Here is a 144179-nt window from a genome sequence, read left to right on the forward strand (position 1 = left end):
CTTACTGAGAATGTTCTGTTTGACATGGGTCTTATCTAGAAGCTTCAAAAGTTGACATGCAAATTTTCACCCGAACTGAAAGTAGAGTGATATTTTGAACTGACCGAGAAAGACCAAGAGGAATGTTTTTTCTAGTTAACAAGGACTTAATTTTCGCTGGCGCCTACAAAGCAGCATCTAAATGCAAAAAAAAAGGACATTATTGTCTTTTTACATTATTGAATTAACAGTAAAATCCCGCTTTTGTTTCGGGAAACTCGAATAACAGGTGCATTGATGGGATGGTGTCTGGGTGAAACCCGAAACCTGTTGCCTCAATTGTGAGCAATGCGAGATGGCTATCTAAACAAAAACTAGTGCGATCTGGTGAAAGTACCCGCCCACCTGAAGTTTCAGTCAGGCAGGTTTTCAAAGCTCGGGCAGGAAGCGCTGCGCAGATAATTAACACAGCAGCCAGGTGTAACATCGAGACCGTCATCACACACTGCAAAGTGTTTGGCGCACATCCAGAGCAAGATGCGTACTCCAGCTTTAATGATCATCGGAATCGTTTTCGCTCCCTGTGGATGGATATTTGACCTAACTTCCACCGTGGCCCCAGACTGGAGGGAAATCAGAAGTATTCCAGGTCAGTCGTCGGATACGTTTCTCCAGCAAGGCATTTGGGATATCTGTAAGGGATCCGACTCCTCCCGGACCATCCAGTGCAATCAGCCCGATACCGCATACTTCCAAACCCAAATAGTCAATATAGCCAAAGGCATGATGATCGCCTCCTTGCTGGTAACAATTTTGGGGATAGCAGTGACTGCAGGCGGGATCAGGTGCTGGACTGACAACTACAGCTGGAAAATTGCTGGACTGGGAGGCATTTTGATCTTGATTTCTGGAGTCCTGTGTCTCATTCCAATCGCCTGGTACACCTACCTCCTGAATTCCATCACCGCATCAGGAACTGATATCCGTGTGGGTTACTGCATTGTACTGGGCTACATTGGATCAATTATGGAGATTCTGGGAGGTGGAGCGTTAATTATCGGGATGTATAATTTGTGTTGCGGAAAGAAGAGAGAAGAGGAGAAGCAGTATCCTGTTAGAACATTTCGGAATACGCTCACACCCAGGCCAGCAATCAGACCCTTCGACGTGATAAGTCGAGCTTCGGATGTCAGCAGCGTCCCATACGCCAGGGAATCGATGGACGAGGGTGATTTTACCAGACCACCTAAAACGCAAAGTTATAAACCAAACAAAATGAACAATATATCTTGTGACTCCGATTTATAAGAAGAAGACGTAGAATGTTATTTAAAAAAAACACCTGTAAAGTTCTACTCTTCATGAACTCAAACAGTAACGTTTCTATTGTGCATGACACAGTAGAACAACTATAAGGCTTTCTAGATATAATAATGGGATATTAAATGCCCTTTCATAAGTATAAAAAGATTGAGTGCTTTGATTGATTAAAGTGCCATTTTAATGAGGAAGAAAGTGTTATTTTATGTTTGTCTTCTGTGCCTTTGTGTCTATGGGGGACAGGATAAGTCTTTAAGGGTCTGGAGCTCCAGTTGGCTGGGTGCTCCTGTCCATGTAGAGTTTGCATGATCTGCCTGTGTTTGTGTCGGTGTTAGCACGTGCTCCAGTTTTTTCTCAGTAATGTGTTGATCAGGTTGATGATGGAAGTCGCTGGGTATCCCAGCTCACTGATCCAACCTGTCAAAAATAACAGCCTTTTTTTTTCTTTCCGTTTGGTTAACTGTGTGGATCTATATGCTATTTTGTCTGTATTTTATATTATTTCTTATGGCGTGCAATGGAAAAAAAAGTATGTTTAAACATGGTTTTACAATGATGTGCTTTAAGTGTGTACTGGTTACTACATCTGTATGAATAATAGGTACAATGAGAACAATGTTAATACATTAACAACTTTTCTAGCTTTAAAATTGGAATGTTTATTAATACTCAGTGTGCTCCAATGTATTGAGAAAATATTACCACCTAAAGCATGAAAACATTTTTTACAAAAATGTATTTTAATGTATTGTTAAAAATAAAGAGAATCAAAGGCAATTGCTTTACTCACTAGTTTTATGTATTTATGCAAACATTGTTTGTCAGTGTTTAAAAAATACTCCTGCCATTCTTGTAAGCTAAAAAGAATGGAAAACAATTTAACAGTTAAATACAATTCGCATGTGAGAAATAAGATCAAGTGTAAATCTATAAATTAATCTAGTCAAACAAACAGTCTCAAATATGGATTTTAATTGTGATGTTTTTTATTCATGTTCCAAATAATATAAATATGCCTATTTACTTTTGTCTCTCAATTTTAAAGATCTCAACATCAGAGAAATTGAGAAAGGATGCAATTAGAGATTGATAATATACAGAAATGGCAGAAAAAATGAATATGGATGACATTAGGTGGATAGCCAAGTGTGAGTTAAACAAACATCCCCAACTAACATATAGCTCCATTTTCGACTGGAATTGGCAACTGTTCAGAAAGATCTTATTTTACTTTGCGGTAAATGTTGTCTAATTATTGCAAGGCGTGTCAATCAGAACACTAGAAATGATCTTATTCCAACTTATCAAATGTACGAAATGTTGAAACAATTGCAAAAAAAGTTCTTCTGTGATAAAATACTACACACTGTATTATTACTAACCTATTGCTTTTGTATATGACAACAGTTATTTGTAATAAACTAATATTTTGTCTTAAATGTATTGTATGTTTATCTGTAATACAGAAATGGATATTTTATGTTTAACATTCTGGTCTTAACTGGAAAGCTTTAAATCATGGATATCTTATATATAAACAAGGTATGTTTAACGAATACCTTGAGACATTATGTACATAATAAAGCATATTAATTTGTTTTTCTTCCCTGCTGTGTAATAACTCAGTAACCACCACCTTTTCATCATTGTAAATGAGATACATTTATAGGTGCACTGCAAGGATTTCCCTGTTCCAAAATTAAATGACCTGGACTAGAACATTACCTTTTGGCCCAAGATATACTGACTTATGTATACCTAATAGGTCAAGTTAAGACTGTGGCAAGAAACCCCTGTGTTGGGGAACTACAATGCTGTAGGTATCAAGTTCTTTTAATTTACAGCCTGTGTAAGTCCCAGGTACAACGTTTGGTACCTTTGGCATAATTTCATAATTCAACCAACAGAGACCTTAAGTGAAAAAAAAAAACAACAGCAGCTCTGCATTTTTTGGACTGAGGAATTGTCCAGTAGCTCCCAGAACTGAAGTCAGCTTCAGCGTTAGGCTGCGTAGATTATTCCATACTCCGAAAGTATAATTAACAATAAATTGATGGTCCAATTAATTTTAAACCTCCAAGGGAAGCAGGGGTTTGTGTTGATTGATTTAATCTTTTCGGGTTTTTTTCTATTTTTAAAATAAACTTGGAAAGGAATTACTTTTCTCCAGAACTATGGAAAACAGTGTAAGGATTACTTCGTTAAAATAAACTATTAGTAGTTTTAATTGTTTTAATCACAGAAAAATCGATAAAGTACTTAAGTACTTTAAAGATTTAAGATCTACAAACAATACTATACAAGGTTTAAGAAAACTGTTTTCTAAACACGGACTTCCTAACCAAACTGATATAACAGTACTAATTTTCAATCAAAAGCGCGTTACGGAATTTTTTTTTCTAAAACGTTATAATACATAGTCTCAAAATGCACTACAATAGCTACAGGAACAAAGGGAGGAATTCAACACCAGATACCCGTCTACAGCGAATAATGTATCCTAAACCGTGCCTGCTAGGTTCCCTCCCTTTTCAATCGTGCTAGGTTCTGCACAAAGTCCTTCGCATAGAACTGAAAGCCATCGGGTTCGCGCGTCAATGAGGACTCCTTGCGTTATGATATTCGGACTTATTTTAGCCCTCGTTGGTTGGCTCTTCAATCTGATAGCCACGGGTGCCCCGGCATGGCGAGAGGTGAGGTCAATTGTGGGCGGCGAACTCGGAGAAGTTATTCACCAGGGCATCTGGGATATCTGCAAAGAGCGCTTACCGAAAGAGTTCACTTGTTTGCGACAAGATGATGCCTACTTCAAAGAAGAGATAGTTAAAGCTGCAAAGGGTTTTATGATAGCCTCAGTTATTGTAACAGCCCTGGGAATACTGCTGTCAGTTCTTGGGGTCCGATGCTGGCGAAGATCTCCGAACTGGCTTCTCGCAGGTTTGGGAGGCATTGTGGTATCTGCTTCGAGCTTATTCGCCATCATCCCGATTGCTTGGTACACCAATCAGGTGGACAAAATAAAAGCACCAGGTACTGATATTCGGGTGGGCTACTGCATTGTGCTGGGTTTTATCGGGTGCTGTTTTGAATTTATCGGTGGTGGATCTTTGATGATATGCCTGTCCCAGTTATGCGGTGGTGCAACACAACTGCCACACAATAACGGAGTCCCGAGGTCAACTATTAGAACTGTCGATGTACCAGATTTAAATGAGCGACCTCATCAACCAACGCTGCCAAGACCACTTTTTCAGAAGGACCAAAGTACTTCACCGCCTGTCCTCTCATCTCTGCGCAAAAGAACTGATAGTGACACCTTAAGCAACGACCAATCGTTATACACAGAACTTTGATAATGCATAGTGAATGTATGTGCATATCAGTACATAGATTGTGTTTTACGATAGGCTAATAATGAAAACTCAAAATGGAGAAAAAACTTTTCATTTCTTTTCAATTTATAAATCTCTTTCTTTATACATATAAGCAGAAACCTTCTTTATAAGATTATTTTATACAGGCTTGCATTGTTATGAAGCCCAGATGGTATAATTTTAAAATCAATTTTCATTGTATTATTTTGTGATTAAATAAAATTGTCTCTGCATGCTGTTATTCAGTATATTCTATGTTGTATGGTGGTTTTAAGTTTGAGAAAATTTATTGAGAAAACAAACAGGGCTTTCAATATAATGTTTTCTATTTATATCCTATTCATGTCATTTTCTTCTCTGAATATACATCTTGAAAATCTCACTTTTTACTTTGGAAAATGAAAAGCACGTGTTTGTAAATGGCTTTTCTGCACATTTCTGCATAAGATTTTTTTTGTTCTCCAAGGTGGTCAGACCTAGGAATGAAACCCCCACCGCTGTTTTAAAGTTAATCAAACATCACTGGCTAAGCTTTAGAAATTAAATACCTGTGCTTGGTGAACACTTCATTTAAGACAAACTGCAGTATATACAAAGTGTTATATTGACTGTAAGTACAATGGAAATAACAGATACAGTAACACACAAGTACCAAAAAATAAATTGATGAAATCTCAGTAATGCAGGCCAGCTAACATTAAAATGCACAGATGTAAAGAATTAAATGTTATGCAATTAACCTCTACTTGTTCTTTTCCAATGATGCAGATACAGAGCAATAATGTAGAAACCCTGCTGTGTTCAGCATCTATAGTGAGTAAGTGCAAAGAGCAAATTACATTAGTAGAACAATCATTAAAAATATTGGTGCACTGCAGTGTAAGAGCCACTAAAGGTTGTAATTGAGAGATGCAGTGTACACAGATGTCTTGAAATTACCACTCATTTGGCTGGTGTTTTTATCCAAAGCAACTTATATATGTACAGTACCCATCAATACACTTGGGCATTTGAGTAAAGAAGCCTGAGTGAAGTTCCTTTATTGTGGGCACAACAGTGCACTACCAGGCCTTCCAGTCACAGGTCCAGAATCATAACAACTCCCTCACATTGCTGCCTGTGTTTGGAACCTGTAGCCAAAGAAGCCAAGATACTGAGGTACTATGCAGAACAAAAACCAGAACACCACTCAGTGAAAATGTTTAACAACCACAGCCCAGTTTTGCCTGGATTGGAGCTCACCTGTGTAGTTTCAACCAGCTACTTCAGTCATACCTGTAAGTCATTACAGAGGACAATGATACCCAGATGATTTTTAACCAGACATCAGATAAGATTATAGTGGCTGTGCTCAACATTAACAGCACCTTTAACTTGTCTTGTGGAGATATTTATATATTTAGCTAAAAATCCCCATTAGGTTATAATTGCTGAAGTACCATTTTAGTGACAGGAGTTGATAATTTTAATAAACAACAGCACATCTAGAGCTCAGTCAAAAATAGATATTCTAAACTGATGATATGCAATCAGGGCAAAACCCAATCTTTGCCTGAGGAATGTTTTGTCTGCTTGTTTTGTTTTCTGAGGTCACTGGACAGGATTAAAAGGAAAACCACCTTGTGTTTAATATCAAATTCCTGATATATTTACAGTCAATAGGATGTTTGTTCTTTATCTGTGACAGGCACGGTGTACAGGCAATAATCATGACTCTTCTGCATCAGACTCTTGAAAAGATAAATTAAAACTGTAAATGAAAACATAGACCTCATGCTGGACTTGACCAGAGAACACGAGTGAAATGCAGTTTATGTGATTGCACGGTACGCAACAATTCTCTCACATCAGATCTGAAATAATTTCCCTTGGCATCATCCGGAATTCATACAGAAACTGGAGTAGGGCTGTCTATAATTTTGCAAGTTTCACTTCAGTTATTTATAGACATTTTTTTAAGCTCCAGGTCTCAGAGGTTAAAGGTTCATCCCACTAAAGAAGATAAGGATGAAATGCTTGACATGTTTGAAGTATCACTAGGTTGAGTGGCCATACCTGAAAATCTGCATTACATTAACACATTGTTAACTCTTTGTTCTCCCTGATGCAGGTTGAAATGTGTAGATTGGCAGATTCCCCTTATATAAAACAAAAGAACTGTTTAATACAGCAATTAAATTGACTATTTATTGTTTTTGCACTAAGAACAAAAATGTTCTATATGAAACAAACTTGAAAAGCTCCCCAATAGACTATTTTGTTTAAATATCCCCAAATAAAGAATCTATTATGTGAAAACTGTTTTTGTTTCACATTTGTAGGAAAAATATGCACATTTCTAATCAAACTACAAGGTTTGTCACAAACATTTGTGTGCAATAGTATGTACATGGTTCCTTAGAAGCTTACTGTTTCTGTACAATAAAAGTTTGCAAATGGTTCACATTTGCCCAATTATTGAGAGGCAAAAAATCACCCAACCACATGACAACAGCCTTGTCCTGAGAATTATGAAAACAAGGCAAGGATCAAAACAGATTTACATTCAAAGGTAACAATTACTACTAATTAAAGACAGGAGTCCAAATGCACTTCTTGGAGGCCCTATTGTTTGTTATAACCTATGAAGTCACTTAAACAGTTATCATAATTAGATTCGGTTGGCTTATACAGGATATTAAAGGTCTTACAGTTGATTGCATAAAATATTGTTTTAACTTATAACTACATAAAACCCCAGAGCCTAGCAAAGAGTATTAGCATATATACTGTACAGTATACACCTATATGTAGATTGAAAAATGTTATTCAGTATAAAGTTTTTATCCACATTTTTAATTACACAGGAACTGAGTGTTGCAGGAGATTTTGAAAAGTAGGTCTTTCTTTGAGGTTAGACATTTAATGTAAGGCTTCCTGCAGTGCTACTTAGCAAAATAATGTAACTGTAATTTAATACTTGTACTTAGTCCTTCATAGACAAGTACAGGAACAATGCAAGTTGAACTGTAGCTGATTAAATACCAGATGACAAGTGACAAAAAACTGCAAAAGTCCTATGTGCAGAAATCACAGAAAAACCTGAGAAAATTTGATATTTTTTAGAAAACTGTTTACTTTAAAAATATGCAGGCAGTTCTAAAATGCCTGAAAAAGGAAAAGTTATTTGCCTTAAAAATGGATAGGGGGGAAAAAATGTTTCCATGGATTTTGTTTTTTTTTTAGTGTATTTAGTGTTCATGTACCTGCATTTGAAGTTTAAGTGCTTGAAGTTGTTATATTCCCATAGTTTATATGGGAATTAAATCAAAATGAATAATTGATTTTATCATTTGCTAAAACTTTTTCAAAGTTTTAAAAGGTTTTTTTTCTATATACACAGGCTTCTTTTGGTACAATGCAAATCAGTTACTGTAGATCTAAGATCTCCGTGAACAGCAGAGATGCATCTGCACAATCCTACATGAAACTAAATATGAAGGTCTGATCTAGAAACAAATGTTTACTGCACTACAAATGGTTAGTGTTATTTAAAGAAGCGATCGTAATCAGATGGAACAGATAAAAGCAATTACAATGTAGGAAAAATATTTACATCTTTATACTCCCTGTATTGGTTACAATAAGCATGTAGAAACATTGAAGTAACACCAGCGCCATACATTGAGCATACTCTAAGGTCACTTTTTCAAAAAGTACAATACTTTGGAAGTTCAGAGCGAGTCCTGTATTCCAGACACCACCAGTACTGGCTCAGCTTGCATCAGGACACTTGCTAGGTGCCTTTGAGCCTTCAAAGTTCTAAGAAAGACCCACATCTCTGCTCTAATGTATGTTAATGGTGCTTGTCGGTGAGAAAATAGAGGCTCTGACAGGGTGCACTAAAGGAAGGCATCATCTTTCCAGTCCTGTCATGATTGGTAATTTCAAAGTCCTAAATACAGTATTTTCCTTGGATGAATATTGGAAAGAAAGAGGAAAATGTTTGATGCAATTCATACTTTATTTTTGAAGAACAGTTTACACTCCTGCTGGTAGAGTCTTGTCTACTTTTCCCGGGGACCAACCAATTCCTGTTGGATAAGAAAAGACTTTTAATATCTTGTACTACATATAGTATTATAAATAATTTAAAAAGCTAAGGGATTTATTTCCATCAAATTTAATAGCTAAATTTGTGTATCAAAGCTGAAAATGAAGATGCTATGGAAGTGCTACTGTACCTCCTCTGGATCATAAGATTCATTGGTAAAGGTATGCACAGAAGTTGTGTCTGCAATGTTCTCAAGATTTGTCAGAGCTGTTTCCGTTGCAGAGGCCTGTGGTCTCCTGTGGAAAGAAGTAATAGATCAATGTTAGAGAATTAATAACTAAAGATAACTAAACATCAGGAAAAACATGGAAAGCTAGAATTTAAGAGAGCAAATATTTACTTGCACTAAGAAAACTGTATACATGACCATCTCTTAGAATTTCAGCTTTGTTTCTGCTTATGTTTTTCCATTCTGAAGTGAGTTTAAGATGGGCACTGACCATCACTGCAAGTACTACAGGACATAGGGGATTAAGTGCTAGAATTTAGACTCCTGTTTTCTGTGGAACCAATGTCATTTTAAAAACTGGTTATGGGGAAATTGTAATTTTACATCTTTCCAACAGTGTAACACATCATAACTGAATATAAAATAAACCAATGTCTACAATGGTCAATACCGATTTCTACATTTGTGGACCAGCAAATGTAGTTTGAGTTAAAACTGACCTATTTGCTTGTCTCCTCTTCCTCAACAGAACAAATATCACGGCGATTAAGACCATTCCAATCAGAAAACCTATCATGCCCAAAGTCAGCGGGACTCGGATGGACTTGATCACTTTATCCTGGCAGAACTGTCCTGTGTATCCCAGCAGGCACTCGCAGGTGGGTTGGTCATTGACCACCACGCACTTCCCCTGGTTGTGACACAGCTCATCCCTGCAAGTCTGCACGTCTAGTTTCCGGACCAGGATTTTGTTGTTGACGGACTGTGTGGTGGAAGGTGGCATCCCTGATGCTCCAGAGGAGGGTGGTAGAGGGGGCTTCTTAATCACTTTGGCACCTGAATTAGAATTTTTTGAAGAACTTTCAGGAGTCTTTTGACCAGGGATCACTTTCGTATAAACACCTGTTAGATAAAAAGATACACACCTTTTAGGAAAAAAATGTAGATTTTATAATTCCTAATTAGAGAAATTGATATAGGTATATAGAGCAGTATAGAGTATATAGGCTGATTTGCATGAATTAGAGCTACTCATTATACTGCACTCAAGAGTAGTCAGACCTGGCTTTATTATACAGTGGGAAAAGGGAAAAGTCATCATTTGACTGTTCAATCATGTTGGCAAAAGTGGCCAAATGTAAAAGTAATGCTAGCTATAGTCTTTCTGACACAGCCTATGGGGTTTTGAATAGTCATCAATTTTATCAATTTCCCTACAGGATCAATAAAGTCTTATCTATCTATATCTATAGTCATAAGTACCGTCTTCCAACTGAATTTCATTTGTCTGGACAAGTTTGCTACCTTTTCAGGGTGATCTTTATGTTCCTGGGTGACACAAATGAACAGGAGTTTTTTTTTAATGTACAAGAAACTATAGTTCAGTTTAAGAAAAGAAATGCATACAACATTTTGAAAAATATTCAATGTTGATCCTGAATTCAGAATGGTCCGCAACAAATTCTGCATATAATTCTGTCTATGCAGATAGCTTTTCTGATTTACAAAAAAACATTTGTGCAGATTACAGAAAGTGATTTCAGGTCTCTTTACCAAAACTAAAATTCATTAGTTTATGATTTTTAGAAACTGATTCTTAGAACATTCAGCCGTTAACTTGTTTTACTTTGTTCCTTTACCATTTTATCTTTGCTTTACTGAGAATTAATATGCTGAGAGGCTTAGTATCCAATGCCCATTCAGAACCCTACACTGCATGGTTCCCACCTCCTTGATAATCTAGTTAATCTGGTTTCTCCTGAAAACCTTTCACACTTTTACATGTAACACAAAAACAGCCCCAAGCTATCACAAAGCAAATATTTTGAACTTGTTTGCTTATTATTTTTGACATCATTTTCCACATAAAAGGGACCATCAGATCTGGATTTTCAAAAAAAATTAAACATCCTGTTTATTTTTTGTAATAAAACCAAGGATTTAAAAAGGGATTAATAGGGGCACACCCAGATAGCTCACGTCATCAGGAAAAGGCAAAAACCTCTCCCTATCTGACACGTTAATGTAATAGACTGAATATGGAGCATTAGTACACTGCTCGTTTATCTTGAATTAGAGCTTCACACTTACGGAAGTGTATTTCACAAAAACCAGGTAGACAGAAAGGACATGCTTTATCCTGTTAAAACCTGAGCACTCTTAGTACACCTGATCCAGGCAACCCTGGTCTTATATCCGTAACCAGTAAACTAAACCTCTGTTCATATCCTCAGAAACACTGAAAATCAAATTCAAGACCCTAGGGTGCTAAAGGTCTCACAGCAATGACGTTAGCCCAGATCTACAGACATGATCCAAGATGAGCAAACTTACAGCTCTCCTCATCTGAATTATCTAGGCAGTCCATCCACCTGTCACAGAATTTGGAACTGTGGAGACATTTCCGCCCGTCACGGCAGGCCTTGGTGTGGGGCGGGCACTCGAGGTCTTTGACGCAGCCGGTGGAGTTAATGGAATGGTAGCCCTGAGCACACTTGCAGGTTCGCCCTTGTGGAAACGGCAGGCAGATGTGACTGCATCCACCATTCTGGTCCGCACACAGATTAGATCCTGGGACAGGAACAGGCAATATTGTGGACACGGCAGGACACATACCAGAACTGTGGCCTGTGTGAGGAAAACTGGCAAAAAGGTAAAAAATGAAGCCCAAGAGCTCAGACTATTAGAGAAATGAAAAAGTGCGGAGACAAAGTGTTTGCTAAGGGTACTGAATAAAAGCAAACATCACCCCACCACACACCTCAAGGGGAAAAGAGTCTTATTTTCTGAAGATTTTAAAACTCTCAAACCCCACTCTCAAGACAGTATACACCGTCACTTTTTTACCTTCCAACCTAAAGTTATTTAAACCCTTAAGTCAGTAATCTTGGAAAAACTAGTAAGATGATTTACATTTTAATTGTATACCAAGTGAAGGGAAAACCAAAATACAGGACTCTTCAGTTACAATTCCTGAAAGGTTGGAATTGGATAAGCCTGATTTGGCCTATAAGTAGTTACAAAGGCTCGTCTTTCCTCAAACCATTAGTGCCCAACAATAGTCTTGTATAGCTTTCTTACATGTACAGGACTAAAGAATAAAATGTTCTGTCATGAAAAGGGCTTCAAATTGCTAACTCAATATTGAAGTAAAAAATTGAAGTTTCCAGCACTTTACAGATTTGTTTCTGGTGTCTGTGACCTATCAAATGCCACTGAGTAAAAATTTAAATTACACTTTGGACTTCTATTTTGTGGGAAATTGTGTTCAACAAGCTTCAGACTCTGTAACCTCCACAAAAAAGTAAAGCGAATACATTACTTCTCAGGTCAGGAGGGTAATTTTTATTGATTTATTTAATTTGCTGTCATTCAGAAGTAAACTGGTCTCAGTTTCAGAAGACAGAAAATACTGTAGCAAGGACTCAATATACATTTATAAGGTTAATAATACTGAAACAAAGTGCATTTTATTGGGAGAAAAATGTATTGGATTAATTTTAAAAGTTTCACTGATTACTTATTTCTAATGTGGGATTTACTTGGAAGCATTACAAGGAAATTACAATAAGACTGAGGAGAGCAACCTTCGGTTTTGCTTTCATGTTTGTTGGTATTACACTCATCATATACTGTACGTTGAGGGAAAACATATCCTAAAGGTTAACTACAAATAAAGGGGATATCCAGTTTTCTGACTGAAACTGCTTTTGAATGGTATAGCATATTTAAACCTTAAATCTCCCTCCTTAGGAAAAGTTGAGTATGCAGACTACCTTTCTGGCTGAACTTGCTGTAAACTTTCAGGCTAACCACCTTTGTCTTCACGTCAAACCAGAGCTGTCTGGGATGCAGGCCATCACTGTACCAAAGCTTTGCTGTATCTGGGAGGATAAGAAAGAATTCAATCAACACTTCACATTCACAATGTAAAAGATCTTAACATGCCAACCATTTCACTCTTTTCTTTTGCTCAGTGCCAAGCCAGACTGATCAGGGGAGGGAAACCGCAGTTTCAGTTGGCACAATGTCTTCTGATCTTAATTTGGATTTACCTCTGATCTTAATTTGGATAAAAAGTCCATTTTGGCACTAAACTTGAAAAACTAAGTCAAATCACCAGTGAAACCTTGGTGGACTTATGTTCTACCATCTTGGTACATGTCCAAATTTAGATTGTCACCTACAGTAAGTATTAGCTTATGCTATAAGATGTTGGCATGCCAACTTTACAAGATCCGTACAGGTTACTTATATCCTATAGAACAATTCAGTTCAGAAAACATTTAAACTGAAGAATGGCTAAGCTCCCCATCCTGTCAGTGAGGCAATGACTGTATACTTTCCCACTCAGCCATTACCTACTGCCATATGCCCAAGACTGCATGCTCAAGATCTATGAATATTCCATATATCAGTCTGCATCAATGTTCTATTTGTCACTGTAAATTGGTTACCCAAGGAGCATTTTTTGCACATATTGATGTGGAATGTTACAGTAGGTGCCTTTCCTTGAAACTCTTCAAACCCTGTTTTAAAATAGCAGCCATATCAACCTGCAACTCACAACTGGCAACCCACTGAAGCTAAGCAGGTGTAAGCCTAGTCAGTACCTGGATGGGAGACCTCCTGGGAAAAATATCAAAATAAATGGAATTGAAAAAACTAAGGTTGCTACTGCAAGAGGTATTATTGGGGGCAATAGGGGGTGCTCACCGTGCGGTCTGTGTGGGCCCTAATGCCCCATTATAGTCACGGGGACACTACTTTAAAAAGGTGCCGTCCTTCGGAAAACCTCGTAAAACTGAGGTCCTGACTGATTAAAAATCCCAGGGCATTTCTTGAAAAGAGAAGGGGTGTAACCCCAGTGTCCTGGCCAAATTTCCCATTGGCCCTTACCAATCATGGCCCCCTAATTGGCTTCATTACTCTGCTCTCCTCCCCACTAATAGCTGATGTGGGGAGAGTTCTGGTGCACTATGGCCGGCATCATATCACCAGGTGGATGCTGCACATTGGTGGTGGTGGAGGGGAGTCCCCATTACCTGTAAAGTGCTTTGAGTGGAGTGTCCCAAAAAGCATTTTATAAGTGTAAGCAATTATTAAAAATAGTGAAAAAAAAATGAAGGATTAATAGGTTTATAATGATTTAATGCTGCCATCTGCTGGCTGATTAGAAATAGCAAAAAGTAAAGAGCTGCAGTTTATAAATGTGGAAACAGTGGAATAGGAAAACTGTCACCTTTGCCTGCCAAAGCATATGTTTATACAAAAACAGGACCAACCATTCAAACTGCAAATGTTTCATAATAGTGTATTATAAAAGCCCAATCCAGAATTAAATTACATCGAACTTAATTTTCCATTGATGTGTATGACTTCTACAATTAGTATTACAAAAAGGTATTTCTTATAAATATTTATGCTTAACTGTGCTGACTTTATCCTTTAATCTTCCTCTTTAGATCTAGCAAGTTTAGAAGTTTTTCAAATATAAATCTTCTTTGAAAGAAACTCCTTTCCAACAAAAATGTTTTTTGACTTAAATGATAATCTTTTAAGAGTTTTGTTAAAGAAAATTTTGCCTTAATTTACCATATTTGAGCATTCGACTAATACTTTTTGTGTGAAAATAAGTTCATTCTTATTATACAGTGAGATTTTGTAAGAGGAGCACCTGAAAAAAAAACTGCCTTACCATTGACTGTTGTCCATAAGAAAATGTTGTCAGTTTGTGCAAAAGAGGTTAGGATGCCACCTCCTGTTTTGTAGGCTTTGTATTTCAATCCATCAATGCCAATGGAGCCAATAATTCCAGCACCTGCAAAACAAATTTTACAATTCATATGAACTTCAGAGACTGATGGAAAACTTGGGTCTATGTTTGAAGTTTATGATGGATGATTCAAATTTGTGCTGGTGAGCACCACCCAGATCACCCTTATCCTAAGAAGCTGACAGATTGCAGCACAACAGAACCAATTCAAAAGCCCTGGCAACAAGTCAGCATAAACAGTGATAATTGTGTAAACTTTCCATCTTTGACAGCAGCTTGCATTGATGCTCTTGATATCACTGGTGAACCTACTGTATATTTCATCACCAGTAAACAGACAAGAGTGACACTGATGAGCTTCCACAATTCTTCAGATACCTCTGGTATTCCAGGTAGAAAAGGATTCAGGGCACATATTTGGCACAAACCTTTGCCATGCTAAAAATGTTTATGGAGAAGGGTTCCATTGTTACCTTTTAAAATCATAATTTTGCAAGCCCTGCCACCTGGTTTCAGCACACAGGTATCAAGTGTTCCTTAAGATGTTTTGAACTTCTCATGTCCAGATACATGATCATTTTAAAATTGATGGGCAACTTTCCCAAATACAACAACCATGAATTATGGATTTATTCTGCAGTATACTGCATTCATTGCACAATTCCCTGACTGTACTTTTCTTAGCCTTTGAAAAACCCAAATTCAATTTATGTTTAGAACAATTAGTGATCCACGGAAGGGAATACAAAATGAAGGGTATTCACGCTTGCATTCACTAGTTCAGTTTCAACATGCATGTTGCTCCTCATAACACTGAGGCTATTAAGATGACAGCCTCAAAATACAGTGATCAAGCAGTCAAAATATTAAAAATAACAATTGTATTTCTGGAGAGGGGGGCACCATGAGTTACCAAATTAACACGCCAACACCTGCAATGTCTTTTGACAATCTTGCCCTCTATAACAAAACTGTAGAATGATATACATTACTTTGCCAACTAGAGAAACCCTTACATTAGAGCAGAGATGGCCATTTAGTAATAGATGGCTTACCAGGATCTGCCCAGAAGAGCTCCGTGCCAGAGGTGCTGAAAGTCAGACAAGTGGGCATCATTGTTTCTTGCCACAGAACCCTCCTGTTCTGCCCATTCATGTAGGCACATTCTATCTTGGGCTGGCTCTTCCTGCCTTCCTTCCCCACGTCTGCAAAACATATGGCTCCAGAGGGGGGGTATAATGCAATGGAGCCAATTCCTTCCACGCCATCTTCAAAAATAATAGCAGTGTAGTTGTTGCTAGATGAGGTGACACAAAGGAGGGCACGCTGGCTGCTACTCCAGTAAAGGTTGTGCGAGAGCCAGTCAACTGCTAGAGCCACTACCGTCTCTCCCTCCAGCACCTTCCTACGGAACACCAGCTCAGAGTCCTTTAGCTTAAACCGGCCCACAGAGCCAGCCTCACCGTCAGCCAGATACACAGTCTGGTCTTTCAGCACATAGTCCATGGCTGTCGCCTCATTGACACCAGCTATGGGAAGAGCTTTGTGCTCTGGCCATGTATTAAGGTCCATTAAAGTGTGCATATTCTTCAAGTAGACCTAAAAAGTTTTAAAAAAAATGAAATGCTTCTTCAAATGAAAATCTTTGAGTCTTCAATTGTGCTCACATTTACCTCTTATACACCCTGTCATGTGATGTAGCATTGTAATGACAATATTGGATTCATGTGGACAGCTAGACCACTAGAGGGATTCAGGGGAATAAATGTTATCAAGAACATTCGTCTGCTGAAATTAGGATGTTTCTTACAGTATGGCTATTATACAGTTTTTCCCCCACTGCTGCTGGATCAGCCTGAAGTAAGAGAACAAAGTAGGAAAAAGTACACAAACTGATGAATGCTGGCAGTGGCAGAGCCAATAACAAATCTATTCATGTGGGAAACACATTTCTTGATAAATTACTCTTTCAAATTCTTGGCAAAGTTTAAAACAAATGATCTTAAATATTCAGAAGGAGTGTGTGGAGTGTGTTGCACCTTAAGTACTTACCTGTGAGAGTGTAAAAGCTGAAAGCAGGAAAAGGAAGGTGGTGTCTCCTGGAATATCACAGGTGACTCCATCCTCAGCCAGCAAATACCCAACAGGACACCTACACACTGCTCGCTGCCTTGGACCCAGCAGACAAATATGGGAACAATCCAGACTTTTACAGGGGTTGGCAGACATTACCTGAAGAGATTCATGTATAATCTGGATAGACAACATTAGTAGAATAGAATTAATCAGCAGTCTGATTAGTAAAAGCAGATTAGACCCAGATAAGCCATAGCTCTTAATTAGAATCAGCCTAACAATTTCAGGTTAATCTTGTATAGGGTAGACGAACTCTCACTAGGTACTGAACTTGTTTCATGACACTGGTGTCAAATCTGAAACTTTCCCAGAACAATTGAAGGACAGAATTGTGAATGAACTGGTTCCATGAATTGAATTATTTAATGTCTCTCTGCTTTTAATGTAGCTACATTGAGAGGTGCAACTGTCTCCAGTGGGATTCAGATACCTCTGGCTTCAGAACATTGCTTCTCCCTAGTATATTCACACAGAGCCCCACTCAACTAGTTTGTAACAAGTTTAGGTGCTAATGATCCCCGTTACACTACCACTGTAGGCTTAAGTAAAACTTTAAAGGACACCTGTTTCTAATGTGTTGAGAAGCCAAACTATTTAAAAGCAAAGAAAATGCTTGTCAAAATTACCACAAGGCAAATAAAATGCTCACCTTTAATCCAAAAGGTTGACCAAGCCGCTTCAGAAAAACACTCCTGTTCTTGCCTGTGATTTTGTTGGCTTTTTGAATTGTCCTCCTTTTAGTGTCTGACCAGTAAATCATGTTGTTAAAGACCACTACAGAGAATGGGTTTGGTGATTCAGTCAACTGAAGTATCTGCATGGAAAAAAAACAGTGCTATACCCGACTTCTATATATTGCATGTTTCTTGGATTAAAACTAATATACAGTATACCGAGATGCTTTAAAATGCATGAATAACAAAAAGCAAGTGTTAATTAAATTGTCATTGAGAAAATCAAAGGAATTAACACCTGACTTTTATCAAATCTATAGCTGCAATCCAGTAATGTTTAATTGAAAAGAAATGATCAATAGTTTTCTAGTTTTAAACTTGCTGTGGACAAAGGCTTTCAGCATCTCTACCGCCTTTTGATAAAATACACTACTGCCCCTCTCCTTCCCCCAAAAAAGCTTCTCTTAAAAAAAGCTTCATCAATAGTACCTTAATATCTGTTCCATCCATATTAGCAGAGCCAATGCATTTCAGCTTCTCATCGGTCCAGAAAATTCTTAAATCCAGCAGGTCAAGGGTCAGGCTGATGGGCCAGCTGAGTCCCTTAGTGATAATGACCTTCCTGTCAGAGCCATCCATTCCTGCCTTCTCTATCTGTGGCTCACCAATCTCAGTCCAGTACATCATCCTGCAAGTGTAAAGCATAAGAACCACCTTAGGGGCAAAAAATAGCATTTCTTAGGCATTTCCAAACTTATGCAATTTTACTTAATAGAATGGTTTTCACTGAACCAACAGGTGCTTTCACAATTCAAAAATAATCCTTAAAAACTTCTAAAAAATGAAGACTTCCATATTAAAGAATAAACATTCCAATAGTGACTGGGCCATTCCCAGGGAGGTCTTTAAGTCTCCACAGGAATGGACCACAGCATAAATATGGGATTAGAAATACAGAGTGAACGACAAAAAGAGAACCAACTATCAAAAAATTGCTGTGGGAGGTTTTTTTTCCAACCAGACCAGGAAAAAGATAGTCTAGGCAAACTAAATGCTAAAAAAGTACCAGACTCAAATTATAAGAGAACTTCATCTTATTTTAGGGAATTCTGCTTTCTTGTATTTTGGAACCCACAGGCTAAAAATACCTTTCCTATGTTAGTACAGGGAAATTATGTCTCATTTACTTGTGAGCAGCCATGTTTTAGAGAGGGATGTTCTGTTTTTGGTAGGATCTTTTTTCTTAGTACAGACTATTTACACTGACAGTGTAAAATTTATGGCATTCAGTTTATAATGTTAGAATACTGGGATTACCTAAATTTGGGCTTGATTACTTAATCTTCACATCTGCACCACAGAATAAAAGGACATCTTACAAACACTCAGTGTTCACTGACATTAAGGGGTGAAATTGATGTTCACTTGCACAGCAAGCAGGTGTTAATCATGATTGTCACTGCCTCTTTTATAACCGTATGCAACATGTTAGGCAGCATGTCCTCTGATTGGTATTTCTATTAGCAACTAGAACAATGATTCTTACCTTTCCTGCGGATGTAGTACAAGAGAGTGCGGCTGTTCTAAATCCTCATTCAACACGACAGTGTGGTTTCGGATGTTAGTTGAAGTGGTGTTCAGACTGATAGCTAGGATCTGTCCAGCTACACCATCTGTCCAGTACAGATTTCTACCCACCCAGTCAACTGCAATACAGTCTGACTTTATACCTGCAGGGGAAAACGGAGAGTATGTTTCTACAACAATCACCCAATAAATTTGACAGTTCAATATAGCTCTCATGCTTAAGTACAGCGCATTCAAAATTCATTTCAGGTTGTTCTTAATGTTCCAGGTTCTCTGAACTACCTCAGATTTGTTTGATATGAACTGTAGTTAACTTTGACTCAAGCGCATCTTTTAAATCAGCACAAAGACAACTGAAGAAATGTGACATTTTAAAATAAATAGCATATCACTTGCTGTAGAGTTGCAAGGTATTCAGACACTAAAAGGAAAAGGCATTCCATTATGACAACTTACCCTTCACTATAGTTCCCTTGTCTTTCTGGTCCATGGATATCCATTTTATACTCTCCGCATCAAGGCTGACCCAAAACACCAACTGTTCCTGATAGTCATAGTCCACAGAAAATACTAGCCTTTTACCAGTAGAAAACAAGATTTCCATGCTGGAACCATGTAAGCTATAGATAAGGAGTTCATACTGAACAGATGCCAACAAAAACGGCTCTCCTGCAGAAGGAAAACGCTTTAATTATATGATAAATCAGACACCGTTAGATTAAAATTTCTTCATTATTCATATCTTTAACCCTGCCAATCCTGATCCAGGAACAAAAAAATTCTAGATCAATGTTTGTGGTTACCTATGGCTGCTTTGTCTTCTCTGAATCTAATTCTATGATGATATGATCAAAACCTTCTTGATAGATTAATAATTCTATTATTGTTCTTGTGTTATATAATTGATTTCTACTTTAAATGGCTATTGGAGGAAAAAGGTGCAATCTGGATGTAAAATCTAATTGTACAAAATGTACATTTTCTTTAACCTCAGAAGTGTACTTTGGACATCACGGAAAAGGGACACCCATTTATTATCAGAAAGAGGTTTACATCTGGCAACCCATAGCCTATCCCCAGAAGCACAGGACACAACAGGGTGGGGCTGCACTCTGAACAAATCAAACATTTAGGCTCTACACAGATGGATTCTCAAGCCAGAACTGAACCCCACATCCAAGCATGGAAGCTGAAGTGCACACTGTCTCATCACTACACTACCTATAATTTACTAAATCCAAGACCTCAGATGTATAATTTTGCTTAATTTTCTCAAACAGATTAAGATTTTCTAGTTTGTGAATTGTTGCTTTAGTAATTAGCAAGTACAGTACCAGTGATTTTGCAACTATGTCCATCACGTTCCAGCAAGTATCCTGAGTGACACTGACAGCTGTATGACCCTCTCGTGTTAATACACTTGTGGTCACAAACACTGGGACTCTCCATGCATTCATTTAGATCTTCACAGGAAACGCCATCTGCTGCAAGTTTAAAGCCCACTTCACAGGAACATTTCTGGATAATTGCAAAAAATGGGTCTAATTAATACATAGGTGAGGATGATTTAGTACAGAAGTAAACATTCAAAACTATTAAATTTGTGTTTTACTTATTATAATAGATTTAGAAAATGTTGTCAAATGATGAATATTAAAATGCATCAATAAAATTTACTTTAAATTACTATAAATGGTGACATTTTAGTCTTTAATTATGAATAAATTGCAGAACAAAGCAATGAGGAATAATGTGAGCTGGGAGTTCACATTAATATACAAAGAGCACTGTGACCAAGACAGTACCATAGGAGTGTCAATAATATCCAGGAGGCCACAACTTGTTGCCTCCTTGTTTGCAATCAGCACATCAAATACAGAGTCAATAATCACTATTCCGCTTTCCATAAACAACTGTAAAATCTCAATTATAAATGACTTTAAATGTGGGGACACAGCATGCTTATCAATCCCATTCAAAAATTCTTAATTGTTTAGAGCAATCCTAACAGCATGGCTATACCTATTTCAATTTGCTTAAATAGTGTTGTCCAACTTAAAATTAACAAACATTTCTAAGGAAAGTCAGTTAAGATGTGGTTGTACCATACTAAGAAAACAGGATGGAGCAACAATCCTTCCTGAGAGCAGGATTAGAATTTGAGCTCACATTGAGCACTGATCTACTAGAGCAATTGGACTTACTGTAAGATCTGAGCAAGACTAAATCCCATTAGAAACATTTGGGCCCATTGTTTCCAAGATTATATCTTCCTACTGTTGTCCTTAGGTTCAATTATATAAATTGTTTTCTAAGAGTGGCTTTATCCAAAAACATTGTAAATGCCTGCAACAATGAAAGAAAACCACTGGCGCTCTACATCAAAACAACCCTCAAATGTACAAATAAAATAGAAAAGGCACATTTCTACACGTGCTTTATAGCAATTTATTGGACTTACTGGGCCTGTGGGTGCCACATAGCAGGCATGGGAGCATTTGTGAGAACTGGAGCAGGGATGGGTGTTGCAGTCCCCACCTTCATCAGACCCATCTGGACAGTTAGATATCCCATTGCACACGAGGCTGGTGTTCAAGCACTCCAGATTGCTGCACTGAAACTGGTAGTCCGGACACTTCACCAAGCCACCTGCCAAGAAGAGAGACAACAGTGCTTCACGTCCCAATCCAGCTTTTTGCCTCAAACTTAAATTTGTATTCAACAAGACGGACAAAAAATTCAACAGTGAATTGGACTATATAAAATGGAACAAGACAGTATTTTCAGTTGCATCACATTTTCAGTGCGAAAATAAAGCAGAACCAAACCTTTTCCAACAAGTTTTCATTCTGTGCCATTGTCAGTATGTTCTTTGTAGTTAATACAGCCATCCTGTTTTCAGCACTTTGTAAGTTCAATGACTGATCTCATTCAAGTCACTAATGTCTTTTTGTATGAAAAATGTCTTCAATGTAGGAAAACCTAGAAGTAGCTGGCCATAAGCACATTTTACTATGAGCAAAAATGTTACTTTTATACGTTTAATTTATTTGGTCATTCTTATCAGTTTGCACAATAGATAAAAGTAAAAATAACAGCTGAAATAGTTCCAGTAAGATTCCCATGGTCAGTGTTTCCATGTGTTAAAAGAGTAAAGGAGAGCAAACTCACATCCAGCCTCATCGCTGTCGTCATAACAGTCCCTCTCTCCATCACACCTCCAGAAATTGGGGATACATTGAGTTTTAGATGCACATGACCACTGGAACTCACTGCATTTTACTTCTGAAGGCCTGCAGTCCTATAACAGGAGAATAAACTCGGACTTTCAGTTGATTGTTTACCAAAGCCTTATCCATTTCCATCTTTATCTACTTGTTATAATCCGATTGTTTTGTTTCAGCAGTGTCCTGCTGTAGGTACGCTACCAGCAGATTTTTTTTTTTAATCTTTACATCTGTCCAATAAGCATGCAAAAGCTTAAGCTAATCATTTAACAAAATTAATGGTCTTTTAATGGTCATTACAACATTAGACACTCCAAGTCACTGGCCTTGTTAGTTCTTCCAGTACACAAATGTCTAAAATGTGAACATGTGGTTAGTGGGAACATATCTGAATACCCTTATCTAAAACCCTGTAGTTTGGACGAGGTCAATACTTTATTTCTAAACTTTTTAAAAAGTTTAGACAGGTTAGGCTTTTAAATTAAGCAAATACTTCCATTCAGGACACACTCTAAATTCAATATGCTTGATAAGACTCAAAATACCAATCAAAAACAAGTTCAAGCTCTTCACAAACCAGCTGCTTGTGATAAGTAATAAGCCTATTAGATGTTAATGACTTACTTAATTTGGGATAAAATTAGTATTAGTCAGCTGTGCATTTCAGGAATCAGATTAATACTTTGAGAGTTTTTGGCAGTGGAGAATTAACTGGCTTCAGGTCAGATTTGCAATTGTGGAGATTTGGTAGCAATACTAAATCCACCTCGGCAAAAAACAAATAAGCAGAAGGTTCATCACGGAAAGATTAATGGCAATTTTGTTCATAGAATTAAAGAGGACCAGTACCATCAGTATGTTTTGTTTTGTTTGTTTTTTTACTCGCACCTTCTCATCTGTGCCATCCTTACAGTCTTTATCCCCATCGCAGATCCACTCTTCCAGCAGGCACTCATGGCTTTCTGGACACCTCTTCTTGGTGGGGCAGTGGGGGGGCTTGGAGCAGTCTTCCTCATCAGAGTGGTCCCTGCAGTCCGCATCACCATCACAGCGCAGGCTAAGAGAGAGACACTGCCCGCTGCCACATCGGAACTCCGAGCTGCTGCACTCCTGCTCAGCTAAGACACAGGGAAGATTAAATTTGCTACAGACATTCACAGATTGAAAACCACTGTAGGTTTTATTAAACCAAGAATGCTGCAAGCCATTTTAACTTTTATACTGCTCATCTCATTAAAATGTGCATCTTGGAGGGCATTTTTAAACAAAATCCAAATGCTGTAATTTAAGGTCTGTGCTGACGTGCCCATCTCCATAACTCACCTGTATTTGGAGCATGGCTCTAAACAATTTGAGCCTCGTTTGTTCTCTGGCCTGTTTTATCAATTTTTAGGAGACCCTACATGGAAAAGACATGATTCTTGTTCTAAATATCACAGCAGTAATGCCATGCCTGGAATAGTACTGTATGTGATCAGCACCTTTGCAAATGAATAACAAATTATATGCACTTATTTTAAAAATGTGACATAGTATATTAATAAAAACAAAGAAAGATTAAAATTGTTAGTTCACTGAAAGATCTACTTCAGCACATTTTAAATAGTTACATGCCCTACTCCATAAACATAAGCCAGCAGCCATATCACTCTGCAACTCACAACTGGCAACCCACTGAAGCTAAGCAGGTGTGAGCCTGGTCAGTACCTGGATGGGAGACCTCCTGGGAAACACTAAGGTTGCTGCTGGAAGAGGTGTTAGTGGGGCCAGCAGGGGGCGCTCACCCTGCGGTCCATGTGGGCCCTAATGCCCCAGTATAGTGATGGGGATGCTCTACTGTAAACAGGTGCCGTCCTTCGGATGAGACGTAAAACCGAGGTCCTGACTCTCTGTAGTCATTAAAAATCCCAGGGCATTTCTCAAAAAGAGTAGGGATGTAACCCCGGTGTTTTTCCCATTGGCCCTTACCAATAATGGCCTCCTAATAATCCCCCTCTATTGGCTTCATTACTCTCCTCTCCTCCCCACTGATAGCTGAGGTGTGGCGAGCGTTCTGGTGCACTATGGCTGCCATCGCATCATCCAGGTGGATGCTGCACATTGGTGGTGGAGGGGAGTCCCCATTACCTGTAAAGCACTTTGAGTGGAGTGTCCAGAAAAGCACTATATAAGTGTAATTATTATTATTATTATAAGAGCTTCAATATATTAGTCAGTCCATGCCTGAGCCACATCCTAAAGCTGTCAGCTGTAGAGAAAGTAAGAAGGTATTCTGGGTCATCTTTAAGTGCTTAAGGAGCTGGGAAATCACCTGTGATCCTGAGCATTTCAACTTACCACAGTTGGCCTCATCCATCTTGTCCACACAATCATATTCGCCATCACAGCGGAAGCTCTCAGGGAAACACCGGGAGTTGTTGTCACAGCGGAAGGCACAGCTTTCCGTGGGTTTCCAGCAGTTTCTTTCATCTGAGCCATCCTGGCACTCTGAGGTGCCATCGCACACCAGTTTCTCTTCAATGCATTTCCTCCCATGGGCACACTGAAAGAAACCTGAAGCAACACAGTTACAAGAATCAGTCCTAGCCAAGCTTGTGAAGCATGAGAATGCCAAAATTGTTTCATGTAGCATGGCATTGGAGTTTACAGTGATTGCTTTTCCAAAATGTCTTGAGTGACATTTTAGCCATAAAGGGAACAGTTATTTTATTAAATTACAAAATCCTTTGTTATCTAAATATGTACTGATTTTACATTCTTAATGAGAAATAACATGTTTCCTTTGAATGGCTGCTTCCATTTTTATAAGATAATCAAAGCTAGGTATCCTTAGAAAGTTGTAACAAGTTTAAACCAAACTGTTTTTGAGTAAAAATTCAATGTATCCTATGAAACGTATATTAGATTCAGACAGATTCAAATCCAAATTCATCCAATAAGTATGATAACTGAGGTAACACAAGCTGGAACAAGCTAAAGATAGGCCAACATTCTAGAATGTCCCATATGCATTTTACGACAAGCTTTCAGTGCTTCAGTGCTTTCAAATGGTTTAATTGACACAGTTCTCTACTTGGTCCTACTATGAGAATCTACAACATTGTTGAATCTACATAAGAGGGATTACTGAACACCCAAGTATATAACTCACTATGTGTTGCAAAAGAACCAAAGAAACTGTTTTAAATCTGAAATCCTTATTTAGACTAAAATCCACTATACCTGTCGGGCATTTATCTGCACAGCTGTCTTCATCAGAGCTATCCTTGCAGTCTGCCTCCCCATCACACCAGTGGCTATAGAGAATGCACTCCTTCCCATCTCTGCACAGCTTAAATCCCAGGTGGCACACAAGGGGGGCCGTTGTCTCTGCCACGGGCCCGTTGGCATCCTGGAAACCTAGAAAGAAGGCCCTGACCTTCAGACATGTATTGTCTGTGTGAGGATTTACAAAAGCTGACCGTTTCAAATCCAGAATCAAACAATTCTCTCAAGCTGGAAAATTTTGGAAAGCTGTATGCGTTTAAAAACGTAGATGTCATTACTTTTCAATACTAAATAATTGATGTGGTGTTTTAGAGTTCACCAGGCTTAGAAAAGGCACTACACGGTTAGATAATAAAAGGAACAGGGTTCCTCCTGACTTTCCAGGTTCTGCATAGCCTTCAGACATCACACCAATAATGTCTAAGAACAGATTGATACAGGTCCAGAAACATTACTTTTAAATATGATGGAGATCAAGTGGCAAACCCAGAGTGCTCAAATGGCATCATTCTGCTGCCACTTATCATAAAAGTACATTTTATCAGACTGATAGGTCAGTCCGATCACTTTCTCCCCCCCCCCCCCCATGTGTGGATAAAAGTATGAAGTCCTGAAAAGCAGCAGAGCAAACCACTTCAAAAACCTGCATTGTGCTATAAAAGTCAGCAAGAATTTCTTTTACAGTCGTTATTAAAGAAAACTTCATACCATTGGAAAGGATTCCTTTCTAAAAGCTATCCTCCAGAACATCTACATGAAAAATAGTAATTGAAGGGAACTAAAAAATGCTAAAAAGGTCTAATTAAAAGATAGTATAAAGATATCTACTACAAACCGTGACAATGTGGAGAACAGATTGTCATACTTGAGGGATATTGCTGGTGAAAGCTATTATATGGCACGTAACAATTTTAAATCATTAACATCTTCAAAATATTTTGTTCCATTTCAGTAAACGGAAGGGTTCTAAGAAATATACTAAGTACATACACAAAAAAAGGCTGTGAATGTAGTATTACAATCTTATTTTACAGGTTTCAGCACTCACCAGCCAAACACACTAAAGGTCTTGCACAATGTTTTGCGAATGGGTAAGGCACAATCATGATAAACAGTTTAAGGTTATATTGGATCCATTAAACTCTTGAGAACCTGACCAAATGTCTGATTGTCCAATTAGACTATTTGAAAGACTCACGGCAGTCTTCATCTGCTCCATCGATGCAGTCTGCGTTGCCATCACAGTACTGTTTATCAGACACGCACTTTGTGCCACCGTCACAACGCAGTTTGCAGTTGGGTGTCGTAACAGGACAGCCAGACTCATCAGAACTGTCCAAGCAGTGAGGTTCTCCATCACAAACCAATGCCTTTTCAATGCACTTTTGGCCATCTTTACACTGGTAATATCCTGAAAAAAACATCTGATGCAACATACTCTTTTCTAAAACCACAAACTCTAAGTGCCTCAGTATTTAAGACAAGGTTAAACAAAAGGTCTGTAAACGGCTGCAGAAAAGCTGGAACTACAAATGTCAAGGAAGTTTTAAATGTAGTAATAACTGTTGTGAGAGCTTTAATACTTGTTTTTATTTTAACAGTAACTTATCATATATTAAAGTAGGACCACAAATATTCACATGCTTTAAAATGAAAAATTAAATACTTCTAATCTCCATTAAAGTGTTCATTTCAGATAATACAGTATTACATATTTTATATTGAAGACTTACTATACACAGAAAAGCTGTACCACTTTAAGGTATGGTGCTTGCAAACTACCGTAACAGCTATCCCTATTTCAAGACAACAGCTGAGTACAAAAAATTAATTTGCACATCACCTGATCTTATTCATTCTAATTGAAGTGTGGCTTGGATGGCTTTAGAAAGAATATGAAATTAAATGCAAAAAAGAAGCAACACCCATAAGGTGAAAACCTCAAGCAAGCCACTCAAATGAGCAGTATTCCACTACTTGTGAATAATTTACACAGTGCCCCATAACCTCATGCATAGCTTCTAAATAGGGACAACTACTTGGAAATACCTGGTTCTTTACACTTCGTGTCACAGGATTCTTCATCAGAACCATCTGGGCAGTCCTTATTCCCATTGCACAACTGTTCTATGGGAATGCAGTTCACACCCTTTCGGCATGCTACAAACGCACTAGGGCAGGACACAGATGGAGCAATTGCAGCTTCTGTAGCAGTAGTAATAGTAAACGTAGTTGTAGTAGTAGTAGTCTCGTCTGCAGACGGTGAAACCACTGGTATAGTAGTTGCAGCAGCAGTAGATGTTTTAGTCATGTCTGTCCAAGAGAAAAAGATGCTTAAGGTAACAGGTCATTTAGTTAACTGTAGGGGTTTCCAACCATGATCTTTATTTCTCCTGAGTTCTCTACTTAATCTGATCCTTAACTGAACTCATAAGAGCTGCCTGAGTGAAAGTTTAGGAATACCACCCCCCCCAGAGTTAAAAGTTGAACAACATAACTCACTGAAAACAAAAGTGTCAGTTAAGGTTTGATTATGTCTGTGAAATAAATCAGCTTGTGTGGGGGATCCCAAGACCAGGATTGGGATCCCCCGACTTAAAAAACATGGTTAATTCTGTTGTTGGTTAGTTTTTCCATAGCACCGTTTTATCTAGAACAGGGGTGTTCAATCCTGTTCCTGGAGAGACAGTATTGAATGGTTTAATTCCAGCTAAGGTCTTCATAACCTGTACTAGCTCATTTGCTTAACTGGACCAGTTTCACAACTTCGTGTTCTGGCATTTTAAAAGCCAGAAAACCTGCAGAGACGCCAGCCCCCCAGGTCAAGGTCTTTGGGAAATTTAGAAGTCCTGGAGAGTCATTAGGCACTTTTCAGTAGCACTGTGAGACATTGTGAACAGTGTGGGGGCAACTGGTGACTCATTAATAGGATGAAATGACAAGGATATTAACAAGAACATTTGGGCAGTATGTGATGAGAACTATGCATAATTTTAGTAGTGAACAATTAATCAGATGAAGTTCATTGAAACAAGGAATGTCCTTTAGCACCAGTGACTTACGGCAGTCTTTTTCATCTGTTCCATCTCTACAGTCTTTCTTTCCATCACAGCGAGAGCTGGGCGAGAAGCATGAGGACCCACTGTCACATGGGTTGGTGCACTCTGTCACTAGTTCTTGGCATCGGTCTTCATCTGAGCCGTCTGTGCAATCCAACATTCCATTGCATATCACAATCCTTTCGATGCACATGCCATTATTACACTGAAAGTTATCTGCCAGGAAACAAGAATCATTTTCAAACCCAGGCTCATCTACCTCACAGCTATGCTTCTCTTTAAGGTTCTGATGTACAGCTGCTCTTTCCTTTTTGGGTATTTTGTAGTCAATACAGATGCAATAGAAAAGCACAACTCATTGTCTACTCTAATTTCACACAAAACAGGGTGAAAAGTGTGAAGAGAGGCTTGGTTTAATCAGCCCTCATTTTGCAAAATAGATTAACTCAATCTTACTTCCATCCCAGCTCTGATATTTTAAAGCAGAAGCTGTATGAAAAGAGCAGTGCAACTGCAGGCTGACTCACTACATGAATTTCAACCTGTTGAACAATCCATAATTCTAACCTCAAAACTTAGTAGTCTTTCCTGTGCCTCTGCAATGTCATGTAGTTTGTAATTAGTAACTGGCAAATAGATGTGTTTTGATAAAAAATAAAAAAAATATTTAAAGAATATTAAAAACACAAATATTAAAAAAAATCATAAAATGATTTAAAAATTGATAGTTATTGAATATTTCTTTCCAAAAACATACAGTAGTTGGAGATGTCTCACAATTTCACTACTAATAGAATTATCAGCAAATATTAAATTTAAAGTTGTGGAATGCATTTTGCAGAACAGAACACTTAAAGTGTCTTAGAACAGTGCAGTGAACTTACTAGAAATTCAGCATTTTCCTATTTAAGAGCAAAGGAAATAACCCAGTCATTAAATTAGATACTTTTCTCTTTGGAACTTACTGAACAAAAGATTAATAACCAAGTACCTGGCTCAATACAATTTCGTGGACAGTCCTCTTCATCTGACCCATCAGCACAATCTTTCTCCTTGTCACACAGATGGTCATAGCGGACACAGTCACTCTGATCCCAGCATGCCACTGTCATCCTGGGACACATGCGGACAGGGGTTCCAGTAGGTCGTCTTAGAAGAGGATTCACAACTGAAGGAGATCAAGTATTGAATCCAGAAGTATTACTCCTTGGTGACATTTCTGTATGAGCTAACTTAATGTTGTCAAAGCTTAAAGGTTGAGATTAAATAACCCTCTCAAATGTTGAATATCTAGTTCATGGCCTCTTGTTGATCTATATGGTCAGCCCTGTTGAGTGTAGATTTGATCTATTCAGGCTAAAGTTTCTATCCATCTTTAAATGAACACATTCAAAAATCATTTTTAAGACAACAGGATAATGGCAAAGGCACAAAGATCATTCATTAGTTTATCTTGTCAAATTAACCTCATTAGTACTTTATGCTGTGTACAGTAGTAGTGAAGTATGATTGAAAAGTAATGCATCAAAAATGTATTGTATTGGGAAAAAAAATCGAAATGTTTGAAAAATATCAGCAGATTACTATGGCGTTACATAAAACGCTACTTTTTTCCCTCATCCTGTAACGCAAATTCAGAAAACCTAATCCCGTTATTTTATCACCCCTGCCCCCAATTTGGAATTGCCTGCTGTGACCATTGCACCCAGAGAATGAGTAAGTGCAGACAAGCTACTGTCAGCATGGACCCACCAAACTGTTCACTTAACACCTTGCATATTCTCCAAGAGTCATCGTCAACTAAGGCCAAGGAATCCCCCCTCCCCAACCACTGAAATCACATGGCTCTGAAACAGCTCTGACTAATATCAGCACTGACCCTCAAACATTCAGCTAGTGATGTGACCATCACTTTGAACTTGTGACGTCTGTATCATGTATAAACCTACACTCACAGTAGCTTTGTTGGAAAAGAAGCCATGCAGCAGTTTGTCTGTTAGTAATGATCATTTTGTGACAAAGATACCCTGTGACAAAGGCGTGCAAACTCCCTATATGCATATAAAATTAACTCACGACACCGTTCTTCATCTGATCCATCATCACAGTCCTTTTTGCCATCACACTGAACTTTACGGACAAAGCATTTGGCATCTCCATCACAGCGGAAGGCACAATCGTTACTTTTTGGTGGGCAGTTTTTCTCATCTGAGCCATCTTCACACTGATTCATGCCATCACAAACCAACTTCTTCTCAATACATGTACTATTGGGGCAACGAAAATGATCTAAAAAAAAAATCCCCCATTATGCCTTTAAGTGTGCAGAACAGAGAAAGCTGCTGTCAATAGTTGCTGACAGGAGAATATACTGTAGGAGACAATAGGAGAAGCTGTGAGGGAATATATCAGTTTAAAAACTACAAACTGAAACTAAAAACCTTCAACAAATCCTGACAAGATTCAGTTTGAAAATCAGAAGCCTTTAACTTACATCATATATTCTAATGGAACTATTTTGTGAAAACAATCTTAACCAAATATTGTGGCAATTGTAAAAAATTGTTAAACAATATCTTTACGACTAAATACATTTAGGAAAACTATTATACCCACAGAAGATTTAGCTCTTAATGGAAACACCCAAGGGTGACAGATTGAGGAATGCAAGTCTGGAAAGGGAATGCTTAACAGGACCATTTTTTTCTGCTATATAACTAGAATAACTAAAGGTTAACAAATTTAAAAGGGAACCATTACAATTATAGAATTATCACTTGTGTCGGTTTCTAATTTTCACCTATGAAACTGATGCAGTTTAAATATACCGTAGTGGACAACCTTTACAAAGAATTTGCAATAAACTGATACCTGGATCAGCACATCTTGGACAATTGTTTTCATCAGAGCCATCAGCACAGTCTTTCTCTCCATCACAGAGGTGGTCGTAGTGGACACAGTCGCTTCCATCACTGCAGGGAACAAATGTCCTGGGACAGACACGAGCTGGTGCGCTGGCTGGCTCCTTTTGGTTACTTTTAAAAACTAGACATAAAACACATATATTCTAAAATGTACTGTAGGGTGCCAGCACATCAAGGAAGTTTACTTTTATGAAATTCCACAATAAATACTTGGAACACTCAATTCCTGCCCTAACAAATTAAATCTAAAAGGAAAATACAGTATGCATGACCCATGACTACACCAACCTGAAGCCTAACTCTGCTAGCTGCATTGACTGGAGGGCAGAATTAATCAAGCCCCTGAGAGGATGAAAAACATCTGCTAGCACAGACTTTGCTGACCTTGTTCCATATCCTTGGCCAAAGGCACGACCCTGAACACACCCCTCTCCAGCTCAACTGTTGTGAGCTTCTTCATCAGTCTGCGATCCCATAGGGTGAGGACATTATCCAGCAAGGATGCTAGATAGGGCTCATGTGCAGCTACAACTGATCCTTCCAGGAGCCACTTTCCTTTCAGAGAGTAGATCTTTTTCTTCAGGACACTCATGATGTGCAAGCCTAAATAAAATCGGTTAAAAAAAGTCTGTCTTCATCTCGACTTGAGCAGCTTGCTGAGACCTCTATTTTCTCTTTATTATTTGAACCTGAGACAACCAGTTGAGCAGAAATACAAAATGTTAATTCGGTAATGTCAGCATACATTATTAATTTGCACAGGTTAGGTATGCTAGTACTGTACTTGTCAAGAATTAAAAAATAAATGGTATTGAATGTAGAACATCTTACCTGAGTTGTTGCTGTTCCAGATGAAGCTGTTTGATTTTATGTCCAGAACTAGCTGGTCAGGATGGTATCCTGAGACATCCAGTATTTCTTTCACATTGCCACCTATTAGATTCATCTTGTACACCTGCCCCCTTTCCAGCCAATACAAATTATCCCTTGGCCAATCCACATACAGATCTGTGAGAACTTCAGTTGCATGATACAGCTGCTTTGTGGAGCTAACATCCATATAGGGCATTGAGGTGACTCCAATATTAAGCCCATCACATGACAGCCAATAGAGATTTCCAGATCTCGGGTCAACTCTGATAGTACAAGCTGCAAAAGGAAAAATGTGCATGCAAAATGAACACAAGGAAACCCGTCTATTAAGATACTGAATGGCTGTTTTGTGGAGACAATAGAAAGTTCAATGTACAAAATGGTTGTGTATGTTTACAATATGCTCCCATTCTTGGAAACATTGATATCAAACATGCATAGAAATATCTGAGGTTAATTTCTTAATTTCAATGTCAAAAGTTCTGCAAATACTTTGCATATGATCTGCATACTAAACTAAATCTGTAAAAATAGTATGAGGACAACACTCAGATTTGTAACATGACTTCACAAATCAAATAACTCGTTTCACAAATAAGTCCTAATTTTAATATGAAATGTAATTTAAGAAATCACACAGCAGCAAAATATATTTTCTTATGAGATGACTTGCTTACATCAGTCTTTGGCATTGTTTTGTCTAACCCCCCAATGGCTATCAAAAGAACGTGAATTTTAGAAATCATTGCTCCCTGTGTGCAATACTGAATCTCAAAAGTAGCTTTAAACAATCCAATAAATTTATTAAAATCTGTAGGATGCCAAAGCAATTTGCTCATAGAGGGGGACTCACTTTATCAAAACCGAAGTACAGCATTTCCTGCAATGGTGCAGGGCAGCCAATTCACAGTGTGCTCACTACACACTAATGTCTGAGAAGTGAGGAATTTACTCATTTCAAGCAAGCCTACAGTCAAGCTTGAGCAATACTGACCTGCTACTTCCCTCCAAACATAGAATAATGGGATGTTTTACATTTTTCCATACACCACTGCTTACTTTGGATACTTTAAAGTTGTTAACTGAATTTTTGCATATTTAAAATCTAATATCCACAAACCAAATTTAATTTAAATTTAAAAGTCACACCTGGGCTGAATGTAGCAATGTATTCAGTTACATCCTCTTCAAAATCTGTACTCTTCACTTGCCCTGTTCCATTGGTCCAGAAGAGCCAGTTCCTTTTCCAATCAAAGTCAAAGGATGTGATCGTTTCATCAGAGGTCATAATTGACCTCTTTATCACTCTATCTCCAAATTTTACAGTATGCACATCAATTGGTGTTGCATATGCAAGGTATAAATCTGCAAAAAAAAGAACGTCATTTTGGATAAAGAATGGCTGGTTCCAGTTGTATACCTGGTTTTCATTTGGCTTACAGTATTGCATGTGCCACAAACCACTTAGGAGAAGTCATCATTAATTCCAGTGTCCCTAATAGCTTAAAAAGGTAAAACATTAAAGATAATACAGCAATAAGCTGAGTCTGTAAACTACTTATTCCACTAGCAAACTGTAATAAATACAAAAACTATTGAATAATATTTACAGAATAACTGCAGACAGTGGAAAAGTAAGTATGCAATAACCATACATTCAAAGCTACACCGTATAAAGACCTTAGATGAAATGCAACTAACATTACTCCATAGTACTCTTCTTTTCAGTCTCTGTGCAGTACAAAAAAACTGAACATTTGCCATTAATTATTAATCTATCAAAGATATGGGCTCAGGACATTCAGTACACACACAGTACTTATTAGGTATCAGTTTCAGTAATTCGCAATACTTTCCCCCAGAAAGAAGATATGACAACACCAATACTAAAATACTTTCTGATATCGTACTCCATCTTAGAGTATTTAGGTTTGTAACCAAGACATTTTTGACCAAGAAAGTTACTATCACCTATTACGAGGTGTTAAAGGCACAGTGGAACAGGGAATTCTATGTAGGTGCTCGCACAGCTAAATCTGTGTACAGACGGACTGGTTTTATATTTAAACAACGCTGGAAAGTCCGCTCACCTTCACATTTCCCAGACGGCAAGAGGAACATTCCATCAGGACATATGCACAAGTGTTTAACTGGTTTGTCAGGAGACGGCAAGCAAATGCTGCAGTTTGTCTTGGCACATGGGGATGAGTAATCTTAAAAAAAGCATTGGAGGAAGAAGTTAAAACTTCTCTATAACCAATTTCAGAATTTATTGAATAACAATAATAAACTCATTTCTTTATAGCAGTAAAAATACAACCGCAGCAGAGGATCTGAACATAAAACCAAAAAGTCAAACAATGGCCTCGTCTCATTGAAAGAGCTATACTGATGCCATAATTTAATCCTGGTGTTTCTCAAAGGAAACAAAGGAATCAGCTATCTTTATTATACCCAAGATCAAGTCAAGTACTATTTATGCACCAAACGCTTTCCTTCTTAATAGTATTTAAGTACTCGGGTCTTATTGTTAGCCCCGAGCTAGCCAGCTGAGTTGTCAATGTTTTGACTAGGCCATCATTCAGTTTCAATGCCAGTAGTTGTCCCAAGTCTCCTTTTTCCATTCCTTGTTCATAGAGTCTTGTCATTTCAAACTTGTCACTTGTATGACATTCATTACTTACAAATATTTCACTTTGCTTTTCCTTCCAGGGAAGTATTCTTTTTTGTTTGGTGTAATGATCAACTCTATACACAAAGCTCTAAGTTTACTTGGTATATTTTTTTAAATAATTGAACCCATTTAAAAATGCTCCCTTAAATTTCCATTATACTTCAGGGCAGCAAGTAAACTGAAATTAAATTGAGAAAGAACTAAACCAGTCATCAAAGATCAGTTGAAGAATAAGCATATCAGTCTTCATTTCAAGACTGGCAACTAGCATGAATAATTCATTAACAGGAATCAACGCCCGATATCGTCATTTACAAAATATCAGTTTCCTTGTGGTCTCAGCACAGGATAGAATTTGGATAGCTTGTTTCTGCTTGAAATACTCAAATGCATATAATGCTTTAATAATGAAATAAAATCTATAATGAGATCAATATACTATTAATATATTAGCCTGTCTTAACTGGGTTTGAATATTGAAAAACAAAATGTCCATATTTAATAAAGTTGACATTCTCTATAGCTTTGCTTCAGGGAAGGAAAGGGTAAATAAGGGGAGACTAGTTTCTGTCTTTAATGGGGAAGGTTACAAAAAAATAGCCAAACTGTTCATCTACATTTTTCTGTTGATACCACTCAAACTTCATCAAATGAGTATTCATCCCACAGGTAGAAGGAAACCTACCTGTAGGCTGCTGTAGTTCATGAATGATGGACAGGATTGATACAGAAGCCTTAAAAAGGGCATTCTTTTCCTTAGGATTGCTTTGGGGCTGTCGCCATAACTGCGTCCCATCAGTCCAGTAAAACCAGCCCTCAAACACAGCCAGCCCCAGCATTTCTCCCCTTTTGAAGAAGCCCATGAAAGAGTAGCGCCCAGTGCCATCCACCTTCACTGTCTCAACAGACTAGATAGAACAGCAAAGAGCACAGGGAAGAAACATTCACCACAGCACGGGGAGGTCAAGCGACAAATGAAAGTTGCAAGCAAAAATCAAAAACTGGTTATTTACCAGAGATTAAAGCAGTCAAATTGCAAGTCAATAAAAAAGAAAATAATCCCCATTGAGAGAATTGTGGTATTGCAGGTTATAACTTTGAATAATGTAACCAATCTGTTTTGAAAAAGCCTTTAATTAGAGAAGACTTTGCAACAGTTCAAAGTAATGGTCCATATTTTCCAAGTCAGTGAACAGAAATGTCACTTTTGTTATATCTTGGAGACTTTGAGCAAGATTTTTTTTAAATGTTATAACAGGCTAAACCTTTTAGTTTTAATGAAGAACTTTAAAAACTTGTTTTCAGTTAAATCAAATAGAAGGGCACCAAAAACATTTGCATACATATCCACATGTTGCAATGATTGTTAAACTGCCTAAAGTTTTTTAATCACATGCTATGAGCTTTATAAATGTATTCAAATTACAATATTTTGGTACACTTCAAGGTATCAGTTATCATCTGTGCAGGACACGATGTGCTTGACTGTGGTCTGTAAGATGTCATTCACTGTAGGCACTATAGGCCGTAGGGACTCATGAGTGCAGTTTGAATGAAATTAAAGGGAACTGCCAATAATTTTCATTGGAACATAACAGAAAAAGCAATGCATACACTTAACTCAATATTACTATTAAACTAGAGTTTGTTAGGTAAAAAAAGCATACTCTTGAAAAACAGCCATCGCTTAACTGATCAGAAACCCAGTATTAATTGGAATTAAGTGGTTATTGGGACACCGAGACCTTAGTCAATAACAGCTACATTAGACACCTGTAACAAAAATCACTGTAAAATAAGAGCACAGTTGTACCTCTTTATAGTCACTGATCCAATAAAGCCTGCGGGAAGTATAATCACTCAACAGGCCCCTAGGATTCTGAGCTGTGATGACTGTCACCACCCTTCTGTGTGATCCATCCATTCCAGCTGCCTCGATGCTCATTTGACCATGTTCCCCTTTGTTTATCCAGAACATTGCACTTAAAAAGAATCATAGTTGTTAGTGAAGGAAGAGCTAATATTGGTTGTGCAAATCTTATGCAAGATTTTCAAACCTTTCTGTGGACATCAGCACCAGCTCCAAAGGATTGATGTTCTTCTCCAAGATGGTAGCAAACTCACTGCCATCAGCAGCCCCCAGCTGAATCGCCTTTTTTTTGCAGTTTGTCCAGTACAGTTGACCAGAAAGCCAATCAACTACAAGGCTACAAATCCCATCCACACCTGAAACAAATAGTCCTGTCCCTCATGAATTCTCAAACGTTTTGTAGTTCACAAAGAATACGAAAAGCAACTGAAGTTAAAATGTTTAATGAAAGAACTTGTTAAATGCATTATTTCTTTTTTTCTCGCAAAAGTTAACAATGTGGCTTACATGTGTTTTGTTAGTGTGTATACATTTTACAGTCAATACATGCTGGAAAGACTCACCATTTAACAGAAAATATTTGCAACCAGCCTCTTTGAGGATAATCCTATAACGATTAACATTTACCTTTGTAGAGGAGTCTGCTTGATTTTTCTTCCAATTTGTAAATGTCACCTTGATCATTTGCCCAGTAAAAAGATTTCCTTGCAAGATCAAATCCTATTGCCAAAGGAAGACCTTTTGTAATGTCAAGAACATCATACTCCCCAGACGGAATGCTCAGGAGTCCAAGACTTCTTTCTTTTACACTCAGGATCACAATGCCACTCTCTGCAAAATATCAGCCATCACAAATATCAAAACTGAGCTGTACATTTCCACCATCCTTGAAACAGCCCAAATGTGCCTTTTCTCACAGTGTAGCAATGTGACCAATATGAGAAGTAGAAATCATGTGAAAGCATTACCCCCTTTTTGTGGTTAAGGTATCTCAAAATTGAGATCTGATTAAATAATCTATATTATCATTACATGTAGCTACAGGATGGCAGAACTTAGGTGATTAATAAAGGGGGAGATTGATAGCATGCACATTAAATGTAAACCTAAATGTTTTTTAAACTTCAGGAACGGAATGCACCTTCAGTTCTGCAGACTACTCCTTGATGAAGCTGGAAGCCTTTAGCACAGCTGCAAATGAAGGACCCTGGCACGTTCTCACAAAACTGTGAGCAAGGCCCATATGACTCAGAGCATTCGTCAATATCTGTAAAACAGACCATATTAAATCCCACTTGATCTGAGCAATGATTAGCTTCACATCTGGGCTTTTTGATTTTAATATCCCTCTTATTATAAATGTCTGATGCTCTAATCCAAACCGTCTTACAAAGTATACATTTTTCAGAGCCCTGACCACTGCTCCACACTGCTGCCCAAAGTAAAGCCCAACCACATTAAAATGAGGCTTTGACAGGTGTATTAAGTTTAAACTGAGAATATTAAACAGCTGCACTGAGTGTGGTAGCACTCAAATTTTGCAGAGCCTGAAAGGGCACAAAATGCAATCAACTTTAAGGGGCTCCACATCAACCACTGAACCGTGAAACCCACCTGGGCCTGGGAGAGGCAAAGAAACCACTATACTCCAGCTGACCCACTACACAGCAGGTCAGATGGAAAAGTCAGAAGTTGCTTCACCAAATCAATTCTACGGGAAGCTTCTAGACACCCATATTGTAAAAACTCAGACTGAAACAATCATGACAAGGACACCTCTTCTCTAATGAACAGTCATGGGATCTTAAATGGCCAAGAAGTCCACAGCTCACTTAAAGGTCCCCTCTACAAGACAGCTCAGTGTCCCTGGTCACTATACTGGGGCACTAATTTGGAATTTATGGTTCAGAAGGAAGAGAGCCACCTGGTGACCCACCAAAGAAATTCTCAGGACTACCCAAAATGAACTCAGTTGAACTTATGGAGGCTCTTTGGAAACATCCATGGAAGCACATCCAAGTCCTTTTTCCCCATAATCAACTCTGCTACAGCCCCTAGTGGTCAAAGAATGATTCCATGCACTTACCTTCACATATAGTACCATTGCTTGAGAGCTTCCAGCCCCCTGGACATGAACACAGAGCTCCTTGTGGCCCATCTGTACATGTGTGACTGCAGCCCCCATTAGCATCAGCACAGGTTTGCCCTGCTCAAAAGAGTATATATTGGGTATACAGGTTCTTTGCTTATTGGGTATTGTGAATTTAATGACATATTTAGAGAATATAGTGGATTACCCAAATTTAAGGTCTTATGAAAACTCTATAGTGGGAAAAGGTTCTTCTGCGATACCAAATGTTTGAGCCTATTTTAGTCACTAAATGTATGACAGCTAAGTAGGCTATTACAACAGAAACAGACACATTAAGAATTTAACAAGTTACCACAAGTAGCTGGCTCATCCCTTCTGTCTGAGCACTGAGCTTCCCCATCACAGACTTTGTCTGCTGAGATGCACCGTCCACTGGAACACCTCACATCTGTCTCTCCACAGGTCTCTGAACCAAAAAATATTCTATAACACTCCTTATCATTTAGAGTGCCATTCACGATTGGTGATCTTGCAACAGGACACATTGGTGGTACAGTAGAACATCAGTAGAAACTACAATAACTCACTTATTAAAATTCTAGTTTAAAGTTAAACATAAGAGTCAGTTTAAAAAGAAACATTTATACAGATCCTATATTTCATGCGGCCAGTTTTAAGCCTTTTGTGACCTGCCTTGTGAACCAACAATTAATTATTTGAAAGCATGTGTATTGCTACATACTGTAAAATAGTTGTCATATCACAAAAAGAGCTGAATTAGTAAATATGCCTCATATATGTCATCTTTAGACTCTCTGTAACAGAGAAATAGTCACTAGAAAATGTCAGAAGTAAGATATCTATTACTTAACCAATTCGAAAACATTGAACTAAAACAATTGGAGGAATTGCTGGTTACTTAACCTTTCAAGTATAGGTTTTCTTATTTTCTTGCTATATGTTTGTGTACCTACTTTGCTTTTCCATTCAGAAAGATCAAAAGTTTTTAACCTTTATTTAAAATTTTTTAAATATACTTTGTTGGATTAAGTGGTACCATACAAAAAATTCCAAATCTGGCAGTGTCGTTTTCAAATAGACATTTAGCTTCCAATTCCATGCAAAACACTTATGCCAACTCACTAGGAAAGGGATGGCAAAGCCCAGTCCTGTAAAACCACAATCAACAGATTTTCTTGGTCATACTTTAAACAATTTGTAAGGTCTTGGGACAATTTAATTCTAATAAATTGAAGCAGGGGCTTTACACAAGTGCGTAGAGATTAACACCCTGTAGCTCAGGGACCATAGTTAGGCATTTGACTTAAATTACTTAGTAAACAATGTCCCAACCCTTCACAAATTGATATGAAGGTGGCATATAAGACCTAATGAATTACAGGTCTCCAAGATATGAAATTTTATATTTCAAGCACAAACTACATGTGGTATAGCAGACACTTTTCATGTAGGCGCAGTTACATAAAATGAACTTCCGCATGTCTTCGTACAGATAGCTGCCCATACAATTCTGTCTACATCTACCCTTTCACAGGATTCACTCTTTACAACCCAAGCTCGATGTTTCAGTGCTTATGAGTTAACTTGTGAGTTTAAGCCTTATAAATTCAGTGTAAGCAACGTTTTGGAATAGGTGCTCTTAATACTGAATAAGGAGATAAACTAATGCTAAAAATACATACCACAACCATTTTCGTCTGAGTTATCAATACAGTCATTCACACCATTGCACTGCAGTTCTTGAGGTATGCAGATTTTGTTCACACACTCCCATTCTCCGCTGAGGCAACCTTGACTTTCCACACAGTTCAATTCATCCGAGCTGTCATCACACTGTGGCTTGCCATCACAAACTGCTGAAATATCCACGCACCCAAAACCATCTCTGCAATGGAATTCCCCATCTTTACACCCTGGTCAGGGGGAGGAAAATCAGAAAAAAGGTATATATTCTACATATATTTATGTATAATGTAAAAAAAATGTATACAATATACATCAAATCATGCAGCAGAAAGATTTTGCATGGAGCAATGGAAAAAAACTAAAAAGGTTTAGGAATATAGGAGATTTCCACTATATCCTTTATACATGTGTAAGCTCTTGTTTTTTCTAAGAGGACTTAACCAACACTTATACTAAGCTTCAAAGAGTGAAGGGTCTCAAACAGCATTGCAATTGACCCTTGCTGAACACTTAGTTTAAACGGGCAGCTGTAACATTATTATGCAATTAGATATCTACAAAGACATGAGTGGAAAGTTTAAAAAAAGACAGGCTTACATGCAGATATACACATTTTTCTAAACACGAATGGCACATACTGTATATCCTAAAGAAAATGTAGTAAGGAAACACGAAAAAGATGGAAAAACATTAGTTTTAACATGAAGGTAGATTTTCTTAGACAAACACCCCTTGTAAATCTGTACTTAAAAGCATTTTACACAATAAAACTGCAGGCACTTCTGTTTATGCAACATTTAAGATACATACCACAATCAAGCTCATCAGAGCCATCCAAACAGTCACCCTGGCCATCACATTTCCAAGACTTGGTAATGCAAGCCCCATCATCACACTGCCACTCATCAGTGAGGCACTGCTGGCCAAAAGCCAAGTGTGGTTGAGATGCTGTAAACATTACAAATACCAATATAGTGATATAAAATTTAAGATACAACTGAAATAATTCACAGCTTCACCTATAGCACCACCGCAACATTTACAAAACAAGCTCCAGCTATTATCTGTTTTGTGGCACATAAGGACTAATGCTGCAGGACTACAAAAGTACAGCCACTTACAGTAAGTAAGATTTGAATTCAGACTTACAGACATCCATGAAGTCAAATGTAATATTCACAAAAGGAAACTAAGGCCATCAAATAAAGATTTCTGGGATTGTACAGCTTTCAATAAACAAAAACTTAATTGTAATGTTATCATTTTAATGTTATCTGCAAAGCAGAGAGACAGAGCCAGTCTTTAAGAAAAGTGACCAAATTTAAGCAACTATTTTTAACCTTATGAATTAAGTTACATAAAGATTAAACCAGCTTCTGGTTTAAATGCTGAGCTCAAGTGTATGTTGCACTAGTTTAACACAATTACATAAAAGCAAGCCCAAATACTAAATTTCACAATTTACAAGCAGGCTGCACAAGGTTTTCAAAATAATATTCGTGAGTTTCTGTTGCTTAGATTCTTTATCTATATCTATCCCTTGTTCTTTTAACAAACATATAACAGGTTGATGTAATGATGTAATCAAATGATTCAGATCGCTGCCCAGATAGGAAATAGTGCAAAATTCACCTGTTAAACATCCAAAATTCCACCACACTGTTAACACACACAGTAAATGCTTTAGCGCCATGACAGGAGGTGAATTTCATCGCTTAGATAAAACGCGAAAGCCCTTTGAGGAAAGCTTTTTATAACTTCATAAGTCATCTAATTAACACGCTATACTTTTCTTTGTCAGATGTCTCTTGGGGGTGGAGTGATAACGAGGTTCGTAATGAAATTAATTTAATTAATTGCTATCAGAGCGCGGAGTTCGGTTTTGTAGCATTCACACTTTATTAATTGGGTATTTAAATGAAGACGTTACGAAATTTACAATTGGTAAATTAAGTAATACAAATTTGACTTGTTAGTCATTGGAATAATTAATTTCCCCACACAGAGAGTGACATGCTTTTGGATAGAAAATTAAAGCTTCTGCATTGGCCAGTTTCGAAGCATTTGAGCAAAAGGCAAACACAAAAAAGACCATGTTCCTCAATTAGAACAAAAGCTAAATATTATTCAACAATCCGAGCAGATTCTGACCAGTTTTGTTTACACTTCAACATTGTGCGCACCATGGTGAGTTGGAAACGGTTGTCAGGAAGGAGGATCAGCAGTCTGTTGAAGCAGACTATAGCTTTGCAATATTGCGTGTCTAAAACATTCTTTCATCAGTAAGTGGAACTGTGTCGATTTGTATATTAAAATGTCGTCGCTGCCTTTCCAAGAATGGAACCCGAATCTTGTCAGCTTGAGGTCGCATTCGTACGGTGGTAAGAAGTGAATTTCTTACTGTATTTAATCATTTGAACACAACGTAGTTGAAGAACTAGATTTTGTGCAAACTCTCCAAGTTAAATAAATATGAAAGGAGGCATAATGTGTTATTATGCCTAAAAATCACGAACCATTATTGCATTTTATTTTATAGGGTACATCTACCCTCACCTTAGCCTCTATGACCAATATCAAAATCATGACTCAAATGACAATGATCTCAGGACTAGAGTAGCAATCTCCACTATTGAAAACATCAAACATGAAATCGAGGAAGATTCCACGAGCAGCACCAAGAGTGAGTGCGGATCTATAGATTCTGGTCAAAGATATTTTCCTACTGACTCAGCAGCTCCCAAGGTGAGTGTGGCCCTGTTCTGTGTAAAATGTGATCACTGTTTTTTCCATGCGAAATAAAGTGTGTGTAAACTCACAGAATACCGACGTTTGCCTACGGCTGAATCCCAGTCACCACAAGACATTGTTACTATGCTCCTATTCAATATTTAAACAGCAGCCATAACTACAAAATTATAATAACTAGATTTTACTAACGAGGTACAGATATTTACAGGCGTCTGTCAACTAAACACCATAGGGTGTATTAATATGTATATTAATTTTTTGTATATATTTTGCATTATATGTGTGTACAGTACACACAGTATGCTTACAGAGTTGTAAAGTCTGTTTACTGCTCCGTCTTTGACGATAGAAAATATAGTTTATTTGAAATCTTTTTTTTGTTTTCACTGTTAAACCAGGCATTTTAATTCAATTGTACAATAACAGATTTTTTACCATATTTTTAACTGTTCATTTCTTATTAAAAAGCTGTAAGATTTTCTTTACATTTTTGTAGTCTTTGATACCTTGCTCAGAGTGATTTAAAAATAACGGAACAACAAAAACAAGATAAAGCCAACCAACTTCTTAAACAGTGTGTGCAGGAACATTTACTGTTCTACTTTCTGCAGGTTATAGTTAAATAAACATAATTAGATAAATATCTGTCATCATGGTAACTGTAGAGCAGAACAGCCTATTCTAAGGCAATGGTTTATTCAAAATAGTTATAATTCAATTGTATTAAACTTATTTTTTAATCTTAAATTACAGTTTTATCATTAATTATGCCATACAGACAAATAGTTGGAATGGGGAAAAATGTATTATTTAATTTTAAAAATACAATAAATTCTAAAGTGAAAAATGTATTCAATTGCTTTAACACTGCTAATTATTTATTGTTTCAATACAATTTTCCCTCGCTGTCATTAACATGATTTTCCCCTTGTTATACTTCAATCTCAAACTCAGCTGCCATCAAAAACAGTGACACCTACTGTACAGCAAGAAAGGGAGACAAAACACACTCATTGGTTCTCTACAGAGGGTGAGACACCTGGGAAAGGCACATGGAGCAGACAAGGCAGGGTCATTTATAAGATGCACAGTGGTCTTCTCCCCAATTACACTGGCTATGTTCCAGGTGAGGCACATTACCACTCGTTAACAACTAGACAGGAGTTGAGAAAAGCTCATAAAACATAGTAAGTGTTCTAACCATTAGGACAACGCTGTAGTCCAGTAAATTACCGGGGCAACAAATTCCTGTCATGAATTTTAGTTTAAACTTAGCTTTCATAAATCCAGTGACATTGATTTTGAGACTTTAACACTCTACAGTTATAAAGTATGTTTCACAGAGACTGGATTCAACAATATAACTTTATATTTGCCTGAGTGCTGAATGGAGTTTGAATGTATCCAGTAAAAGCACAACATTACATAATATAATAAAGTGACCTAAAATAAGGCAAATTAACACCAGAATTTGTTTTCTAGAAAATATATAAGTCCTGAACATAACAGGCAGATTTTAAAAGGAAGGCATATTCATTACTGGGAGGATAAAGATACTTAGAGTGAACATTTTATTGTAAAAAAATTAACAGAGTGGGATGGCAATGTCTTCTGAGAGCACCATAACTCTGAAGTTCAAGTGATCTTTCCTTTTGCAGGGCAGAAGTTCATCTATGGCAAAACCTGGGGAGTGAGCACTGCAAATGCTTTACATACTAAAGATCAAGTGCCTTTTCAGTGGACATCCCTTTTTTGAGTACAGCTGGGAGAACCACCCACAGAGTATGTACTAACCTATACACTTCTGGGCAAATCTTTTTCCTTCAAGTTTAATTCAACTAACATTAAAAATGTTCTTAATCTAACTATTTTCTGTCTCTCCTTTGAAATTAAGTAAAACACTTTTCTCTTTGTGTGCAGTGTGATTTCGTGCCTAAAAAGTGCACACAAATAAGATGTCAAACATCCAACAAGACAAATGCAATCCTGCAAATATCAGACAAGTTTTTTTTCAATAAATCATTTTTAAATTGAGGTTTATTCTAAGACCCCAAGTTTTAGTTATTTGTTGAAAACACAGTTCTTACATTTTTTATACTTTTAACATTTTTACAATTTTAAAAGATAGAGATTGTAATGTTTGCAGTTTAATTTTTGACAACAGCAATCACCACTTTTTTTTCTACTTACAGTATATTAATCTAAGACAATTATATGTATGTATATAAATTATTAATTATTTTATATTATACAATTTTAGATACACATTACAGAGATAAGCTATATGTAAGACATTTTTACCTAATAAGTGGTTAATCAATGGTCAGAACCCACAGCTCTTTTAAAGTGCATTTAAAATAGGCTTCATGAGCTAGTAAATAAAGCGCACTTCATTACATGCATTCATTTTTGCACAAAAAAATTACAAAAACTGCTATTATTCTTTTTTTTAAATCCATTCACCATTTATCTCTATAAACAATTACTACAGTAATATAATGGGTAGAGAATCTGGAACTGCCCTCTACAGGCCTTTTTAGACCTTTACAGGCCCTGCTTCATTGTCCTTTTACAATTGCAAAATTGTTCTGAGGCAAAAAATGTTTAAAAATCACCATAAAACAAATTAATGTTATAATACAAATTGAAAAACGCAAAAACGTGATCTGAAAATCAGCATTAAGTGAGTGACTTAACTTTTCCATAAAAAGCATATTCCTTCGATTTTGCAGATGACAGAAGAGGGCATTAACATTTTACTGTGACTGTAAACGCGTGGACTTTTGAAACACATGGACAGAGATCATAGCACTAAGCAACTATTAGGACAGTTTCTGTTTGCTAGGTGCCCCGGTATTCAAAGGCATTTTGCTCCAGTTCTTCAAACGGCATCTCTGTGGGTGGCGGGGGGTCCACACTTTCAGTGTAAAATGGGTGCAAAAGATGAGACATGGGGTACCGAGGACGGGAGTGGTAAGCTGGAACAGAAGCCTCTGTAGGAAAAGAAGTCCTTGCAGCGCTCTGAGGGAAACAGAAGTAAAGTACTGTATACTATAATAACACAAATCAGTGAATCAACTGGTTATTAAAAGAATCTTATAAAGTCAGAAGGGAGTACTGTATGCAGAGCAGAATCTATAGTTTTTGCTTGGTTCACTCCATCCTTTCTTGTTCTGCTGAGACCAAAATAACTGCAAGCTGAGTTTCAGTATGATCCCTAGTGGGAAAGGAACCCCAGTCCTTGCAAGCTGCTGGTTTAGTATTTCTTTTGAACTACTCAAATTGATCCATTCAAGATGATCTTGAGTTCCACGGTGTTATTAAGAGTTGTATTTAAAAAGAAATACCCGACACACACACACTCATTAAGGATCAGAGCGATGTATCTATTTACAAAGATGGGATATTCTCCACTCTGCTTTCTGGATTAAAATCATTGGGTGCATGCCTCATTTTAACAATACTTCAGTGTTGTGCCAACAGAAACATCATTAAATGGTAAATGTGTATTTATAAACACTGCGCTAAAAAGTAGACCGCTGGTTGCAGCGACCGCAGCAGCTGTTTTGATTTTAGATAATACCACTTCCCTGTGTTGCTTTAAATGTGAATGTGACTCTGCAGGTACAGTAGGAGTAGGTGCTGTCATCTTTTGTTGAGTTGCTCACCAGATCCTATAGTTGTCAGCCTTGATTCACCTCTACAATTTGTTGCTGCTCTTCCTTAAACTTAATTGGTAGTTCTAAAACTTAGTTCTTAAGTCATGTAAACATCCTTTCCAACTTCAAAAAAGATACATAGAATGTCATAATTTGTATGATCTATATCTAAAGCTGTTGTATTATTTATTCTAGACATTTTTCAACATACCAGAGGTGGGTATTTATGAAGTCCAGCATTGCTCTGGCTGATCGGAGCAGAGCTCTGTAAATCCGCATCTCTGGCATTCACGATGCGCAAGAAGAGTTCAGCGTTATCCAGCTACAGAGAGAAAGGGAAGAAGACTAATGATTGTGCCTTAGAAATACGCAAATTGAAGGTGACAAAGCAGTTTGGTGTAATGCTATTTCTCTGAAGTGGAATAAAACAAACTCTCTTAGTAATACCATGCCTATTTCATATTAGCAATCCAGTTGTTAAAACGTAACAGCTCAAATGCATATTGATGTTCTGGATTTGTCACTGTTAAAAGATGTTTCCTTCATTATATAAGTATTAACTCAGTATGTTGACTGTGAATTTAGTTAAAAATGTGGAAAAAAAAACAAAAATCTTTTGGCTAACAGCCAAAAAGATTTAAACAATTTAGGTATCATTACTTATACTGAATTTCATTAATCAATAAAAACCATATAACTTGATATGTGAGTCAAACTGTGTTGTAAAAATAGAAACTACTTTGTTTGCCGGTGTCTTTTAAGCCTACTTTTCAGATGGAACAAATTCCTGTTCTCTTGAGGCCTTTTGAGTTCCTACTGCTGCTAAAATTAGTATCATGCACCGAAATGCGTTAGTGAGTGTCGTTTAACAGCAGCCCATTCAAAGCAATTTTGAATAGCTTTATACAATTTGGCAGTTTCACTTCAGCCTTGAAAGCATCAAATCATTAAAGAAGTGGTACAACTATTTAGAAGTAGAAAATGAAAGCATTATTAATATGATAACATATAAAAAAACTAAACCTGATTTCACCCTGCTCCCATAGAGAATACAAATAAGTTTTGCATTAATTAAAAGAGGTAATTTTAGACAAGCCTGAGATACATTCACTGGCCTCTGAAACTAATTCAGCCAGCTGGCAATGTTCTTAATTTGTAATCTCCATAAATCCTTAAATTAATGGATTTAGACATGAAAGTGGGAGAAAGGAAGACCTTCTATTTATAGTATAATCTCAAGCCAAGGTGTATAGTAGAAGTCATTAACCCCATTAACCCACTTATAACACCCCACCCATCCCTTCCTCATAATGGCCAATTCTTCATTCATTTTTTTCTGGTCAGATCCTGACCACCCTGTCCAGAATATAGATATTGATGTTTCAGCCAAAGAAAGTCAGAAAATACCTGCATACCATCAAATAACTAATACAAATCATTAACTCTCTCATTATTAATGAATTAATTTATTTATTTGGCTGATGCTTTTGACCAAAGATTTAACCTAACTGGGCAGTCCTCTGGATCAATTTGGGTGAAGTATCTTGTTTGAGGCTGCAACACCAGGGTTTTGAGCCCACAATCTCCTGGTTCCCAGTCAACCACTAAGCCACATGATGCCTTGGTAAACATTAAAAATGATGCATTGATTAACCAAAATATCAGAACTCCCATGCTGAGTCTCTGCAAGCAGTCAGAAAAGCCTAAATGGGATGTGGCATGCATTCTACAAGTTTTAGAAAACATCTGTAGACCAGTCCTGTATTTTAGAAGGATAGCCTTAAGCTGTGGGCTTTGGTGATAAAGCTAATGGCTTGTGTAACTGAACTACACAATACCACTGCTTTGATTGAGATTCTGAAATTGTTCTGGTGAAGTAAGGAACTCTGCTCAATCTAGCTCTCCATTATGTGCTGCTGAGCAGGCAGACAAATTGACTGGGGATTCCTTATATTAATGCTTTGCATAAATACAACACAGAATATTTCTATTTCTGGCATTGGAGCATTTCAGGAAAATAAAAATAAATAGTGTATGGAAATGACGGATCTCTTCTGACGCACATAGACGGGTTACCTGAGCAACTCCATTCATTTCCCATGTAGTCAGGGATGGCTTCACTGGGAGAATTCGGATAGGTACTTTCCACCTCCCACTGATTACTCGATTGTGAGTGTCAAAAATGTCAACCTTTACCCAGCCTCTCGATATGAGGTGGCTCACTTCTTGTCCATAAGGGTCATATCCCCCTGAGGCCTGTAACTCCAGGGTTAGAGAGATAGTAGGAGAGGGCCGTACTCTAGAAAGAAATAAATATATACCTGCTCACTTTGGCACAATCATGGCTATTGTACTGTCTTACAGTTCATATATATAGAGTATCTAATAGGCTTTAAAAGTACATTTGATACAATACGAAAACAGTATGAGATTACTTTTAATAAAATGTAAAGTATGTAAAAAGTTTATTCCTAATGTGTGTAAGAGAAACACATTTTGAAGAAGCTGATCCTGGTGACTTATGAGGCAGTTAGCTCTGCTGCCTCACAGCTTTTCCGGTCCCTGTGTTTGCGTGGATTTTCAGTTTACTGGTGTCTCTAAATTGTCCCAGTTTGTGTGAGTGGGATCTGTAATGGACTGGAATTCTGTTTAAGGTTTGGTTCCACTTTGTGCCCTGTGCTTCAAGGCTGTTAACTGTTGGACTTTTCAGAACTTCACCTTACCTAGGTACAGCCTGTTTTATCGCAAGCATTGCCAGGTTCCCCTTCCTGTTATCAGGGTGATATAGAGATAGGCTGGTGGGCTCACAGTAGACAGGAGGCAGTGAAGATGGGCTGCCCATTTCCTGTGGCCCATTGTACAACCCCACCACCAAGCGGCAGACTCGATAGAATGGATCCAGACCCAAGAGGAAATCATAAAACACCACAAAGCCAGCTCTGCAAAGAATCACACACAAGAGCTTGCTAAACTCTCAGGGTTCACAGTTCAGTATTGACATCTGGCCTCTTATGCTTCATGTGGTAAAGGCTTATTAAAAAAAAATCCTAAATATGCCTTAACGGAAAATGCAAAATAGGTGTGCCACCATTTTCTTCATCAAGAGGTACAACCATGTTTTAAGTGTTTGACTGTCATTAGGTTCAACATACTGTACAGTGGCCATTCATACATTAAGACACATTATACAATATGTAGCTCCTGAGTGAATTGGTTTTGCCAGGCTTTCAAGAAAAAACAAGCACAGTTTAAATGTTTTCTACTAAAACAAAAGCACATTGTTATATGAGAGAGGAGGCAGCAGTATTAGATGTTGAACAGAAGTTAAAGCAGTTAAGTTTAAATCTTTTTTAGAGTAATTATTTTTATCAGTCAGTCACAGCACCGGCTTCAGTACAAGCAATTTATGAAAGCTAACATCAGGGAATACCATGCTAGGTTGTTTAATCTTCTGTGAAATTTGGTAGTAGAAAATGTAACTTGAAAGACAAATATTTACTAAGCAAATTAGCACAAAACACAGAAATAGAAGAGTCCATCTCCTTATTTCCAGCCTTCTTCACTACATCCCTAAAATCAACCCCTAAATCACTTTAATCCAAACTAATCATCCAGAAGTGTCCATTAAACTAAGCTGTCCACTAAACTGATGCTAAAAAAGACAACCTATTGTCCTTAACAAAAAGGCACCCAAATTTACATGGGTAACAAATGAAATGTAGCCACCAATATGAAAACACATATGTTTTTCCTAAATTTAGCCTAAATCCTTTCAGTGGACAATACTTGATTCGATTCAGTGAGGAGGACTACTATGGTGAAGATGGCTTTGTTTCTCCCTATCTTCTGTATACTTAATTTATATTCTTTGTCTTTTAAGCAAACAACATGGTCACCTGAGCTGCTGATCATCCTCTGCAAATTTACAGCCAGTTAAGTGGTCCATCCATGTAGTCTCATGCAGTCTTTCGAAACTCTTGTATATTTAGGTAGTTTTATGGAGCAATATAACTTCTCATTTTAATCAAGAATAACATTTTGCAAAGGGTATATATGAATTTGAAGAGGCTAGAATACATTTTGAGTATTACAAAAAGTAAGTACACAGCACTATAGTCTTAAACCAATCAGCTTCCTTGCCTTGCTTTGAGTAATGAATCTGAATTACATATAATAAACTTTTAACAGACAAAGAAACACAAGGCAATGTTTTCTTTCACTGCACAAATTACAATTGTAATATCTTATGAAAGACAACACTGACTTACACTGGGTCGTAAGGAGCAGGTCCTAAATCATTAGCTTCTAAGTAATGTTTTACAAGGGCTGGTGTCTGCAATCTCACATCCTCCTAAATAAATACATAAACATCCAAATAATCACATTTTACTTGCGTATGATCCGGTAAAAAAATGTTGGCAATTTCATAGGTAGCTGTACATGAAGAAATACGTAAAAGAAATATTATTTCTATTTTAGTGCACAATTAAAAAAGTATGTCACATTTTTAAGATATAAATACTTTTTGGAGCCAGCTTCTACTTCTGTATTGTGTTTTTTTGTCTGTTATGTACAGTATTAGTTATATTAGTTTCTATCCAATCTGTTCCCTTTACAGTGGCTTTGGATACCTGTCTGTGCATCTGGTGTACAAAAGCCAATGGAAGTTGTTGTACACGCTGTACATACAGATTTCTGTATATTAAAATCAGCAGCTTTGACACAGAGATTACAGTGTGCATGTCACACAATAGCTTGCACAAATGTGAGTATAAACAATGTGGTATTCTTACCTCATGCATCACGCTAGGCCCTGGCACAGACAGGTCTGTCAGGATTGGTATTTACACCACAAGCACTGGAGTACTGAGGGAAAATTAAAGAGTACCATATCCTAATACACAATTGTATTTGCACATGGAGGAGAGGATATCTGTAGCCATACCAGTGGAGGGAGAGGAGAAAGAAATGTCCGCTCTTCTGGTGCCTGCACTGTTGCAGGCTTCACCTTGCGCCTGAGCCGATGTATCTCAATCTGCTGCTTCAGGAGGTCAATATCTGCTTTCAGAGCCTTTATTTTCTGGTCACCAGGTCTGTCTGTCAGTAGTCATTATTAAAGGCTTAAAAGAAACTGCATATAAAAATCTAAATCTAGTATATTAAAAAAGAATAGATTTAAAATACATAAAACCTAACATATTACATAGCTTGGATATTATAAAATGATATATAATAGCTATATGATAACATATTAACATTCCAGGCTCCTGCTCCCTAGCATTTCTGTATTGGATAAAACAGTTAGAAAATGGATAGATGGAAACTGAAATTCCTGCAGAGAAACCAGTAGGTGTTAAGAATATAATAAGGGCCAATATACTCTATATTGTGTGAAAACCGCTTATTTCCAGGAAGGGTTGCAGTAACCTAGAGTCTCCACAAAGCATAATGTACAAGGCAGGACTACACTCTGGATGGGATGCCAGTCTATTACAGGACATATACACCTACATTTTAGAAATACCAATAAATGTAGCCTGCATATCTTAGGAATGTTATTTGAACAAACTGTGGCACTCACAGAAAATCCATATGATTGTCTAGATTTGAACTCAGGAAACAAGAGGCAATAATGGCGATCACCATGCCACTGTGCATCCTATTAATACAATCTATATTTATTCTTGCTTAGACCTTTTATCTAATTTGTAGGCAGAGGCTTTCAAGAAGCAGCATGAAGAGACTGAAAGGTTGCTTCCCATTTGTATCTTCTTATATTCTTAATATTTACTGCAATTAATTCACAATCATAATTCTATACTTTTTTAACCTTCCATGCCTTTTGAATAGCTGTTTCATTTTTCACAAAAAGTCACATGTGCTTGTCTAGAATGGAGAAAGAATCTCTTCTGGTGAAAAAAAATGTTTAACTTATGGCAAGGAATGCTTTCTAGGTTTAATGCTTAGCATAACTCCTTTAGTGTTAATTTAAGCGATTATGACCGCATTAACAAGGCTTTATGTGAAATACAAGCTGAATGTGAGAGAACTCAGTTATGAGGAATTGTGCACTTCTTTTGTTGAGGGACAAAAGCAAATAAAATAAACAAAATGTGAGCTTACATTTGTGTGGAGCTCTTAGCTGCCTGGGATCCCTTTTCCTTTTCATTTGAAGTTTTATAAAATCTTCTTCCAGACGCTGATTTTCTATCTCTACAGCAATGAGGTCCCTGTTCAGATGACGCCTGATTGAATCATACTCCCCTGTAGTTTGAAACAGGTAAAGAAGCCATTACCTTCCAAGGCTTGGAGTCCTTTCCGCATCATTTTATGCCTTACCTTTCAATTTCTTACCTTTTCTCCCTTATCTGAGGTCTAAAGCATATGTTTGCTACAGACATGGGAGTTTCCATTGAGATTTATCCTGCATTAATGTTATCGTGAATTTTGGTATTTTAAAAAATAGTGCAATGCATGTGTTTCTCTAGTCTTTATTTATAACTGACAGCACAATATCCTTGAATATTGACATCTCACTTTACTCATGAAGGGCAAACAAACATATTGCCCAGGTTCATTTGAAGCAATGCTATCTAGCGGTGCATTTATTCTTATATTTTTTTAAAGTCTCCTTTACACTTGTAACAGGAGAATGTCAATATTTCTGTCAGCTACAATAAGAGAGGAAACATTTGTCAAACAGTGAAAAGTGAACAAACAAAATTACAGGAACTTTGTTTAAACATTGGGGAATACATGAACAGTTATGTACATTTCAGGAGTCCCACTATCTCTCCCTTACAGTGGAGGCAAAGTCAGAGAGAACTCACTCTTATGGCTGTTCATTTCACTGGGATGTATGTGTTTTCCCTGTTGTTCCACCTGCAGTGCTTCATTCAGTAGATCATGCAGCTGCGCTAAGATCAATTGATCGTTCCCACCGTTCTGCAGATAGGTCAGCCGCAGAGCACTGAGAAATTAGAGCAGAATGCACAGGGAGCTAAAACAATGCTTTCTCAGAATTAAACAATTGTTATCCGAGAATAATAACATGCCACCTGAGTAAACAGAAAAGAAGAATGAAATCTAAATAAAAGATTGTGACTGATCTAATAAAACTCTCATGTCACCACCACTGTATGGTTTCACTGTCTGTCAGCTCATGACTTTCATACTGCTAAACACATTTTAAGAACATCGCAACATAGGTCACAATTTGTTCAACACATCTTTTTCCTATAATGAGTTTAATGATTTATTTGTGAACCAGTGCTATTGCAGTTACGTACACTAGACTGAAGTCAAAAGGGTACACAGAGATAAACAAAGCTAATGACCACTGCCATAACCAAACAGATGTTTAAGTGTAAAAATGTTTACACTTAAACATTTTTTTAGCTTTTTTATTCTATTTTGTGCCTATCCCATTAATAGATTCAGTGCTGCTGACAGTATTCAGTATAATAATTTAGCACTAAAAATTGCAATGTCAGTTATGTTAGTCTGTATCAGTGTGTTTGAAACACAAAAGCAAACCTCATGATCCATCATGAAAGCCACTTAACCTCAGTGTTACAATAGTGACAACTTCGGGGTGCTGTAGCCACCAGTATATCAACAGACCAGCACAAGACAGGGAGATTCAACACTGGAAATGTTATCCTGCAATGTAAGCCATAATGACGAGAGGGTAAACACAGCCCGCTTAAACAGTAAAAGAGTACTGTAACAGTAAAAAAACAATAAAAGCCTAAAAATCCTTACTGCTCAAAAAGGAGTATCTGACCTTTGCTATCAGGATGGGTCTACAAGCTAGAATGTTAGGAGTAGAGAGTCAAAAAAAGGAAGTAAAATAATATATCTACAAAAATAAAAATCACACAATAAAGGAGCATAGAAAAGTTCCAATAGTCAATATTTGGAAGAAGAGAAAAATTAGAAATCTGCACAACCCAGCATCTGCAATGGCTGGGATATTCTACGAAAATCATCCAGGGGGCCCAGTTTGTTTCAGTGAGAAAAACATGGCTAGCTTTCCTTCAATTACTGATAGACCCACACCAGAGGGTTTCTCTGTGCTGCTTCCCTCTGTGTTTCTGAAGAGTGGTCTGCTTCTTATCAGAAGAAGAAGAAGGAAAAGAAAGAAAACAGCCCCAGCAGAAAGTAAATGATTCACAATCAGTTCTCAACTACTCCAGGCCCAGCATTTCATCCCATCCCAAGCAGACAACTGTCATGTGGAATAGGAAGTCAAAGACAGCTGAAGGGTGGCTCTGAGCTTTCTTCTTCAATGTGGCAGATGTTGGGCCGAGCTGATTCAGCAAAGTGGGGCGTGTTGAGATTTTTTGGGGGGGAATATGGCAAGTAACAGAGAGGGACAGAACTGTGTGGCGTGGAAGGTGTAGCCCTTGAAACCTTTCCTGGTGACTGGAGACTATGGGATTAATTTGAATTTGTGTGTATCTTTTGCAGATACTTATTTTTTCTTGGTTTTTTTCCCTAGAGTAAGCTGTGGTAACTTATTGTAAGAGAAATATGCAATTATGTTAAAAAAAACATACTGTACAGTACTAGTTAGCTTTCTTTGTTTTCGTCGCCTCAGTCTCAGCTCTTCAGGACCACTTTCCACTGCCAAGCCCCCAAGAAAAATAAAAGGAAATCCCATCCCAGTACATTATCTCAGTTGCTAATGCCTTCCTTTGGTAATGTTCCATTCAACTAGTCTTGCCCCCTGGCCATCCACAACAGAGACATTGGTGGGACGAGGAAGAGACTCCTGTACCTGCACAAGTAAGGCAACTGGAGACTGTCCAGGTGATCACAGAAGCATGCCAGGCATAAACAAATAACACTTTTTGAGTATCGTGTTAGCATGCAGATTTCCACCTGGTGTGGAGCTTGGGTTTTTCTTTCTCTCTGTTTTTTTTTCCCGCCACTCTGTTCTAGGGCCAGTCCCCACTGGCTCTACAACTTCACACACCTCGCGTGTCACCTCTTACCACATGGTAATTAGTGCCATTCCATTCCAGGTAGACAGCTGTCTGCTGTATTGTTTCCGCAAATGTGGCAGGAAGAGCTTTTAAAAGGAGAGGCAAGTGGGCACAAAAGAGAAAGAGAAAAAAAAAAGGACACCACACCCTACCAAAGACGCTGGCTGTTATATGCAAGTACCCCCAAGCTGTTGCCCTGCTTCCACCTCTGTCACCCTGTGACATTCAGGTGCAAATGGAGTTTCTCCAACAAAAGTGTCACGATCTCTGGAGAATGCCCACTCAGTGATGACTTTCTATGCATGAGTTACATAACATGCTAATATTAGAGCACAGCATTAACTTTAACACAGAGCCCAAAGTGTGCACACCCAACAACACTTAAAAAGAAAAAAATGCAGCTGAAAAGACATTTTATTTTGCAGGTTAGCTCGACCTGACATCCTTCTGCAACTGTGTTTCAAGGATTGTGCATGAGAATATGTATAAGCTTCACGAATGATGGTAAAATTGAGGATTCTTCTAAACCAAGACATAAGACAAACACAAACCTTTTTCATGTCAGTTTAAGTAAAATGATTTTTGGTTGGCAAAGTTCTGTTGATTAAATTCATTTAATTAAAAAATAATAATGCTGCAAAAGCTTATACAGGAAATTTTCTTTCAGAACCAGTAGACCTACTTTTGAGGTTGTTTCTTATTTGTCCTTTGGTTATTCTTTTTTTCATCATTAAAAAATGGGTTACTGTTCTTTGGAGTTTGTTCATTCTATGGTATATTTGAATTGAATTTCCTCTGTTGATAAATAAACCCTTGTGTCCTCTTTCTATCAAGATCATTGTTTAACTTACTGAAATGCCCCTTTTGTGGTTTCTCTAAGGTCCCAAAGCATTATAAAAGTGAACTATGGTAAGAAAGGGGAAAAAACAACTATATTGTATGAAGATGTACAGTATTGAACCTGCATCATGCTTTTGCGTGTTTATCAAGTTGATGCTTTATATTTTATACTTTGACTTTGCTTTTCTCTGGCTTTACTGTGTGTTAATTTTGCTTTAGTATGCTATACAATGAAAACAATATAAATGATCACTGTAAAGGCTGATAAGATTTGTGTACTATAACCCTTAAGAAAATTCTAAATATGCTGAAATCATTGCATTGCCACGGTATAATTCAGGAAAGTGTGGTGAAATAAAAGGTAGATTACATTCCAAATTCTGTAACGATGCAAAAAAGCATATGAAAAAATGAAGACCAACCATTCAAAATCAGCCATGGTGAACTTTGAGAAAAGAAACTTCTGAATCTGGTTATTAAGAGAGATTGTCTTGTGGCCTGCTCAGGCAGGAAGTGATGCTGGGGAAATACCACACACCTAATTTCTGAAGACAGTGCACCTCCTCCATAGAATGGGATGTAGGTATGGGAATGAGTTTTGTCACTTTCCTTTTTCTTGAAGGTATAGAGGCGTGAATCACTGTGCCTGCTTTCAGTTTTGTTCCTCCTGCAGTGAAAATAACAAGTCAAATGGTCAACATCCTTGTTGCTTTTGCTGCCCTCAAGATATTCACAGATATTCACATCTTCCATTTCCTGCTCAACACATCAACACATTACTTCACATTGTAGTCAATTTAAATGCCAAGAGCCCAGTCAGTTACAGTCATGCACAATGTGTGTGGAGGAAGAAGGTTGTTAATGAAAATATCTTTCCTGTTTAGAAAAAGCCCATCTCGAATATGTAAATTAAACTCATAGAAAGAAAAGACCCTGTAATAATCAACATACATTGATTCCATTTGAAGAAACTGAAGCTGTTCCCTCAAGGTCTCCAGTAGAAGGGCATTTTTTTGCTCTTGAGCTTTTAGTTCTTCCAGCATTTTCTTCACCTGTGACATGTTCTTTGTTTGTTCAGACAGCTCCTGTAATCGTGAGTCAATTTCTACAAAAACAAATCAACAATTTACAAACATACTTTTAGTAGAGCTTCAAAATTAAATATTCCCTGAAAAGTCTGAAACTTGTCAATTCAGTGTATATCATAATCACAGCCTGTTGGAAAGAATATCTGATTAAAAAATGTACTATTGATATCATATGTACATGTATATTTCAAGAAATAATTTTTGCATAAGATTGTTGGAGGAGCTAGTAATTATGTTGGTATGTTTAAAAATAGAACTTCTGTCTTTAGTTTATATTAGAAGTGATTGCAATCTACTGGCATCTTTAATTAGATGTCAGTGCACTTTGAAAAATGATTCAGGTAATCCAAAACCATAAGGGCATATTACATTAGAAAAGATGCCTTGAACTGAGTCTCATACATTATGTGAAATTCAAACCAGCAAAGATCTTCCCAGTTATGTCTCCTGGGGACTCCAATCTAAAACGCAGCTCGTTTCCTTGTCTCTGATTTATCCTGACCAGCTGAAAAACTGTGGGACTAGTTACAGTAGTTCAATTATGCATCATTTAGGAGTCCTTAATCTTTTTCCATGGATCTTAAACTGTTAATTATCCTTAACTAATGTCAGGTCAGGCCCTTAGGTACAAGCCATTGTAAAGAGCCATGTCTGAAAGCCCAGTGCAGAGACCAAGCAATAATGAAGAGACACAAAACACCACACAGGAAGACCCAGTATGGAACATGACCTCACAGAGAGGTCTTGCTAGGAACTATTAAGATGTTACTAGATTAATCTGCTAAAATCAAATTTATTTTGTCACTGAAAATATTTATTGCACCAATCTTAATCTTGCACTAATGATATTAATTACCTTTTCGTTGTTTTTCTAGTACTCTGTTCTCGTTAGCAATCTCAGTCACATGTTTCCCATGACTCTCTGCCAGTTGCCTCACCTGGGTGTCATGTTCTTGCATCCACAGGGCTCTGGAGCTTTGGCCTGTCTGCAGAGAGACAGTGCATGGAAGACAGTAATAATGAGAAGTAGAAAGGGAGAGTCGGTTTACTGAATTCTGCATTCTTCCAACATCTTGTTATTTTGTGCCAATTTATGCCAATGCTTGGCTTATCCCTTTTCATGAAAGTCACTAAGCGTGCATGGGTCTTAGATCATGCCCTCATAATAAACAGGGCCGAATTAATTTGGGCTATCTTAAGATACACACAATCAGTCCATCAACCAACCAATCAACACATCAAAGAAGTCAGACAAGATATAAGGAAAGAAGGAAGAAGCACTGAACTTACTGGTTGACTGGTGGATTTCATGGTGTGGGTGACTTCCTGAACCTCAGGGCCTGAGCTCGTTGCTCTGTTTTCCATCTCGCGAAGTAACTGCCTCTCGCGCACCTCATGCTGTTTTCGCAGCTCCTCGCGTCTCTTCTTATAATCCTTCACTCTTTCGATCTAAAATGAGAGCTGAACATTGTAGAGCCCCGTCGCATCACAGTGACCACTTGAACAAAGGGATCGTTCTTGAACAGTAAAGATAGAATCAGAGAAGACACACAAACTCAAATCTGTGTAGGTCCAAGTGGGACAAGCCTCCTTCTTCCTGTAATGTCATCCACCAAAACTAATACAGTATATAAGCTGAATTCCTACCTGGCAGATACAGCATTAGGATACTGTAGCAACCACAAGCGTTTCAACATAAAAAAGATAACTGAAATGATAACCAGTTGCCTCTAGACATGTGACTATAAACTGTCTATATGACTATAAATTCATCTTCTTCCTTGGGTACCTCAGACGCTGAATGACCTCTTTACTGCAAGTGGCATTCAAAGGACACCACAAAGTTGAGTCCCTGTCCATAGCACCTGTTTTCTGCATTATCATCTTACTTCAGCCCTGCATGTTGCACAAAGCCAAAGATTTGGTGGTTTTGCTTTCTCTATTTTATGATTGCTGTTATGTCTAGAAGTGTCAAAGCAGGATATTTTAGTATGCTACGATCTTGTACACACATATTCACAAAGAGAAACTCAAATTAACGTTCCAATAATGTATATATACAAATGAATAAGCAAATATCTTTATTCTGCAGTATTATATCTCATTACTGCTTTAAATCATGTTGAGGAATATTTTTTTTTTTTACCTTCAAGAATATTAAATACCGGTAACAGAAATGTAATCAGTTTTCCCACACAAGTGGAACAAACGCAATTTATATGTTATAGTAATTTTATCATATATTTTATTTCGGTTGCCAAATGTGCATTTAAGACAATTTTACGGTATTAACTAATATCTGACCGCATTTCAGTTTTATTACAATGGCATTGCACAGATGATTTAGCCTATACCCACTGTAATGGAGTATCAAAATCGATGTATCGCTATTCCGAAAGTAAATTTATACAATTAATAAGCCAATACCATATCTTCAGGAGTCTGCGTTTTTCTGGTTTTGCCAATATCTCCTCCAATGCAGAACTTTTCTTTATGCTTCCCAAGCAAAAGCGCAGATTTGAAAGACATGTTGCAGTTGGAACAGTTGAAAAAGTCCGTCATTGCTGTGTTCGAATCCCCGCAATAAACAGAAGCGTGTCTTGGTGTCTTTTTAGCTTCACATTAGTTTTAAATAATCTCCGTTTTTAGGTTAACTGCGTGTTGTTAAAGAAATTAAACAGATATTTTTCCAGTTCGTTTCCTGCGGCGACCCACCCCCGTCTCACAGTTAGCCTAACAAACACAGAGCTCTGAAGCTGGTTAGTAACGGAGGCGTTGTATATAAACACAAATAGCACACCACCCAGAGATGACAGCACATCCTGAAGGAAAAAAGGAACGCGTATTTAATAATAATTTTATTTGTCATGTGTTTTGTATATAGTTTCCATGCATATGGTTCTGGAAAATCAGATATTAAATAACACAAATACATTAGAAAAAAAGTGATGAATTTGCCCATCTTTATATTTAAGGGTAATTCAAAATGAAGCGCCTTAAGGGGTGTGGTAAAAAGCGCTATACGAAGATACAGATTATTATTGTCTTTTTTATTTTGTAATGTCTTTATGGCAGGTCGGTGATATTCAGGCTTCTAATACTTGTGGCGTGGATATGGACAACCCTATTCTGTGTCCGGAACGTTTAACAAAGACACAGACTTGACACGTTAAAACACAGTATGACAAGTAGTTACACGGTGTGATTTGTTACTGCGCCCCTAGAGATCATAAGGACTAAGAGAAATGACCAGAGTACATAGGTATTGTAATGCAACGGGGTTCAGGTGGGCGCCCTTGCCGTATTAGGTCGGCCCCACACCGTCGGGGGCTCGAACCCGGGACTCCCGCATCACTCAACAGGGACCCAGCCCGGTGAGCTAAAGAGAGATCTCTCCACAGCCTAGTGGCTGTAGTCCTGCTATTACAGGGAAGGGCGGTGACGTCACCGCTCTGGTAAGCCGGCTCTTACACACCCTGATGGCCGTATACGTTACAGTATATATCAATATATATTGTACAAATAAAAACATATGTAAATTCGAATTCCACAGTGAGGATATTTCCTAATGAATATATAAGACTTGCTCACCTAAAAAAGATACGTCTTTTACTGAAGAAACACATTCAAATTTCAATTGTTATATGTAGCACCCTGAGCCCAAAAAGTAAAAATCGCGTCTACTTTTCAATAATACCTTTGGCTGCCAGGACCTAGTGCTGGGCGATAATTCGATAACGATAATTATCGCGATATGATTTTAACAAAAGTTCGATAAATGTTCGATATATGTTATGCTGCATGCGCACAAAATACTGCGCGAGTGTGCGTGCGTGTTGCAGACCGGGCAGCTAAAGTGGTGGTGTTTACCCACACGATGGTGGCTGACAGGATTGTAGTAAGAGTGGAGAAAAGAGCGACACTGAAGCAAATGTAGTGCTGCCAACAACCACCTCGAAGGACGATGACATCGTCGACAGAAAAGGGCATTCAACTTCGGTGATTTGGAGATATTTTGGCTTTTTACGATCAGACATAAAACAGAGCACTTTAAACTTTGCAGTCTGAGCCATCTTCTATGTGTGTTTTATCACACTGCAGTATTTAATTTTTCTATTAAGATATTTATTTTGTAAATTTTACTCATGCATGTTTTGACATAAAAAAGACTTGAATACTCTCTACCTCAGATTTGTTTAATGTTTCTGCTGTTTGGCAAGTGTTTGTTGTGTTCTTAAAATAAGGAGTTGTTTAATTTACCAATTAACTGTCTGGTTTCTTCAGCTTTCACTCAGGAGAAAAAATCTGCCTTTAAACTTGAAAGAAATAATGATTTGACATTTATCGTGATAATTATCGATTTCGACTGATATGAAAATTGTTATCGTGATAATGTTTTTGGCCATATCGCCCAGCCCTACCAGGACCCCCAAATTTCACTTATCAAAAATAGAAAATCAGAGGCCAGTACAAGTACAAAAAAAGTGTTTTCTTTATTGTCTTCCCATGGCATGTTTCACGTGCATGGGAGTGCAGCTGTTTTTTCTTTATCTAGCTCACGCTGTCGATCCTGGACTCGATGATTCCACATTGCTCAGAAGAATCTGAGCGGAAAATCGTGAACCGGGCTGGTTCTTGCTCTCCCGCTTCAGCGATGTCTCCGATATATGACCGGTATCTTCTCACTGGGGGTCATGTTGTTGTCGTCATCCTTCGAGCCTCTGACTTGACCCCTTTGCCGCGATCCTTACCTCCCGAGAGAAAGGCGATTACTAAGATAACCACGAGAACATTTCAATGTCTGGAATCCTAGGTCTCAACCCCATGCAAGTCCAAGTCAAACAGAAAATCACAGAACTTCCGCGTGAATGGATTCAACGAGGCATTTGACAACGCATCTTCAGCAAACATCAGCCTTGCTAAGACTGCGGTGTCTTCCAACAAGCTCTGTCTCCACTCATGCAGCAAATTGGTTCGTAATTGTGCGGTTACGTTGCCATTTTTACAAATCTCCTGTACTGAAAGAAAAAAAATAGTACTATTTAAATCATGTATTGTTAAATGTTAAGGATAAACATTTTTCACACTTCACAAGCAGTCACACTTAATTTAAATTAAAAATAAAGTAATTTAAACTTTAATTGAACTGACTTTTCTCTGATGGACACATTTCTATGTCTGGGAGGACACTGGATCTCCTCTGCTCTGGACAGTCCTGTGTGAATCATACTTTGCCTCGGAAAATTAACAACGACCACGATAGGTACTGATACTATTATAATTATAATTATATCAATACTGATATTGGGCTTCATTTAGCTGTGTGAGCGGTTTTGATATACATTATGCATATACATATAAAGTACTTGTTACATATATCGCGCATTAATAAAGTGTTTACTGTAAGTACTGTAGAATCTTTATGGCACTGTTTAAAATCATTTTGAAGGATTTCAAAACAACTCTTATAACAACTTTTAGAACAAATATTTCCAAGTCAATGAAATAAACTAAAAGATTTAGGAACATAAATTAAAGACAAAAGTCCAATAATCAGATAAATATTCAGAGAAAATTAAAGAGAAATCCGATACTTTTTATAAAACAGATTCAAAGCAAAGGAAAATGATTGCATGCTATGGTACACGTCATGAATCCTGCATGTTTTATTCCCAACAGTAATCTTTAAAACAATAGCAAAACCACAACCGTTCTTCTTATTCCCCTCAAAAACTAACCATGGAGATTTTATACAAGTCTTAATTACACATGGATGTTGCCTCTAAGGCAGGTGACATTCCACATGCTAACCAGTAATAAGATGTTTACCGTAAGGCCAAAACTATTTTTCAGATATAGACGCATAATGGCGCCATCTGGTGTTCAGCATCGGCATTTACGCAGTTTGCCACTGTTTCCAACTCGGTACAACGAAACATAAAAAGCACCTAAGCCTGAACACACGGCCCCTCATCTTAATTTTTGATCATCTCTGATCTACCAACTATATACCTACTGTACGCTTGAAAGTCCTTGTTACAGAAGTGGTCACAGGCAAAGTACTACTCTTTACAGGTCTTTTCCCTGACATACTGAAAGTATATCTAACAACTACAAAGCCTATGAAATATAACTAAGGATGCAAATAATAATTCTAATAATTGCTTACTATAGCACTTTTCTGGACACTCCACTTAAAGCACTTTTCAGGTAATGGGGACTCTCCCCCACCACCACCAATGTGCAGAATCCACCTGGATGATGCAGCGGCAGCCATAGTGCGCCAGAACGCTCCGCACACATCAACTATCAGTGGGGAGGAGAGCAGAGTAATGAAGCCTATTCATAGATGGGGATTGGTAAGGGCAAATGGGAACTCTGGCCAGGACACCTACTCTTTTCAAGAAACACCCTGGGATTTTTAATGACTACATGACAAGAGTCAAGACCTTAATTTTACCTCTCATCCAAAGGACAGCACTTTTTTTTTTACAGTATAGCGTCCCCGTCACTACACTAGGGCATTAGAACCCAAACAGATTACAGGGTGAGTGTGCCCTACTGCCCCCACTAACACCTCTTCCAGCAGCAATCTTTGTTTTTCCCCAGGATGTCTCCCATCCAGGTACTAACCAGGCTCACACCTGCTTAGCTTCAGTGGGTTGCCAGTTGTGAGTCACAGGGTGATATGGCTCCTGACAGTATACTACTGACTGAATAAAACACATATCACACAGGATATTTGGAAACCAGAACTAGAGAGCCATAGAAAATATGAAAAAAATGTTTCACGTATCCTTATGTTTTAATTAACTGTTTTAGTTAAGAAATGAATGGATCAATACTTACAAGGTGACACGTGCCTTGAGGAGGAATTCGTGCCTATGGATAACAACAAAAACACTCACCACTGGCTGTGTCAGAATAAACTCATCAGAAGTACTGAGTTTCTGCACAGTCCACATTCAGGTTTAACACCACGTGTCTCTGGGATAGCTGTTGTAATGAGTGAATAGATCAATAGGATCCTGAAATGTTTGGCCTGATATTGTGGATACTGTTTATATATAACTGATCTTATACAGAATTAGGGACATCCTTCTTCACCCTATACATTTTAACAAGGAGGCTGACAATAAGTCACTGTCCCAATAAAATTAAAGTGGACCCCAACTAAACATTTTCCTTATCAAAAAACTTTTGAGTGGTCAAATTTAAATGTGCATTTTGAGGCTGTAGGCTGGGAGGCATGCAGTACCGTCAGCAGTTTGAGCTCATGGTGCCATTGTCACCACAGAGACACCCTAAGCTTTGACTTCCCTCAAAGGCCACATTCCAGAATGTTAAATGAAGCTCTTTTAAACCAGCTACTGCTCTGAAGACCTAGGAAAAGTGTTCAATTATCTTAATGGGCTTAGAGATCAGGCTGAATGAAACCCAGTAGGGCCACAGTTATCCATTGCTGGGGTTAAGGGCAAGTTCAGAGCTGAGGCTTCTGTACTTAAGTAGTGTCAAATGGAGTTGGATGTACAACAGGGCTTCCAGTACCAGGAACACCCCCAGGGCCCAAGGCCAGGGAAAACAAGAGATTAAATTAAAAGACACTGAGGCTGCAGAAAATTATTTTCTTCCATAACAGGGGGAATGGTCTTCTATTTTTTTTTCCAAATCAGCTGTCTTCCTCCAAACTATTCAGTTTAATTGGATATCTACTAAGATGGACTAGAGTAACACTTTTTTACAGTACTTAAGTGGTTCGAAAGGTCCCCCTGAGAACAGCACTTACATAACAGTGCTCCAGAGTGCTATTAGTGTTGTTTTTCAGTTCTAAGCATTATAAAAATAGAAATAATTATCTTGATGGTGCAATTTATACAATCTGCACTTTTCTTCTTGGTTCTTTTCTCGCTAATTGAGCTTCCTTTGTGTTTTGCAAGATTTTTTTCATTTACATTCCTGTTTTGTGCCAGATTTGCTAAGTTATTCTCTGTTTTTCAGGTAGAGTCACAGGGAAAAATAAAATACAGAACTTTAATAGCATTGTATCAACATTTTTTTCCAACCAGACAACAGTGTATTCAACATAAAATATAAAAGTCCAGCATCCCGAAGACAGCAAAATATATATTTTTTATTTCTGACACTCATATGACCTCCTGTCACTTCATACTCACCACAGACTATATTCAGCCACAGCTAGAGTGCGCAGTGTGTTTCCGTCTGTCTCTACAATGTTCAAATCTTTTTAAATCTGGTTCCCTTGTTTCTTTCCCAAGTTGGCAAAAAGCTACACTCACCAACAGCCACCTGCTAGAATTACATAGCTGTACCGATGCCTGAAAATAAAAAAGTTAGTTCCACTATCAAATTCCTTTTTTTCACAAAAGCTATCAAAACATTACTCGGGCACCTAGTCTCAGCCACAGGACTGCATTGAAGGTGCTAAAAGAGATAGTTACTCGTTTCCTGTGAATCTGGAGAACAATAGAAGCTTATTTTAACGTCCCCTTGCTTTGCTTTTGGGGAATTAATACCAATAATTCATTATTTCTAGCAGGACAGTCGTTCACACAATAACTTTGGCCTCTGCAAGCTGCTTTGGATAAAGGTGTCTACACACCGATCCTAAGGAGACGCTGCTGTTCAGTTTCAAGTAAAGAATGGCGATATTTTTTGTCTGCAAAATACAACAAAAGGAACAGAAATACCTTTCGGGCCCCGATACTATCTAGAAAGATACAGTCTCTCAAAGTGCTCCGTCTCAGCTCTTCTATGAGTGTCTCTCGGAGCAAGAAAAAAAGGTAAAAAACAGAATTCATACATTTTCTACACAGCCTGTTCCAGCATATTTAGATCTGCACGAAAGTTTGATTACTTCGTTTTACTCATTGTAAAACCTCGTTTATTTCTGGGTTACCATATATATTTTTGGAAAGCGATGACATATTACCTGATTGACTTTTTTAACATCGGTTCGGTTATTAAAAATGAGCGGAAAATATTTGAATTATTCTGTTATTAGGTATCGTAAAGCTAAGGAGCTGGATTTCCTAACGTACAAGTGCCCAACGTAGTTAACCTGACCTGCTGCGTTTCTGCTGTAAAGGCAAGATCAATTGTATAGAAAAGTAAAAGTTCTTTATGTAACTATGGCGATATGAAACCGCTTTTGTCATTATGTATCAAATTTTGTGTTTTTATACTTAAAACATTAATTCATGTGACCATTTTAAGATTTGTCAACATGCTGTTTCTTAAACGCACAGCAACGCAAATGAAAACACGTAGAAAAACTAAGGTCAATTGCAACAGTACGGTGTTTACCAATAGTTTGCATGTATAAATCCATCTAAAAAGGTGCCACATGTTTTTGGACAGTGATTGTGCACGGGGTTATGTGATGAATTATGTAACTATTGCAGCACAGATCCAACAATAAATATTTCAGTCCTGCCATGACGCCACACAAGACTTCAGCCTTTCTCCATACCGCATAAACCACGCGCACGTGTCCTCCCTCTTTCTTACTAAAACTTCCACATCCAGAAAGAGAGCTCTACTTTGTCTTCATCTGCTTTGGCGGAGGAACACAATAGCGGTACAGCAACACAAATGTTTTGAGACGATTCAGCTAACGCACCAACCTCCTAATCCCCACCCCTCCTCTGAGCCAAATCTATTATGAAGTCATTTGATTGACAGTAGAATGCCCAATTGAGTCTCTGGATGTAATCTAGACGCTCTATTGACAGAGCGTTTCGGCGAATAAAAATATATATGGGTATACGTAACTTTTAGTTCTACTATTAGTTCCTGCTTGCGCATGACGACATATGATTGACACTGCCTTTAACCAATCGCGAGCATGATATATTCTGAGCTACGCTCTTCGAACTACACTACCACCCAATAGGAGGGTAAAAGGCGGGTTTAATCTCGGGAAGCTGTCGCGTAGCGAGCCGTGGGGATAGATAGGTTGTTGAGTGCGAGGCCGTTCGTCTGTGAGTGTGTCGGGGCGACTGGGGTAGAAGGGGGAAAAAACTCGCTGAAAAAAATAATTTATAGATCTGTACAAAATATATATTTAAAGCAAACGTTATTTTAATTAATCGTTTTGAGCCTCTAGTCCCCTTTCGCATGATACTGCTTAAAAGGAAGTAAGAGTATTTTGCTTGAGATAAAGAAGGGCGGGTTGGAAACATGTTTTAAAATCCTGTTTATTTTTCTGTCACCTAAAGTAACCCTAAATATTCCCCGGGATCTTAATTCGCTGGCTAGCCCGAAAACGGAAAAAAAACCCGCTGACAGCCTGCCGAATATGCACTGAGGTTCCTGCCAGGGATATAGCCTTATCTGGTTGTTTTGTGGATAAACATCGGCGACGATCCTGGGTTTTATTGTTTCATTGTAGCTCAGTTAGTGGCTGCGGGGTCGCTGGGCTGCATCGGACAGCCCGTGCAAGATCAAGATTTTCATCAGCGGTTTCACCACTCCAGCAAAGTGGAACCTGAGCGTTGATCAACAACACTGTACTTAAAATCTTTCGAGGTGAGTTTTTTTTTAGTGTGTGTGTGTTTTCTCCTAGCAGTCCTTGGATTATCAGTGCAGCGATGTTAGCTGATGTACTTTAGCGACGGCCTGGCCTGTTTTGCATGCTCGATGTGATACCTTTTCGATCTGTTTTGCTTCACTTGAGATGTCACTGTAGTTGGGGCTTTTTTGTTTCTTGGAAATCCGACTAGAGACCGGTTCTCTTATTTTTTTCAAGGTATTTATGGTTTTCGAAGTCCATGCTCCGGGCTTTGGCTTTGTGAATATGTGACGATGGGTGTTACGTAACGGCAATTGTTGCTGAAAAATTGTGTGGGGGAGAGAGATGGGCAAAAACTTTTCACGTATTTTGATTCCCTGTCGCTGTCTTCGTATTTCTGTACCTGGTAAGGAGCCCTAGGTTACTTTAGTGTCCATAAGCGAGGGCAATTCGTTTTTGCAAGTTTGTTTATTTAATCGATCAGAGTATCTTAATTTTAAAATATTTAGATCACAAAATCCTGAACTAAGGATCATGAAGTGATTTCAGTCTTTTAGTTTGGATGCCTCTTGTCATCTTTACTTGTGAGGTAAAAAGGGGCTATATTAAGTTCAACGAGATTCCTCAGGTGTCGATTAGGACTAGCTTAGTTCCAGTACCGGAAAACGGTACAGAAACATTTTGTAGGGCGTGAATGTGAGGATTTCTTTGTTCATAACTCGCGAATTCTGTTTTTTTTCGAGTGCATTTTATTTTAGGCTTTGTAATTTGGTAACTTCGAATATGTAACACATATATATCGAATATGTAATGCCCATGTTTGCAAGCCCTAGGTGAAAACGATTGCGCACGTCTTTTGTATACAGGCTTGGGGTTGTCACTTGCCTCTCAAAAGTTTAAATAAAGCTATAGAGGGTGGCTATATTTGAGATATACTTGAGGTATTTTATAAACGTTTCTTAAAATAATTTTCTTTAAGACATTTTAAATTCTTTCTTGATGGCTTCTGTTTGGAAAATAATGTTTGATTAGCTTCGACCACATTAATTTAGTGGGGTATCTTGTTTTTAACACTTACAGTGCGACGCCTTTTGGGTTTGGTTGAAGGTTTCACGTCTTGTAAAATTTAAAAGAATAAGTTTATGCTACAATTCCCATGATGCGTTTGCTTCACCATTTTTTTGAGTTTATTACTCATTGTCTTCCTTTGCAGCAGCCGCAGAAATCGATTCTTATCAATGCTGCCTGAAATCGTTTTTGTGACAAGGTTTTCGGCTTTAAATAGCAGTCTCTTAACGTACTGGATTATTCTTGCTCTCTCTTAAAGTAGACAGCAAAAAGACTTTAACTACACACGTCAGAAGAAAAAACTGCAATGCAAAGCGTTAATTTCAGTCTGTGTTTGAAATAACCATAGTGAAAGTTAAAAGCACGTTTATGACCATTTCTGTATACACTACAGCATGTGCAAAGAGGTGGAAATCCCATTATAATGCTGGAAAACATTTTGATGCATCTTTTTTGAAACGATTTAAAATTCTCAATTTGGATTTTTTTGTGGTGGTGGTGGGGGGTTGTCATCTGTCCCTTATAAAGTGTTGCCCATTAATTTATGCGAGTTCAGATAGTTGGTTTTCCTAAAATTGTTGTCTAGTATTGTAAACCCTTCTGTAATGATTTGTGTGGATTTGAAATGAAGTGACTGTTCCCAGTCTAGCACTTCCAGGGGTCTCTTTAGAAACTGCTGAACTGGAAGTGATTGTTTTGCTGAAATGAAAAATTTTGATATCGCCATAATCATCAATATTTGTTGCCTTCAAACTATTAATAGTAATTAAAGGTGGGTTCTAGAAATAGATGCCCATTAGCAAGTATTACAGCAGCTGTTTAATTAATGTGCTTGAGTCTCTCACATCTTTGGTTAAGGTGTGCTCACTTTTAAGTTGTCATGTTCCATGATTGTTGCTGAAAAGAGTCCATGATGATGTCTGCATGACATCAAATCTTGTCATTCGTACAATATTTCATTCTGCTGACTGTTAAGTACTAAACTCTTCATAACAGCTAGAATGTTGTGGTTTACATCATGCTCTAGTACAGTATGTTGGGTAAAAAAGTCTGTGGATTGTTTACACAAGGGGGGAATGAGCTTAATATGAAAAAGAGTGCTTAATGTGAACATCTACAGTATTATATTTTTATTAATGATTAGGCCTACCCGTTATATAGTTAGCATAACAAACTCTAAACAACTTGAGTCTTTCTATTTGCAGGTTCTAACAGTGTATGTTTACAAGGCATGTATTATACAGTTTCTTTATAATAAGTGCATGAAGCATTCGCTTAATGTTGGCTTGTATGTACTTATTTCTGCATTTATACTTTTTTCAACTTCTCAAATCAGCCAAGCAAAAAAAACCCCAGCATTTTTCTGTTGCAGGCCTTCACCCTGAAAATGCCTGTGTTTTATTAATAAGGAGTCATTAGTGCATTGTATGGTATTTCCCCTACTGGGTAAGAAGGTGGAAATCAGTAACTAATGGCCTGTTTTCACAGTGTTCTGTGGTCTTTGAGCTCACTGTTAAGAGTTCTAGGAAAACCCAGAATGCTGATTTCAGAATTAGAGGTTTGGAAGACTTAAATTATCTAAAGACCTCAGTGTTGACTGTTTGGAGTTATAGTGGTAGAGAGGAAGCTAAATGTTAGAAGCTTTTAATCTCAAGTTCGGATTCTTTTTATGTCTGATATTGTATGCCATCTCATTAAAAACAGGGACAGCAGTGTACACAGCTGAGCACTTATAAGCTTTTGAGCCCGGATTTTGGGATCTGTCATCACAGCCTCTTGGATTTCTTTTGTCTCTGCACAGGTTTCCCAAAAAAGGCCGGCGGGGAGAGCGCAGGCTCACCTTTTCTGGGTGCACGTGTGTCTGCCTCTCGGGAATACTGAACCATGTCCTCCATCCTGCCTTTCACCCCGCCCGTGGTGAAGCGCTTGCTGGGCTGGAAGAAGTCAGCCAGCGGCTCAGGAGGTGCAGGTGGGGGGGAGCAGAATGGGCAGGAGGAGAAGTGGTGTGAGAAGGCTGTGAAGAGTTTGGTGAAGAAGCTCAAGAAAACAGGACAGTTGGATGAGCTGGAGAAGGCCATTACCACTCAGAACTGCAATACCAAGTGTGTCACAATACCAAGGTAAGGACTGTTAAGACTGGGGCGCGATATTGAAGAGGCAGGCCAAATTATGAGCTGGCCTTGGATGTTTTTTTTTATTGATTTGTTGTTCGTCGTTGATCACAAAATCTGCAATTAAAATATAATCTTAACTGGGCAGCTTAGTAGAAGGGGCCCCCTACTGCAATCAACATCTTAAACCGGATTTCTTCAACAATCTTCTTAGTAAATGCATCCAAGGCCCATTCTTCCTATTAGCCTATTAGCCAAATGCTGTCCTTATATCCTTTATAAACTGCTTGAATAGGTAAACTGGATAAGGAAAATGCATCTGTGAAATATGCATGTGGGGAGGCTTGGCTGGCTGGCTTATTATAAACACATATGAACCAACATTATGTTCAGGCAGATTTAGTGGTTAATCCTTTCCTAAGACAGAAACAGGGCTTCCTGAGAAGATTTCATCACAGAACATAATTTTTATTAATCCTGTTTCAGTTTTTAAGAACCTCCTAATAAATATCTATTTGAAGTCACAGTAACGTAACATGTGCTTTGGTCTTCAGAATATTTTCCAGTTTTCTAAAATGTATACTGATTTACCATTTACCCTGCACAAGGGCTGTTTTGTCAAATATTTTCCTGTATTCCATTTTATTTTTTGCTTTAGCTCTGTAGGTAATTACCAGCAGCAGCGGAGTTTCTAAATAAAACTGACAAGACATTGAGTATAATGTAGGGTTTATGTGTTAGTGGGTTTTTTTTTTATTGGTTCTTTGAATCGTTCTCTTAGTTTTACTGTCAGGCTTAAGGTTAAACAGAAAATAGTTTACTTGTCTTTTTCCCATTTTTTCCCCCATGATGTTTCAATTCTCCAGGCTCTTATTCTGTTGCAGCTCTTGCTTGTATGTCCACACCAGTGAAATCAACTTTTGCTGCCTGTATTTTGTGTGATCCTTGATATCTTCACATACACCTTGAGACAATGGATGGCAAAGAAAATATAAACAACTGTATTTCAGAAATCCTAAGGTTTTAAAATATAGATGCCTTTGAAGGAAGACATGTATTTCCTGATTTTAATTTTAATCATTATCAGTAGTGTCCTTGTACATCTGTGAACCATGTTTGCAGCTGGTTATAGTTACCATGTGTCCTATTAATTGTCTTTAACCAAAAGCGCAGGTGGTAGTCAGCATCCCTTGATACCTTCTGTTTTCAAGTCTGTCATTAGGTTTCCTAAACGTAAATCAGACATTCCTCATGGCCCTTGTATATTTAAACTCGAGGCTTACTTGTGCAATGCCTTATCTCAGCCCTCCTATAGAAAAGCATTTTTATCCAGGGATTCAAGTTAAGGATGTGAATTATTATTGTTTTTTTAAAAGGCAGAAACGATATCATATTCTTATAGCATTTTTGTTAGCTGAGCAATTTATGATCTGCTGAATTTATTTAAATTTTGGTTTCAGAATTTATGATAACTGTTTTGCTGACTAACATTCCTGATCAGACCACTTTAGATTTCTTGTGAGATGAATAACTGGCAGTGATTACGAAGATGACATTCATATATGAATTACAAGAGATGTGCTGAAGGTGTGGGGGTGGTCATAATATTGATTTGCTTACTGTGCCTTGCAAAAGTATTCATCCTCCTGCAAAGCTTTCACATGCTGGTTCTGTCTGAGCTTGCAAATGGGACCTTTGATTTATAATCTACACAGTCTTCTCCAAACTGGTAAAATTGAAAAAAACAAAAGCATGTAATTTACATTTATGAAGATAATCGTATATATTCACACTTTGCCATGGATACCCTAAATCAGGTCAGATGCTAAAGCATAGCTTGGAAGGTCACAAAGTTAGTGTTGTCATCTGTGTGAAATTAAAAGTGGTTTAATTGACTATATAGTAAATGCATCCATCTCTTTGCATTCTCTCACTACTTTTTAAGGCGACGGCTTGCATTGTGATTTAATTTTTCTGTTGAAGCTGACACCCTGGCTTCCTTTAAGAATTGGCTGGATGAGCTCCTTCGACCAGTTAGCTACTACCAAAGGATTTCTTCTCATTTCTTTCTTATGTTTTGTTTTATGATAATCCAACTCAAGTATTAAGACCAAGGAGCTTTTAAAACTTTAAAACCTTTTATGGGTAAAGTAGTAAAGAGGCAGAGATGAGTGAATTATTATCCATCATACTGCCCAGAGACTTCCTACATCAGGCTGATGCAGTTCACCAGGTTAACTTGGGGTATAGATCATTAATTGCATTTGCAGTCCTGTGATTTCTTTTTTACTTTTCAAATTTCAGGTTAATTTTTAAGATACATTTGTTTATAAACATTTTTACAGTTGTTTTAAAGTTCCAAAAAGTTTAGCAACATCTGAAATTTACAAAATCATGTATCGCTTAGAGACTATGTAAACTAATATTTCAATCTACTAAAGTATTTACTTGTGTGTTGCTATTCTGTTTTCTTGAACCACTAAGATAGGACCTTGAAGTTGTTGTAGGTTGCTGCTCTGAAGTACAAAGGATGGGAAGTTGGAGTAAAGGGCTTTTCTGGGTGTCTGAAAACAAATGCTTTAGTTTCCCCTATGGAATGATACCCCCCATTCCCTTCTCACTCTCCACATAAATAATGTGGTGTCACTTCAGTTTGCTGGTGGAGCCCATTTAGCATGGTTCAGTAATACATTGCCTACAAGAACGTCTTCTGGAAAGGTATTTCCTAGACTTTCATATTTGATTGAGATTTGGCTCTGTTAGCCATGCCAGCTTAAAGTTGAAAGGCAGCAGCTGAGCTTTAGTGTAAGAGCTGCTGTGATTCCCTTGTAGTGTTACAGTATTTTTACGTGGTCCAGCTTGATTTAATTTTCTTGTAATACAAAGCATCTGTGAAAGAAGTGGAAGTTATTTTTTTTTGCAAATAGTTGTAAAAATACCACTGAGGAGACTACGTGAAACAATCTATGTTCTATTCCACAAAGGACTGAGTTTCAGTTGCTCATCAGTGATCTGAATTCTGTAGCTTTAGTCTTTTCCAGTCCTTTTTTCTAGGTATCTGAGTGTTTGGCATTCTGAATTTTAAGATATGCAAGAAGAGCTACAGAGTCAAGACCTGGTCATATTTTAGTTTGTCGTAAGTAAGGCAAATGTGAGAGGAAAAAAAAACCCTTAAGTACTCCTAGAAGTTTCCAGCAAACGATAATGAAATTAACCTTGAAGAGGCAGGCATTGTGCTTTCGAAATCAGTCCAGAGAATGAACGGGTGCAACAACCACAGGTATCCTTCTTTTAGGGTTTTAGAATAAACTTTTTCTGCTTAAGTCCACATCGCTTTTTACTTTTTCCTCATTGTCCAGAGTCGCAAACTTAAGATTGCTCTCAAAATAACATATATGTAATGGGTGGGTACTATGCCAGTGAAAAGAGAATATTGATTGCTGGGTATTTCTTAAAGAATTGGTTAACTTTTTTTTGACTACACCTGTCAAATGGAGCCATCATTAGAAAGTTGACTTTTTTAATCACTGCTTTTAACCAGTTATTGTATGAGGAGGTAGTCGGGTGTAACTTGATCTGACTTTATCCAGAATTAAGTAGTTGGTTTGAAACGTTTTAGTGCTTTTGTTTTTTAATCTAATTAAACTAGACCAAGATCAAGGGCTTGTAAAGATGTGTTGTTATAGTATGAGTCAGTGTGTATTAAGCATAGCATATCTGTTTGTCTTATTTACTCTCCTAATTTGAACATTGGTATTTTAATATATGTACAAGACATTGATTTGGTCAGAAAAAACAATTGTCAGTAAAAAATAAGTTGCTGTGTAATTTAAAAGAAATACTTAATGTAACAATTGGAGAGTGTTCTGCAGTATGAAACTATTTTGCATGAATGTGCCTGATGGTTTCTGTAAATCCCTGATGCAGCATTAGGCTATCCATCAAGGTTTGCTGACACAACTTAATTTAATTCTCATCCCAAGTTGCTGTTTCATTGCTTGCACGAATGTGGAAAACATAGGAAAGAAAATAGGAATCGGACATGAAATCCCCCTTGTCTGGAGATGTTTCCCATTTTCAGTGCAGGAAATCACTGTGTTTCATTTTTTAAGTGGAGTGGTGTAAGGATACTGTTATGTGAGTAATTCCAAGTATTCTATGCATGTGTATAATAAGTATTTCAGTAAAAAGCTTGCAGAAGTTTTTTTTTTTGGAAGGGGAGGCATGAGTAATTGTTTTCAATAAAATACCAGTATTTTAAAGGTTTTAGGCTGAAATACTGTCTGAAAAAGCTGTTGCCTTGCTAGTATGGTACAGAGTAAAGCATTGTGACATCCAGCACTGAAACCAGTTATTAGTAGTTCACTTCTTGAATGCCTAAGTTGATGGTGAGAAACTGTAAATAACAGATGAGTACTGTGGCATCGGCGATTGTTTTAACTTCTCAGGTCTCATTTGTGCAGTAAGATCGTGAATGATGCCAAAAGTGATGAGACAGCTTTTTTGATTTCCCATTGAGACGGTGTGCATGTGGAGAGTGGGGTTGCGTATGTTTTTAAAGGATATTTTCTTTTCTTTTGCTGCCGCCACCAGTTTTCAAAATCTGCAGTTGCTCTCCTAACCTTCCCAGGCATTGGCTGTTTCAGCTAAATGTTAAAGTGGTGGTAGAGAAAAGTGACTTCAGGAAACCATGAGAGAGAATATACCACCTTTCCTTTTTTTGCTTAAAGTAATTGGAAAGTTCTAAGTTAAATTTGGGTAGACCCAGTCAACAAGATTTGCTAGGACTTTGTGGTATTTCATAAAAACTTACCAGTGGGATAAACCAAATGAATAAATGCCTTTTCCATTTGTGGCTGGAGAAACTAATTTTAACTAATTTCTGCTCAGTGTGTCCTAGTTCTTGAGTGAATGTGATTTATATTTCAAGTAAATAAACTTTTTTAAAGTGATAAAGTAAAGTTTATTGCAATTGTATTTTTTACTTTTTCCAGTGATCGTGGCAATGATAATTGTAATTTTAAACTAGTACTAGTAAAAGGAATATTGATAATACCATATTTCAGTAACATTTATTTTTTAAATCCTAAATTGATGCAGATGTTATGGTCTCCAGTTATCCAAAGTGCAATTGTGGAGATGAATTCTAAAAGTCAGTATACTCTTCAAAAAATCAAGCATTTTGTAAAAAAAAAAAGTGAATTTGGTAGAGTCATTTTAAAATAAAAAAAAACACTACACCATTTGGCCTTGTAGAGAAGGAAAGCTGCCTCCCTAATGGTTATTTTTAGAACTGTTTTGAGCGTCTTAAAGGCTTCATGTACACAGAATACGGAGAAAAATCTCTTGGTACATCGTTAACGTGCACTGCATCAGATTGTCAAATGTGTAATCAGTATATGGATAGATATGCCAAAACCCAGACCCCCTCAACCCACAATTCTAAAATGCATATTTTAACTTGAGGAAATATGCCGATTGCCACTGTAGCAATGTCCAGTGACTTATTTTTATCTTGGTTATCCGAGGTTTAGCTGACAGACATAGGTTTTGTATTATCTATGCTTCTGCAGAACAACTTCAGAACATTTTCACCTTGGGAGAATTACAGAATGCGGTGTGGTTGTCAGATGCTTATTTTTTTGTTCTAAGAGGTTCAATATTGATAGTGTGCTGTGAATGTTTTCGTATTGCATTTATGCTATTAATGATGACAAATGCTACAAGAGGTACACAGGTACTTGACCAGTGTTCGTTCTGCATCTCTGCAGAAGCCTGTATCTACACTTCTGCATTTAGTACCTTTTCATTATTGCCTAGTTGATGTTTAAAATTGATGTACAAAATATGCTGGTATCAACTTCATGATATTTATGTAGTTTGCGAGATGTTTTGGATTCAATAAACTGTTTAAGACATGAGTAAGATGGGAAAAAAAATATTTTTCCATCTAATTATTGAGTCCGTATTGGTTGAAATTAAGTTTAAGATGCATTCCCAATAATCAGTATATTTTGTACTATACATTGGGATGCTGCCTTTTTCTGAAGAGTACCGTAGTTTCTCAGTCCTGTCCTGATCACACTCAACTATTTTATCAGATAATATGTTTTAATAACACTGTATTTAATACACTGGTTATTTGAAACACTAATTAAAGTTCACAGCTTTATATGAATACAAAGCAGTCTCCAAGGTCTTGGTTTGATGAAAAGGGATAGGATTGTCTGGAATATAGAATACCTTTGAGTGCCAGTGCAGCAAAAGTCTGAACCTCTTGAGTTCAGCCTCACAGAATTTCCCCCTTTTTCAAACTAGCTCCAGTTTTGAGCAGGTGTGGCAGTTCCTACTCAGCCCAATCTTAAATGAATTGATAAGGTATTGCAAACTGTATATAACTCTATATCCTCACCACTTACAACTAAATGCATACAAATACTTCACCAGTGTTATTTTCTTAAACAGTACTGTGATCCATGTGTGCCGTGTGATTTTGTTACAAAGGTACATCTTCATGAAAGAAAGAGAAATCTGACCCAACTGTTTGCATTCAAGGTCTTCATTTAATGTGAAAACAATCCAGTTTGTAGCAGGTCTGTGGGAAGCGAAGATATTTTGGAGCAGTAGTGCTTACATTCTAAGCTGTGGCAATTAATCAAACACATTAGTGGCACTTTCATATTACCACCTATTCCCTTTTCATTTAGTGGCAGATTGAAACATATTTGTTCAGTGCTAGGTTGCAAAAAATAGGGTGAGTTCTGGCAGGTATGCAAAAATACGAATTCTCATCCTCAGCCATCCTTGAAGAAATAGTCAGGCGAGTTGCAAAATGACCAGTGCAAATGGAAATCCAAATTGGGCAATCTGATGTCATCTCATTTTTGTTGCTTTGTTTTCTTATGTAGCATGGATGTAGTAGAAGGCAAAATTAATCACACAGATATTACTCACAAATTCATTTTTTTGCTCTGATTTTAAAAATACAGAATAACCCTTAAGCAATTCATTGAAGGCCTTGCTGTTCGCAAGGTTTGGCATTTTAAATGGGAAAGAAAAATGTGATCATTACTTTTTCTTTGCTAAACAGTGTGGTGCTCAGATGACAAGATATTGATTTAATTGGCCTTTCAGTTTTTCTACCTGCAGCATGGGGACTTCCAGAGTGGAAACTTGCTTGCTTTGTTACTGAGCATTCACTCTGTTAGCGATCAGGTAAAGCTTATTGCTGAACCTTGGTGACAAAAGTCATCCCACATACAAAGTATACTGTGCTAAAGGGAAAAACCTCATCAGGATGCAAAGGCATTAAGAATGTGGTTGGGGAACTTCCCTGCCAAGCAGAAAGCCATTGTTTGTAAAAGACATGCTTATTAATCCAGATTACTATAGAAATCTGGACAATACATGCGTTTGGGTTTATAAATGTTTATATAGTTAAAACTTTTGTTCTAGTTTCAGAGGAATATTTCAACTGAGGTTGTGGACCAGGTACTACAACAAAACTGGTTTAAATATAGACCATCAAATAAAATTATTTTGTACTTTTTGTGCTTTTATTGGCTCCTTGTGAGCAACTGTGATTGCCGAAGCTGTTTATACCATTGACTGACCTATTTCACTACTGAACCCAGCACCCCAGATGGCCTGCTCTGCTCCAGTACTTGTAATCTGTCCTTTCTTTCCTTTACACTTAGTGACTGTTAACTTGTAGATGGCAATGTGAACGTAAAGCTGAATCAATGCCTTAAAAATAGTCCATTACCCAGAGTGTCACTGTTGGGGTTTTATTATATTTTCATCATGCAAAATCAAACATTTTATTTGGACCAGCATCAGTTAACATTTTCTGGTAATGACAATGATCGATCCAAATATTAAGGAAAATGGATGGCAAATAATGCCCTTTGATTTGCACTAATAAATAACTATAAATATATATTTCTTTAATTTATCTAAAATTATGTAACATATGCATGAAAATATAAAAGAAAATAAAGTTGTGCTCGATACAGGTAGGATATTGCCGCCTTTAAACATTATGTATACGCTTCTCTTCTGTAGTTGTCTGAATCTGTACCCATTCATTATGAGCTAAGCTAGTTGGTCATGAACTCTCTCTGGAGCATAACCTGGAATTCATTCAAATTAAACTTCTTCAGGAGACCCATTCAGAATCCTTCACAGCTCTTTTTAATGGATGATTTTAATCCACTAGTGGGAATGTTTGCACTTAGGAATTTGTAGAAACACTCATGAACAAAGCTTGCAACCAAGTTCAGCTTTATAACAAAAACAAAAGCTTTTTCAGTCTAGTAATGATACAACATGTTACATTTGTAAAAAAAAACTTTACTCTTTCTTAATTTTTAGTTTTAAATATTGAATAGTCAGGTAAAACGTACAAGAATTGTTTTTACAAGATGTTTACCTTATACTTTTACAATGACTTGGATTTTCTTATTGACATTTTACGTTTATAATTTGATGTACTTTAGTTTTTACTGATGGCATTTGGGATCAGAAGTGAAATGTTACACTTTTCACTTCTTAATGGTGCATTGAGCTTAAGTTGAACCAATCTTCAAGCAGATGTTTGAATCCATATGCTAAGTGTCAACTGCCCAATTAAGCAAATGTGAAACACAGAGAATGGTCTAAATTAAATGTTATTTGTAATATATATTTGTTTTAGTTCACAGATTAAGAATATAATTGCTGGCATAATTAGTGTGCTATTTATTGTGTACATTTTCATCCGCTTCAAAAAAACAACCTCAGATTCTGGCTACTGTTCCAGCTTTCTTCTTCTGTAGCAGACGAGTGTGAAATTAGTTGTCTTGAGTTACAGGGGAAATTAGGGAGGTCAGAAACCCATGACTCTGGGACTAAAACCCCTACTCTTGCAAACACACCACGCGGTCTTCAATGCAGGACTGCAGTTTAGCATTTTGTATAAAGGACAGCTAATGTGCCCTGCCACAACGCTTAGGAATTGGCTTGAAAATTCTATTCCAAAGGGAAGAGCTCCACTTAAAGCAGTACCTGCTTTTCACTGGAGGTTTTCCATCCCTGTAAAGACTAGGCCCAGCCTTGTGTAGCTCCTGAGATCTGATAAACTCAGTTTGCATGGTGGCAGTGTTGCTAGCAGTGAATGGATTAATGTTCCTTCGTAATGTAACTTTAAGATTAAATCTCTCACTGCACAGCTAAAGGCAAGGCTTTAAAAAAAAAGCTTTAAGCTTGGTTTCCTCCTGAGAGGTGGTTTGAACGAATTGACGGATTTGCTCACTAATTGCCCTTCTCTAATCGATCAGCTTACCCCGTGGCAGGATGTAATGAGCACATCATATGTTGACATAGGCTCAGCACTTTAGAGAGATTGCCCAGTGTAGTAAATTGACAGGCTTTTGCACATGTAGGTGCTGACCTTGCAACAAAATGTAAAAGAAACTTTAATTTAAGGCTTCCACTCTAAGTGAAATACTATTCATTTTTCATTCAATCTCATTTGGATTTTGGCTGTGGGCCTCAAAACAAACAGTATTCAGTATCTTGCCTTTGTTTGTACACCACAAGTGTGCCACTTCCTGCTGTTGAACCATATTATCTGCCTTAGGTAGAACTTGGAGTGAACATACTTTTGATTTTAAAAATTTGTTCAAAGGGTTTGTAGGATATAATGAAGTATGAATAATTAATCTTGTATCCAATTAACAAGAAACTCAATCTGCTCTTTAAAAAAATGACAACTTTTCAGGTAACCCTTAATAGTTTTTAAAATTTACGTGCAGTAAATTTAGATTTTCTAGATTTTAGGTTTAGATTTTGAATAACTAGATTTTTTCCAGATGTTTATGGTAATGAAGCAATATTTAGCCATTTTCCTGCTATTTCTTGTTTTCTTCAGAATTCTGCAGTAAGAAATGTGAGTCTTTAGTATGCAGAAGTGAGAACAAAGTAAAGAATGTTGAGAAACCTGATAAGTCATTGGGTCTGTCGTGCTTCTGTTGTTGGTAGAATGGTATTGATTAAAAACATGAAACGGAAAAACCTTATCGTAGGTGGTTGTAGATAAATTTTGGCAAAATTGATCCTGAATAATTATCATGACATAATATTACAGTTGTTTTGAACAACTACTATAGCTGCTGTTTTGGTACTTCATTAAATGTATTTGCAATGTTCTGTTTTTTTAAAAAATATGCAATGGTTTCTCTCTGGAGAAACTAGTTTTGAGTACTCTTCTAGAGATGCTTAAATCTCTGGAACCAACTGAGCACGTCCTAAATGTTTGAAGCTGTTGAATCTACTGAAAAAAGCAAACTCAAGATATTTATTTTTTTCACCCCTTTGAGTTAAGTTAATTTCTGCAAAATACAGTATTGTATTTTGCATTATACCGAGGAAAAGGAATCCAGTGATGTTTTGTATTTGCAAGCTTGCAACCTGTTGTGTTAGGGTGGCTTTAAGAAACAAATCTTTACTTATACTTTTTTTTAATTCAGCGCCTTCCTTATGCTTTTACGTGAATGAGAGGAAGACTTCAAAATTAAATAGAACACAGAAGAAGCACAATCTGGAAGAGTGTACCAGAAAACAGACCAGACATGTTTAAGGCCTGTGAACTCATGAATTTAAAAATTAGACCTGAAATTAGTGATCTTGAATTCGGGGTACTATTTAGTGCTGATAAATGCATTTTTGCTTCGCTTAACTATTACACTGGCTTTTTTTTTAATCTAGCAGAGTACGAGCTTTGGCAGGGGTGGGGTGTCAAGATTTCTGAATTGATTTAGCAGTAATTAGGAGTGACTTTTAGTTTTGTCTGTTAACCAGCTCTTTATGCATTAAAACTTTTCTAAAGGAAAGCAATTGCAAGGATTGCATTTTTGTCTGCATTGATGGCTACTGGACTGTATTGACACGTTTTAAAATAAAACAGCCAATTAGGGACTTGTTGTGAAAACCAGCAAGGGAAACAGATGGAATAGCTGTGTAGCATAGATAGGATCATGCAACAGGGAGTGCTTAATTCCCCAATAAGTGGGTCAGCAATCTGGAGCAGGGTCCACAGATACATTGTCACAGTGATGTGAGAGCTCTCCAGATTTCAGTTCAGTGGTGCATCCTTTCATAGATGTTTCAATTAGATGTTTGTTGTTCAGCCTTTGTGGATGTACTCTAGAACGAGAACTCGTAGTCTGATTCATGGCCATAAACTCCTTTATTAAGGAATGGGATAATACATTTTTATTTAAAGTGTAACTTGAAAGCTTTGCTTTATTTATTGCATAACTAGTATAAATCTCCCTCAGCCTATGAGGTCACTTACTGCTAAGTAATTCCTCATTGAAAGCTTTTACTTCTTTGCCAGTTTGATTTGTCTTTCGATGTGCTTTTTTTCTAAATTGTTTTTCCTCGGCAGAGTTCTCATAACAATCTAAAACCCTATTTTTCAAGAGAAAAAAGGCTGGGTGGCAATTATGTTGCTTCTCTTGGTAATGTTGTAATGTTGCAGAGGTTTTGAAAGCCTTAGGATACTCTTAGGAGCCTCTTTACTTAAGTCATCTGTTTTGGACATGGCCTCTGTATTGGATAAAAAAATGTTTATGGGGGTCAACTGAGGCTTTTTCATCAAAGATGAGGATTTGTTCTTGTTTTATGATGTTGATTTAATGTTTATTTTTGTCCTCCGACTCTTCTAATTCCAGTCTGTGGAGTAATATACAGCTTCCATTCATGACCATAAGCATTTACCCACAAATTACATCCAACAGTGTGTGTTTCTTAAGATCTTTTTTGTTTCATAAACTGTAGCAATAAACTAGGCATAACCTTACCACAGACCACGTAACTCACGATTAGCGCCACTTGGAGACTGCAGATCTATGTCTGTTCTCTTAAGTGGTTTTAGAATCCATGCATTGAGCGCTACAAGTCCATGTATTTCTTTGGACAGTTTGATGCTCAGTTGTTGCATTGTACTAGCTAAAAGCCATGTGACTGTTTTTAATGAATGGATTATGTTTTATGGCTTGTTTCACAGTGCAGCATACTCTTTACAATTGAGACTGTTGTGCTTTTGTGGTTGAAATACCTTATTCTATCATAGCTAGAGGGACCAGAGCAGAATCCTAGGAAGCTGGGTAATGTGCTTGTTATCATAAAAGTAAAGATGAATCTCTGAAGTCCAGGCTGGTGAATTACAAAAAATGATGCAGCATCACTGCTGTCTGCTATCTGTATATAATCATTATAAAATCAACTTAATGTGCAATATTCATTTGCACGGTTACCAATTTTCCCTTGTGAAGTTTTACGTTTTTATTACTGCATTCAGATATACAGGAATTCAGCAGTTGGCAGCAAGGAAATTGGTTTTGTAGGAAGACTTATCCCATATCGCAGTGGAAGTTTAAACAAAAAATACAAATTGTTTGCTTCCGACAGTTCCACTGTCGTATTGTAGTAGTGTGGCAGTTTCATAAAATATATTGTGTGAAGACTTCACTCATTATCATTGAAAAAGGTATATGTTATATGACACATTCATATGCATTTGACAACCTGATAACCTAGAATAACCAAAATGGATCTATTTAACATAGTTGCAGAGAAATCTTTTGGGACTTCAGACAATATTGTAAATGTTCTGAATCAATGAAACATTGTGCGTGTGTTTCATTCAAAATAATTGTATATGAGTGCTTCTTACTTTTCTGCACAAAAGCAAAAATTAATGTCCTTAGCAGTTGAAGCAGTACAGTAATTCTGAAGATCATTTTAAAAATGTAATTTGTAGAGCAGTTCCCACATCTTGGTTGATACAGGACTACAGTTTTTGTTGCAATTGCCATGATTCTTATTTAGGAAAACAAAATAAGAAAATCCTTATATTCAGTAGTGGTTACAAGACCTGGAAGTCTAATTTGAGAGATTTTATTGCAGCATCTGCATGTAATAGGAAAGAATGTTGAACTATTGTAAAGTCTTCTCAATAAAAGAAGAATGTGTACAAACCTGTTCTTTTTTGTAAATGATTCTGGGCAGTGACCAGACTACAGGTAGATTCTTAGGAAATGTCGCTTTCTCTCCTTCAACAACCATTAATTCCAAAAAAATACACGAAATTATATGAAACTAAAATTAGTTGGCACCTTTGTCAGCATATTAGTATATTGTACACTCTGTTCCACAATTAGTATGCCTTCACCCTCCAGATGGACTTGTACGTTCCAGAGTTTACTTGTCCATGAATATGCTGTCTTTAAAGAAACCACTATTTTATGGTAGTACTGGAAGTTACTGTCTAAATAGATGTTTGTGTAACAGGCTTTAATCATCGAAGCATTGTGGCTTATTCTTCTGAAACTGTAATAGGCAAGTTGTTTCCCCCAGAGCCCTGGAGTGCTGTTGCATTCAAGCTTTAAAACCTGGTTTGCTTGTTGATTGCAGCCTGCTTTCTTAAGAAGGTTTTCACTACCGTTATTGGGTCTGCCCGTTGGAGCTTGTAGTTTATTGGGAGTTACAATGCGTTTTCCCGGTTATTCCTAAGGAAAGGATTTCTCTGTGATGTAAGATCAAGGAAAAGGTTTTTATTCTTGCTTCCTTTGGAATGATGCTAGTTGATTGCTAAATTGAGTGAAAAGTTGTTTTGTATGGAATTGTTTCAGCACACTCAAGTTTGATTTTAGAAATCGCTAATTGTAGCAATTCCAAGTTTTTATATGACAGTAGTGGTGGTATTTTATTTTTTTATTATTTTCATGTTTTTTTGTGATTCTGCACTTACCAGTTGATGGGTGGATTTTGGTGATCACGTTTCGTTATAATTTAAATATTCCCAAGTACCCACTATTATACGAAGTATTCCAAAGACATCCTAAAAGGCTTTTTGCTGTGAAGTATTAAATATCATCTTAAAGATTCAGCTTTAGCAATGACTCGCCAAAAAGTTATTTACTACTAGGCTTTCTAGTATTGCATTGAAATTAGTAAATAGTTAAACACTGTTTTTAAAAAAAACCTAACTCATTCAAATCTTAAGTTTATTTTTTATTACTAGTAGTTGTCTCCCTTGTACCCTGAATGACTGTTTCACTAGTCTCTTATCACTGATTACATTGATAAGGGTCAGAACTTTTCCAGTGGAGCTTAAGTCTCCTTTAAAGATTAATTTGGTAGCTAAGGAGAAAATATGATATCAAATTGCCATGGGAAATAAAATTACTAGCGTGGTCAAGGTTTCTAGACCTCCCTAGCTTTGCAACCAGTTTCTTTTCCTAAATGACTGGCTACTTTGTGTTGACCTCATGTTTTACCAACAGTGTTAAAATGTCTCAGCTGTAGTGGTGTAGTGGTGATGGGTACTGGAAGTGAGCACAGAATCAATGGAGACTGCAAAGTAAACGCTTCTTGTATTTTACAAAAGTAAAAAGTGACATGGCAATACGCTGATTGTTGGACGAAACCTTCTCGCACTAGAAGGCTAGCTGATGGTTTACCATTAAATAAGCAGTTCCTGACCTGTTCTTAATTTGTGAGCTGTGGTCGCCATGGGGAGATGCGTTTTGACAAGATGCTGCTATTTTGGTCACAAAAGAATTATCATGGCTATTTCTGCTCTTGTGTGCTTAACATACTGTACCTAGATGTAGACACTGAAGAGGTGGGGGGGGAGCTCCAAAAAGTCTAATTCTCGGCAGTCTTTATAATTGAATATAAATATAAGTTATAATTTAGATTTTTAATTGTGCATCTCTGGACATTTTTGAAATGTGCAGTGCTTAAAGTTGTCCAAATGTTCCGTACAGTATTTTAATTGCCTTGTGAAAAGCATCAGCTGAATGACTGATCATGATAATTGCTTTCATTGTTAGCAGCCCAATATGTTGTACCGTTTGAATGTTGACAATGATGGTTTTCTTTACTCTTTAGATGTGCTTTGGGTAAAACATTGTTTAAAACCTCGAGCTCTCAAGGTAACAAGCAAATGTTCTTTATTCTTACAAAACCGCCTACACATTTTGGCTAGACATACCGATTAAGGTAAGTCTAGCCGGAACTTGTTGGCGTTCATAAACAGTTAAGGGCTTGTAATAGTTTTGCTTTTAGTTTTATATTCTTGCCATTGTGAATGGTGCCTATTTCAGCTGCTTAAATTTTTAGATTGTGAAATTAGTATAGCTCACCACAGTTACAGTGGTGTGAAAAAGTGTTTGCCCCCTTTCTGATTTCTTATTTTTTTGCATGTTTGTCACACTGAAATGTTTCAGATCATCAAACAAATTGAAATATTAGAGAAAGATAACACAAAATGCAGTTTTTAAATGAAGGTTTTTATTATTAAGGGGAAAAAAAAAATCCAAACCTACATGGCCCTGTGTGAAAAAGTGATTGCCCCCTAAACCTAATAACTGGTTGGGCCACCCTTAGCAGCAACTGCAATCAAGGGTTTGCGATAACTGGCAATGAGTCTTTTACAGCGCTGTGGAGGAATTTTGGCCCACTCATCTTTGCAGAATTGTTGTAATTCAGCCACATTGGAGGGTTTTTGAGCCTTAACCGCTTTTTTAAGGTCATGCCACAACATCTCAATCGGATTCAGCTCAGGACTTTGACTAGGCCACTCCAAAGTCTTCATTTTGTTTTTCTTAAGCCATTCAGAGGTGGACTTGCTGGTGTGTTTTGGATCATTGTCCTGCTGCAGAACCCAAGTGCGCTTCAGCTTGAAGTCACGAACAGATGGCCGGACATTCTCCTTCAGGATTTTTTGGTGGACAGCAGAATTCATGGTTCCATTTACCACAGCAAGTCTTCCAGGTCCTGAAGCAGCAAAACAGCCCCAGACCATCACACTACCACCACCATATTTTACTGTTGGTATGATGTTCCTTTTCTGAAATGCTGTGTTACTTTTACGCCAGATGTAATGGGACACACACCTTCCAAAAAGTTCAACTTTTGTCTCGTTAGTCCACAGAGTATTTTCCCAAAAGTCTTGGGGATCATCAAGATGTTTTCTGGCAAAACTGAGACGAGCCTTTATGTTCTTTTTGCTCAGCAGTGGTTTTCGTCTTGGAACTCTGCCATGCAGGCCATTTTTGCCCAGTCTCTTTCTTATGGTGGAGTCATGAACACTGACCTTAACTGAGGCAAGTGAAGCCTGCAGTTCTTTGGATGTTGTTGTGGGTTTTTTTCTGACCTCTTGGATGAGTCGTCGCTGCGCTCTTGGGGTAATTTTGGTCAGCCGGCCACTCCTGGGAAGGTTCACCACTGTTCCATGTTTTAGCCATTTGTGGATAATGGCTCTCACTGTGGTTCGCTGGAGTCCCAAAGCTTTAGAAATGGCTTTATAACCTTTTCCAGACTGATAAATTTCAATTACTCTGTTTCTCATTCGTTCTTAAATTTGTTTGGATCGCAGCATGATGTCTAGCTTTTGAGGATCTTTTGGTCTACTTCACTTAGTCAGGCAGGTCCTATTTAAGTGATTTCTTGATTGAGAACAGGTGTGGCAGTAATCAGGCCTGGGTGTGGCTAGAGAAATTGAACTCAGCTTTCCAAAGATGTGATAAACCACAGTTGATTTATGTTTTACCAGGGGGGCAATCACTTTTTCACACAGGGCCATGTAGGTTTGGATTTTTTTTCCCTTAATAGTAAAAACCTTCATTTAAAAACTGCATTTTGTGTTTACTTGTGTTATCTTTGTCTAATATTTCAATTTGTTTGATGATCTGAAACATTTCAGTGTGACAAACATGCAAAAAAAATAAGAAACCAGGAAGGGGGCAAACACTTTTTCACACCACTGTATATAACACCACCTGTGACAAACTTTTACCCAGAGTAGTCCTATCAGGTCCTATAACCCTTAAAATACAGAGTGTTTATGTGGCATTAAAAGTTATTTTTTATAATCTTGAATTTGATTTCATTTTAGCTTGTTTTTCTTGTAGAATAGGTTAAAGTTGAATTCATGCTCTTGGTTGTTGATATTGTTGAAGAAATTGCATCAGAAAGAATATTAAACACAGGGTTGTATCACAGTCTGCTTAAAAGTTAAGTTTCCAGGGATATGGCATTTTTTTAATGTTGAATTAGATGGAAATGTAAAAACTAGCTTTCTTTGTGTACTATATTTGTCAAATTCTAAGTTTAAAGTTTAATATGGATAAACTTTTATTCATAATTCAAAAAGTTAGGTTTATTATATTATTATATTAATTTAATCATTCATACGTCACTTTGGAATTACTCCAAAGTGACGTATGAATGATTAAACTTAATTTCTAAATGGGAAAGTCATTCTGTTTTCTTAAATTTATGTATTGATCTTCTCATCCACCTGTAGTATACAGTATACTGTAGGAGTACATTCAGCCATACATGATATCAACATGTAAAAATTATGTTTGTGGTCTGTGATCATAAGCTCAAAATATCAATTGCTATTTAAACTATTTACTTCCAGTACTTTACTGTAGGACTCAGTTCCTCTTCATAGACTTCTTTGTTCAGGACTAAAGTGATTCCATTCAGCAGCAGCAATATTTTTTTTGTAACGTGGTAACATAGTACACAGTATTCCAAATTTGAACTTACTAGTTTATTGTTAAAATCGAACAATTTGATTTTGATTTAGCTATATATTCAGACATTAACTTTGCCTTTTATGTTGCTTCTCCTTACTGTCTAGAAGATGTAAATGTCAACATAACCTTTTATTTTAGCCAAGACTTTTTTTTAAAGTAGCCTCTTCAAGCTCAGTGGTTTCCATCAATAGTTTACTACCTTCATGCAACGTCTTGTACTTGTCTACATTAAAACATCTGCCGGTTGTTTTTGACTGGACTTGAATTTCTAAATCTTTTTTGAATTTCCTATACAGCTTTTACAAAAGGTTTTGTGAATCCTCCTGTTTTGGTTTTTTGAACTGGACTTTTTTGTAAACTAATCCAGAATCTAGAACTTTCCTTTAGATTAGAAAGGGCAGTGGTCATAGTACAGATCACTGTAACACTCCACTAATTGCAACACCCCAGTGGTTTTCTATTTAAAAATATTCTTTAAAAACTTTCTAAAAATCATTGTTACTATTGTTGCTTGTTCCAAGAACTCAATTATTAATTAAGTAAGACTTACCCTTTTTTAAGTCTTTGATGGCTGTTCTCTGGAATCTTATTCCATGCAGGTGATCCTCCAGTTTAATTGTTTCCATTACCTGTAACAGAAGTTAGAACTTTGACCTGTAATTACTTTGTTCAGTTTTCTCACCCCTCTTATGGACAAGCACTACATCTGCAATTTTTCAGACCTGCATACTGTCGTAAGAGAATGTGGAAAGTGTTCAGTCAATAACATATTGTTGTCAATATTTTTTACTTCATCTTTCAGCATTCCTTTTCTGGTTTAATCCTGAAAGAAGCTTTTATTTTAACCTCCAATGCAATATTCCTTTCTGTATCTCAACCTCATACCTTTTACCTGTGCTCACAATTCATTGTACATTTTTTCTTTACCTGGATCCTATTGAAGTATAACCATTTTAGAATTTTTTTGCTTTTATTTTTCTAATTGATTTGTTAAACCATTTGTTTATCTTGATGTAATCATTCTTGGGCTAAAGCAGGGCTGTGCCACGTTTTTATTTGAACTCTTGCCATCCACTCACAAATTACCTCTTGTACATCCTCTGAAAAACTGAGTAAGAAAGCAGTAGTTAGCCATGTTTACCATTTCAATTTATGCTGCTGAAATTCCATGTGGTTTTTCCCACTCTGTGTAGAGAAAGCTGAAGTTCCCTTTAAAATACACTTCTTTCTCCAGTGTTAAATGTCTTTTAAAATGTTTTTTAAGAGTCTAACCCACATTAAATTTGAGACCTTTGATTTACCTAGGCTGTTTGAGAGCCTGAGTACTCTTTTTGATATTTAGTGCTACACCTCCCCTTCTATCTTTCCCATCTCTCTGGAACAGCGTATATTCATCTCCATTGCTAGGCATGCTTCTGTGATTCAGTCACATCGTAATTGCCTGCTAATGTGGCAGCTTTTGTCTCATGCATTCTAGTAGTCCCAGAATTTACGTATAAGCACTTAATTGCCTGTTTCTTTCTTTTGATTTTCCCTTGGGTTCTTCATTTTGGATCTTCCTTTTATATTTTCTCCGGTTTCTTATCCCATTTCCAGTGTTTATGTACTTTTTACACTGAAACAGTGCTCTGTGTACAGCACTGTCCTGAAATGGATGTTGTTTAGACCCATGTCTGAAGAGGATGATGGAAAATTGAATTTTAAGTAGCATGAATAATTAGGTCATTGATTGTTTCCAGCTGTGAGAGTTAACTGAAGACCCTACTAAGATCCAAAACATGGACCACTGTAGCTTTAATGTGAAGCATCAAGAACTATAAAGAAATTCACCTATGTTTTTATAGTTTTGTATGGTTTTCGAATGTATGCGTCAGAGCACAAATAAAAAAATTGTATTTCTGTCACCATTAAAATGTATTAACATTTCGATTTTTGATGTGTAATAAATATGTTATAAATGCCCATGTGAAAGAATATTCCAGTGAATTAGTAGGTATCTGTTGTCCACTAAATGGCATCTATATTGTAAAATCTTAACACAGACTACATTGCACAGCTCTGTGAAATGAGCTACATTTGTTGTGCTGCTGGATGGTAGGAAAAGGTAATTAAGGTGAACTAATCCCAGATGCAGTTGAGTGCAGGAATTAATCTTGCCTTTTCCGACAATCTAATTTTTGGAGTGCCCTTACTGTTATTGAAGCACTGGCAATATACAGGCACGTAAGATTTGGTAACCTGAAATACACTGCATGCACTGTTCTCCTCGGTGGTGCAATGAGAATTATGTTGTAAAGATGGTAGATTACAGGAACAGAGCTTTCTGAATGCAGTCGAAAGAGCCTTTACCTGAAGGTGTGAGTCTGACCAAAGCAGTGTATTGAGCATTTTCTGTTGAATAAAAAATGCACATCAAATTAGGTCAAACAAATTTAGCAAATTCTAAAATCCCGATTTTCCATTGGCTTTTTTTATAGCAGCACTACACCTGCTTATCTTGAATGTACTATTGAGGTTTAAATTCAGTCCCATTTCAGAAGCAGTGCTAAAGACTAAATTTAAGCTACGAAGGGGCAGGACTTCATTCATTATATATCGGATTCAGATAATATACCTCAAGTACATTTCTCATGCAGTCACCAACTGTCCACAAGTCTTGTTTTCCATTCCATGTTTTTGTTTTCAGAACTGCTCGTCATATCTAATGTTATTTTTGCGTTCCTGGAACTTAGATGTATTTTTTTTTGCTTCTGGGGGAAGCCTGTGCAGTTTTGTTTTGGGTGGAAAAAATTTGTTTTCCAAGGTTGCCAAAAATGGAATGGATTTTTTTTCCTGTTGTACATGGCTAACTCTAGTGAGCAGTTCTTATTCTAAAGTTATTGTAGTAGATATTTAAATAGTTTGTATATTAGACCTGACAAGATGGAAGAGCACTGAGTGCGTTATGTAGCAAAGTTTAAATCTCCAAGATGTACCAGAATTGCTAAAATGAGTAAAAAACCTCAGTTATGAAAAGGTTTTTTTCCATTTTACATTGATGCGTGTTTTTTTCTTTTTCCATTATGAAGGTCTCTTTTATGTGAGGTTAGCTTTGTTTGACATGCCAATGAAACAAAACTAAAAGCAGATCTCAAATAAAAGAGGCCTATTTGTGTGTTTCTTCATGTTTTAATCATCGTGGTATTTTTGAATGAACCATGCCCCATGTTTACATCATTTTTTTTTCGATTTTCTGTGCGCAGCAATTGCTCTGAAATTTGGGGACTGAGTACACCAAATACGATAGATCAGTGGGATACCTCAGGCCTTTACAGCTACCCTGACCAATCCAGGTGAATATTCTCAACTACATCACGTATTACAGATCAGTGGATGGAGTGAGAAAATGTGGAGTTTTGGAAATGCATCATTATTTTACCGATAAATATCAGTGTGATTTGATTTCAGGGGGTCATTTGCTGCTTAATTTTGCTTCTTTTTATACTTTTGCCACATTCTTCAGGAAATGAAACAGCTGACCTAATAAATAAAGGCTTTGAAAACAAACCCTCATTTTTTATAGTTTAAAGTATACATTCTGGAAAATGAATTTGGATTTTCAATCGCAGAGGTTTTGGTATATAGCTCATTTAATGGAACTATGTTACCTTTGTTTTTATTCAGTTTTTGGTGGGTTTTGCTCACTACTAACAAATAAAACTACCCAAAATTTAGCAAAGATTTCAAATAACGATTTTGTATTATGATTCTAAATAATTATTTATACTAATAATTGTAATATAATGTGTTATTTGCTCTAATAGCCATGGCAGCAGGCTGCCGATTGGCTGTCAGCTGACCAATGTTATGTTTATGTTATGTTATACCAATTTAAGAACATAATAAGCTTTATTTGAGTTGCTGCTAACATCTGTTTTGATTCTTAATTACTTTTTTTAATATGGGAACTTTTTTAAAAAGATGTTTTAAAAAAGTACTTGAATGGACCAGTTTACTTCTATAAATAAAATCAATAAATGTTCTTAATTTTTGAAACCTCTCAGTTGTTTCTCAGTTCTAATTCTACATGAGGAGTAGCTCTGATTCACCTTGCATGGTGTTGAATTTGCCTCACGTTCTTCTTTCTCTCTCAATTCCAGGTCTCTCGATGGCCGTCTGCAGGTCTCCCACCGTAAAGGCTTACCGCATGTTATCTACTGTCGATTGTGGAGGTGGCCTGATTTACACAGTCACCATGAGCTGCGAGCAATTGAGACCTGTGAATATGCTTTTAATCTTAAGAAGGATGAAGTGTGTGTCAACCCTTATCATTACCAGAGGGTGGAAACGCCAGGTATAAAGATGACTTACATTTCTGTTGATTTTGAAATGAGTGGGTATTTACATTTGCATGAGGTCATAGATAACATGATATAAAAAAAAGAACCTCAAGAAAAAATTGAACTTGCTGTATGGAGAACAAATTGAAGATAAAGATGTGCTCCTACCTTGTAAACTAGGTAGGAGCACATAGTCTGTCTTGTGGTACTGTAGTCTGCTGTCTCAAACAGCTCAGAAGGATATTTTTCTGCTCTGAGCTAGTGTAAGATCTGAGTTGATTTGCAACTGACAGTTGCTTTAGAACAAGCCACTCAACACTTGACAAACTTTTAAGCCATTTCATGTTCACCGAGATAAAACATGCAAAATGAACTTGTAAGTAAACTGAGCATATTTCCTTTTCTTCAGCTTTGCAGCTATTGTTCTTAATATTTTTTTAATTTGTGACCCTAAAATGTTTTTTTGTGACTAATTAGTATACACTGCATAAATTTACATTTATTTTCCTATTAATATATTCCATGATTCAATAGTTAATACAATGCAGAAATTAACCTTCTTTATGCCTATTATGAATCTGCATTTTCAGATATTAAGAAAGAGATTAATATGTAATTCAAGTATATGTGCATGTTCGTTAGGTTTTTATAAACAATGAATCGAAATTCGGCCGCAATTCAGCATCCAGCTAATCAATCATAAATGGAAATTTTGTCCTCAAAAACTACAGGAGTATTGTAAACTTTTTTCATAGCAAGAAGTATCATATTTCAAAAGTAATTTAGGATACTGTAAATAGCAAAGGGGTATGCATTCTAAACCCTTAATGAGCAGAGTAATTAAAATCATTTTCAAAATTTAAAGGAGTGCTAAGGGATTTCTAAAAACCTGAGAGATTAAATTAGTTACACTTGCTTGTAATTATCAGGACAAAATTTTCAAAATGCACTGTGTTTGCTCTTGAAATATATTATTGCAATAATAAATTGCATATGGTTGTGTTTCAGTATTAACAAAATAGGCTCTTGTAACAAATTTTTGACTTACCATGCAGTATTATCCTTAGAGAAACTGGATGGTTAGCTTTAGAGAATATTCTGCATTCTAGCAATATTTTGAACTATATGAACCATATTTTTGACCACACTGATAGTTTTGTTTGCCTCTCCATGAGAAGGATTTAAATTGGTGAAGCAGGTATTTATTTTGTTCTGGAAGGGGTGGATAGCTTTGGTGTCCAGTTTATGATGCATAAGTTCCTGTGAATGTTTTTCATGTCCCTGAATGTCATAAGAGAGCACTTGCATTATGCATTTTAGTTTTTTAAGTTCCAATAATCTCCTAAGTCCATGCCTGGTTACTCCTTTTGAACACATGAAAGACAGGGCTGAGAAAGGGCTGTAATGTATGAAATTAATCTAAAATATTATATAAACACATTAGCAAGTGGGGAGAAGTAGTGTTGGATAACATTGGTTTTCCCTACAGGTCTGTGTAGATTTGGTTGTTGTTAATGGAAACGGGTACATAACTGCTGTTTTTTTTTTATTTTCAGTTTTGCCGCCTGTCCTTGTGCCAAGACACACAGAAATTTTAACAGAACTGCCACCACTGGATGATTATACTCATTCTATACCGGAAAACACAAATTTCCCAGCAGGAATTGAACCCCCAAACAATTATATACCAGGTAATGCTGATACTGTCATTGAGCAATATCAGACTTGTTCAAAGGGTATTCTCACTGTAAAGGGAGCTGTAAGAGCACTCAAACAATACCATTGTATTGCATTTATTAATGTTGTGATTTGTCAGTCTTTTATAGAGTGGATAGTGTAATTCATTGCAGTTGTCATAAACTAGGATTAACCAATTAGGAGCACTGATATTGCTTTTTTAATTTGATCAATTATTACTGTTTCACAAAATTCATATTGTAATGTTTATTCCTTTCTTTCCTTAATCTACTTTATCCATTGTATCTTTAGAAACCCCACCACCAGGATACATCAGTGAAGATGGAGAGACAAGTGATCAACAGATGAATCAAAGTATGGACACAGGTATATTGCCTGTTGTGTGCAGTTCAGAATCACTTAATCCTAGACGTGAGAGCTAGAAGTAGACTTAGTCTGCTATAGTTAGTATTTGCTTGTTAAATTACCCAGAAGGCTTGCTTAATGCTAAACAGGTTATAAGTGAAGACTATTGTTTGCTGGAGAAAGTTGGATTGACAGCTTTCCTCTTGAATTTGACAGTTTTCAAATTGCTGTCAAAAATGCAGCGTCAGACCTATTTAATTAGCAGCAGTATTTTCTCGAAGCCAGATAAGCTTTGTTTTGAAGAAACCGGTGCTACACGTGAGTGGCAGATCCTTTTGGGGGAAACAAATTGGTGTTCTCTTGGCTTTTTCCAGTTGTTAAATTGAAAGCGTGTAGGAAATTATGCTCCTTCTTGACGTTCTATAAAGGCCATTTTGCAGAGAGCATATGTTACTTTTGATTAGCATGCCTATTGTGTACTGTAAATCCAGCACAGTTTGACCGCAATGTTAAAAACTAAAAATGTCAATAAAAAACAAGTTGTAAAATTAAATCTGATTAATGCTGGATCTTTAGAATTGACTAAATGTCATGTTTTTATTAAAGTTGTAACTTTATAACATTAGAAAGTGAATGTTGTAATCCTTCATTGAAAGACCCTTTACCTGTGCTTACTTCAGCAGCACTGCACTGCTTTTGTATTCTAAAACTAGCAAGGAATTAAACCACTTATTAAAGCACATATACTTATCTAGTTGAATAGCATGCATCACTTTTTTTCTTTGAACTTGATCTGTAAATTTGTGAGTGCATGACATGAAAAGGCATGTCTGCAACATTACTGTTACCGCTCCATTTTCTCCCTAGCAGAGACTTGGCTTTTTCGCAAACGTTACTTGATGTGCATTGTTATTTTGAATAGTGAATGTCTTTGACAAGTTCTGCTTTTGCAGTTAATACAATATAAGAACACAGTAAGTTTTACAGTGGAACCTTCAGAGGCTTTTAAAATAAGTACGGGTAGAAGGCTTCACTGAAACAAGTCAAAATGCATTGAAACATTTGCTCTAGCTTTTCCATTTTATAAAGCCTTAATGCGAAAGATAAGCACTGCAAACTGTATTAATCATGAATGTAAGAACTTCCAAACTGTTCCTCTCTAAGGTTCTCCAGCAGAACTGTCACCCAGCACGCTTTCGCCTGTCAATCACAGCATGGGTAAGAACAAAGTCTGTTATGTAATCACTTACATTTTGAGTAGCAAACTTAAATATGTATTACTTAAAGAATGGTTTAATTTATAATCTTTTCAAGTGTCAGTCTTGGTACACTTGAAGCATTAAGTAACATCAGCTGGCAGAGGATTGGGTTATGCTGACTGTTTCCTCACCTGTAAATCGGTATGCATGACTAAAGACGTGCAATATTAAATTCTGAAAATGTAAACATTATTCCTGCTCAGCCGTACTTTTCCTTAACTTACACCTGGATATCTCCTTGATTTTTTTATATATTAAAAACTACTCCACAGCTGTTTACATAATTACTTGCAGGTTATGCTTCAGTTTTATTTTGTGTGAAGTTGCATGTACTGAAAATCGAAACTGTCAAAACGCAAAAAATAGACAAATGCTGTAATAATTTATTATCCATTTAGGATAGCCCGTACTGATACTTCTGGTTTCCAGCATACATTACCATGGTCTGTTAAGTACTTTCTATGCGTATGCAGTTTTAGATATGGGAAAAAATGGTAAATGTTGCAAAGAAAATATTTTTCTATCGCAAACTGAGCATTTGTTTTTTCATGTCACGTGCATTTTTGAATGGAAACCAACTTTGTTTCTCTTATTCATAGATCTGCAGCCAGTGACGTACTCGGAGCCAGCCTTTTGGTGTTCTATAGCATATTACGAGTTAAATCAGCGCGTCGGAGAGACTTTTCATGCTTCTCAGCCCTCCTTGACTGTAGATGGGTTTACAGACCCCTCTAACTCTGAAAGGTTTTGTTTGGGCTTGCTGTCTAATGTTAACAGAAACGCAACAGTGGAAATGACCAGAAGACACATAGGTAAGTTTTCTGAATTGTTTTAATGAATCCTGCTCAAGTCCAATTTTGTTAATATGATTTAACATGTAAAGACTTGAGTGAATTGTCCATGGGTAAAACCAAGCTAATTTTCTGCTAACAGATGTAAAAGTAATGTCCAGTTAGGTTATCTGTAGTAAAAGGAACTAGACTATAGAGCTTAAATTTTCAGTTCACCGCCTTAAACTTCTCCAACTTATTTGGTTTAACAAAAGCTTATAAAAATCTGTTAATGAAAACAAGGTTTGTACCTCTTAATTTCATGAACTGTTGATTTTGATTTTTTTTGCCTGTTTTGAAACTGGAATTCTTCTGACAGGCAATCAATCAATCACTCATCGCAAAGACAGTTTCTTTTCAAGCCAGTTCTAGCAATCACATTGGTTATTCTTACCGTGTAATATGAGAGATGTGCTGTCAAATATTTTGTATAGAATATCTCTGTTTTTGCATTTTGCTCATTTTGATTTTGATTATTACAAAGGATCTTAAACCTGTAGAACATTGCATGCATTTCGCTTAATGGTAGAAGAGAGAGAGCTTGAAAGCTGTATAGTTGAAAGAGATGTTAATTGAAAATAAGCATCAAAATCTTAAATGGTCTAGATGTAATACAAAAGCATGAGTTGCACTTAAGTTATAGAAGACTGCTTTTAAGCAGTAATTATGATTTTGATTCTTCAGTGTGCTTCGGTCTTTACTTAGAGTAAAAATAACATTGTTTTTCTTGTAATTAAAATGTGATGTCTCATTGTGTTCCTACAGGGAGAGGTGTGAGACTTTACTACATTGGTGGTGAAGTTTTTGCCGAGTGTCTGAGTGACAGTGCTATTTTTGTTCAAAGTCCAAACTGTAACCAGAGATATGGATGGCATCCTGCAACTGTCTGTAAAATTCCACCAGGTGAGCACCTGCAACCATTAAAAAAACTGCAATTGTTTCTCTAGTCTTGTACTGTAAACTGCTATGCTTCCATTCTAAAAGATTACTTCTAGTTGTATGTATTTGAGCATGCATATTGCATATGGTCAAGTATGTGCATATTGCATTAAAAACTCAATAATATTCCAGTGGGCCTTAGATGGCTATAGACCCCTTTTTGCAGGTGGTACCTCAAAACAGCTGAAATTAATGAGGAAAGCAACTATAAATATACTTCTCTGCATTTCTTAGTAAACGTAATTTATGAATAGCACAACTTGTGTGTTATTCGAATTCCGACCTTTCCGGATTTAGCTATTGGGGGGTTTTGTAGCAGCTTCGTAAGGATATTTATCAGGTTAGGACAAATTAAATCTATCAAATATTTATCTAATAGGACAGTGAAATGCTGCTTGCTTTGAAGTACTGAAGTGGAGCAGTTTATAAGAGTAAAAAGTGTGATCCTGTACAACAGGGCTAAAAGTATGGAACTGAAGTGTTAAGTTTCACAGAGACATTTTGCTAAATGTTTGCACTGTACAATAGCAGAAGGATGTATGTCTTAAGGGTTAGCAGTCGGGGCTTGTAACTGGAAAGCTGTGGGTTCAAATCCTGGGTGGCACTGCTGTTGTCCACATGAGCAAGATGGTTCCCTCAAATTGCTTTAGTAAAATGCCCTCTGTAGAAATGGGCACAAACGTAAGTTGCTATGGATAAAAAGATTCAGCTAAATCAATCATTCATCACTAAGAATTTGTTGATGCCCAGCATTTAGCCTCTGAGGAGAAAATATTCTAACTACTGCTTTGTAACATTAGGTCATTGTATTTATATGTTGGTGTCTTGTGGTTTACATAGGCAGAGAAAGAATTCAGATGGTTTCCTTATTCTGTTCTGTACTTTATTTGTAAAAGGAACAGTTTTATTGAATAAAACCCAAAATGGTCATGAGTTGGAAAGGAAAAATGAAGCAACTTTTCTTAAATTTTAACTGACATCTTAAATGGGAGGAACTTAATTAAATTAAGACCATTTTTCTTATGTTAAAATAAAATCCTTCAGTCGGTGAGGAGTCGAAGAGGGCTGTTGGTATTACTTTTTATTGAACAGTGTTTGAAACTTTCTGACAAAGACCTTAGTATGGATATATGTACAGGTATGTGTGTTAACAAATTCTTTTCTCCTTTACAGGATGCAATCTTAAGATTTTCAACAATCAGGAATTTGCTGCACTACTTGCTCAGTCAGTCAACCAGGGCTTTGAGGCTGTGTACCAGTTAACCAGGATGTGCACCATCAGGATGAGCTTTGTTAAAGGATGGGGTGCAGAATACAGGTACGTTAGAGTACAGAAAGTTACAGTGTCTAGGTGGATACATTTCAAAGGTGTAATGACTTACATTTTCCATATTATTTTTAAGATTCTGCTACAGCTTTAAGAGCATGATAGTGTCAGCAGATGAGTGTAATCTTAGAGGCATGATATTCAATTAATTGTCTAGTTTAAAATCCCAGTCCTTGAGTCCCACACACCTGCTGGTGTTTATTCCATTTGAGATTTTGATTACATATTTGAACCCTTAATTGACCTAATTAATTTGAGCTCTAATCATTTTCTGCTCTTAAATTTGGGATTTGCCCTTAAGCTATTGCGTTTCACAAGTTACTTAACATTTTCAGCTTTTGAAGTGGGGAAAAATGACATTTTGCAGTCAGGCAGTTTGTTTTGGATTCAATTCACTAGAGATCAGATGGAACAAAAACATGCGGGTGTGTAGGTCATGAGGTGAGAGCTGCCTTAAATACTAAAACATGAGTTTAATTTTAAGGTTTTATAGTATTGTGCTGTAGGTGAGTATGCACCTTATGATAGTTGTAAGTATTTAGGAACATCTGGTTAATTGTAGGGTGGCACAGTGACCAGCATTGCTGCTGTACAGTGCCGCGATCCTGGGTTCAATTCTGGAACTAGTATACTATCTGTGTGGAGTTTGTATGTTCTTCAGTTGTTCACATAGGTTTCCTCCAGGTTCTTAGGTGTCCTCTCCCAGTCCAAGAAATGTCTGAGAAAATAGGCCCTAGTTGTGAATGTGTGGCTTTCTGAGTTTGTGTTTGCCTGTCCCGCAGTGGACTGGAAGGGTGTATCCTGTCTTGTGCCCGCTACTTGCTAGGCTGTGACTCCCCATTAGTGGAAGATTCACAATTCACAATTAAAAGGGTGAATATCTTATTTTCAGGCGACAGACTGTGACGAGCACTCCTTGCTGGATTGAGCTGCACTTGAACGGACCCCTTCAATGGCTGGATAAAGTGCTGACACAGATGGGCTCTCCTTCAGTCCGCTGCTCAAGCATGTCATAATAGCCCACCCCGACAGGGATGAACACAATGGAGTCTCCTGGGAAAAAAAAGAGAAGACTTGCTATAACCTGTCTTTCATAGTACTTGTGACCCCACAGACTTTTTCACTGTTAAAAACAGAAATGGCACTTGATGTCCCATCAGCTTAATGCACCTTGTTTAATTCTTTACCCCATACCCTAAATATTAAATGTGTTAGTCTTAGAAAACAAATATATCTTGACTTAGAAGTATGGGGATGGATTGTAGACAGGTGGGGAGGGGGGAGTAATACCAGAAGACATTTAACACTTGGCATAGCATTACAACTTTTTTTAAATGAGTGTAACATAAAACTAAATTTTGGCCAGAGAAAACGTATACTTGATCAATAATTCTGGTTCCCTTAAGAAAGCATTTCATTGTGCTTTCTGCCCTCTCTCAGCTGTACCAAGTTAGTATTTTCTGGAGAAAAAAAATTCAGGATATTCAGGAAAAGAAGTATATTAGCCATTTTTTGTTACAAAAGGAATGCCAAATAAGAGGCTAAAATTTCTTGAGTTTTTTTTTCTTCCCTTCTCCCCACTACTGGAGAATGTTGCCTTGTTAGTCCTGAGGTGTGCTGTTATAAGACATGCTTCATCTAATCTATGGAAAACAGGAATGTTAAAAATTACTGGGCATGCAGCTTTTCAGTATTTTTTAAATGGGAATTGCCCTGTTCCCTTCTCAACAAGTGCATCATGTGTGGACACTGCCCATGGTTCACTCCTGAAGGGCAAATCATTTCTACATTTACACTGCCTGTTTACATTCAGTACTGATTTTCTTTTGCTACGGAGGTTTAAAAAAAAAGATCATCAAGTGTCCTGACACCTCTGATTCCTTTCAAATGTTTTTAGTATTGCAACTAAAGTGTGAAGGGTGGGTGAAGCACATAACGATGTGAACATCGTTACTTGCGGTGTATTTAAATTGGCCAGATTTTTCCTTTCCACTTCTCCATCTTTTTTTTTTTATTCTCTTGTATTTATATATCCTTTTAAAAAACTTTAGCTCGCATCCTTTTTATTAAAATTAAAAGTTTTTGACCACATCCTGTTTTTAAGGGAACGGAGTGAGTCCAGTAGCAAAATAATTGTGTAAGGATGAATCATCCTCGAGAAAAAGCTACTTGTGGGTTTCTCACAGTTTTTTACATTTGAATCACATTGCAGAAGATGCTGCCTTAGTCAACACTTTCCCCACAATCTTGGAGTGCTAGATTTCAAGAAGCAATTGATGAAATTTTATTTAGTTAAATAGTTGAAGGGGTGCAATAAAATGTATTTCACCACTAGAACTTAAAAAAATGCCTCTTACCTGAGCTTTTTATATATATATATAATGACTTAACTGGGTCTTGTTTCCTTTGAAGTATGTTGCTACACAACTGGGTTCATTTTGGGCAATCTTTTGGTTTTGATTAACAATCTTCACAAAGTACATATGATGCTGGAGCTTTGGGTGCTGAGTGGAAAGATAAATACAGAATTCTAGCAGTGTTCTGCCAGCTTGCATCAGGGTCGGGTGGGTAATAAGACCGCTATAGGGAGGGGGTAATGTAACTTGTGTATATATATATTTAAAAATATGTACATCTTACTAACAACTCTGTGATCTAGCTGTCTGTCATTCTTTACTTGTTGTGGCAGTAGCAAGATTTTTAAATGTCTTTCCTCCCCTGCCCCCTTCCTTCTCATTGTTGGTTCCTATCTTATTACACTAGCAATTGTACTTTGTAAGTGCAACTAGTGATTAGCTTTGAGAACAAAAATGTGGCCAGTGTTATAGCTTTGAATCAGCAGTGGCAGTAGAGGCCAAGACAGAATATTCTGCTTGCCATAAAGGGTTGGGTGTGAAAATTATACCAAATAGAAATGAACATGGGCCAGACGAATATATATATATACGTTTTATTTTATTTTTTATTTTGGCAAAGCGTTTTAACAGTTGGTGAGCTTGTTTTACCAGTAGACAGATGTATTGGTAGAACATGTGAACTTCAGGCGATAAGCTTTCAGGCGTGTTGCATATGCAGACTTCATAAATACACTAATAAAGGTTTTAATTCTCATGACCTTGGTCTCAACTGAGTGTTCTCTGAAAAATACAAAACTTTGAAGAAGTTTAAATAAAAACAGATGGGTTTCTAACTGATTTTTCAACAAAGTATGGTTACTGGAGACAGTTAGTGCTCTATCTAATGTGGGTAGACAGATCCTGATCTCAAAAGGACGTATCATTTTCATTCCACCTGTAAATTAAAGTACTTGAAAGTGAAGTGTACTTGATTGCGCTTTTTGTCATTTTCTAAGTTGACCAAGTCTACTATTAGTCTAAACATTTAAGACTGCACTTTACACAGTTTTTTAGGTACCAAGTCTTTCATGCTATGATGATTGTTCATATTTGTTCATTATTATATATGGTACCATGTAATAAAGACTGCAAAACACCAGGGTTAACCACATTTAGACATGGTTATAGGTTTGAGATATTTTATTTCTTGCTTTAATAGATACGTTGCATAAGCAATTGCATGTTTATATTTGCATGTTGCAAAGCAATTGCATAGCTTTGTTTTCCTTATTTGATTCTAACATCAACGTATAGATTTCATTACAAGGCACCAACTTTTTTTAAATACACTTAACATTTCATTGAACAGTACTGTTAAACTGTGTACACTATTGAAAAGCAAGCAGTTGTGAGTTCAGTAATCATTAATATAACATCTAAACAGAATATCTAAGAAGTAAATTGTACTGCAGGTTATTCTAAAACCATGGGTTATATATCTACTGCAATGTTTCACAGCCCTGTGAGGGCTGAAAACGTACTTTTCAGTGACGAAAAAGAACTTGATTGATGAAATGACTTAAATATCCATTAAGGAACACCATCGAAGCACACAATATTTTTCAAAAGCTTTATCTAGAGTTCAGTGTTTAATTAAATTTGGAGACTGTTCTCCCATTCCTACATGATACCCTTTGAAGTGCAACTGAAATATTTATTTAATAGGAGAGCAATTTGTACAACTCGTAACGGATGGTTTTTGCATGACGTCCAGTAATCAACAGTATTTACAACTGATTGGCTTCTGATGTTCCAGTGTTTCATCTGTAACCTGTAACGCTACTATTCACGCACTGCCTTTAGTTGCCAAGAAACAGCACATAATTCTGGTATTTAGAAAATAAGTGAATTGCAAAACCAGGAATTTGTAAATCACATGTGATTTCCAGCAATGCTGCTATTTAAAGATTTCCAGTATCCACAGACCAGAAATTACAAGAAATGTAGTAAATCCATCATTTCTTTCATCTCAATTTCTGATAAAGGTCTATCGGAGATCTTCAGGCTTTCCAGATTGTTCAAAATTTGCATTATTTTCTCCAAGTTAATCTGATTTAAAAATTGAAGTATTTGTAATTAATATTAATGTACATTTGGTATGCTATGATCATGCTAAATTTTCTTAGTGAGACTTGCTTCTACAAATGTATACATTTCGTGGAGAATCATCTTTTTAAATCTAGAACACTACAAGGTAAGGGAGCAAATTTAAAGTTTGTAAAATGCTAAACATGATTCAAGGTGGTTTGAAACAAGATATGGAGTCTTTTAAGGCTCAAAATATGTGAGATGGATTACTGTGGAATGCAGCCACAGGTATTCCTGCTCTGCAGACACCTGCTTTGAGCTACTGCTGACTTTTTTTAAAAAAATCAATAAGTAATCCTGCTGTCACAAGTGTGTAGACATTCATACAATGCAGCATCCTAGAGTATATCTAGGATCCAAATCCAAGTGATATTTATATGAAAATTTACATATTTGACCCAGGCATTGAGATGGCTGCACTAAGTACATGCTTTATTACCACCTACATTATCTGTATTAAAAATTGTGACTATCATCAAGTTCCTTAACTGCGGGGATCCCTAATGTTGTACCCGAATGGTTCGTGTCTCTACAGGTTTCAGTCCACCTGGGCTCACAGCAATCTGAATCTGCTCCTTATTGGCTTAATCAGATCTACAGTATAACACTTACAAAGATGTTACCTCGACCTTTTCCTGACATGCACTTTATCGTTTGAAGGCTTTCACAGTAAATTTCCGTAGCCTTATTCTAAATGCAAATAAAAAAAAAACATTGTAATATTTTTCAATCTGGTATTCTAATATTAGGTAGAACAATAGTGCGCTCTTGTGGTTGTTACAGTATGAAGAAGAAAATGTATGTACAATTGTAATGAATTAAGGCCACTAGAGGGAGGCAGAGATTATTAAATACAACGATCATCTAAACCTTTTTTACTGAAATTAGCATGGTGATTACAAACAGGACAACAACAAAATGGTTTCTTATGGAAGCAATGAAGTCATAAACCTAGCACAGTATTTAAATCACTACTGAAAATTGTACCAATTGGTTGGAATATGGAAAAGATCCTAGTAAGTAGAGGCTACATTTAAAGAGAAAGTCAATGTTAATAAAAATCAGTGTTTGTGATACATAATTATAAGTGTTTTTTTTTTTGTGGTGCGAATCCAGTGTAAGTTAATACATTATGAGTACTTTAAATATTTTGAGTACTACTGCTGTTTCTGCTGCTTGTAGTTGATATTGGTTTGAAACTCATCTTCAGTCTGTATTTAATGGGGACTTAATCGAGTTTTCCTCAGTGATAACGTTTATAAATCTAAAACCCAAGCATTGATACTTTCCTATAATTCTTGGTCAATTAACAGATTGTCATTTTCGACATCCTCTAGTGTGTTCCACTTGTATAACAACTTTGTTTTTAATACAGCTCATCTTGTCATAAAGCAATTTTTCATTCACACTGATCAGAACCTTCCAAAACTTGATCATAACTAAAAGTGAACATCGAGTGTTATAGTGGCGTATATATTACATTTAGCAAACTCACTGTAAGGTAAGGTGTGTTGTAATACTCGTCACTTAATCGATAGCTCCAGTTGCATGGTACCATATTTACGATTTAAAAAAAAATTGATTACTTAATTTACAAGAGTTCCATCATTCAACCCCCATTGTCCTCTATTCTCCGATCCCATAATCTCATATCCCTTTAATTAATGCATAAAAATAAACTAGCAACAAATTAAAACTTAATCGGTTTGTGAGACGCTTAGTGGATGGATGAGATATGATGGCTATTGAAATGGTTTCTCATCGGTAATGTTTTGCATCCTGTGCATTTCCAACATCATCTGCACAATAGTGCGTGCATTATTCTATCTAGGGTGTATGGACAGGTCCATTGGTCTGAATATGAGTTTTTCTTTATGCTGTAATTGATTTATTTATTAAATAGATAGTGATTGTTTTTCATGTTTGTAAAAAAAGTGGATTGTCATTCAGTAATAGATGTTGTTTTAAAATACATGATTTAACATAGAAAAACAAATTCCACCAATACATCTATACAAGAATATAATGAATCGAGATAACGTTGGAATCCGGGTGAATTAAAATGGGAAAATTTTCGTACCCAACAGGGACCTAATTTTATAGTTCTCATACCCAGTCAACATACAGAGGGATTTTCTAGTCCCTTGCAAAATAGATGTGGAGAAACGATTATAAAGCTCATTGAAAGAGTTTAACATTCCAGAACTTGGAACACGAACTGTCCGTCAGAGAAGAAATTAAATCATGACGAGCTTTCAGAATAAAATTCGATCTTCCAGACAGAAGCTGATGCGCCACGGAAAGGCAAGAAAGGACTTTGTTAATTTTTAGAGCATAAGGAAGAATCACCATCATGTATAAGTTATAACTCCTAATTAAAACATTGTCATAACCTATACTTGACCTGGCAGAGACAACAATAGCTTCTCCGGCCTCCTTTGTATCGTGCCTTCTGTCTTGACTAGAGTCAAATGTTGGATGTCAGTGGAAGGCACGTTGCTAGCCCTTTTGGCAAAGCTGAAGTCTTGTAACCCGAGCACTCGACCCCACCGAAAATTAATTAGTCCCAAATGAGTTTTCCACTCACCGTAGTCGCCCACAAAAGACTGGGCACTCAAGAACACAAGTCGTACAGTCACCCATGACTCGGCTCTCAAGAAACCTCAGAAGAAATGTCCTTTTTAGGTCTTTGAAGTGATCAGTTACCGAAACTAGATTACTGTAGTGTAAAAGTCAAAACAGTGTCCTCTCTTCCACTGGAAAATGTATTTTGAAAAGTCATCCATCTCCCCCAAGAAACATCGTCTATAGGCGCCCGATGTAAAAATAGAAATTGATCAAACATAAAAAGATAAAACTCGAATAATCATAGAACTGCTAAAATATTAGTCCTGGTAATGGGAGTAATATGGAATAACAGAATTCTAACACAGAGTGCTTAATTTTGCTACCGAAACTAACTTGTGTTAAATTAGAGCAATCAACACGGTTCTGGGATTTTTGCATTGAAGAAATGAATGACGCTCTACACTAGTACTTAAGCTTCTTTGATTTTATTTCGAATAATTTATATTGTACTTTGATACTAAAAAGTATCAAAGTACAATACGTGTTATATATTTGATACTGATTCAAAATTTAATTAACACACAAGCATTATTAACAAGTACGCTTTATTTGTTCAGCGACCTACTTGTAAAATATAAATTGTAAAAAATACACTTTTCCATGTTTTTTTCTTATAATAAATTATTCGTTTTCGTTACTTCTGTGAGTTATGTTAAATGCTATGTTTATTAAATATCAATTTGTGTAGTAATCGTAAAGAAAATATTTTAATAGAATCGGGTGATAGTGAATACGGGGCAGATTAAAACCCGCTTGACATTTCCACAGATGTTAGCAATAGTGATTATATTACCAACCTGCATTGCTTGTACCTAACACTAGGTGGCAGTAGCGCAGGGCGAATCGCACAAAAAACAGGATACATCTGTGTCTGAGCAGTGATTGTATTACGCTCTTCATTCTTAGGGTGATTTAAAGCAATTAAACAGATAATTATTGCCTTCATAATGAGTACTTTTCTTAGCGAATTAGGCTGCCTTTTATTAGAAGCAGCTTGCAGTTGCCAGTTTCTTATCCCAATCTACTGCGAGATGTACAGGCAGAGTCTACAACAGATCTCCGCGTTATTTGACCCAGCGCCCCAGGAGTGTCAGGCTCACTTTAAGATCACGGAGCCCAATGACCCATTTGAGTTAATTAAAGCCTGTTTTTTTCTTCCTAGTTTTTAAATGAAACGTTTTCCAAATGAGGGGTATTCGTAAGAGTGTTAACATATGTCTGTTTTTTTTCTATGAAAGCAGATGTTCTCAAACTTGCACTGGGGTCTGTTTTGTCAGTGTTGCCATTTTAGGAAACTATGAAATAGGTGAGGGTTCTTATTAGTGCCCCTAAACTGCAAATTAATTGCAACACGTAATGGACTCATAAATTGAACGTGACCCCCTTTTCTAAATAGATTAAATTTTATAATTATCAGGAGAGAATTGCAACTAAAATGCCTGAAAACGATTCTTGGGTAATATTTAATGAATAAAATAATCCTGTATTCTCATAAATCTGTCATTGTCTGTTGCTCTATTTCCCAATATGAAAAGAATGATTTCATTGATAAAACTGATAAAAAAGCTTCCTCAGCTTCTTAGGAGCTAATAGCTCGAAGAATAGACTGTTGAATTGGTTGGTATTATATGTATATAAAAAGTGAACATATGTTTTTGATGTTTTGAACACCAGATATTCAGGTTTAATTGTAACTTAACCTTGCTGTCAAGGTACAACAACAATATTATTATTTATTGTTGATAATACAACTTTAGATAATGCAGGGTGCAGGCTAATATTTGTCTTTAAAAAATCTGTCACTGTGCTTTTAATTGTTGTACCCAAGGGTATAGTAAATTTGAGGGTTAGGCTTTTCACTTTGAATAGTTATTCCTAATTTATTTAGGGTAATCTTTGGTCCAATTTCCTTTATTTGAAATACATAAGTACTGATGTAACTCAATTGTTGGTGTTTGATTAGCTTAAAAAAGTGGCTTCTCACAGTCTTAAGATTCTGAATGTTCTCAATATATCGTCACCCTTGTTTAAATGACTTTGAAATTATACAGTATGTGTAGCAGTGTACCATCTTATATCTTTGATCCTGCAGCTTGAGACAGATGGATTCATAAAATACTGTGCTGCTCACAATATCTTTTCTGGAGCATAATCTGGAATTTGTGAGGCCTTCTAAGGACAGAACAGGTATCCTCCACTGCTTCCTTCCGAGCGACAGAGACTTGCACCTTGTTCACTGGGAGCCCAGCAACAATATCGATTATTTTAAAACTGTAGTGTATTCTGGAACTGTCGTCCCAACACTGTGGTGAAAATGATCCATTATGTCTATTAGCCAACAGCAAGTATTGACTTATCAGTACTCAAAAAAATAGAAACAGTGTTTCTAAGATGCTACTTCTGAGCAGTATATTTCACAGTGAATGTTCCAGTGACTGCATTCATGAGAGAACCAACTGGACCGAAAAAGAAAATAAGGAGCTATTGAAGAAATTCCTTTTCAAGTGATTTGAACAAAGTTCCAATCAACTCAACAACCGAGATGTATTCTAACAAACCCTAGCTAAACAAACTTCAAAGACAAGTCTACTTAGGTTGTTCCTCTGGTATAAGGCACCATAGAGACTAACCTGTTGACTGAGCTTCTTAATTGTGAAGTAAAGCCACTTTGCTCAGTGGTAGGCTCCCTCTTCAAGAAGCAGTTCAGCCCACGTTTCTTCTTACATGCACTTTCTTTTGGTCGAAAGCATCTTTTGTCATGCGTCAAAGATGGCTTTGCAATGATGCAGTGAGTCCAGGACTGCTTGAGCTTTCAGGTGCTCAAAGAAGCCTCATTATCCAGCTTTACTCAAAGGTAACACCCATGTGGTTCAGCATACCCTTTTTTTCCACCTAAAGAATTAAATGGAAAAAAACTGTTACATTTAATAATTGATGTGCTGCATTTCAATCAATGTTACAACAGAGCGAGGCTAATTAAAGGTTCCATCAGATTCCCTGTAGTAATTTACTGACTGGAAAAAAGTAAATTTTTTCACCTTTTTTTAATACAGGGGATTCTCTATTTCAGGCACCAGATATGGCGAACTGTTCTGTCCCTTGTTCTCCTGAGGCGTGAGACTAAATGCAATTAATACCTCTGCTTTACTGGCTGCTAATTATTAAATGAAAAAAAATAGATCCTTTTTACACCAGACTAATTTAAAGTTCACAGATTATCATTTTAATTAATTAAATAAGAATGCACACTTTAAGCAGGACTAACAGCATTTGCATATAGGTAATAATTATAGCTTGACAAGGATATAACTGATACCCTGGCTTCTTTCAAAAAATGCTTGGATAGGATCCTTGGATAATTTATCTACTAAAAACCGAATTAGCTGGATGAGCTGAATTGTTTGTAACTTTTCTTATGTCTATTTTAGACAGACTAACTTGTAAATGTGCCCAGTTTGGGAATATGAAAACATCTTTGGTTGATACAAATGTTGAAAGTTACATAACCAAGAGGACAAATACAGATTCTTATATATATTATGTATATTGTATACAACCAATGGCAACTTTTTAAGCATGAAACATATACAGTGTTGCTTCATGGAAAGTAAAATGTAACTCGGCCTCTGTGTGTAACTTTTATTAAACTGCAAAATTACCTGTTTGTTTGAAACAAATAGAATACAGAATCAAAATGAGACACCTTGCCTGTGGTGAACATTCATGGTGTGTACCTCAAAACCCTGTGGAGAAGCCATTTTTGATTGAGAATAATGTGAGCCTCATCTCCAATGATCAAATAAAATCTTTCCTAAAAGGAAGACATTTTCACAGATCTTTAAATGAATTCTTAACAAGAGATGGATTTTTTCAAACATTTCAAAATGGGAAAAAAATGGGCAACCACAATGGCCCATGGTAAGTTTTATGTTTTTACCATTGACCACTAAATAACAGGACAGGCTTAGAAATGATCTCACTCAGTGTTGTGTGCATTGAAATGAAGAAACTGCACCAGTTATCTTTGATACACCTGCAACATTTATTGCCACTCAATTTAATATTGCTTTCTTCACCTGGTTTTTCAGGATTCCTATGACATCCAAGGGTCAGCTGAATGCTTATGCTGACATGAGACTATATACAGTAGTCTTTGATATTAAGGGTTTTGTTTAGTTTCTTTTGTGTTCCCCCCCAAAAAATCCATCCATTTTCTTTTATTTGATCAAAATTCAAAGTCTCAGGGGAACTGAAGTAAGCAAGGGGCAGAAGCCAGGATACACCCTAGACAAGATCCAGGTCTTATGCAGGGCACACAGACAAAGACATGCATGCGCTCACACCAGAGCCAACTTTCTCAGAAGCCAATTAACCTATGAGTGTGTCTTCGGACCATGAGAGCAAAACAGAGCACCTAGAGGAAACCCATACGAACATGGGGAGAACATAAAAACTCCATGTCATTAGCACCCCAGGTCTGGAATTGAACCCAGAGCCCCAACAGAATGATACCCCCTTCACCACTGTGCTATCCTTCTGCAAATGTATTTCACTTAAACTACTTATACGTGCTTGAACCTGAAAACCTTTTGTAGGGTTCTATTATGGGATGATTCTCTGTATTGGCTAGGGTGAATTGAAAAAAAAGAAAGAAAGGTTTATGAGCCTGTTGAGCGTGGGTAATTTCATTGTAAATGTATGTGTAAGCATCAGTGGGCTTGAAAACAAGACAGGATTTCTTTTATTTAAAACGGAACAGTTTTTCAAAATATACCAAATCATTTTTAAGATATACCGAAATTGCTTAAAGGCCTTTGAAAATCATTTGGCTTTTAATGTGCTCTTTAAATTAGATTAAAAAACTGATACTGAGATATGTGAGTGTATATCAAGGTTCCAAATTAATATCAGTTTAATGGAAATTATAATTTAGCTTGTTATAGTAGATCAGGCTTTAGCTAAGGGGTTCTGTGTTGTGTATTAGAGACAAGGGTCTGAGAAACCCACACTCTACAAAGTTTTCTGGCAGATGAAAGGAACTGTCAACTGAGTTTTGAAAGATCTCTATTAATTCTGTCTGTGGGAGATTTATTCTTTTCCAGCAATAGAAGAATCCGGCAATCATGATGGCATAAAGACCTTCACACTAACACTTTGAAATCCATTTTCAAACTAAATGTACAATATACAGTATCTTTGGAGAGGCTATGTTTGTTTGAGCAAGGAAAACTCTGGTTAAACATATCATCACCTATTACCACCATGATGTGCAGCTCTAGCCTGGATGATGCGACGGCAGCCATAGTGGGCCAGAACACTCCTCACACATCAGCTATTAGTGGGGAGGAGAACAGAGTAATGAAGCAAATTCATAGATGGGGATTATTAGGATGCCATGATTGGTAAGGGCCAATGGGAAATCTGGCCAGGACACTGGGTTTGCACCCCTACACTTTTCAAGAAATGCCCTGGGATTTTTAATGACCACAGAGAGTCAGGACCTCAGTTTTACATCTCATCCAAAGGACAGTGCCTTTCTATAGCATAGTATCCCTGTCTCTATACTGGGGCATTAGGACCCACATAGACTGCAAGATGAGTGCCCCCTGCTAGGCCCACTAACACCTCTTCCAGCAGCAACTTTAGTTTTTCCCAGGAGGTCTCTCATCCAGGTGACCAGGCTCACACCTGCTTAGCTTCAGTGGGTTGCCAGTTGTGAGTTGCAGGGTGATATTGCTGCTGGCACGATATGCAGAACATCCCTTTTGATTACTCACTACATGATGTAAGAAACTCCATACAGCTCAATGTTTTATCTCTTTAACAGGGATTTTAAAAGAAAACCACAAAAAAGCCTTGTCCAAAGTTTCTTATCTGCAACTGTGCCAGGACAAAAATTAAAGCCATTAAGTTTTGCAAGAACCAATTTGAAAAATTTGGCAATGAGAATGAACTTTCAAGAATATTGCTTTCTAGAGAACTCTTTTATCTTGATTTGTTTTGGTACTGCATTTGAAAAATAGATTACCCCTGTCTTCCTTTTAATGCTGCACATTTAATTTTAGTTGAAAAGTGCAAATCCATTTTTAAGAGTTCGAGTCATCAGATTCAAAATAAGAATGGAGGCAGGATGACCTGTTGCTTTTAGGGATCCTGTTTCAAAGTAGGGCAGGAAATAAAAAAAAACAGATTACTCTGATGTTTTGAAGTTTAGGGGTTGATATAAAAGAAACAGACAAAGGGTTCTTAAGATGGGACACTCCATTGATGAAATGAAAGAGGTCTGTGTTTCATTCTATTAAAGAAATACTTTAAAAAAATTTTTTGTTTAATTGCCTCTCAGGAAAAAAAAGACAGCGTTAGGTTTCCTGTTGCAACTAAATGGAAAACAAAGTGTGTGCTGGCAAAATAAGACATGAAAGGATTGGGTAGCAGGAGAGTGTGAATAAAACTCTGGTGGTCTCAGGTGCTGGAAGATACACCCATTACACTCTGAGTATTAAGGAACAGGTTTTCTATTAACCTGACAGCTCTTCTCTTGGCTTTGATGAGATTGGCTCTTTTTTAAAAATCTCACAATTAAGAGACAGGTAATGAAAAAAACCTAAAGAACCCTTTGCACACTGCAATTTTAAATATAAATTAGTTGTGCATTCCCATTGTTTTCAAAATGTGGGCTGTGCACAATAACCCTGGCTCTTTTTTAAATGTCTACTCTTTTGTCCATTGCTTACTTGATTAAACAGCTCTGTGATTCAAGGATGATTTTTTTCAAAAGAGAAGTCCATCCTCTTTATTTACAAACTGCGGCAGTGACAAAGGTCATTGCCAAAGGTCAGGGAGGATGACTAGAACAGTGGATTTTAAAAGAGAAACATGTTTATAACATCGTATGGTATAAAGCGGTTTGGGAAATTACATGACATGACATGACATATTCATAACATATTGTTGGGGTACCTTCATTGTGAATACCTTCTTCATCCCTTTTATGTATTTCATGAACAATATGGGGAGTGGATGAGTACAGCAGAAGGCTGTTTAGGCTTCCACACTTCTTTGAGTTTGCTTGGCGAAACCAATTATTAGGATTGCAGCAAACAGAATTCTACTTTCAAGGTCATGAAGCATTGTGAAATACATGGTCTGTAAACCCACCATGTTATTTCATATCCTAATATAGTTTTATATTGAAATCAATAATTGTGGATGGTCTATTCCAGGTGTGGTCATCCTTGACATCTGGCTTCCTAACAATTCCAAGTTCCTGCACCAGCTAATCCATAATTATCAATGTGGAGCACCTGGGTTAATTAAACAACCAAGGACCAATGTAGGTTCTTGAAAACTTCAAAGTCCTGTAATAGTGTTGAGTGGAGGTACTAAGGCTGGCTACTCCTGGTCTCTACAGTTCAAAATAAGCAGCCATTTTTTTACTGTAAGTAACTGCTTTTCTACTTACATTGAAAGAATACCACAGGAAAGGCCATGGCCAGCACTTTTTATCTACATTGGAAGAATAAAAATGAAAGTTATAAAGTCAAGATGCTATCCTCCTTCGTGGCAAAAATATGATATAGTGGCTTTATCATTTGGCTGCATTTGTATAAAAAAGAACCAAATGTGGTATTCCTTGACAAAACCAAGCAAATAGCAAATAATGTAATTATATTTGGAATAATCGTATTTGCTTTACCATTTCCTCCAGTTTGGGTGACCAGTTGTCAATCAACTTGGCTTACCTTGTGACCGTTGTACCTTCATGGAAGGGTTGATTGTCTATGTGCTTCTGTAATTGACATTGTGTTTAGCCATCCACCTTTGTTTTCATCCTAAAGGTCAGGGTGTATCCACAGAAGAGAGAGGACTGGACTAAAGCCGAGGACTGATGCAGCTCTCAGTGAAAGCCCTGCAAGGTCCTTGGTACCCCAAAAATCATAGGTATGCTCTAGCTGATGAATAAAAAACTAAGGCTAAACTGGCTAACTCAAGTCTACTTAATTCTTCTAGTGTTTGGATAGCTGTTCATTGCTTACTGACAGAATCCCAGTCACAGCTGACTGATGTTCACACACACAAATACATAAACACATACTAATACATACAGTATGTATTATGGAAAATAATGTTAAAGCAGAAATAGAGTTTTAATTCTGCTTTGCATAAACTAAGTCAAAGTTAGCAGCCATAGACTGCTGTTTCACCCTTATTAAGGTTCATCAGCATGATACAGCTGACTTTGTCTAATGAAATGGATTTATATGAGCCCTATGAATTTAGGGTTATGTTGTATTCTAAGTACACAGTTAAGATCATTAAGATTGTTCTGATACTCTACATGGTTAAATTGTGAGGGAGAATTAATACTGTATTCACATTCTCATACCAGCTGTTTGCTTTTAGAGATGTTGCTTGAAGATATGTATATATCACCTTGTATACTGTATCTGGTCATGCAGTTCTGTGCCTGTTGGAATTTGAACACAGCTGCTCCTAGGGTCTGAGCATACGTAACCCCATTCTCTAGACAGTAGTCTGTCTTCTGTCATGGGAGAACTGTATCCTGTTTAGGTTTCTAGAGGGTGACATCACCTTCTGTATCAGACTCTTAGATACTGAGCCATATTACATATCAATATAGCTGCACAACAATGAACAAAGCATAACTGACAAAGAAGGTAAAGCTTATGCATTATATACAAGGTTTTAAATACAAAGAAAGGTAAAAGTTTAGTTCCCTTTCTATGCAGTTGAAGAAATTAATTTGAAACCATTTTTTACTCATTGAATAATAAAACATTTGTTTTTTGGTATGTGGACATATACAGTACACAAACATAAAATAGGTGACTTTAATGTAATTTAATAATAATAATAATTGCTTATACTTATATAGCGCTTTTCTGGACACTCAACTCAAAGCGCTTTACAGGTAATGGGGACTCCCCTCCACCACCACCAATGTGCAGCATCCACCTAAGTGCATTTAAATGCTTTTAATGTTAAACCCTTAAAAATAGGTCAATAAGAAACATATAATATTACTCACTGTAAAGAGAACTGTCCAGATATGTATAAGACTATGCAAAAATTATAGCTGTCCAGAAAGAAATCATCAAAGGGCTGCTTCAGCACCACTGTGCTGGAAGAATACCAGAGAGCCTTAGATTTAATTACAACTTAAAACATTCATGTCACTGAAGACGTTATTTAGACAATGAAAATGAGGGGTGAAGTAATCTCTGCCATCATTTGGACAGCTATTAACACACTGCTGTTAAATAGAATAAGCCCACACTGAGAGAATTGTTACAAATATCATATTAACTAGAGTCACATAATTAGACATGCAGAATCTTAGGATACATTCATTATCCAAAGATTACACTTTCAAACACCCACCACTCTTTCTACAGTTTCACAGTGGGGTCCCACACCAGAACCTTCACAGGAACAACATTAAAGCAAGTCAAAGACTAATATGAAATTTCACTGCTTTGATTCAGACACAACACATGTACCCATTTTGTCTTTATGCATCATCATCTACTTAGGCTTTTCCCCATTGCAGAAGGCTCTTCTTTCACTCTGATCCAGGGCTTGGAGCCCTGTTACTGCTTCAGAGCTCAGAAGAATCAACTTAATTTATTTTGCTCCTGGATCTCAGCTGAAACCACCACTGCTAATGACTGTGGCCTCACTGTAGTGTTCCATCCTGTCTATATGAGCTGGCCTTGGTCATCTTAATAAAGACATGGTAGTTGATGTAGCACAGATTATGTGTTGGGTGAAAACCTTGTGGTTAGCATTATGGTGAGAGTTAGTTTGAGTGTTTTCTTATACTGTAATAATATTTATTTGGAGGTATTCAAGAATTGAATCGTTCTCTCAGAGCCTATATTTTGTGTTAAAACACACAAGTTACCACCTGAAAGTTCAATGAATGATCACATAATACACAATGAAATGAGAGAACACTTTTTTAAAATGATGCCACTTCATGCTTTCAACAGCTGCGAGTTTCATGTATGGTGCTCCAGTGACATCGTTTTTACGAGGATTACTGATTGCTATGAATTGCCCTTTTCTTACAGAGCGCATACGCACCGGGAAAAGTACCTATCACCTGGAGCACAGCGAGCTCATTCCTGATTGAGAACGAGCAGGGACCGGAAGCAGCTGAGATCCACAAGACTCAGGCGAACACCCCCAAGGAAGGGGTTAAAGAAGCTGGAGCCCACTGCTCAGGTCCAGGGTGAAAGTTATGAAAGATTGGTGGACTGTAATGGTGTGCAGAGCACGGAGATGCCCGCCAGCAATTCGCAGTGTCCTCTCCGCTAGAGAGGGATGCAGCATCCCGCGCTAGCTTTATTGATGCTCTTGCCTCAGGGACCATGCTGGATAATGGATGTGGGATGCAGGCCGTGCTTTGTCATCAAACGAGTGGTCTGAAAGATGGGCAGCAGGAATATTATCAGTCATCTGTTGATCAAGATGTAATACTACTGTACTACTGCTTCTTTCTTTTGGTTCTTTTCATTTTGCTATTGTTTTAACAATGTCCTGTTAATGGGTTTTTTTTTCAGCGGATGGCTAAAACCATTGACCCTCTTAATGCTGATGCAAGGAAATCAGAACCTCACCGGCTTCTATAGTTTCAACCTGCCCAGCCTGCAGCTGCATGCAGTTTCCTTCTCTCCAGTGTTCTGGTGTCAAACACAATGTCTTAACATACATCAGTGGCTCACTTGGTTATGGTGTATCACTAGTCCTGTAATGGATGTGGTTTTGTGGGGTTTTGCGGTAAGACAGAACAATGTATGTTTAAATTCTTCACACATTGTGGTCAGCACATTACCAGTGTCTCCACTTACTGTAAGTACTAGTACCTGAGCAGGTTCACCTTTTGACATTAAAAGCCTCTTTCACTTGCCATGCTGTTATTGTATTATTAGTGTACAGTATTAAAGGGGAGAATGTGAAGAGAGAATTTGCTTTGTTAATTGTTTTTTTTTATTTCATGAGATTTACATAATTTACTGAACATCAATTCATTTAATGTGTAGGGTTATAGCTGTGTTACTATAATTGACAACACTTTCTGATCTTGGCTTCTCACAGCAGCTGTAAAAAGAGATCTGATTGGCTGACCTTACTAGATCTAAAACTGTGATGCATTTAGAGCCTCAAATACTTCTCGTTCTTGGACTACCTTAACATTACTCAGATGGAGATCACACCAGTTGTATTTTGTACTTCCTGTAATTCTAATCAGTAGTTGAAGACAGCACACATGCTAATTTCATCTGCTGTATTTCCAGTAATATGAAAAAGTCAGTAAGGGTGAAAAGCTGATCTATAAAAGTTAGAAACCTTTTCTGCTCATATTAATCTTTCCTTAAAGTCAGAAAAGGGGTTCAATGACTAAAGGTCTTAAAATCTGAACCTATGGCTTGTTCACATACTTGGGATTTGGAAAACACTGCATTAAGAAAGAACATATTATACAGTATTTAAAATATTTTTGATGACAGATAAAAGTAATCCAAACTTGTGGTTATGTTTAACATTTATAAAAATCAATTTATGCATCCTAAATAAAAAAATAAACCCAATTAATCATAAACAAGCAGTGTAGTTTGGTATTATTTGGCAAATATGAAAAATATAAAAAGACAAATATGTGAAAGTGATATTAAGTAAAATTCTGAGTAGCCATAGATACCAAGTCATAGGCAATAGTTACATGTAGCAGAACACAAAAACCTAAAAAAGAAATTATCTCTCCTATATACAGTACACAAATATAATCTAATGATGGTGAACGATAGTGCCTAGTTAAACAAATGTACTAGAGAACAGGAAATAAGTGTTCTCTTATGGGCAGTGATTAATGATATATAAGTGTTCTGATATGTATGTGCTAAAAGACACTTTGTTCTGTTTTGAAGGATAAATGATAGAGGAAATCGGGTAGGGAGGCATAAGGGAGTTAAAAAACTCAGGTTAAAGGCTTTGATGGCAAAGGAGACAGTCAGGAAATGTTTCTACTGTATCATATATTGATCTGTATTAATTCTATTGCTTTTTAATTGTCTTGAATTGTTTTGAATTGGAAAGAACATTTTTATAAGCCAAATAAGGCTTACTTTATTTGTTTGTCTGCTCTTACCTATGGTTCCAAGTCCAGAGCTTGATACAGGGAGAGGATTTCTATTTTTTAACTGTAAAGCATGTCCAAACATTAAGCAAATTTCCTGCTCCTGGTTTGAGGTTTGCCTGTGTCGCTTGCCCTGATAATGCAGTATTAAAAATGTGAATTTATCGTATTAGTTCTGTGTCATTAGCTGTAGAGTGATCACTAAAGTTTTGCCAGTCTACAGCATTCATATTTGGTAAGATCTACCAGCAGTAAAAAAGGACAGGTGGAGTTTTGCATTCAAAATTCAAATTCATCCGCAAATCAAGAACTAAAACATACTGTTGGCCTTGCATTTAGGCAGAGGTCACTGAGCTTTGGCACTTGCAAAGGTTTTATAAAAAATAGAAGACCAACTCTAAAGACAGGGAACTTCAATGACCTAAACAAAACTTTTCATTCTAGTTTTTACATTACATGGACTTCCATTCCCCTTCACAGCTCTTTAACTGTGGCACAACAGGACGTAAGAAATGGAATCTGTAGGAACAGACTGGCCAATGTAATGCTAAGATGTTAAGGTCTCTTAAGGACTTTTTAGATTCATTATGCACAGTATAGTCCATGCACATTCATGCTAGCTTTCCACAGATTGCCTGTTTCTTGGCATAGTGCATATTTATAGAAATTGCCTTTTGAAATGGATAAACCCGAGTCGAGCAGAGCATTAAGCATATCTTTCAGATATGCACCTCTGTCACCTGGGTCTGAGCAATATTTGCTTTACAGTGTAACGCTATCTATCTATTAGACCAGAAACTTCTTTTTATGTACGACCCTGGTAGCTGACCTATTGTAAACACAGTGTCATGTTTAGCCTTTTTAAATAGCATGGTCCTCATGAATGTTTTATAGTGGGGTAAATATCATATGCCGTTCACTTATTTACATCCGTACAGGAGCGCTGAAGCCTTGTCGGCATGAAATATTAATAATAATTTTAGCGAAAGTATGCCTTTGTCAATATTGTAGTCACCATGGATCCTGGGTATCACACATCCCCCCAGCCACAGCAGGGCTCTGGGTTCTGTGTTTTTATGGATGTGGGGAAAGGATGGTTACACTGAATTACACTTGGAGGATACTATTTTATGCTTATTAATTTTGAGTCTGTTCTGTATTTGAGGTCGAAGAAAATTTCATTTTTATTTGACTTTTTTAATTGAGAATGAAGAGAGATTAAGTCAGGTGTTACTTTATTTGATATTTTAGATGATATCAAACCTTTTCTAAAGGGATGTTTTAAAGGGGTGGGTAGGTAATTATTTCTCTAAAATGAATTAAACTACTAAATATAAACCAGAAAAGAAAAGGTGCCTGAAGACTGTGCTTAAAACCTATGAATTTAGTTGGTGACAAACGGATTCTTTTTTTAAATGCTAATGGAATGATGTACTTTGGAGGGGATAACATTATATTTTATTTTATGGTGTGGCTTGGAAAAATAAAACCATCTGATTAGCTGAACAGAACCATGTGACCTTGGGGCTCATAGAGTGTACACTGTTGATGGCTTCTTTGTCACATTGAATAATTTGCTCTGCAGCACAATGTTCTAAATTATATTACTGCTATTGCTTTTTTGCCCATTACAGATATAATCTACGTTCGAGAGATTAACAGGTATAGAATATAGATGTTTCAGATGTTTCTGGTCTCGTTAACAGGTAACCATGCTAAATGCAATACTCCATGTTGAAAATAAAAGAGACGCAACGTTTTGGCTGTGGAGCCTTCTTCAGGTGTCACAGGTGTCAGGTGTCTTTTTTTTTCAGCATAGAATAAACCTTTACTTGTTCCTTTGCAGCCTACGCAGCTACCTACTGAAAAGCAATACAAATCACCTTTAAACTGTATTGCTCCCATGGACTATTTCTCTTCACATTAGGCCTTAGCTACCCCAGGCCCTATTTAAAGCCAGAAAAAAAAAATTGTGTGGAATTAAAAAATGCTTACTCTTAGGCAGCATGTAAATGGTCAAACCAGAGTTTGATCCCCCCACACACACAGTTGTTCATCAGATCAATGTAAAATATTTCAGAATGTATTCATTTCATAGAAGCTGGTATATTGTGTGGGAAATAAGCTATGAAAATAACATTAGTGAACTTAACAAACTACTTTGACAACCTGTCAACAAGGGATATTAATTTTACATACACTGTAAATCCAGCTAATCATCTGTGTTTCAAGATCTACAAAACTGGTTAGTGTAACATCTATGACCCTGGGGATGTACTAAGCTAAAACCATTTAAGTGCATGAGAAATGTTTATGGCAAGAACAGACCATTTCGCCCATCAGAGGTCTCCATTTTCCTATATACTAATTGATCCTATCAATTCATCAGGCTGAGATCTCAACAACTCTGCCTGTGCAATATCCCTTCTGCAATCTGCTATTTGCGCTGATAATTGTCTTCGTGAAAACAGTGGTCAAAAGACATCTTAAAGAGGCTATCTAGAATAGGCTGTACTCCACAAAACCCACGCTTTTGCAATCATGCACAAGGTAGCTGTAACAATCACATGCAATGTTTTGTGGTTAAAGTCAGAAAGGAATCACATACCAGACAGTCAGCCTTTCAGGATGAAGAACACTCACACCCATCCTCTTTAAGTGCACTCTGTTTTTCAAAATCCATTTTTAAGGCTAAATTCCATCCCCCCCTCCCCCCCAAAGCCTTCACCCACCCCTCCAGAGTCTCAGGTGTGAAATTAGAATCAATATATAAAATCTATTTAATTAGTTTTACATTGTATGCTTTCTTTGAATTTGCCTTTCATACAGAGAGACCTTCTTCTCTACAGCTTCCCCTTTTTTTCCTTTTTTTACTACCTTCCTAACCCCTCCTGCTCCTTATTTTTCCCTTTATGTAAGGCAGTGGTCTTCCAAATACATGTGTAATATTCCCTGGAATCTCTGCCCTCTTTCCTTTCTGTTGTATATTAATTCACCTTAAGAATAATGATTTCTTTTCCAGGAGATACAATTTTAAAAAGCCTTGCAGCACATTGGGAACTCTTTCTCCAAGGACTTTTCCCAAAACAAAATGCATTTTTTTGTGATTAAAGAAACAAGTAAAAACCAGTTTTCAATTTGCAGGACCACCTTGCCACTGTAAGTGGTTTGTTTCTTTGTTTAAAACCTCAAAATTTCAATATCAAGCTCTTAGAATTCTACCAGTGACTAAAGTAGAAAATACACTTCCAACTATGTTAACAGATGTTTGTGGTGTATTCATTTATGCAATAGGTATTGCATTAATAGGCATTGTATAAAGCTTTATTTTGAAAATGTACTTAATATTCAGTTTTCATAGAGTTTTAATTGTAAGCATGCAATAGTATTCCACAAAATGGGAAGTATTTGCAAATATTAAGTACTACCAGATTAATTTAAGTACCTTACAGATAATGTTTAGCTTGCTTATCTTTCTTTATCTGTGGAAGAGAGTAGATACAAAGGAGTGTTCCATAACTCCTCTAGGAAAACTCTTCTTGTGTTCAGCTACCCATCAGAAAACATACTACAAGAGTTATCCAGTTAGTTTAGGAAGTTTCTCCCCATCCTTAAAAGGTAATATGAGTTCTCTCTATACAACATTTACAGTGTATCATGTAGCTCTGTATCTCAAGAATTGCTTTTATATCTTCAGACCTCTTAATTCCTACCATACCTTTTTTTGCTTATATCTGTTTTGCTGTAATCTTAATGCATCATTTTTTATCACATGCAAAAAAGAGTATTTTGTCTTTCTTGGAATTGCTTGCTGTTTTGTATATTGCCGAGTACATTGTACATTGAACAGTACATTCCAGAGCATTCATACAAGATAGTAGTATGCTCAGTTCAAAGTACTTAACTGACACATCATTCCACTGTCAGACAAAATATCTTCTAAATTCCTACCTCTGCAACAACATGCACCAGTTCCATTTGACTGAGCTGTACGTAAAAAGGTAAACACATTAAAATAAACAAGACCAATTGTCTTACACCTATTGGTCAGGTGACTGAGGGGGATAGGTAATTTCCCACAGCATTCTGGGGAATGTAGTTTGGAGAAGAACTCATTATTCCCAACTTGTCTGAACTCTCATGTATATTATACATGAAAGAAGTTATTCCACCATGTTACAATCAATAAACAACCTAATATTTTTACAACAATTTAAAAAGTTTTGCTTACACACTTTTTCAGACATTTGTATAAGGCAGAACAAATTGATCAACTTCATACTCCCCTTTTGAAACAAAGGCATGAGAAAATCATGTTGGTACTGTATGCCTCTACCTTGAAAGAGCTGTGTTCATGTTTCCTTTGGTATTTGCATAATAGGGTAGCCAAGTGTTATAAGGCTGCAACAGCTTAATGAAACATAATTATTTCCCTTTATGAAATTCTTAACCTCCATATGAAAAATTATGTCCACATCACAGCCCTGTCCTGAATTCTAGCACTAATCTCTCCAGTAAAATCTGCTGTATTTTTATAATATGCATAACATAATAAACAGTGGCACTTCATGATTCCCATGAAATGACATTACATTCCTAAAGAAAGGTTTAGACATCTCAGGGTGTCAAAACAAAACAATAATAATTATTATTATTTAATAGCAGGGGATGTCTAAGAATACTGGTGAAAACATCCCCTTGGTTGACCTGGCGCTTTTCTGATTTTAAGAGTCTCAGTGGATTAACGTCATATTTTGATGGAGATTTGGGCTAATCTGTATTTAAAGATGAGATAACGAATATCAGTGAAGGCTCTGAGGATCTCTTTGTAATGTTAAACAATTTCTGATTGTTCTCTCTTCTGCTGGTGGAGGGTGGAGGGGGTTGGAAAGAAAGAGTGTAAATAATGTACAGTGCCATAATTATACAACCAGGATTGATTCTAGTAAGGCTGTGGAAAGGTAGTTTGACTTTCCTCTTATGGGAAGGCACTAGAAGGAAAACTTAGATGCAATGGTTTGTTTAATACATCAATTAATCAGTTATATAGTATAGTACTTTTTATGCACTTTACATATAGGAGGGGATCTGCTTCATTCTATCCAAGCCTCTAATGACTAATGTCGTTGGATCTAACAGGCCAGAAGGTTAAAATAATGTCATTTATAACCATTTTTAAGTTCTTATTTTAAATGATCAAGCAGTCTGGTTCTCAGTTTAACATCTGATGTTAAGGACAGCACCCTTAAAACACCGTATCTCTGGTCAGCATAATGGGATGCTCATTTAGAAGTTCTTGACCAGAGGGACCAGTGCCACCTACTGGTCCCCCAACCACCCCGACTCGACATTCCCTAGAAGTCTGCCATCCCAGCACTGATCTGGGAAATTATTACTGTCTTATTATTGCCAGCTTAGCACACAACTGCATGCGATACAATTTTTTCTGACACAATCAAGTAATATATTCTTGATTGATTTGTATTTTCATATGAACGAGATTTAGACAACTCGAAGTTTTATTGAGATACAGAGGAATCTTAACGAGAATATTAATTAAATAAACATTCCTGAGCTTTTTCCATATTCCACCAATGATTAAAAATTGGTATTCCATGTTCTCTACTTTCTTATATAGCAGTCTTTGTGAAATGTGACAATATATAATTCATTAATGCTGAGAGAAATATGTTCATTTAATTACCACGACAGGAACTACATCAACCAGGTTGGTTAAATATCGATGAAGATATGTTATGAAAGATGACATAGTTGTTACTTTATGTATTGATATACTTTCTCATTTTACAAAAACTCCACATTGATTGCTTATTTTAATGTGTGCATTTAACGCCTGGCAAAATTAAAAAGTTCACCACAATATAATTTAGTTTCTGCATTGTACTGTTAATTAAGTACTTGCATTATTAATAGAACCCTAACCTTAACTTCTATGGGGAAGGTGGGATTACTTTCCTGTTACTATTGATTTGTTGGGATGTTTTCTGGTGGATTATATTCCAGTGAGCTGTTTATTGGTGGATCTTTTTTCTTTTCCATTGTGATGTGAACACTCCCGCAATGAAGAGAGCACACTGTGAGTTAAGTATAAAAACAGATCCCATTAAAGGAAACAAACCAGAAAAAGGATTATAAAATCATTTTGAATATATTCAGGTCAAGACATTACATACATACTAAGTAATTTATTTATTTTTATAAATATGCTCATGTGAACACATCTTTAATGATGATTTCTTTCTAAATGATGCCATACCACCTGTATTCAAGTAGCAAACTGAATGATACATCTCTCTCCACATGATCCTTAATTACAACATTGTTCTTAACAGTAGAGCCTTTACCATTTCTTGAATCATATTTTCTTTTTTGTACTATTCATTCCCAACAAGGAGGAGAGATTGATATCCTGTCCATTGTATATTTTATTGTGCTCCACATTTGTTTTTTTTTTAAAGTTGGTAAATGCGAAATGAGGAACTCTGAATTTAACAATTAATTCAATAGTATTCCAGGTGTAGATGAAAGAAGTACTCTCTAAGCATTAGTACAAAGATAGCTCTTTTTATTGTTTTACATAAATTTGTAAACAGTCAATAAGATTCATATCTGTTATCTATTTTATAAATTGTACTCTAGAGTTCTGGCATAAACAAATAAACAAAATCTTCCAGCTACACCTAACCATAACCTCTACTGATTAAGACAAAATGGACTGGAACGTCAGAATATGAGATTTCAGACCTGCTTTGGTAGATGATTTGTTTTTGTCTTTTACATAGTATGTGGTGACACAATACATGTCATGCTCAAGGCATAAAACAGAAGGATGAGTGGCCTAGATTTCTAAATATGAATGACTGATTTTGAGCATGTTCTAACAAAGAGACAAAAGCAACTGGCAGAGCAAAAGGACACAGTTTCATGAAGCAGGAGGCGTACATACCTGGTTTCTGTTAATAATAATTCAACCCAAAATCAAGTACTGTAGATGTCTTTACAAAGAAGATTTGAAATAGAGAAAAATAAATCATGTTTTTGGGAGTCACAGCACATAAAAAATAAGCAAAGCTTGGAGATCAATATTGCTTTTAATCTGTGTAATAATAAAAATGACAAACACTTTTGAAACCATTGTAACATTATGGTAAGATGTCTTTACATGTAGCTTATCAGTGACACTCAGTGTCTGGGCTTATCCACTTTCACATAAGTATTTCACTGATTAAGTCCTTAAATCACTTTTTTGCAATTTCCATTAGAAAACAAGCACTTTCTCCTTCATACACAAAAAAGGAATATTATGCGGTTTTCATGAACATCTTTTTAAATGCTTGCAAATAATCCCTGTATATTGTGTCTGCAAAAAGCTTTTTTTAAAAAAGGGGAAGAAAAGCTTATCTTAGTTGAATCTGATCATCTTTTAAAAAAATCTATGCCCAGAGATTTATGTTGCCTTTTATTTTAGAAAAAAAGCAGACTATATACCAAAGACAAACATAATGGCTTGTAAGTACTTAAAAGCTTATGGACAGGAAACTTAAAACTCTGCAGATTCTGACCAAATCCTATCAGATTTTCTTGGTTCCTCTAAACCTTTAATCAGCTCCCATGGGGCATTTGGTGAGCCATAAAATACGTGATTAGAAGATACATGAACTACTAGAATTATGACAAATTGACAGAAGGATGATGTACCCAGCTTGGTAAAGACAAGGAAGATGATAGTCCTGAAATACTTACAATACGGCAAACCATGCATGCAGCTGGAATTGAACATTTTTTCTTCCATTACAAAAGAATGCTCTGTTTATCTATACTTTATAAGCTAAAACAGTCCATTTTATTTTTTATTATTTTTGATAACAATAAGGTCTAAAACATCTAGGGTAAGTCAGCAATGGATGGACATTTCTGTCTTTTTAAACAACTTTTTGTGGCATCAGATTATGTTTTGGTCCTGTGTGCAATACTTTTATAGTGGCAAACTTAATTAAAAAGACTTTCAAATTTTTGCACTTGTCACTGTCATTTCAAAAATCCTTGCAGATGGTTTCAGTATGTCAAGCAAAAGCTGTTTGGTTAATTACCTTACACTGCATTTATGTACATTCTCCACAGTGTTGTGATTAGACGAATAAACAGGGTAAGCTTAATTAAATTTACAGTGTTCTGATTATTATCATAATAGTTATTATTGATGTTGCTGTTTTAAAGTAAGCTATTGAAACTTTCTACAATGTATTTCTAAATTGCAGAAAATTATTTCTAAAACTATATTTAGAAACTTTATTTCTAAAAAGTATAATGTGTACATAGCTTTCTAGTTATCTTTTCATGTTCTGAACTTTTCTTTGTTCATGCTCATTGACGGGTGGTACAGTGGCATGGTGGTTAATATTGCTACCTCACAGCCCCTGGGGTCAAATCCAGACCTGGGCTCCTGTGTGGCGTTCATATGTTCTCCCCATGTTCACGTGGGTTTCCACCAGGTGCTCCGTTTTCCTCTCATAGTCCAAAGACATACTTGTATGTGAATTGTCTTCTGTGAAAATCGGCCTGTAAATGTATTTACTCTGTGTCTATGTGCCCTGCAATGGACTGGCGTCCTGTCTAGAGTGTACGCTGCCTTATGCCCATGGCTTGCCGAGAGAGGCTCTGGCTCTTCTGCAATCTCGAATTGGATGAAGCAGCATAAAAATGGATGGATGCTCAGTGACTTTTCTTTGCTTTTAGAGCAAATGAGACATTTAGTATTAATTTGATCAAAGGACTCAAGAATACTAGAAGATCCAAACAAAGAAAACTATTTAATCAGTGATGACCAAATTTAAAAAGTAATTGTTATATTTTCTGAGTTTAAAGTAGAATTGGATCTGACATTGAAAAATGTTTCTGAAAGACAAACATCTGAGCCGCATTAAAATAATATGTAACTGGGCCCTCACACACACACATACACATAATTCATATACACACACATACTGTATATAGCCTTCACAGCTATTTTCCTTACATTATTTAATTTTTCTTATTTGTAAAAAAAGACATTTTTTGCACTTTAACACTACAAGTCACACAGCACTTTTAGCCTGGCTCAAGCAATACTGTAAGTGGATCAGTTTTAGTGACTGAATTTCAGGCAAAAGACCACATGACAAAAGTTTTGAAGCAGATGCTATGAAGGAAAAAAGGAGTTGAGAGTGACTTTGCTGGAAGTTTTTCCAGGCATGTAGAGTTTGGAGGTATTGTGAGACAGCGGAGTAGTCGTCACAGCCCTGGGTGAAATTATGATAATAAGAGAAAGGAAAGCTATTACTGCCACTGTGCTTTCATTATGCAAATGATATTAAGACAGGCCGCATGGGTTGCCCATGGCTACATTATAATCTCCATGCAGTGATTACAATGTGTCAAACATAGTCATTTTGATTATGACATGTTAATTACATGCCATCTTCACACAAGCCCAGATGACACGTGCACTCAAAAACAAAAAAGGGGAAAAAGACTAAAACAAGGTGCTTGTTAACACTTTGGGTTCTAAATAAAGAGAATCTTAATTACCGCATTGTGTCAAATTACAATCCATGGGATTGGATTGAGAGGAAAGTCTGAGTAACTAGGACTTCACTAAATGCCAGTATTTAATGCAATATTTTCTTCTGTAAATAAATAAAGAAACATTAACTTTACAATGAACAAGTACAAATTTGATGCCGAAAAATAGAAAAATAAAAATGTTTTAGCTGTTGAGCCTTCTTCAGGTATGGTCACCTGAAGAAGACTCAGCTGTCATAACCTTGTCTTTCAAATTAACCTTCCCTTGTTCCTTTGCAGCCAATGCACATGGACATGGTTCCCCCATCATTAACTTTAAAATGCCCATCCATTATCAGAAATCTGGTTATTCTTAGTCATAAGCATCCCAAGCCTCTTCCCCAAGGATAGGTGGGACAAACATGCTAGTCCATCACAGAGAAGAACATGGAGGCTCCACACAGAAGAAAACACAGGTCAAAATCAATCCCAGGTCCCAGGAACTGTGAGTCAGCAACACTAACTGCCTTACAATCATACAGGAGTAATCCAGCAACAATGATGTTGATTCTTTCAGTATATGTGTAAAATATCATTTTTGTATTAAATTATTTAATGTAGTTTCATACATTAAAATATATATATATATGTAATATTTTATCTATTTACAAAGTTTGCTCCAGTTGTACCTCCAACAACCTGTCCTCAGGTTGAAAATAACAACAATAAAAGGCACACTTATTCACATTTCTTGCAAAATCTGATACCAAGTTTGCAACCTGTTTCAGTTCCACCTTGTGTATCAAAATATGTGATTTAAAACAACAATATGGAAATAATTAAGTAATGGATTTTCAGAATCTCTTTGTAGAAAAGCAATCAGACAACAAACAGCAATCAAAAAACACTTCTGCTAGAGATTATACATCTATAAAGAGCATCTTTTCCTTTCAATATCTGGAGTAGATAATCTTACACATAATTCTGCAGAAGTCCTGAGAAAACTCTTCAGCATGATAGCACATTTGCAAACAGCTAATGACATTGGTCCCTGCTGATAATAATTTACTACTCTTCTATCGTCCCTAATTATTTTATAATCACAGAAAACAAAGCATGGGGAGACCAAAAGCACGAACACAACTTAGAAGAATTTTTCACAAATATGACTGTTAAACCTTAATGTGCTTTCATTCCCGAAACATTGCTGTCTGCTGAGTTCTTTGAGAAAGTGAACATGTCTAGGAGTCATCCATTCAGCTGTGTACAGCAGTATGGAGATACACCAGGGTAAGTCGGAAGGAGGTGCTTTCTCAATCAGCAGTCATCTGCTGTGTTTAAGCTCAGTATATGGGCTGCTTGCATTAATGCTTGGCTCATCAAAATTAGCTGGTTCCTGTTTGCACACAGGGATTGTGAAATGTGTTAGAAAGCACAAATGGTCGTGCAACCTATGGTACATGCAGAAAAAAGATTGTTTATATATATTTTTATGCCACAATTCCATAGGGGTTCATAAATATTGATTGAACTAAAAAATGGATGGAATCTTGATAGTGGCTTAGAGCAGGGGAATAAACTCAATTTTTCTAACTTGCTGAAGTCTATACAAGATGCAATTTTCTTTTTGAAAATTGTTTCTCAGTTTGCCCCATTCCTTCTTTCTTTAATCCCTCTTCCTCCTATTTGCTAAGATTTGGCACAAAGACCTTTACTACATCTTCTTTCAAAAGTTAAATTGTGGAGACAATTCAAGGACATCAAAGGCATAATTCATTTGGTTTTCAGCAACATGGTGCTTGAGTCATGGTACTGTCAGAACAACAGAAACACCTGCTATCCTGTTAAACAAAATACAGTTCAACATTAAGTGTCCATTTCATTCTTCAGTAGATGACATTGATTATTTTATTGCAATTTTCTATATCTACAGGCAGAAAATAATTACAATTATATAATTTTATTCTATATTTAATGGCAGTGAAGTATTTCTTGATTGAGGCAGAAATCAAATTTAATTTAATATATGGAGATTATCAGATATCACTTTCAAACAATAACTGAAGAAAATATATATATAAATCAAATGTTTCTTAAAACATAGACAGAAGTGTCTTTTTCCCAAAATAAACTATAAAACAAGTTTACTGTCTACATATCTCAAATTAATTCTTTTTTTTGAGCAAGACCTTCAATAAAAATTTTCAAGTTAAGGCAATGAAACAATTGCACTCAGTTACAATCAATAGGTTTCTCCTACGTTTTAATTGAAACAATGCACTGGCCCAAAGTCAGTTAAAGTAACTGATGATTAACAAAATATAAAATCTGGAAAATAAAGGACTTTTGTAACAAGGGTAATATATGTGGTAATAATGAGGGTACAATTATAACACATGCATTGTATCACATTTCTAACAATTCATTATGTAAAAATCATAAGGGCAAAACGTATTCATTTAAAACCATGTATTTGTGAAAATAAAAATCTAAACACATTCCACGAAATGGGAATTTTTTTATGTCCTGATTTAAGCCTCCAAAGGCCTTTTTGCTCCAATTGTAGCACAATTTTTAACAATTCTAAGAAGAAGAATGAAAAAATAAACTGCTGTGACAAAAAGTGTTTTGTTATGTGTACCCATCACAGTATGCACAGAGAATAGGTCTGTACTTAAATATATGGATATCTCCATTAAAAAGTTAAAAATTCATTTGGTTTTCAAAAACATAGTGCATGAGTCATGGTACTGTCAGAACAACAGATTTGAACAAAATCACAGAAGTAATCAGGTGCACCATCTTTCAAATAATCTTTCATCTTTCATCTAAAACAAGCAGTGATTTTCAAATCAATACACCATTTTAATAGTTTCTTTCTATTTTCACATAAAATGTCGACATCATTCTCCATTTATGCATAATTCTAAAAATAAAATAATATACACTGGTGTATTTTTTATTTCAGTTCCCCATTGTCTTTGGCTGGTTTTACATTAGTAAATAGAGTATGTATATGTGTTTTTTTTAATTGCTTTAAAAAAGAGAGCAATATTTCCCCTGGAGCAAAACATTTCAATTGCAAGCATTTTAACTGTCCTATAACAATAACAATCTGTACTAATATCCATGGAGTTGACCCATTAACAGATCTGAGATTTCAACAGCACCAATAAAAGCAGTGAAATAAAATTTCATCTCAAGTTTTTCTACCGGTATTCATGATAAATGTCACTGCAGTGTTAATTCAGTGACACACTAATTCATGTTTCTGTACATAAATAGGAGTGGATTATAGAACAAATCCTTGGTGTGCTTTAATTAGACATTATCAGAAGCCTTGGTGTCTGTTTGCAGGTGTACTGATAACCCTGCCATGAAGACATGGCACTGCAGATGTGTGCCAGACGCTGTCAGACTCATCTCCAGAGAAATGAAATACCAATTTCCCTGGAAAAAAACACTTCTCTTAACTGACAAGGCACATCAGCTATGGGTTCTGAGTGTGTAATATGTCCAAGGCCAGATTCAGTATGTAAACACAATCAAGGCAGACCCAGACTCTGTTTGTAGCTCAGTTCATTATCATCTTGATAAAAGGTACTAAAAATACTTTTGCATTTTTCTCCTTGCATAATCTCTGGTTGTTAACATCCAGTTAATTAATACAAATAGGAATTAATGTCTATGGTCCCGTTGTGATTATTTTTAGATTTTGAACTGAATATTCACTGTGTAATAAACTATGTTCACAAAGAATGTTTACAGATTTGGATTCTCAATTTATTTTTGCTCTCAGGATATGAGGGAAATGATGAATGAGCGAAAAATCAAATATGAAATAAATACAACACCCATGGTTGTCTCTCTATCTACATAATTATACAAGGATACACAAATTTAGAATTATGAATCAGCAAGGAAATGTATTTTTTTTGTTTTTCTCATCAGTATTAAAATGCTTGCTCTGGAAATCTTGAGACCTTTATCAAGCTTTAATGTTTATATGTATTGAAGACTAATTGTGATTAAATTAGCCAGATGTTAATACTAATACTTCATGAAATACAATATAACAAAAACAGTAAGCATTAAAATGCAATCTATATATATTAAAATACTGGGACAAATATCAAAATTGTTTGTGTCATGGAGTTAGGTTCATTAAATGAAAAGGTGTTAAAAAACATTTTGAAAATGAAAGTCTATTATAACTACTCCAATAGAACAAAAAGAGGCCCTTCAAATTGAGCAAACACCGGTCATGTCTGCAATAAACTGTTTTTTTTTGTTAAACTTCAAGGGACATCATCTGACTCGAAAGGGTTACAATTACTTTCCTCTGGAAAAATAGGACTTGGTCAAATTAGCCCCCTTCATATCCAAAGTGGGAATTGTCTGTGGAGAATTCTGTCCTAAACAGCAAAAGAAAACCACTTATTCAGTACCTGTCACCTCTCCTTAATAAATAAGAATCTCTTTTTAGCTGGTTGTTGTCTCTGTACCGGGCCAGGCCAGCCTTGTGTAAGTGCTCTGCCGATTAAACATCTTGTCTAGCAAGGCAGGCACTAATGAAAAGCAATAGAGATTCACTGCCTTTTAATGAACAAGACACAGCTTTTTACCGGGCACAATTTATAGGGCCAATTCGCCCTGTCCATCACCCTGGGGGACTGTAGTGATTTTCCTCCCTCTCCTTGTTACTTTGTCAGGCACATGTAAAATTGGGCACTGTGTAGAGAGGTGAAGGCTCTGACTCAATTTGTAGAGTGACATCTCTGATCTTGCTCCCCGGATCAGTAAGCAATTCTGGCAATGAGATGCATGGAAATTAATTACTCTGCCTGCAAGCTTTCCACCTCGTCCCCCCTCTGCTGATAATAGATCAGTTTACATATGTTTAAAAATGGACTGCTGTGTCGCTTTCTGTTTGCAAACACAATGTCAATTGGAATTTTCTGCAAGCCCCCTCTCTCACCCCTTTCTCCCCTCCCCCTCACCTCCACTTCACAGCACTCTTCTGTCCCAAAGTCCTGCTCATTGCATTAGCCCTGTCACTGCCAGGACTTGGCAAGAGGGTGCACCAGGATCTGGTGAAGGATCTGCACCAGGCAGCGCAGTTAACTGCATTTGGCTAAAGCACATTACATGTGAAGCTCAAAATCTTCCTGTTTCCAAAAAGAACATGTGAAGCTAAAATCTTCTGGTTTCCAAAAAAAAGTGTTACATGATACAAAACATACCAAGAAGCTGTGGAGCCATGTGCATAAGCCATGCTAAATTGTCTTGGCATTTTGTAACCCAATAATTAAGATAAATGCTTTTAAACCCTAGAAATAAGATACAGGCAAAAATACTGAGACGCTATAAATGTCTATTGTCTTTGTTGTGTAAGTATGAGAAAGGTGTATTTTAAATAAATTTAATTCAGTACTTTAATTTCCAGTACTTGAGAGAATGCCTTAATATTGAATAAACTTTGAAGTGGTATTGTGGACAAATAATTACAGTTTAAGACATAATATTCATTGTACTTAATATAAAAGTGAAAAACCTTGATTCACTTGTTTGGTGCTACAAACTATGTCTTCAGCAGTAGATTAAATAGAGGCTTCTATAATTCTGCTTCATGTATATATTTTTTTACTTTCTTGGACTTTCTCTCTCTGAATGTTGTTTCTCACCTGTCCTTAAGTGCATTTCAGGTTCAGGAGTCAAGGTATAGCTAAGATGAGCCCTAATAAGGACAAGATAGTTGTCTGTCGTGACTTGCATTGACTATATGTCCAACAAAAACAGCCTTTTTAGATGGTTCTGTTTCTAACATTGTGAAAGAGTCCAAGTAGCTTAGTTTGCATGTTTTCCAAAGTAGATAAACTGTCACCTACGTGGCTCAAAGCTACAAGCTTTTTGTTTGCAGCTTCTTTTTTTTAACATAGATGTAACAAAATTGTGAGTATCTGTTTTTTTTTTCCCAAAGTCATGAGACAGGTCAGACATCATATTTAAGGAAAAACCTCTGCTGCCTGAAAGAAAGCTGAAAATGGCTCAGTGGACTTTCAATTTTAAGTATGTAACTAAGTATCTAAGTATCTAAGTATGTAAGCAACCAAAGTAAAACATTACAACCACTTGCCATAAATTATGATGAAGTCTTACATTATATGTTTTTTAATTCCATCCACTCAGTCTTCAGAGTGTCACGTAGTTGTTTCCACAAAAGCAAAAATGAAAGTGATTCCACCCCACTTCAAGAAAGCTTGTATTTTATGTAACTGTAATTTTATAGCTATTTAGACAGTCTTCATTTAACAGTCAGAATCCTAACTAAACATTACTTCCTGGCGCTCTCAGACCACTTTATTTGGGGTAAATTATAACTTCACTAAATCATTATTCTTTTTGTCAAATCATTGTAGAATTTAGAAACTAAATGTATTATACTGTAGGAAAAAACATAAGTGATTTTATCGTCGGTTGGGAATTGGCAGAGTATCACACAGTGTATATACTGTAGATTGGATGTGGTAATTTTCTACGGTGTGGCAGGACGTGTCTATTATAAAGTGTTTTTAATGGCCAGGCTAATGCAGACTAACACACTGAAAGCATGGAAAAACACACTGAAAGCATGGTTGTTAACTGTACCATCTGAAAAACTTGTGAATGTTTGTAATGTATCATTATAGTGTATATGCTGTAACATTGGCATATGTCAGTCCACTGCTGGATTAAAATCTTCCACAAATCATCCTAGAACTTCTGTTTTCCCTTTCATTCTCATTCAGTGTATTCAAGCAAACGTTATAATTTCATCTTGTAGGATGTCTTGGTCTATAATATTTCTTTTATCCAGAGATGACCAACAGTGTGCCTTGGTGTCACAAACTGTATTGTGCATATTTTAATGTGTATGCATGTATAAAAACATAGTGACAGGGTGGCACATATGGTAGGTATATATGTACAGGCCAATCAATCAGCCAGTCAGTCACCAGAGCAGTCAGCCCTCCCCTTATTGAAAGCAAACCCTTTGCAAATATGAGGAGAGTTCATGTGTGCTTCACAGGTTAATCAGGGCTGTGATGATTGCTTTGGTTTGTGTATAAAATACCTTTTATGTGATATAGCTAAAGCCATTGTGCTTTTTTATAATATGAGGTGTCTAATTCCATCGTTTACGTTATTTATATGTTTCGAGTTCACATACTGCATAAAAGGAACAAAAAGTGTTTTAGAAGTATCTCTCTTCTTGTGTTAGTGGTACAGATTATCTACTCATGTGTGCTCATGAATAGACACATTGGTATTCCTACTGTATATTTGTAAGAACTTGTTATATTTACCATTCCAAAATTTTCACATTTTGTGCATTGTTGCCATCAAGAAAAAACTGTTATAATTACTATCTCATAATAACAAGCTATTACAATCTAGTAATAACAAGATAATTCCCTATCTCATGTTTACAAGATACGTTTCACTTAAATACAAGATACCGCATGATTTTTTTTCCTTGGTGACAGCAATACACCTTTGTACCACACAAATTCAACTACACACACAAAAAAGTATTTTTGGCACTTTCAGACTTAAAAGAAGATGTAATGTGATTTATAAAAAAGTAATTTGTATTGTGGGAAAGGCCTGACATCTGGTGTTACATTGTTTCAAATTTTGACCCCACATTGATAATAATACTGTACATGATCCCTCCCAGCACACTCACGTATAACTGTTCACAGTGTACTTCCGTTGAGAGAAAAATACTTTACAGTACTTTCAGTTTTACAATATTGACAAGAATTAAGAAAAGTCACAAAAGCATTTTGGAATATAAAATTTATGACCCAACATAGAGTAACTCATACGTTAATGATTTCTAATTAGAAGCAAGTGTTTCAACAGAGATCAGAGCCAAATAAGACAAGGGGGACAAAGGATAATTACAGTCTCCAATAATGTGTTTGTTTTCTGTACCTAAAATTTTAATTTTGGATAGAATACAAGACCCACTCCCACCCCTTTACATTTTTCATTTATAAATATGTCTTATTTGGTGGTTACAGATTTACCAGCTGTTAATGTACTGTAAAACCTTTAGCCTAACACCATTCAAAGTTTTGAACTAAGGATCAAAACCCCTTATCTCACCATAAAGCTACAGTAGCAACAAAATTGAAAAACAAACAGGACATTAAAAAGGAATACCAATAATTGCATTATTAGAACCTTTGGATACCAAAGGGAAATTAAATTATTTAGACTGCATTTGTCTTTCTCTGCCTCACACCTGCTGCCTTGTTGCTGTTTCTTTATAATTTTCTCTTCCATTGTAAAAGTGTATTACTGTATTTCATAGTGTCTTTCACTTACTATACTACAATCTATACTACATTCAGTATATTTCCTTTTTGCATTTTGAATATTGTAATTGCTATGGCCCAGATTAAATCAAACTTTCAAACCAGAGGGCTCCCAGGTGCCTCAGATAGTGAAAGCAGATTACAGTGTTCAGACCAAGCCAGTTGTACATACAATGATGGCTTGAATCTGCGCCATTAGCTAACTGACCAGGATTTCTGAAGAACTGGCACACAATTAGTCACACTCTGGCAGAGTTGGGTGGGTTGTTATGCATGACAGTTTTAAGCTACTTGTCTAAGGATGTAGTTTTTAAAATGAAGAAGTTAAACGGTAATCATTTTGAAAAGTCATCAGTTACAGTGATCTACAGTATGTAGTGTGTATAAATACTTTGTAAAGTAATACATTACCACGAAAGGCATTTCCCATAGTGTCTTCTTATTCATAATACTGATTTCCAAGAATCATGGTTTGGAGCCACTTTGTTGCCCCAGGAGCCGGATGGTTTGCCATGACTGAGAGTACCTTGAATTTGGAGTTGTATTAGCAAATTCTGGAGGAGAATGTCAGGCCAACCATTCATTAGCTGAAGCACATTAAAAAAATGGGTCATGCAGCAATGATTGGTTGTTCCCAAACATACATACATACTGTACATACATATGACTGAAGAGGAAGCAACTTTGGATTTTGGATTGGGCAAGTCAAAGTCCTCACCCTCAAGTAAGAAGGTCCTAAAAGCTGACGTCAGTAACTGATAAACAGCTAAAGGAAACATCTGGTTTAATTCTTTGCATTACTGCACTTATGCCGACCAGCACAAGTAAGTGATTCCACTCTGCTGGTTCCTTCACCTCTTCCAGGTCAGGCCAACTAAGCAGACCATAGTGTTGACATTCTTTCTGGGTCAGTGTAGTATCATGTGCAGCCACAGTGTGTGCCTCGCACACCACAACCTATGTCACTGAAGAATTCTGCATCAGTTTTAGTTCTTTTAATCTCCTTTGGAGGTCCTGTCCTCCTTGTCCTCGTGGACTGGCTGCTCATCCCTCAGCTAGGCATGTTAGGTCACATGAAGATTCAATATGTCATTGAGTATTATCATCTGTCTGCACAAAAGTAAGATTTTTATGTTCCTAATGGTGTTCACTCTGAGCACAGGTGAGGTGGATTCTGTAACCTATCCTGGGTCACTAAGAGGACTGTGATCACCGAAATAAGTGTGGACTACTGGCACTTGAGTGATGCTAGGGGTAGGGTTAGGATTAGTAGGTCAGGGTTCTCTCAGCTCTTCAGCTCTTCAGCAAACAGCAAGGCCTGTGACTTCCAAGGCAACTAAAAACCTGTGGTTGTGTCACTGAGAGGCGCACTAGTCCTCTCATCAATGCTAGCTCTCCCATTGGGCCATGCAGAGCTTGCAGTGTTTCAGATGATGAATGGCTCTACAGGTCGGCACCTCAGAGAACCATGTATTTATGTTTCAATCTCTATGCATAGTATCAGAGAGCAGAAAATTGGGGATTCAAATTGGGTGGGTTTATAATAAAAATAATAAATGCAAATGTTTAAATTCAGTATGTTAAGTGCAAAATAAATTAATTGAGACACCAGAATTTAATGCCATCCATGGAAGTCTTGGGAGAAACACCATGCATTTCTAATTACGTGCCTCAATAATCCATCACAGTAACTTGAGAGACAATTTGTCTTTACCTATTAATTTACTATGCAAGAAGATCAGATCTTTTGTGTTCACATTACATGACACTCAAGTAGACGGTACAATTTATAGATCATTTCATTTAGCTGTAGCTTGGAAACAATGCAACAGAAGTGTCAGATGAATCGTCTTTTCTGTCGAAGGCTTTGTTATGCCTCTTCCATTACAACGACACTTATTAAACATATGCTGTATAACAAGGTCCCCAGAAACAAAGTGGTTTCAATGGCTTTGGAATGCAATTACAGCACACTTTATTATAAGGTAACAAAAGGTCCTCAATGGGTATCATATTGTAAGTCTTTGACTATGCCTTTAGGTGTTTTATAAAAAAGTAAGAGTGAGTAATGTACTGCGTGAATGACCACAGACTTGCAAATATAGTGAAAATAGGTCAGGCTCCAAAGTCCCTTCCAACAAAATACATAAAAAAGGAAACCCAGGGTGCACTGAGGCCTGGCCGTGTCATTCCACCCCATAGATAATGGTGTCATGCCTCATTAGGCTTCGGCACAGAACATTCCACACATAGCTACACCGTTGTGCATGCACTGGAAAAGCATCCCCCATTGGACACGAATGTAAGTATACTTGCTTTTCATTTTGTATCTTATTTTTTTTCAGAAAAGCCTTCTGAATGTGTCCGGAAAGCATCTCCAACACTGCAGATGTGTTTTTTGTGTGAGAAAGGTGAATACAATATTAATAATAAAAATCGACGTTCCCATATAGTAAGAGGTTAGTATGCTTCTATTCAATTACCTTAACATGCTTTTTTTACCCGTTAGTGTGAAATCAAATAAAATGATTATGTAGTTGTTAAATGTAAATCACAGATTCACAGGATTTGTTTAACTTCCACATTAGGTTTTTACTTTTCTGAAGGACAAGAAATGTCTGCTCAAATGCATGTTGCTTCCTGGTGTTTCTGTATATACAGAGACTTTTGTTCTTCTATCTGCCTCATACTGGGCACATGAGGTACTGCATTTGGATGTTTCCTCTTATACACATGGAGCTGGAAGGGAGATTTATAAACTCCTCCCTAAATGAGAACAGGTGGAAACGTCACAACTGGACATGCTAGTTTCCTTTGTGACACCACTTAACAGGGTCACAGTTATAAGTATGGAGACATATATAGGTCAGTGTGCTGTGTTTCAAACCCACTATGGCATATACTGTGAGTGTGTAAGTACAGTAGCACACAATATTTCTGTGGGCTTAAATCAGCATAGTCATCCTTGATTTGTACTGCAGCAGAGAACTGTTTACAGTGTATCTATTCTCCTTCTAATGCTCTGACTGTGCTGTTGGCTTTGTGGGCTTCACAGTGTGAAAAAGACCTGGATGACCTACTGTAACATAGCATGTTTCACTAGGAATAACAACACCCAAGAATAAATTGTCCTAAAAGGATTATGGAGTGTTAAGTGAAAATTTGGCTTAACCTGCTAGGCTGAGGGCTGACCTCCCGACCATAGGACGAAGTGATTTGGGCCCCCTGCAGAATGAGGAGTGACCAAGGAGAGGAAATTACATTGGGAGCGATGGGTGCTAATTCCTGACAGCCGAGCCCGATTGAACTTGGTTGTTGTCATCCCTCCCGACCTTTCATTATAAACTCAATTTTATGAGGTGGCCCTAAGTCATCTTCATCTTTCTTTTGTTGTGAGGTTACAAGGGTTACAATAAAGCATTGGTTGGTCAGTGTGGTGGTTATGCCCGTGGTGTATAAAAAATGATTGCCCAATGTATTTCATAGATAATTTTGAAGATTGTTCACTCTTCCAAAATTACCAGAATGTCATGTGTTAAAAGTGCACTTTTTACTAATTTGTGACTGACAGGACCCCTTGGTAAAAATAATATTTCATGATATGTTTTCTTCATGAGTCTTATCTTCCAGCTAAGGTAGGCCTTCAAATTATTCCAGGGAGGGTGTGTAAAGCTCTAAACTAAAGTTTCGGGACGCAAAGAAACAAAATAAAACAGGAATAAGACCCAGTGTTGAATTTGAATTATCAACGTCCTTTTAATATTAGATTTAGTATTAATAAATACATACACACTAGGAAACACTAATGTAATATGTTTGTCTTTAAAGTCGATGAAAGAAGAAAAGAGCCAGGAAAAGTGGCAGGTGTCTGGTATTCTGATGCCCTGGCAATTAAAGCCCTGCTGCTCTCATCAGGGCCCTCAGCCAGAGACTTGTGATGCACTGTAGTGGGGGTTCTGTCCATATGAGCATTGCATTTACACGAATCAATTAACCTTACGGTGAGCTCACACTAACGAAGACCCTTTAGTTAATTTTGGCAGCCTGGCTCAGTCAATTAAGTCTAATCAGAGGGAGAGGGCAGCAGGGACAGCGTCATTAACATATTCTCTTAAAGATTACCAAGCGTGCTAAATAAAGTACTCTAGCATCCAGGGTTGCATGAAATGTTTAGATAGGTCCACAGCACTAACAAGATCTCGGTTTGCTGTTTGCGGTTTCCTGTTCTAAGTCATGGAAGTCACAGAAAATAAAAAAAGTGGGAAAACCTTTGTTTCATTTATCTTAGCGGCAATCCGTTAAAACAGCTCACTGCCACTGCCAATGTATTCACAGAGGAAACAAATAATCATTATCAGTTCACCACATTTAACCGCTCGGCTAATTGCAGCTAAACAAGCAATGTTACCTCTCTCAGTCTTTTTTCTAAAGACTGCTTTATTATTATTATTTAATGACAGCTCTGGTAAATTGAATTTAAAGTTAGAGTTTGGGATCTCATCTTGTAGTAAGTCAGTGAAATCACAAACTTAAAAGAATAGTTCATTGAGGCTCACATTTCCAACTGCATGGATGCTACTGTAGGTGCCTCCTGAATTTTGTTGCATTTTTCTGTCAAACTTTTTACTGTGATGTTATGTCAGTTCAAGTTAGAAGAAAAACATATTTTATGTTATCTTTAGATGCCCTGTAAAGTTCACTTTAGGGAGTACACTTTAGGGACTACATAAACCCATATGAAATACTTCTTTTAACATGCCAAGACTGAGACCAACTTGAAATCAGAAATAAAAGGAGATAATGTTATAAAGCTGATGATTATAAAAATGACATCTGTATATTGATGTGATGTGAGGGCAAAATGTCAGCATGCAAGAGTACTGTTATAAAGGTTCAGGTGTTTTGGAGGGGAGATACAGTACAAGTGAACAAGCAGTAGTGATTCTATGGATTTGCCTGTCACTAGAAGTAAATTTTATAACATGTGTTACCTTCCTGAACTGGTCTTCCAGCAGACTTCCCAGGGTTTCTTCAGACACATTCTGTAAGATACATCAGCAGGCCCAGACCGCTGTCCATATACTGTCAAAGTCACATATAAACATGTTCCTGTTTTGTAAAGGGAAGGTAAATTAAGGTAAATCCTGTCTTTGCAAAATTTTAATGCCGCTCATAAGTTTGCTATTTGTTGTTCCAGAATAACAAACTCTTCTTTCCAACCTTTCTCTAGCATGCATACATACTGACTTTCTGTCTCATGGTTTATGTTCTTATTTAATGGAAAGGGAATGCATAGAGAATTAACATTTCTACTCCAGTCTACTCCAGACTCTTAAAACATCTTTATTTGCAACCCTATACAATTTGCTATGTCTTATAATCACAGGTGAAAGAGAAATTGAGTTTTTTTAAACATAAGCAGAATCCCTTGTCTTTGCAGGTTTATTCTAAATATTCACTGTCCTGAAAAACAAGCAACAAGTTCCAACTTTGTTAAAATATTGACACATGGAAAAATTACCTTATTTAAAATAATGTTTTATTTTCTCTTTGACACTTAATTCCACAAATTTCAATAATTTGTTGTCTTACAGAACCACTTACAACCAAGGAGAAATAAGGAATACTGATACTTTGGAAATTAGAAATACGGCTCATGCACATAATTCTACATAATTGTTAAATGCCAAGAATAATACCTACATTATGTATCATTGTATCAGTGATATATGTATCATTGTGCATTGTATATCTATCAATGGTATAGCAAATACCCATTTACTTTCTACTTAAAAATGAAATAAAACATAAAATTGTATTAAAATCCCTACATTGCCTGTGATATTTATATGTCTAATATGTATTGGAATATATTAGCAAAACACTCCCAAATCAATTGCATCTATTTTTAAAGTCACAAAATATCTATATTATGATATACATTGAAATGTATAAGTAAATTAGAAAGAACTAAAGGAAGATCTTAACCTAGCCATATATTGTATTTTAAAATTGTGCTGCCCGTAAAGTGAAAGTGCTAATTGTGAAGGCAGCATTACACACAGAGTAGTTTACTGTATGTAATGACCTGAACTCATTATCAAGCAGCAGTTCATGATTTGGGATTTCTCATGATAATGCATCGAGAAGAGACTGAACAGACAGACATGATGCAAGCAACTTAGAAATGTTAACCCAGACCTTTCCAAATTTTCATATCCCTTGAAAAATATATACAGTATATATATATAAAAAGCTTTCTGCATTCAGATGAAAACAGTAAGAACCACAGGCCAAATCTCTAAGCAAGTCATTTCGCCCAGAGCAAATCGCGCACTGCAGCCACTACAGGCTTCCCCACCGTTTCCCATTGAATTCTGGGGCCACTGGCATGAAAAATTACACGAAATTGTTAGATTATCTTTTCAAAGAGAAAAAAAAGGAGAAGCACTTTATATTTCCAGGGATGGGTGAACAATCCTTCTGGACCCAAATGGCTTTGAGACGTTAACTCCTGCTGTGATGTCCAGGCCTGTTTATACTATTCTATTTGTTTCGATAACAGCAAAAAGAAAACCAAAATATGAAGAATAAGGTTTAACTAAAGTGTTATGTGTATCCATGCATTTTTTTCAGATTAATATTTCTGTTGGCTGCTATTTTGAGGTACGGGTATTTCAAATTTAGTAGCTGTTAGTATTTGGAGGATTTCAGGAGGATTTTTTTGTTTTAATGGAATAGTTCTTTAATAGGAGAAAGAAACAAATTATAATTAAACACATAGCCTACTTAAAAACACAGCTGTTTTTGACCTATTTTGCTTC

The 144179-nt window shown here is 36.8% G+C and overlaps 5 protein-coding genes across 8 annotated transcripts; 3 read left to right on the forward strand and 2 right to left on the reverse strand.

Annotated features, from left to right (window-relative positions):
• The first annotated feature begins 376 nt into the window (after positions 1–376).
• Positions 377–2897, forward strand: LOC148838077 (claudin-23-like). The gene has a single exon (XM_088910618.1). The coding sequence runs from the start codon at positions 517–519 to the stop codon at positions 1285–1287; it is 771 nt and encodes a 256-aa protein (XP_088766744.1). The 5' UTR covers positions 377–516; the 3' UTR covers positions 1288–2897.
• A 993-nt stretch (positions 2898–3890) lies between these two features.
• Positions 3891–4652, forward strand: LOC148838078 (claudin-23-like). The gene has a single exon (XM_088910623.1). It carries the CDS (start codon positions 3897–3899, stop codon positions 4650–4652), a length of 756 nt encoding a protein of 251 aa, XP_088766749.1. The 5' UTR covers positions 3891–3896.
• Positions 4653–8719: 4067 nt separating this feature from the next.
• On the reverse strand, positions 8720–42494 carry lrp13b (low-density lipoprotein receptor related-protein 13 b). The gene is made up of 38 exons (XM_088910607.1): positions 42434–42494; positions 41612–41749; positions 40798–41028; positions 39447–39560; positions 39089–39208; positions 38144–38269; positions 37630–37833; positions 37190–37358; positions 36946–37114; positions 35818–36040; positions 34549–34671; positions 33608–33823; positions 32417–32734; positions 31970–32188; positions 31533–31706; positions 30738–30950; positions 29653–29829; positions 28665–28877; positions 27652–27915; positions 26801–27013; positions 25558–25734; positions 24673–24888; positions 23224–23453; positions 22280–22409; positions 21570–21757; positions 20443–20626; positions 19565–19777; positions 19068–19251; positions 18011–18209; positions 17497–17661; positions 16764–16964; positions 15767–16310; positions 14634–14756; positions 12712–12819; positions 11270–11506; positions 9436–9838; positions 8897–9002; positions 8720–8746 (listed from the first exon to the last, which is right to left on the reverse strand). The coding sequence occupies exons 1-38, from the start codon at positions 42492–42494 to the stop codon at positions 8720–8722; spliced, it is 7320 nt and encodes a 2439-aa protein (XP_088766733.1).
• Positions 42495–46393: 3899 nt separating this feature from the next.
• On the reverse strand, positions 46394–60691 carry LOC148838080 (coiled-coil domain-containing protein 17-like). The gene is made up of 13 exons (XM_088911153.1): positions 60557–60691; positions 59420–59578; positions 58986–59115; positions 57993–58146; positions 57580–57708; positions 54042–54181; positions 53335–53475; positions 52157–52308; positions 51480–51562; positions 49935–50150; positions 49288–49510; positions 47423–47533; positions 46394–46573 (listed from the first exon to the last, which is right to left on the reverse strand). The coding sequence occupies exons 1-13, from the start codon at positions 60689–60691 to the stop codon at positions 46394–46396; spliced, it is 1953 nt and encodes a 650-aa protein (XP_088767279.1).
• A 7384-nt stretch (positions 60692–68075) lies between these two features.
• On the forward strand, positions 68076–103269 carry smad2 (SMAD family member 2). Of its 4 annotated transcripts, none has more exons than XM_088910504.1 (11): positions 68076–68677; positions 71530–71848; positions 92682–92771; positions 93579–93772; positions 95315–95449; positions 95748–95822; positions 96966–97019; positions 97660–97872; positions 98656–98793; positions 100003–100147; positions 101049–103269. In XM_088910504.1, the coding sequence occupies exons 2-11, from the start codon at positions 71613–71615 to the stop codon at positions 101170–101172; spliced, it is 1404 nt and encodes a 467-aa protein (XP_088766630.1). In that variant the 5' UTR covers positions 68076–68677; positions 71530–71612; the 3' UTR covers positions 101173–103269. The 4 variants fall into 4 exon arrangements, with proteins under 4 accessions (XP_088766630.1, XP_088766631.1, XP_088766632.1 ...); XM_088910505.1 differs by having other exon boundaries at positions 68102–68677; positions 95748–95810; XM_088910506.1 differs by lacking the exon at positions 92682–92771 and having other exon boundaries at positions 68102–68677.
• Positions 103270–144179: the final 40910 nt, after the last annotated feature.

This window comes from Atractosteus spatula, chromosome 3 (assembly GCF_055471065.1).
Source record: "Atractosteus spatula isolate fAtrSpa1 chromosome 3, fAtrSpa1.hap1, whole genome shotgun sequence".
NCBI classification, from domain to species: Eukaryota; Metazoa; Chordata; class Actinopteri; order Semionotiformes; family Lepisosteidae; genus Atractosteus; species Atractosteus spatula.

Coding starts and splice junctions, on each gene's coding strand:
- LOC148838077 (XM_088910618.1), top strand. CDS start 517: ATGCGTACTCCAGCTTTAATGATCATCGGAATCGTTTTCGCTCCCTGT.
- LOC148838078 (XM_088910623.1), top strand. CDS start 3,897: ATGAGGACTCCTTGCGTTATGATATTCGGACTTATTTTAGCCCTCGTT.
- lrp13b (XM_088910607.1), bottom strand. CDS start 42,494: ATGGCGCTAAAGCATTTACTGTGTGTGTTAACAGTGTGGTGGAATTTT. Junction 17,662..18,010: donor TGGATGGAACAGATATTAAG/GTACTATTGATG, acceptor TTTTCCATGCAG/ATACTTCAGTTGACTGAATC. Junction 14,757..15,766: donor GCTCTTCTGGGCAGATCCTG/GTAAGCCATCTA, acceptor TTTGTTTTGCAG/GTGCTGGAATTATTGGCTCC.
- LOC148838080 (XM_088911153.1), bottom strand. CDS start 60,691: ATGACGGACTTTTTCAACTGTTCCAACTGCAACATGTCTTTCAAATCT. Junction 51,563..52,156: donor TTTCTCCTCTCCCTCCACTG/GTATGGCTACAG, acceptor GTATTTATTTAG/GAGGATGTGAGATTGCAGAC. Junction 49,511..49,934: donor ATAAAACAGGCTGTACCTAG/GTAAGGTGAAGT, acceptor ATTTCTTTCTAG/AGTACGGCCCTCTCCTACTA.
- smad2 (XM_088910504.1), top strand. CDS start 71,613: ATGTCCTCCATCCTGCCTTTCACCCCGCCCGTGGTGAAGCGCTTGCTG. Junction 93,773..95,314: donor CCAGAGGGTGGAAACGCCAG/GTATAAAGATGA, acceptor TTTTATTTTCAG/TTTTGCCGCCTGTCCTTGTG. Junction 95,823..96,965: donor GAATCAAAGTATGGACACAG/GTATATTGCCTG, acceptor TTCCTCTCTAAG/GTTCTCCAGCAGAACTGTCA.